This window comes from Mauremys mutica, chromosome 15 (assembly GCF_020497125.1).
Source record: "Mauremys mutica isolate MM-2020 ecotype Southern chromosome 15, ASM2049712v1, whole genome shotgun sequence".
In the NCBI taxonomy this organism is placed as follows: domain Eukaryota; kingdom Metazoa; phylum Chordata; order Testudines; family Geoemydidae; genus Mauremys; species Mauremys mutica.
In genome coordinates this window covers 35,104,601-35,223,882 of record NC_059086.1, presented here as the reverse complement: position 1 = coordinate 35,223,882, position 119,282 = coordinate 35,104,601, and the positions used below count along the sequence as shown (strand labels likewise).

The following is a 119,282-nucleotide window of genomic DNA, read 5'->3' as shown; positions in this document are numbered from 1 at the left end:
AGAGGAGTTTGAAGAACGACTAGCCAAAAACTCCAAAGGTAATAACAAAATGTTTTTTAAGTACATCAGAAGCAGGAAGCCTGCTAAACAACCAGTGGGGCCCCTTGACGATCGAAATACAAAAGGAGCGCTTAAAGACGATAAAGTCATTGCGGAGAAACTAAATGGATTCTTTGCTTCAGTCTTCACAGCTGAGGATGTTAGGGAGATTCCCAAACCTGAGCCGGCTTTTGTAGGTGACAAATCTGAGGAACTGTCACAGATTGAAGTGTCACTAGAGGAGGTTTTGGAATTAATTGATAAACTCAACATTAACAAGTCACCGGGACCAGATGGCATTCACCCAAGAGTTCTGAAAGAACTCAAATGTGAAGTTGCGGAACTATTAACTAAGGTTTGTAACCTGTCCTTTAAATCGGCTTCGGTACCCAATGACTGGAAGTTAGCTAATGTAACGCCAATATTTCAAAAGGGCTCTAGGGGTGATCCTGGCAATTACAGACCGGTAAGTCTAACGTCGGTACCGGGCAAATTAGTTGAAACAATAGTAAAGAATAAAATTGTCAGACACATAGAAAAACATAAACTGTTGAGCAATAGTCAACATGGTTTCTGTAAAGGGAAATCGTGTCTTACTAATCTATTAGAGTTCTTTGAAGGGGTCAACAAACATGTGGACAAGGGGGATCCGGTGGACATAGTGTACTTAGATTTCCAGAAAGCCTTTGACAAGGTCCCTCACCAAAGGCTCTTACGTAAATTAAGTTGTCATGGGATAAGAAGGAAGGTCTTTTCATGCATTGAGAACTGGTTAAAAGACAGGGAACAAAGGGTAGGAATTAATGGTAAATTCTCAGAATGGAGAGGAGTAACTAGTGGTGTTCCCCAAGGGTCAGTCCTAGGACCAATCCTATTCAATTTATTCATAAATGATCTGGAGAAAGGGGTAAACAGTGAGGTGGCCAAGTTTGCAGATGATACTAAACTTCTCAAGATAGTTAAGACCAAAGCAGATTGTGAAGAACTTCAAAAAGATCTCACAAAACTAAGTGATTGGGCAACAAAATGGCAAACGAAATTTAATGTGGATAAATGTAAAGTAATGCACATTGGAAAAAATAACCCCAACTATACATACAACATGATGGGGGCTAATTTAGCTACAACGAGTCAGGAAAAAGATCTTGGCGTCATCGTGGATAGTTCTCTAAAGATGTCCACGCAGTGTGCAGAGGCGGTCAAAAAAGCAAACAGGATGTTAGGAATCATTAAAAAGGGGATAGAGAATAAGACTGAGAATATATTATTGCCCTTGTATAAATCCATGGTATGCCCACATCTCAAATACTGTGTACAGACGTGGTCTCCTCACCTCAAAAAAGATATTCTGGCACTAGAAAAGGTTCAGAAAAGGGCAACTAAAATGATTAGGGGTTTGGAGAGGGTCCCATACGAGGAAAGATTAAAGAGGCTAGGACTCTTCAGCTTGGAAAAGAGGAGACTAAGGGGGGATATGATAGAGGTATATAAAATCATGAGTGATGTTGAGAAAGTGGATAAGGAGAAGTTATTTACTTATTCCCATAATACAAGAACTAGGGGTCACCAAATGAAATTAATAGGCAGCAGGTTTAAAACAAATAAAAGGAAGTTCTTCTTCACGCAGCGCACAGTCAACTTGTGGAACTCCTTACCTGAGGAGCCTGTGAAGGCTGGGACTATAGCAATGTTTAAAAGGGGACTGGATAAATTCATGGTGGCTAAGTCCATAAATGGCTATTAGCCAGGATGGGTAAGAATGGTGTCCCTAGCCTCTGTTCGTCAGAGGATGGAGATGGATGGCAGGAGAGAGATCACTTGATCATTGCCTGTTAGGTTCACTCCCTCTGGGGCACCTGGCATTGGCCACTGTCGGTAGACAGATACTGGGCTAGATGGACCTTTGGTCTGACCCGGTATGGCCGTTCTTATGTTCATTTAGGTAGATAGACGGGTGCAGAGGTTTGCTCTGGATTTCAGGCCATTCCAGGCGCAGCTCCCAGGAATCTCTGGGATCTGGGAGAGGTTCCTCGGGCTGGGTTTTCTCCCAGGGGCCCCGTCTCTGGGACCGTGCAGCGAGGACAAGGCTCAGTGACTGTGCCGGGGTCTGTCTCACGGCCTGTCTCCTTCTCACTGCAGAGCTCATCTACCCCAAACCCTCCATCTCCCTGAGCCCCAGCGGGGGGGTGCCCCTGGGAGCAGCTGTGACCGTCCGGTGTTGGGGTCGGCACCAGAACGTGAGGTTCCTTCTGTACAAAGATGGAAACCCAAACGCGCTGCAGGACACGGAGCTGGCTGGGGACCTGGCTGAGTTTCCCATACGCGACGTGAGCCGGAGAGACGCAGGGAGCTACAGCTGCTATTATCACGACAAATTGAACCTGTTCATCTGGTCACGTCCCAGCGACCCCGTGGAGCTGGTGGTAGCAGGTGAGGGGCCCAGCTCAGTATCCCCACTGCCAGCCCCACACCCAGCCAGACCCTCAGGGGCAGGGGCATGTGCAAGGGGGGAAGTAGGGAAAGGGTCCCCCCGAATCAGTGGGGCTGGAGCTCAGAACTCCTCCGGGAGCAGAGCCAGCTCCTCTGGCTGGGGGGGGCACAGAAAGTGCCTCTCCAAAAGCAGCCACATTTATATTCCTGTGCACGCCCCTGATCGGGGGTCTCTGCGCCAGTGGGACGCTCAGAGCCAGGCTCTGCCCTGAGCCCTGGGCCCAGCAGAGGGGACGCCTGGCTGGGGGGCAGGGATGGAATCACTGGAGGGTTCCCCAGCAAGGGGGCAGCAGCAGATGCTGGAGGCTCCAGGCCGAGGGAGGGGGGATCCTTTCCCCAGGGGAGCTGCAGAGCAGGGGCCTGTCCCAGGGGGATGCTCCCCTGGCTGCTCCGGCTCTGGGGATGCACAGAGGAGTCGGGGCCCAGGGGCTGCCCAGCCGGCCCCGCCCGCAGCCTGCGACGGCCTTCCAGGGCCGGCTGCATGATGCCCACCTGGGCTGGGGGCTGTCGGGTTACAGAGCAGTGGGAGCTGCACACGTTGGCTGCTCAGAAGCAGCCTGGGAACAACAGCTGTGGGGAGACCCCCAAGGATTCCCGGGCAGGGGAAGTGGGGGGGGCTAGAGCCTGAGGTGGGATTTTTTTGTGGTGGGGAGAGAGAGAAACCAGCAGGGCCAGCAGCCAGCAGCTCCTCCCCCGCCCCAGCGCTGCTGGTGGAAACGGCTGGTAGAGTTTGGAGAGGGGCTGCCCAGCGCCGGGGAGAGACACCAGCAGCCAGCGAGGTACCAACCGGCACCAGAAACACAGTACCCAGCGAGCGGGAGCCAGTGGAAAGGGACCCGGTGGCCGAGCTGTGTCATCAAAGGGGCCAGGCACAGAGCTGGCAGGGGGACAGTCCCGTTGGGAAGGGGCAGAGATGGCAGGAACAGGGGGAGGCAGAGAGAGGAAAGAAAGAGGCAGGAGGGGGAAAGTTACAGGAAGATCCGGGCAGTGAAACACAAAGAAAAAAGAGTCTCTAAGTTACCTGAGAAATTGTTAGAAAACCGCAGGAGAAGTGAAGCACAAATGAAACGTGACAGAAATGAGCTGTGAGCAAAGAGAAACGGGCTGTAGAAATGAGGAGGACGTGAGCTGTAGTGAAAGTGAGGCAAATAGTACGGACACAACGTCCGCCCGGCACCTTCAGGCGCAGTGATAGGCAGGGGACAATTGCCAGAGAGCAAAGGGAGCGTAGAAAAAGCAGTGGAGGGACAGTTGTTGCATTGAGAAGCCGACCCATCGCCTGGGGAAATCGCTGCAGGTATCTGAGCTGGAGCTCAGAGCAGCAAACAGAGACGGTGCAAGGGGAGGGCTCAAGACACAACAAACCAGCCTAGGGACAGAGCAGCCGCGACGGGACCGTAGCGCGGTGGGTTCTGGCCTAGTGCCTGGGACGCTCCAACTCCAGCTCCTGGGGCTCCATGAATGTAAATTGTTGCCCATGAAGTGGGTTTAATTCAGCCAATGGCAGTTACTGTTCAGGCAGCTCAGCAATAGTTCCCAGTGTGACCCTACCCAGCAGTTCCTGCTACCAGGGCCGGCTCCAGGCACCAGCCAACCAAGCACGTACTTGGGGTGGCACCTTGTAAGGGGCGGCCAATCTTGGGGTGGTGGGGGGTGTAACGATGCGGTTCTGGTGGGACCCAACTGAGAGTGCCAATTTAAGACAAATTGCTCAAACAGGGCGATTACAGCCCAAGGCTGGAGTTTTTCCACCTCTAAGGCAAACCAAACCAGCCAGACACAGAGGACTTTGGTCTCACCCGACTGGCTAACCACAAGTCACACAAGCAATTTCCTTAGACACTCCAGTCTCCCAGTATCACCACCAGTGCCACTAGTTATGGAACGAATGGTTATGAAAACCGATACCCCAGTAAAAGAAAAAAGGTTCTCCTGATCCCATACGACAAAGCCCAAGACCCAGGTCAATATACACATCAGATCTTACCCACAAATCACGCTATTGCCAATGCTTTAGAATCTAAAATCTACAGGTTTATTCATAAAAGGAAAAAGATAAGAGATGAGAGCTAGAATTGGTTAAATGGAATCAATTACATACAGTAATGGCAAAGTTCTTAGTTCAGGCTTGTAGCAGTGATGGAGTAAACTGCAGCTTTAAATCAAGTCTCTGGAGCATCCCCCGCTGGGATGGGTCATTCAGTCCTTTGTTCAGAGCTTCAGTTTGTATCAAAGTCCCTCCAGAGGTAAGAAGCAGGATTGAAGACAAGATGGAGATGAGGCATCAGCCTTTTATAGGCTTTTCCAGGTGTAAGAACCTCTTTGTCCTTACTGTGGAAAATCACAGCAAAATGGAGTCTGGAGTCACATGGGCCAGTCCCTGCACTTTGCTGAGTTACAAGCGTATCTGCCTTCCCTCCATGGGTCAATTGTGTAGCTGATGGTCCTTAATGGGCCATCCAGCAGGCTAGGCAGAGCTAACATCAACTTGTCTGGGATGTCACCCAGAAGCACAGCCCAAGTTTGAAATACAGACAGTACAGAGCCAATACTCATAACTTCAACTACAAAATGATACACACACACACAGACACTGTAATCATAACCAGCAACCCATAACCTTGTCTTAGACAACTCATTTGATCCCCTTTATACAAGATTTGGTGCCACTACAGGACCTTGGTTGCAACAATGATCTATATGGTCCCAGATTATATCAATAATGTGATGGGGGCGCTCGGGGTTTTTGTTTCGGCCGGGCGGCGCTCGGGGGGGTGGATTATTTTTGTTTGGCAGCATGGTGCAGCGCTTGGGGGAGTGTTTTTCGGTGGTGCGGTGCTTGGGGGAGGCGGTGTTTCGAAGGCACAGTGCTGGGTGGGTCTTACGGCGGCACAGTGCTGGGGGGGTGTTTCGGTGCAAGCTGTGGCAGCTGGTGAGTGTGGGCAGGTGCCAGGCAGCGGGCGGTCACGTCACCTCTGCTGCCCACCCATCAGCCCTTTACATGCTTCCCTCCTGTCTGTCCCCTCTCTGCTTTGCCCCTTCAGCCCCCCAGCCCCGCTGCTGCTCCAATATCCCCCCCGGCGGGGTGCAGCCCAACCCAGTGCTGTGGGGAGACCCAGCCCCGGTCGCAGCGCTCAGCTCACCCACAGCCTGGCCGGCAGGATCCTCCCTTCCTCCCCCCACTGCCTCTGGCTGCAGGGGCGGCTCTAGGAATTTGGCCGCCCCAAGCACGGCGGCATGCCGCAGGGGGCGCGCTGCCGGTCGCCGGTCCCGCGGCTGCGGGGGATCTCTTGCAGACGTGCCTGCGGAGGGTCCGCTGGTCCCGCAGCTCCGGTGGAGCATCCACAGGCATGCCTGAGGGAGGTCCACCCGTGCCGCGGGACCAGCAGACCCTCTGCAGTCATGCCTGCGGAATGTCCGCTGGAGCCGCCTGCCGCCCTCCCGGCAAAATGCCGCCCCAAGCGCGCGCTTGGCACGCTGGGGTCTGGAGCCGGGCCTGTCTGGCTGGGCCGGAGCCTGGGAAAGCCCAACACCCTCTGGCCAAGAGAAGCCAAGCCCTGGGTGTGCCACAGCCAGGGCCGCCAAGTGGGGGATCGGGCCCCAGTGAAAAAAGTTTTCAGTCCCCTCAGCAAGGGCGGATCAGCTAAACAGGGCCGACGAGATGGGGGGAAGCGGGGCCCCAGGCCCCGGTAATTTGTACCAGCTTCCCCACCCCCCCGGTCAGCCCTGGCCACAGCCCCGCACAGCGCTGGCACAGGGAAACTTTCCACCCCTCAGCTAAGCTCTGGGCGGGGGGGCGGGAATGATTTCCAGCCTGTTCCCATCCTGAACCTGCAGGCTCCACAGCAGCCCCCTGGGCAGGGGCTTAGTACCCTCTTTGCCCCCCACCCCCTCGCCCTGAATCCTGCCCCCAGGGAGTGCGGGGCTGCTCCGTCCCCTGGGCACCCTTCCCTGCTGAGCCACTTCTCTGGCCAGGTTCCCTGAGGCCCCTGCAGTCACGTTCCCTGGGCCCTGGGGCACAATGCAGTCGTTCCTGTAGGAGGACATTGTAGGAGGTGAGGGGCCTGGCTCGGCATCCCCACTCCCAGCCCCACACCCAGCCAGACCGTCATGGGGGTCTCTGGGCAGATGGGACACTCCTTGGGGTGTCACTTAACCTGCCTGTGCCTCCATTTCCCCTTGTCTGAATGGGGGATAATCATCCCTCCTGCACCTTGTTAGATCCTCAGGGCTTAGCTTTAGGGTGAGGCCTTTTCTCACTGTGTCTGTGCAGCACCCAGCACCTCTGACTCCCGGCCCTCTCCCAATCTAACCACTAGACCCCACTCCCTTCCCAGACCCAGAGATAGAACCCAGGAGTCCTGGCTCCCAGCTCGGCTCTGGGGGAGGAACCGGTTCATTTCACGCTCCGGATGGACGGGCAGGGCTGCCACTGACCCAGCTCCTAGTGTAAGGGGGAGAATGGTTCTGCTATTGTGGGGAACTTCTGGGCCCATTTAGGTAGATAGACGGGTGCAGAGGGGTGCTCTGGATTTCAGGCAGTGCTGGGCATAGCTCCCAGGAATCTCAGAGAGGTTCCTCTGGCTGGGTTTTCTCCCAGGGGAACCGTCTCTGGGACCGTGCGGTGAGGACGGGGCGCAGTGACTGTGTCAGGGTCTGTCTCACGGCCTGTGTCCTTCTCACTGCAGAGCTCATCTACCCCAAACCCAATATCTCCCTGAGCCCCAGCAGGGGGGTCCCTCTGGGGGCAGCTGTGACCGTCCGGTGTTGGGGTCGGCACCAGAACGTGAGGTTCCTTCTGTACAAAGATGGAAACCTGAACGCGCTGCAGGACGTGGAGCCAGCTGGGAACGTGGCTGAGTTTCCCATTCGCAACATGAGCCGGAGAGACGCGGGGAGCTACAGCTGCTATTATCATGACAAACGGTACCAGTTCACCTGGTCACATCCCAGCGACCCCGTGGAGCTGGTGGTAGCAGGTGAGGGGCCTGGCTAAGCATCCCCGCTCCCAGCCCCACCCCCAGCCAGACCCTCAGGGGCAGGTGCATGTGCAAGGGGGGAAGCAGGCACAGGGCCCGCCCCGAATCAGTGGGGCCACAGCACAGAACTCCTCCGGGAGCAGAGCCAGCTCCTCTGGCTGGGGGGCCACACAAAGTTCCCCTGCAAAAGCGGCCACATTTATATTCCTGTGCACGTCCCTGATCGGGGGTCCCTGTGACAATGGGACGCTCAGAGCCAGGCTCTGCCCTGAGCCCTGGGCCCAGCTGAGGGGAAGCCCGGCTGGGGGGCAGGGATAGAATCACAGGGACCCACAGAGGAGTCGGGGCCCAGGGGCTGCCCAGCCGGCCCCGCCCCCAGCCTGTGACGGCCTTCCAGGGCCGGCTTTATGATGCCCACCTGGGCTGGGGGCTGTCGGGTTACAGAGCAGTGGGAGCTGCACACGTTGGCTGCTCAGAAGCAGCCTGGAAACAACAGCTGTGGGGAGACCCCCAAGGATTCCCCGGCAGCACAAGTGGGGGAGCTCGAGCCTGGGGCGGGATTTTTTTTGGTGGGGAGAGAAAGAAACCAGCAGGGCCAGCAGCCAGCAGCTCCTCCCCCACCCCCAGCGCTGCTGGTGGAAACGGCTGGTAGAGTTTGGAGGGAGGCTGCCCAGCGCCGGGGAGAGACACCAGCAGCCAGCGAGGTACCAACCGGCACCAGAAACGCAGGGACCCATCGAGCGGGAGCCAGTGGAAAGGGACCCGGTGGCCGAGCTGTGTCATCGAAGGGGCCAGGCACAGAGCTGGCAGGGAGAAAGCTTGAGAAGGGGCAGAGATGGCAGGAACAGGGGGAGGCAGAGAGAGGAAAGACAGAGGCAGGAGGAGAAAGTTAAAGGAAGAACCAGGCAGTGAAACACAAAGAAAAAAGAGTCACTAAGTTACCTGAGAAATTGTTAGAAAACCACTAGGGAAGCGAAGTACGAATCAAATGTGACAGAAATGAGCTGTGAGCAAAGAGAAACGGGCTGAAGAAATGAGGAGGACGTGAGCTGTAGTGAAAGTAAAGCAAATAGTACGGACACAATGTCCGTCCGGAACCTTCAGGAGCAGCGACAGGAAGGGAAAAATTGTCCGAGAGCAAAGCGACTCTAGAAAAAGCAGCGGAGGGACAGTAGCTCAGCTGAGAAGCCAACCCATCGCCTGGAGAAATCGCTGCAGGTATCTGAGCCTGAGCTCAGAGCAGCAAACAGAGACGGTGCAAGGGGAGGGTTCAAGATACAACAAACCAGCCTAGGAACAGAGAAGCCGCGACGGGTCCGTAGCGCGGTGGGTTCTGGCCTAGTGCCTGGGACGTTCCAACTCCAGCTCCTGGGGCTCCATGAATGTAAATTGTTGCCCATGAAGTGGGTTTAATTCAGCCAATGGCAGTTACTGTTCAGGCAGCTCAGCAATAGTTCCCAGTGTGACCCTACCCGGCAGTTCCTGCTACCAGGGCCGGCTCCAGGCACCAGCCGACCAAGCAAGTACTTGGGGCGGTACCTTGTAAGGGGTGGCCAATCTTGGGGTGGCGGGGGGTATAACGATGCGGTTCTGGCAGGACCCAACTGAGAGTGCCAATTTAAGACAAATTGCTTAAACAGGGCAGTCACAGCCCTAGGCTCGGGTTTTCCACCTCTAAGGGAAACCAAACCAGCCAGACACAGAGGACTTTGGTCTCACCCGACTGGCTAACCACAAGTCACACAAGCAATTCCCTTAGACACTCGAGTCTCCCAGTATCACCACCAGTGCCACTTGTTATGGAACGAATGGTTATGAAAACCGATACCCCAGTAAAAGAAAAAAGGTTCTCCTGATCCCATACGACAAAGCCCCAGACCCAGGTCAATATACACATCAGATCTTACTCACAAATCACGCTATTGCCAATCCTTTAGAATCTAAAATCTACAGGTTTATTCATAAAAGGAAAAAGGTAGAGATGAGAGTTGGAATTGGTTAAATGGAATCAATTACATACAGTAACGGCAAAGTTCTTCGTTCAGGCTGGTAGCAGTGATGGAGTCAGGGGCGGCTCTAGCAATTTCTCCTCCCCAAGCACGGCGGCACGCCGCGGGGGGGGGGGGGGCGCTGTGGTGGTCCCCGCTCCAGCGGCTCCGGTGGATCTCCTGCAGACGTGCCTGTGGAGGGTCCGCTGGTCCCGGGGCTCCGGTGGAGCATCCGCAGGCAGAGCGCCCTCCACGGCATGCCGCCCCAAGCACACGCTTGGCACGCTGGGGTCTGGAGCTGGCCCTGGATGGAGTAAACTGCAGGTTCAAATCAAGTCTCTGGAACAACCCCCCTGGGATGGGTCAGTCAGTCCTTTGTTCAGAGCTTCAGTTTGTATCAAAGTCCCTCCAGACATAAGAAGCCGAACTGAAGACCAGATGGAGATGAGGCATTAGGCTTTTCCAGGTATAAGAACACGTCTTTGTCCTTACACCTCATTTGACCCCCTTTATACAAGATTTGGTGCCACTAAAGGACCTTCGTTGCAACAATGATCTATATGGTCCCAGATTATATCAATAATGTCACGGGGGCGCTCGGGGTTTTTGTTTTTGTTTCGGCCTGGCGGCGCTTGGGGGGGGGGATTGTTTTTGTTTGGCAGCATGGTGCGGTGCTTGGGGGAGTGTGTTTCGGCGGCGCGGTGCTCGGGGGGGTGTTTCGAAGGCACAGTGCTGGGGGTGAGTTTCGGCGCAAGCTGCGGTGGCTGGTGGGTGCGGGCAGGTGCCAGGCAGCGGCTGGTCACGTGTTGCCCCTGCTGCCCACCCATCAGCCCTTTCCGTGCTCCCCCCTCTGGCTGTCCTCTCCCTCCTTTGCCCCTTCACCCCCCCAACCCCGCTGCCCCTCCATATCCCCCCCCGGCGGGGCGCAGCCCAACCCAGCGCTGTGGGGAGACCCAGCCCCGGTCGCAGCGCTCAGCTCACCCACAGCCTGGCCGGAAGGATCCTCCCTTCCTCCCCCCACTGCCTCTGGTTGGGCCAGCGCCCGGGAAAGCCCAACACCCTCCGGCCTGGGGCACTGGCCAGGAGGAGCCAAGCCCTGGGTGTGCCACAGCCAGGGCCGCCAAGTGGGGGTACGGGCCCCACTGAAAAAAATTTTCGGGCCCCCCAGCAAGGGCGGATCGGCTAAACAGGGCCAACGAGATGGGGGGGAAGCCGGGCAACATTCCGGATCGCCAGGCCCCGGTAATTTGTACCGGCTCTCCCTCCGTCGTCCATGGCCACAACCCTGCATAGCGCTGGCATGGGGAACCTTTCGGCCCCTCAGCTAAGCTCTGGGCGGGGGGAGGGGGAAGCAATTTCCAGCCTGTTCCCACCCCGAACCTGCAGGTTCCACAGCAGCCCCCCGGGCAGGGGCTTAGCATCCCCTTTGCCCCCCATCCCCTCGCCCTGAATCCTGCCCCCAGGGAGTGCGGGGCTGCTCCGTCCCCTGGGCACCTCCCCTGCTGAGCCACTTCTCTGGCCAGGTTCCCTGAGGCCCCTGCAGTCACGTTCCCTGGGCCCTGGGGCACAATGCAGTCGTTCCTGTAGTAGGACATTGTAGGAGGTGAGGGGCCTGGCTCGGCATCCCCACTCCCAGCCCCACACCCAGCCAGACCGTCATGGGGGTCTCTGGGCAGATGGGACACTCCTTGGGGTGTCACTTAACTTGCCTGTGCCTCCATTTCCCTTTGTACGAATGGGAGATAATCATCCCTCCTGCACCTTGTTAGATCCTCAGGGCCTAGCTTTAGGGTGGGGCCTTTTCTCACTGTGTCTGTGCAGCACCCAGCACCTCTGACATCCGGCCCCCTCCCAATCTAACCACTAGACCCCACTCCCCTCCCAGACCCAGAGATAGAACCCAGGAGTCCTGGGTCCCAGCTCAGCTCTGGGGGAAGAACCGGTTCATTTCACTCTCCGGATGGATGGGCAGGGCTGCCACTGACCCCACTCCTAGTGTAAGGGGGAGAATGGTCCTGCTATTGTGGGGAACTTCTGGGTCCATTTAGGTAGATAGACGGGTGCGGAGGGGTGCTCTGGATTTCAAGCAGTGCCGGGCATAGCTCTCAGGAATCTCTGGGATCTCGGAGAGGTTCCTCTGGCTGGGTTTTCTACCAGGGCCCCGTCTCTGCGACCCTGCGGTGAGGATGGGGCGCAGTGACTGTGCCGGGGTCTGTCTCACGGCCTGTCTCCTTCTCACTGCAGAGTTCATCTACCTCAAACCCTCCATCTCCCTGCGCCCCAGTGGGGGGGTCACCCTGGGGGGAGCCGTGACCGTCCAGTGTCAGGGTCAGCACCAGAGCATGAGGTTCCTTCTGTACAAAGATGGAAACCCGAACGCGCTGCAGGACGTGGAGCCGGCTGGGAACCTGGCTGAGTTTCCCATTCACAATGTGAGCTGGAGAGACGCAGGGAACTACAGCTGCTATTATCACGACAAATGGTACCTGTTATCCTGGTCACATCCCAGCGACCCCGTGGAGCTGGTGGTAGCAGGTGAGGGGCCCGGCTCAGATTCCCCGCTCCCAGCCTCAACCCCAGCCAGACCCTCAAGGGCAGGGGCATGTGCAAGGGGGGAAGCAGGCACAGGGCCCCCCCGAATCAGTGGGGCCGGAGCACAGAACTCCTCCGGGGAGCAGAGCCAGCTCCTCTGGCTGGGGGGGCACAGAAAGTTCCCCTCCAAAAGCAGCCACATTTTTATTCCTGTGCACGCCCCTGATTGGAGGTCTCTGCGCCAATGGGGCACTCAGAGCCAGGCTGTGCCCTGAGCCAGCAGAGGAAACGTCTGGACGGGGAGAGGGGACGGAGTCACTAGGGGGTCCCTAGCTACAGGGGAGCAGCAGCTGCCTGAGATTAGTGGCCGAGGGAGGGGGGGATCCCTGACCCCAAGTTTCCTCTAAGCTGCTGTGGCCAGGGAGAGGCACCTCTCCCCCGGCCGGGGGCTGCTGCAGCGAGAGAGGCCTGGGGGCAGCCCTCTTTCCCTGCTGCTGTCCTGGGGCAGCCTGCACCCCAAACCCCTCATCCCCAGCCCCACCCCCAGCCGGAGCCCTCACCACCCCAGCACTCCAACCCTCTGCCCCAGCCCTTGGACTCCTCCTGCACTCTGAACCCCTTGGCCCCACACCCACACATCACCTCTCTATGCACAAAACAAAATTCATTCCACACCTGGATGTAAAAAAATTAGAGGGAGCACGGCCCTGCCCCCAGGGAGCAGCAGCTCATGGAGATTCGGGGACGAGGGAGGGGGGATCCCTGCCCCAGGGGGAGCTGCAGAGCAGGGGCCTGTCCCAGGGGGATGCTCCCCTGGCTGCCCCGGCTCTTGGGACCCACAGAGGAGTCGGGGCCCAGGGGCTGCCCAGCCGGCCCCGCCCCCAGCCTGTGACTGCCTTCCAGGGCCGGCTGTGTGATGCCCACCTGGGCTGGGGGCTGTTGGGTTACAGAGCAGTGGGAGCTGCACACGTTGGCTGCTCAGAAGCAGCCTGGAAACAACAGCTGTGGGGAGACCCCCCAAGGATTCCCGGGCAGGGGAAGTGGGGGGAGCTCGAGCCTGGGGCGGGATTTTTTTTGTGGTGGGGTGTGGTGGAGTAGGAACTGTCTATGTGGAGGATGGGAGAGCAGGGAGGATGGGTGAGCAGGGAGGATTTTAGGTGAGAGGCAGGTATGCAGACTGTAACATGAGCTAGGCCTGGGGGAGGGGAGGTGACACCTTGGCTCAGGAGCTGGACAAAAGAAAAGGAGCTGAGTGGAGAGGGTGGGGTCAGTCTTCGGTTTTGGGACCGGGGTGGTGGGTTTGCAGGGGAACCTGTGCTGGAATCCAGACACCCTGAACCCCCAGAGAGGCCAGAGTGAGGGGTCCTGGCTCTGAACACGAGCTCTGCTGTATCCTGTGTTCCTGTTGTCCAATAAACCTTCTGTTTTACTGGCTGGCTGAGAGTCACTGTGGGTCCCAGGAAGAGGGGTGCAGGGCCGGACTCCCCCACACTCCGTGACAACTGGTGGTAGCGGTGGGATCGACTGCACCCCGTGGACGGCGCTTCCTGCAGTAAGTGACTGGGGAGCAGTAAAACGAAGGGGCGATTTACCCCTGGGAGAGTGTGACCAGAGAGAAGGACTTTGCAGTAACAGGGTCCCCCGGGGGATCACAGCGAGCGATCCCAGGGGCGGAGGGGGCTGCAGCTTGACCCTGGCAGAGAGGTGGTGACCTGAAGGACTGGCACACTTGGGGTCCCCCTGGAACCTGTGGGGAGCGGTGAGCACCCCGGCCTGCGAGCGGCCAGCAGGAAGATGTATGCCACGCAGCGCAAGTGTGACCTGGTGGGGCTGTGCCAGCGGAGAGGGTGGCGCAGTGGGAAGCTCACCAAGGCCCAGCTGATTGCCCAGCTGGAGGACGCAGATCGTGTGAATGAACCGGTCCTGGTCTCTGAGGGAAGCAGCCGGGCAGATGCAGCGCAGGCACCAGTGTCTGTCCCTGCTGGGAGTGGTCAGCCGGCCGCTGAGGGCTTCCCAAGACCTCCCACCCCTAGGCCTAGGGGGAGGGGGAGGAGGAGCCCAGCTACCGAGGGCACCGTGACCCCCCCCCGGCCAGCAGGGGATCGGCCCGGCGAAGCTCACCCCTCAGCCGGGGATCATCCCGGCGACGCTCGGCCTCCGTGGAGCGCAGGAGGCTGGACTTGGAGAGAGAGATAACACTGAGAGAGCTGGAGGAGCGTAAGGAACAGAGGGAACATGAGGAGAGACAGAGGGAACGTGAGGAGAGACAAAGCCAGCGTGAGCTGGAGGAGAAGCAGAAGCAGCGTGAATACAAGGAGAGGGAGAAGGAGAAGCAGCGCAGACATGAGCTGGACCTGGCCCAGCTGAACAACAGTAAGGCCCCGGCTGCGGTGAGTGAGGGGGGGCCCAAGCCTACAAAGAGCTTTGATAAGAGCTTCCTGGCCCGGCGTAAGGAGGGGGAGGACATAGATACCTTCCTGACGGCCTTTGAGAATGCCTGCGAGCTGCACCGGGTGGACCCTGCAGACAGGATCCCGTTTCTCACCCCCTTACTGGACTCCACCGCCGTGGAGGTGTACAGCCGAATGAAAGGGGCGGAGGCGGGGGACTACAACCTGTTCAAAGAGGCCCTGCTCTGCGAGTTTGGGCTGACCCCGGAGATGTACCGGAAGAGGTTCCGGAGTCAACATAAGACCCGGGAGGTCACATACCTACAACTGGTCAACCGGGCGCAGGGGTACGCCCGCAAGTGGACAGCTGGGGCCCAAACTAGAGAGGACCTGCTTGACTTATTCATACTGGAGCACCTGTATGCGCAGTGCCCCTCTGACCTGTGACTGTGGTTGATGGACCAGAAGCCGGAGAACCCACAGCACGCAGGCCGGCTGGCCGACCAATACATGGACAGTCGGACAGGGGATGGCCGGGAGGAGTTTCGAAGGAGCAGGCCTGCCTCAACACAGAGAGAAAGTCACCATGGGACCTCCCAGCGGGGGCCTATGGAGAACCCCCACCAAAGGGGAACATCCAGCGTCAGGTCCAGCCGACCCCCTCGAGGGGAACCACGAGACATGAGCTGCTTTTCCTGTGGCCAATGAGGCCACATACGGGCCCAGTGCCCCAAACTCAGGCACAGACCAAGCAGACCCAACCCACAGAGGGTTGACTGGGTAAAGACCCAATTGGATGAGGGGCAGCATTCCCAGGAAAGGGGGACTGGCAGTGTTCCACCTGGGAAGGAGGGAGGAGGGCCCCCAGTCAGCTCCTCGGGGGGGCTGGATGCTCCGGACCCAGGGTTTTTGGTCTACAGGGTGGGCACGGGGCTGCCCCTCTGGAACCAGTGCCTTGTTTCCCTGGAGGTGGATGGGAGGAAGGTCACTGGGTACTGGGACACGGGCGCAGAGGTGACGCTGGCCCGACCCGAGGTGGTGGCCCCAAATCGGATGGTGCCTGATACCTACCTAACCCTGATGGTTGTGAGCGGGACCCCATTCAAGGTGCCTGTGGGGAGGGTGCACCTGAAGTGGGGGGTGAAGGAGGGCCCCAAGGACGTGGGGGTACACCCACATTTGCCCACAGAGGTGTTAATGGGAGGGGACCTCGAGGCCTGGCCAGGCAATGCCCGGGATGCCCTGGTCGTGACCCGTAGTCAGAGTCGGCGCAAGGCACTGTGCCCTGACAACGGGGAAGGTACTCTGCCCGAGGAGCAAGACCCTAACCTGGTGGGGAGGGAACACCCAGGGACACGGCCCGGAGAGGCTGTGGCCTCAGTCCCAGCCGGTGAGAGAGAGCAGGTCCCCATCCCTGTCCCAGCGGCTGAGTTCCAGGCCGAGGTGCAGAAAGATCCCTCCTTGCGGATGCCCAGGGACAGGGCTAACCTCAGTGCGGTACAGACCATGAGGAGAGGTTGCAAGGAGAGGTTCCTGTGGGAGAAGGGGTTCCTGTACTGAGAATGGGCTCCCCCCGGGGAGGTGGAGTCATGGGGGATCAGGAGGCAGCTGGTGGTTCCCCAGAAGTTTCACCACAAGCTGCTGTACCTGGCCCATGACATCCCCCTGTGATGGAGCAGGGGCTGTCTGTGTGCTTGGTAGGCAGAGACAGGTATGCAGCTGTAACATGAGCCTGGCTGGGGGAGGGGAGGTCTCACCTCTGGAGGTAGCTAGACAAAGGGAGGGGGGAAGTGGAATCAGTCTTCGGTTTTGGGAGCTGGGAGGTGGGGTTTCAGGGGATCCTAGGCTGGGATCCAAGCACCCTGAACCCCCAGAAAGGCCAGATTGAGGGGTCCTGGCTCTGCACACAAGCTGGGCTGTAACCTGTGTTCCTGTTGTTCAATAAACCTTCTGTTTTACTGGCTGGCTGAGAGTCACTGTGAGTTCAGGAAGAGGGGTGCAGGGCCGGACTCCCCCACACTCCGTGACAACTGGTGGCAGCGGTGGGATCGGCGGCACCCCGTGGACGGCGCTTCCTGCAGTAAGTGACTGGGGAGCAGTAAAACGAAGGGGCGATTAACCCCTGGGAGAGTGTGGCCAGGGAGCAGGACTTTGCAGTAACAGGGTCCCCCGGGGGATCACAGCGAGCGATCCCAGGGGCGGAGGAGTCTGCAGCTCGACCCTGGCAGAGAGGCGGTGACCTCAAGGACTGGCACACTAGGGGTCCCCCTGGAACCCATGGGGAGTGGCGAACACCCCAGCCTGCGAGCGGCCAGCAGGAAGATGTATTCCACGCAGCGCAAGTGCGACTTGGTGGAGCAGTGCAAGCAGAGGGGGCTGCGCTGTGGGAAGCTCACCAAGGCCCAGCTGATTGCCCGTCTGGAGGAGAGAGACCGCGTCAATGAACCGGACCCGGTCTCTGAGGGAAGCAGCCCGGCAGATGCAGCGCAGGCACCAGTGTCTGTACCCACTGGGAGTGGTCAGCCAGCTGCTGAGGGCATCCCGAGACCTCCCACCCCTAGGCCTAGGGGGAGGGGGAGGAGGAGCCCAGCTACCGAGGGCTCCGTGACCCCCCCGGCCAGCAGAGGATCGTCCCGGCGAGGCTCGGCCTCCGTGGAGCGCAGGCGGCTGGACTTGGAGAGAGAGATACAATTGAAAGAGATGGAGGAGCGTAAGGAGCTGAGGGCATATGAGGAAAGACAAAGGCAACGCGAATTCGAGGAAAGAGAGAAGGAGAAGCAACGCGAATTCGAGGCAAGGGAAAAGGAGAAGCAACGCGAATTCGAGGACAGGGAGAAGCAGCGCAACCATGAGCTGGCCATGGCCCAGCTGAACAACAGGGAGGCCCCGGCTGCGGCGAGTGAGGAGGGGCCCAAGCCTACAAAGAGCTTCGATAAGAACTTCCTGGCCCGGCGTAAGGAGGGGGAGGACATAGACACCTTCCTGACGGCCTTCGAGAATGCCTGCGAGCTGCACCAGGTTGACCCCGCAGACAGGATCCGGTGCCTCACCCCCTTACTGGACTCCACCGCCGTGGAGGTGTACAGCCGAATGAGAGGGGCGGAGGCGCGGTACTACAACCTGTTCAAAGAGGCCCTGCTCCGCGAGTTTGGGCTGACCCCGGAGATGTACCGGAAGAGGGCACATACCTGCAACTGGTCAACCGGGCGCAGGGATATGCCCGCAAGTGGACAGCCGGGGCCCAAACTAGAGAGGACCTGCTTGACCTAGTCGTACTGGAGCACCTGTATGAGCAGTGCCCATCCGACCTGAAGCAGTGGCTGATGGACCAGAAGCCGGAGAACCCGCAGCATGCAGGCCGGCTGGCCGACCAATACATGGACAGTCGGGCGGGGGATGGCAGGGAGGAGTCTCGAGGGAGCAGGCCTGCCTCAACGCAGAGAGAGAGTCACCACGGGACCTCCCAGCGGGGCCCTTTGGAGAACCCCCACAAAAGGGGAACGTCCAGCGTCAGGTCCACCCGACCCCCTCGAGGGGACCCACGAGACATGGGCTGCTTCCACTGTGGCCAGCAAGGCCACATACGGGCCCAGTGCCCCAAGCTCAGAGACAGACCGAGCAGACCCAACCCGCAGAGGGTTGACTGGGTAAAGACCCAATCGGAGGAGGGGCAACATGCCCAAGAGAGGGGGGCTGGCAGCGTCCCACCTGGGAAGGAGGGAGGAGGGCCCCAGGTCAGCGCCCCTGGGGGGCTGGATGCTCCGGACACAAGGTTCTGCTACAGGGTGGCCACGGGGCTGCCCCTCCGGAGCGAGTGCCTTGTTCCCCTGGAGGTGGATGGGAAGAAGGTCACTGGGTACTGGGACACAGGCGCAGAGGTGACGCTGGCCCGGCCCAAGGTGGTGGCCCCAAATCGGATGGTGCCTGATACCTACCTGACCCTGATGGGCGTGAGCAGGACCCCATTCAAGGTGCCCGTGGCGAGGGTGCACCTGAAGTGGGGGGACAAGGAGGGCCCCAAGGATGTGGGAGTGCACCCCCATTTGCCCACAGAGGTGCTAATGGGGGGGGACCTCGAGACCTGGCCCGGCAATACCCGGGGTGCCCTGGTCGTGACCCGTAGTCAGAGTCGGCGCAGGGCACTGCGCCCTGACAACGGGGAAAGTACTCTGCCCGAGTGCCTGGCGGGGAGGGAACGCCCAGAGACACGACCCAGAGAGGCTGCGGCCTCAGACCCAGCCGGTGAGAGAGAGCAGATCCCCATCCCTGTCCCAGCTGCTGAGTTCCGGGCCGAGGTGCAGAAAGATCCCTCCTTGCAGAAGCCCAGGGACCGGGCTGACCTCAATGCAGCACAGACCATGAGGAGAGGTTGCAAGGAGAGGTTCCTGTGGGAGAAGGGGTTCCTGTACCGGGAATGGGCTCCCCCCGGGGAGGTGGAGGCATGGGGCATTAGGAGGCAGCTGGTGGTTCCCCAGAAGTTTCGCCACAAGCTGCTGTACCTGGCCCATGACATCCCCCTCGCAGGGCACCAGGGAATCCGGTGCACCAGGCAGAGGCTGCTACAGAACTTTTACTGGCCTGGGGTCTTTACCCATGTCCGGCAGTACTGCCAATCCTGTGACCCCTGCCAGCGGGTGGGGAAGGCCCAGGACAAGGGGAAAGCAGCTCTGAGGCCTTTGCCCATCATAGAAGAGCCTTTCCAGAAGGTGGCCATGGACATGGTGGGGCCTCTCAGCAAGGCGACCCGGTCAGGGAAGAAATACATCCTGGTGGTGGTAGATTTCGCCACTCGATACCCCGAGGCGGTGGCCTTGTCCTCTACCGAAGCAGACACCGTGGCGGATGCGCTGCTGACCATTTTCAGCCGGGTGGGGTTCCCCCAGGAAGTCTTAACGGACCAGGGGTCCAACTTCATGTCGAAGCTGCTCCAGTCCCTGTGGGAGAAATGTGGGGTCCGACCCAGCTGGGCCTCAGCGTACCACCCCCAGACCAACGGGCTGGTGGAGAGGTTCAACGGGACGCTAAAGATGATGCTAAAAACATTCATGCACCAGCACCCACAGGACTGGGACAAGTACTTACCTCACCTGCTGTTTGCGTACAGGGAGGTACCCCAGGAGTCTACTGGGTTTTCGCCTTTCGAACTGTTATATGGAAGGCGGGTAAGGGGGCCCCTGGACCTGATGAGAGACGAATGGGAGGGGAAGGCCGCTCCCGATGGAGAGTCGGTGGTGGAGTATGTCCTGACCTTCCGGGAAAGACTTACCGAGCTCATGGGCCTGGCCAGGGAGAATCTGGCCCGAGCCCAGAGGAAGCAGAAGGTCTGGTACGACCGCACGGCGCGGGCCCGCGCCTTCGCCACCGGGGACCAAGTGATGGTTCTCATCCCCGTGAGGAACAACAAACTCCAGGCTGCCTGGGAAGGGCCCTTCAAGGTTGTCAAGCAACTAAATGAGGTAAACTATGTGGTGGAGCTGTCGAACCGGGCTCATCACCGCCGGGTGTACCATGTGAATATGATGAAGCCATATTATGACCGAGGGAATATGGTGCTGGCCGTGTGTGGGCACTGGGAGGAGCCGGGGGATGACCCTCTAGTGGATCTATTCCCAGGGACAAAGGCTGGTTCCCCCCTTGCGGCGATTCCCCTCTCAGATCAGCTGACCCCGGCTCAGCATGCTGAGATCAGAGGGGTGCTGCAACTGTACCGACAGTTGTTTTCCAACCAGCCTGGGCGCACTAATTTGACCGTCCACCGGGTGGAGACTGGGGCACACACCCCGATACGCTGCTCCCCTTTTCGGGTTACCGGGAAGACTGCCCAGGACCTGGAAAGGGAGGTCAGGGACATGCTGGCTTTAGGGGTGATTCAGCCGTCCGCCAGCCCCTGGGCCTCCCCAGTGGTGCTGGTCCCCAAGAAGGACGGGTCGATCCGGTTCTGTGTGGACTATCGAAAGCTCAATGCCATCACCGTATCTGATGCCTACCCCATGCCAAGGCCTGACGAGCTCCTAGACAAGCTAGGAGGTGCTCGGTACCTCACCACCATGGATCTTACCAAGGGCTACTGGCAAGTGCCGCTGGACGCAGATGCCAGGCTGAAATCGGCCTTTATCACCCCTCTGGGTCTCTACGAGTTTCTGACCCTGCCCTTCGGCCTCAAGGGAGCGCCGGCCACCTTCCAGCGCCTGGTGGATCAGCTACTGAGGGGGATGGAGAGTTTTGCTGTGGCGTATATTGATGACATCTGCGTCTTCAGCCAGACCTGGGAGGACCACGTGCTCCAGGTTAGACAAGTGCTGGACCGACTCCGGGAGGCTGGGTTAACCGTAAAGGCTGAGAAGTGCAAGGTGGGGATGGCTGAAGTATCTTACCTGGGCCATCGGGTGGGGAGCGGCTGCCTAAAGCCGGAACCGGCCAAGGTGGAGGCGATCAGAGACTGGCCCGCTCCCAGACCAAAAAGCAGGTCCAGGCCTTTATTGGGATGGCGGGGTACTATCGAAGGTTCGTGCCCCACTTTAGTGCCATAGCCGCACCCATCACTGAGCTGTGCAAGAAGGGGAAGCCAGACAAGGTGGTCTGGACCGAGCAGTGCCAGCAGGCTCTCCAGGAGCTGAAGGAGGCTCTGCTCAAAGGCCCAGTTCTGGCAAACCCAAACTTTGACAAGCCCTTTATGGTGTTCACCGACGCCTCAGACACAGGGCTGGGGGCGGTGTTGATGCAGGAGGATGAAAAGGGGGAGAGACACCCCATCGTGTACCTGAGCAAGAAGTTGCTACCCCGGGAGCAGAACTACGCGGCCATCGAGAAGGAATGCCTGGCCATGGTGTGGGCCCTGAAGAAACTGGAGCCATATCTCTTTGGGCGCCACTTCACCGTGTACACCGACCACTCTCCCCTGACCTGGCTGCACCAGATGAAAGGAGCCAACGCCAAGCTCCTGAGGTGGAGCCTGCTCCTGCAGGACTATGACATGGACGTGGTCCACGTAAAGGGAAGTGCCAACCTGATAGCAGACGCGCTGTCCCGGAGAGGGGGCCCCGAACTTCCCCGTGTCACTGGGCAGTGACCCCGCTCAGTTCAGTCTCGGAGGGGGGAGAGGTGTGATGGAGCAGGGGCTGTCTGTGTGCTTGGTAGGCAGAGACAGGTCTGCAGCTGTAACATGAGCCTGGCTGGGGGAGGGGAGGTCTCACCTCTGGCGGTAGCTAGACAAAGGGAGGGGGGAAGTGGAATCAGTCTTCGGTTTTGGGAGCTGGGAGGTGGGGTTTCAGGGGATCCTAGGCTGGGATCCAAGCACCCTGAACCCCCAGAAAGGCCAGATTGAGGGGTCCTGGCTCTGCACACAAGCTGGGCTGTAACCTGTGTTCCTGTTGTTCAATAAACCTTCTGTTTTACTGGCTGGCTGAGAGTCACTGTGAGTTCAGGAAGAGGGGTGCAGGGCCGGACTCCCCCACACTCCGTGACACCCCCTCGCAGGGCACCAGGGAATCCGGCGCACCAGGCAGAGGCTGCTACAGAACTTTTACTGGCCTGGGGTCTTTACCCATGTCCGACAGTACTGCCAATCCTGTGACCCCTGCCAGAGGGTGGGGAAGGCCCGGGACAAGGGGAAAGCAGCTTTGAGGCCTTTGCCCATCATAGAAGAACCTTTCCAGAAGGTGGCCATAGACATGGTGGGCCCGCTCAGCAAGGCGACCCGGTCAAGGAAGAAACACATCCTGGTGGTGGTAGATTTCGCCACTCGCTACCCCGAGGCGGTGGCCTTGTCCTCGATCAAAGCAGACACCGTGGCAGATGCGCTGCTGACCATTTTCAGCCGGGTGGGGTTCCCCAAGGAAGTCTTAACGGACCAGGGGTCCAACTTCATGTCGAACCTGCTCCAGTCCCTGTGGAGGAAATGTGGTGTCCGACCCAGCTGGGCCTCAGCGTATCACCCCCAGACCAACGGGCTCGTGGAGAGGTTTAACGGGACGCTAAAGATGATGCTGAAAACATTTATGCACCAGCACCCACAGGACTGGGACAAGTATTTACCTCACCTGCTGTTTGCGTACCGGGAGGTACCCCAGGAGTCAACTGGGTTCTCGCCTTTCGAACTGTTGTATGGAAGGCGGGTAAGGGGGCCCCTGGACCTGATGAGAGACGAATGGGAGGAGAAGGCCGCTCCCGATGGCGAGTCAGTGGTGGAGTATGTCCTGACCTTCCGGGAAAGACTTGCTGAGCTCATGGGCCTGGCCAGGAAGACTCTGGCCCGAGCCCAGAGGAAGCAGAAGGTCTGGTACGACCGCACGACGCGGGCCCGCGCCTTCGCCACCGGGGATCAAGTGATGGTTCTCATCCCCGTAAGGAAAAACAAACTCCAGGCCGCCTGGGAAGGGCCCTTCAAGGTTGTCCAGCAACTGAATGAGGTAAACTATGTGGTGGAGCTGTCGAACCGGGCGCACCACCGCCGGGTGTACCATGTGAATATGATGAAGCCATATTATGACCGGGGGAATATGGTGTTGGCCGTGTGTGGGCATTGGGAGGAGCCGGGGGATGACCCTTTAGTGGATCTATTCCCAGGGACAAAGGCTGGTTTCCCCCTGGAGGCGATTCCCCTCTCTGATCAGCTGGCTCCGGCCCAGCAGGCTGAGATCAGAGGGGTGCTGCATCTGTACCAACAGCTGTTTTCCAACCAACCTGGACGCACTAATTTGACTGTCCACCGGATGGAGACTGGGTCACATTCCCCTATAAGATGCTCCCCTTTTCGGGTACCGGGAAAACTGCCCAGGACTTAGAAAGAGAGGTCAGGGACATGCTGGCCTTGGGGATGATCCAGCCGTCCGCCAGCCCCTGGGCCTCCCCAGTGGTGCTGGTCCCCAAGAAGGACGGGTCGATCCGGTTCTGTGTGGACTATCGAAAGCTCAATGCAATCACCGTATCGGATGCCTACCCCATGCCAAGGCCTGACGAGCTCCTGGACAAGCTGGGAGGTGCTCGGTACCTCACCACCATGGATCTTACCAAAGGCTACTGGCAAGTGCCGCTGGACGCAGATGCCAGGCTGAAATCAGCCTTTATCACCCCCCTGGGGCTCTATGAGTTTCTGACCCTGCCCTTCGGCCTCAAGGGAGCGCCGGCCACCTTCCAGCGTCTGGTGGATCAGCTACTGAGGGGGATGGAGAGTTTTGCCGTGGCGTATATTGACGACATCTGCGTCTTCAGCCAGACCTGGGAGGACCACGTGCTCCAGGTTAGACAAGTGCTGGACCGACTCCGGGAGGCTGGGCTAACCGTAAAGGCTGAGAAGTGCAAGGTGGGGATGGCGGAAGTATCTTACCTGGGCCATCGGGTGGGGAGCGGCTGCCTAAAGCCAGAACCAGCCAAGGTGGAGGTGATCAGAGACTGGCCCGCTCCCCAGACCAAAAAGCAGGTCCAGGCCTTTATCGGGATGGCGGGAAGGTTCGTGCCCCACTTTAGCGCCATCGCCGCCCCCATCACTGAGCTGTGCAAGAAGGGGAAGCCAGACAAGGTGGTCTGGACCGAGCAGTGCCAGGAGGCTCTCCAGGCACTGAAGGAGGCTCTGGTTAGTGGCCCAGTTCTGGCAAACCCAGACTTTGACAAGCCCTTTCTGGTGTTCACCGACGCCTCAGACTTGGGCCTGGGGGCGGTGTTGATGCAGGAGAATGAAAAAGGGGAGAGACACCCCATTGTGTACCTGAGCAAGAAGTTGCTACCCCGGGAGCAGAACTACGCGGCCATCGAGAAGGAATGCCTGGCCATGGTGTGGGCCCTTAAGAAACTGGAGCCATATCTCTTTGGGCGCCACTTCACCCTGTACACCAACCACTCTCCCCTGACCTGGCTGCACCAGATGAAAGGAGCCAACGCCAAGCTCCTGAGGTGGAGCCTGCTCCTGCAGGACTATGACATGGACGTGGTCCACGTGAAGGGAAGTTCCAACCTGATAGCGGACGCGCTGTCCTGGGCAAAGTGACCCCGCTCAGTTCAGTCTTGGAGGGGGGAGAGATGTGGTGGAGTAGGGACTGTCTATGTGGGGGATGGGAGAGCAGGGAGGATGGGAGAGCAGGGAGGATTTTAGGTGAGAGGCAGGTATGCAGACTGTAACATGAGCTAGGCCTGAAGGATACAGGCCCAGCTGGCTTCACAGGGTACATGGGGCCTGAGGTACAGCCCCACACACACCCTGCCCCGACCCCAGTACAGCCCTCTGCCATTGGGAGTGAACCCCCGACCACTATTACCCAGAATCCCCTCTGCTCCTGCCCACCCCCCAGCCCCATAGAATGTTCTGCTGTGGGTCCCTGGGTCCTCGAGGGGGAGAGATTGGGGCAGCAGATAACGAACCAGATGCTCACGGTGCTCAGGGCCTGGTGCTGCTTCCCAGGTGGATCGGAACCAAACGCAGCACCGGGTCTGACCCGTCCCATCATCGCCGGGGTGAGCGCAGCGGCCACCGGCCTCCTCCTGCTTCTCCTCCTCGTGGCCTTCGTCCGCTACAGAAGAACCCGAGGAAGTGAGTGCCCCGCCCAGCGAGGGAAGGGTTAAACCCACTGCTAAGCCGGGCTGGGAAGGGGTCACGGCTTGGATGGGAGACGGGGAAGGAAACCCAGGGGGTGGGGCAGGGGCCAGCAGGGGGCATCTCCCCTGGCAGGGAGAGCTGGCCCCAAAGCCCCTGGGCAGCACTAGGGGGCGCTGTGCTGCAGGGGGTGGGGCAGGGACTCACTAGGGGGCGCTGGGCTGCAGGGGGCAGGAACCTGTCTCTAGGGTATCCAGGCTCAGCAGCTGGAGGGGGTGGCAAATCACATCTGTATTGGGCCCCCCATCCCAGCTGCCCTATAGTACACGAGATCCGGGTCGACTCATGGACGATTCTGCTTCATGTCTCTGCAGGGACAGGACCAGCCCCAAGACAGAGCAGGTGAGACCCCAGCTCCGCTCCCCACCCCCGATCTACCTGCCCCAGGACTCCTGGGTTCTGTCCCACCTTGGGGAGGGGAGTGGGGTCTAGTGGTTAGAGCAGGGGAGCTGGGAGCCAGGACACCTGGGTTGCTCCCTGATCTGGGAGGGAAGTGGGGTCTAGTGGTTGGGGAGGGGGGCAGGGGAGTTAGGGAACAGGGTTCAGTATGAGGCAGGATGGGGGGCTCTCTGGGTGTGTTGTGGAATCTCCCTGCGGGTGTGGGGGCTATGACATTTACAAAGGGATTTTCTCTCTTTTAGCACCAGCCCCTTGGCGGTGTTCAAGACCCCGGCTCAGGAAGATCCCGTCTGTGAGTAACACACACGAGCGGTACCGGGGTGGGGCAGGACCCCTGGGGAAGGGAGGGGCTTTTGGTGGCTCCCCTTCCCCTCTAGTTCAGGGCCTGCCTCTGTGTTCCCCCTCCCCCCGCTCCCATCCCAGGCCTGGGGCTTTTGTGTCCCCCCCTTCACTTCTCCATCAGACCAGCCAGTGACCTGCAGGGAATCCCCATCCACTCCTGGCTCCCACCCCCCTGCTCTAACCACTAGACCCCACTCCCTGCCCAGAGCTAGGGTGATGACCCAGGAATCCTGGCTCCGAGCCCCCCCACCATAACCCCCTGGACTCTGCCCCTGTCTCTGTGCCTCAGTTTTCCTCTCTGTAACACGGGGCTAATGACCCTGGCCCATGCTGTGGGGAGGGGGAGGGGTGGCTGTGCTGGGCTCTGAGCCCCCTGGCTGGATGTGGGGGTCGGAGCTGGGTGTGGGGTTCTGCTCTGGGCCGGCCGGGGGTGCAGCTCAGCAGGTGTCTCTGTTCTGCAGACTCCAACATCGACGACGGGAAAGAGATGCAGACCCTGGTAAGTGTCCCCTGTTCCCCCAGGGGGTCTGACCCCCAACCTTGACTTGCATGGGTCCAGCAGCCCCCTCATAGTCCCCCCACACACCTTGCCTGACACACTCAGTGGTTTGGGTTCAGGCTGCTGGGATGGGGATGGGTTTATGGGAACACCAGCTGGGATTGCAGGGGGTGGGTGTGTCCCCCTGTTGCCCCCTGCTGGAGGAGATGGGCTCTGCTCTGTGTGTGTGGGGGGGATGTTTGGTGCATGCCACACACACACACACACGAGTGACTCTCTTCCCTCCCACCCCAAGGAGCCTGACTCCAGCACCTACGCCGAGCTGGATGACCAGATGCTGCAGCCCAATGTGTACGACATGATCAACATGAGCCAGGAAGTCCCGCAGTGAGAGCCCCCCGCAGCCATGGGGCACCATCCCCCCAGGGGGCGACAGACTCACCCCCCTCCAGCGCCAGCTCCAGAGAACTCTGCTTCTAGGGAAGATTTAGGGGGGACGCTGCCCTCTCCCCACTGCAGCCCCATCTCATCAAGCTACTGTCCCGCTGCCCTGCCCAGACCCACATATGGGAGAAGAGGGGACTCAGCACTGGGAGGGGGAGGGGACACATTAAGGCAGCTTTGATGTTATTTTGCATCCTGTTAACTTCCAGATTTGTAACAAACACAGAACCACAAACCAGCCCCCAACCCCCCCGTCCTGGCGCCAGGAGAGTGTGTCACACCTGGGGGAGATGGGATTGCTCTGGGGAGGGGCAGGGTGCATAGGCGCTGTCAGGTTCTCTCCCCACTCTGAACTCTGGGGTGCAGATGTGGGGACCCACATGAAAGACCCCCTAAGTTTATATTCCACCAGCTTAGGTTAAAAACTTCCCCAAGACACAAATTCCTTTCTAGCCTTAGTATCGCTGCCACCACCAAGTGATTTAAACGAACATTCAGGGAGGGGCCACTTGGAGCCCTATTCCCCCCAAAATATCCCCCCCAAGCCCCTTCACCCCCTTTCCTGGGGGGAGACTTGAGAATAATATACCAACCGATAGGTTAACAAAGTGGGCACAGACCAGATCCTTGGGTATTTAGGACACTAAAAACCAATCCAGTTCTTAAAAGAACTTTATCATAAAGAAAAATAAAATAAAAAGGAAAAGGAAAAGAAGCACCTCTGTGAAATCAGGATGGAAGGTAATTTTACAGGGTAATAAAAAGATTTAAAACACAGAGGATTCCCCTCTAGGCTCATTTTCAAAGTTACAAAACAGGAATAAACCTCCCTCTCGGCACAGGGAAAATTTCACAAGCTAAAACAAAAGAGAATCTAACATATTTCCTTGCTGTTACTTACAATTTCTGTAATTTTAGATGTATCATTTCAGGAGGAGCTGGGTTACCTGCTTGGTCCCACTTTTCGTCTCAAGAGGGAACACACACAAGAGAACAAACAACGCCTCCCCGCCCCCATTTGAAGGTCTCTTCCTTCTCTATTGGTCCTTCTGGTCAGGTGCCAGCTGGATTAATTGACCTGATTAACCCCTTACAGGGAAGTGATTCTGTACCTCTTGCCAAGAGGGATTTTATAGTCCTACATACGTAAAGGCTAAGGTGACCATTTTTTTCAAATTTAAAACCAGGACATTTAAAATAGCTTAGCCAGCATAAGTAATAGTCGCTGTAGTAGAATATAAGTTGAAAAATATTGCGGAGTATGCTTATCTTTTTTTTTCTTTAAGTGAAAGAATACAATAAAATGTACTTCTTTTATTTATATTATATATTATGAAAGTAATTTTGCGAAAAAAAACAAATATTTGATATGGGTAGATTAGTACATAATTGTATACTTATGATTTTGGGATCCAAGTAAAATAGCAGGTTTTAATATGCCTTCTTCCTCAAGCTGCTTCAAATGTTGCCGCACCTGTAACGGCAAGAAAACGTTTGCTTTTCTGTCAGCTAATTTTGTTTTTAAGTCACTGTAAATATTGCTAGTTTCTATAATAGAAATCTCCTGTCCTTCTATTTTCAAAATAGCATTGTGGAACATTGATGACACGTTATGCAAAAAGTAAAGCCAAGACTCTGTCTCTGAATTATCAAATAATTTGTGATAATTGTGGGGCTCTTCTCGTTTGAGGCAAAATATGATTTTAAGGCAGGATATATTTGTAGGACGCGCTCAATCGCGGGTCGTAACGCCAACCATCGTGTGGCACTGTATCCCAAGACTTTCTTATATTCGATGTCCACAAATTCACAAAATTCTTTCAATTCATTAACGCGCACTGTATGTATATAAAAGTATGAATAAATCTTGGTGATAAAAGTGTGCACATCAATTGGTACACGGTCGGCTGCAGTTTGTATAGCATTGTTCAAAATATGAGCGGCACAACCAATTCCCACAAGCTCTCTTCCACCCAAATTTGATTTCAGCTTGGTAAAAATGTTATTTTTCCCACTTCTTCCCATTCCTCCAAAGTTAGTATTGGTGTTGTCAGCACAAAATCCAAGTACCTTGGTATCTAAACGATACTTTTTTAACACTTCCAAAATATAATCAGTAACTATGTCAGATGTTTCGCCTGGCAAATCTCTTACTTCCAAAATTTTGATGTGTATTCCATACTGGTATGAAAAATATCTTTTTATTATGGGAATCAACTTTACTTCTGTCAGGAGTCTACCCTCACTTGAAACTGGGCGGTTTCAAAGTGAGGACCCGCATGTCTTCCCCCACCCCAAAATCCTAGGGTAGGTCTCCCCTTCGGCTGCCACCACCCGGTCAATTCCGTGGGCCGGGACACCCCTGTTTCCCCCCTTGGGAACACAGATCAATTCACAGAGGAGGAACCTCCCCCCTCCTCCCTCTCTCCAGCCTGCTCTGGAGACAGAGGTGCCTGGATTCAAACGCCTTGAATCTCACACACACAGGGAAGCAGCCCACTTCCCCCTCCCCTTCCCCTGAATTTCCCCAAGGGAAGGAATTAACCAAGTCCAAAGAAAAGAAAAGAATTTATTAAGAGAACAAAAGAAAATATAGAATCTCTATGAATCCAAGCTGGGCACTCATAGGGTATAACCTTGCTAAGTTCTGGAGAGAATCCTCTCTCTTTCTCAGTACAACCAGTACAAGCAGAATTAAGAATAATCAATAACAAACACACAGAATTGCAAACATAGGATTATTAGATAAGGACACAAAGTATCTTTCTAATACTCACTATCTTGACTAGAAGAAATTAGTTCAGAAAGGTGGAACTTGTAGGGACTTGATTAACTCGTCTGGTCTCTTGAACTCCAAACGGCCAAAGACAAAGACCCCCCCAAACAGAGGGAAAAGTTCCCTCCTAGGAGTTTCAAATTCTCTTCCCTGATTGGTCCTCAGGTCAGATGCCCACCAGGTACTATGCTTTAACCCTTTACTAACTATTCATGACAACTTCCTTGTGGTTTGATGCATCCGAATAAATAGAAATAAAATTTGCAGCATCTAAATCCTCTTCCAATAACTGTTTCGCATAAGGCACCAGCACATCGGTAACTATTGCCTCGCATTTTGTTCTAGAACATGTAAACCTGGCATCAAAACATGTTTTAATCAGTTTGCAGGTACAATCCATTGATCGGAATGAGTGATTATTCATTACTGTGTGGTATGCCCATAAACCTTCAGCTGCAGCTAGTTTTCTTTCAGCATCTTCAAATTGTTTTTTCTTAAAATATGATGTCACACTCATACTTGCAATTGCTGCAGACATGGCCCGTTTATGTTTGACTGTTTGTATGTGGTTTTCAATGTCGGTTTTTCCACTGTTTGCAATAGAAAATACACTTCTGCATTTTACACATTCCACCTCACTATTGTCATTATTAGTACTTGCTTTGATGAATGTATATTTCGATTTTAACTCATCATTGAAGACGCACTTTCGTCGTTTTGGCGCCATGGGTGTCCAAAAATAAACAATTATTACAAACTTCGTCGGATGTCGGTCTTGGTCCGAGGGGGCGAAGTCACCGGTCCAGGATCGAGGGGGGCGAAGATGCCGGTCCTGGTCCAAAGGGGCGAAGGCGTTGATCCTGGTCCAAGGGGGCGAAGTCATCGGGTCCTGGCGAATCAGCGAGGTGCGCCGTGAAAACGGCGGAGCGAAAAGCTCGAGTAACCGAGAGAGCGTGGAGCTCTGAGGGCCAGTGTCACGGTCCGAAGATGCCAGATCACTGGTGCCTGTCCTGTGCTGCGGAGGGCCTTTTATAGTCCGAAGCTAACACCGAATTGGTTGATTTTGGCGGGCTCTGTGTGATGACGTCATCATCGAGTTCCCACGGTCGGGCTGTATGTAATGCGCGGGAGTATTATCGAAGAGTCGCTGTGGCCACAATATAGTGAGAGTGCGTGTGCTGAATGCCGAGTATTGCCGAGATCCAACAACGAGAATAAAACTAAAACTAGGATAAATTAATAAAATTGATTTAGGCTGGTTTATCAAGGATTGATTTGATGTACTCAATCTTTTGATAAATTAATAATTTTTGATTTTGTAGTTCTAAACTGTACTGGTTACATCTCACGACTAATCAGACCAATGTCCAAAAAACCAGTACTGTACTGGTAAAACCAGTACGTATGGTCACTTTACAGATGGGACAAGCAGGTTACAGATCCTCAATACAGAGACTGGACTCCATTCCAGCCTGGGACCACCCTTCCCCAGTGCAAAGTTTTTGTCCTCCAGATGTTCCTCCAGATGTTGAATTGTGGGGAAGAGAAGCCCAGGGATTATGTCCCTTCCCCTCTTTTATATTTTCTTCCAGTTTGCTGCAACCCGGGGACCAGGCAGTCCCCATTGGTCCAGCAATCTCCATTGTGCACAGTCTCTGGGATAGTGGATTCTTTCCTTGATGGGTGTTGATGAGCCATTAACAGTGTCTGGCTGGTCCTTTGTTGCAGCTGAAAGGTTGGCTGTGGTTGCAGCTGAAAGGTCTCCCAACCTCACAACACATTTCAGCAGCACACCCAGCAATGCTTCAGAACGTCCCACACAAGTTTAGCACACACAGAGCAACAGGACATGAATGTTCAGCAGATCAAGACTTTTAAAATGATGCCTCACAAGGCAACTTTGTACCCAACCCATCATAATTCTATCATAGTGGTGAATACGGGGGCTCCACGCTGCTACTTAGATGTTGTGGCAACAGGGTTAAAGGATTTAAATGTAGGCCTCTCAGTTGTAAGAAACAGAGCAACCGTCGTGCTAAGTCTTAGCCTAATATCGCGGGCCCTGTAGAAGCAGGGCTCACGTCAGAAGCGGGTGGGAAGACGGCAGAGTGGAGTCCGTGTGACCCAGGCTTGAGATAGCGATGGTTTGAGAACAGAAGTGAGAAAATACAGGACTGGGCAGAACATAACTGACAAATTGCAGATGTTGTTAATTAATGCAGGCCACTAAAATGTATAAATGCTTGTGTGATATCGTTTGCACTTTGGAGAAACTGAGGCAGAGATGCTCTCTGTCAGCTGTGTTCTTCCCTTGCAATTGCATGTCCTGAATAAAGCTGTCTCCGGTTTTGTTGCTTCCAACCTGAGAGTGGAGCTAGTTTCTTCCATGATCTACAGATTGTCACCCTGTGGTATCACGCTGGCGTGACCAGGGCCTGGGAAAGAGACGTGAGACGGGTGTGTGGTGGAGTAGGGACTGTCTATGTGGGGGACGTAACCCACAAATTGCAGATGTTGTTAATTAATGCAGGTCACTAAAATGCATAAATGCTTGTGTGACATCGATTGCACTTTGGAGAAACTGAGGCAGAGATGCTCTCTGTCAGCTGTGTTCTTCTCTTGTGATTGCATGTCCTGAATAAAGCTCTCTCCGGTTTTGTTGCTTCCAACCTGAGAGCCGGGGTTACGAGGACTCTGCCGCACGGGAGGGAGGAAGGGGAGCCCTCGAGGTCAGGCAGGCCCCTGGGTAAAGGGAGTGGGAGCGAGGACTCAGATCCTTTCACTGGCCAATCCCACCGGGGCGGGTATAAGCCAGGAAAGTTCCCCACAATAGCGGGACCCTTCCCCCGCTTACACTAGGAGCGGGGTCAGCGGCCGCCCTGCCTGTCCGTCCGGAGAGTGAAATGAACCGGTTCCTCCCCCCACAGCCCGGCTGGTCTGGACACAAGTGGCTCTGCTCCGGTGACTCCCGAAGGAGCGAGACTTGGAGCCGGGCTGACTCCGGCTGTTGGCCGCGGTCGCTCAGCCCCCATTTCAATAGACAGGCCGGGTGTGATTGCTTGGCCGGGGGGTTAACCCGAAAGCTTTGCCTGTGAGCGGCTGCTGCTGGGGGTTTGCCCGGGAGCCGAGTAGAACCAGGGGCTCAGTTTGAAATGAGCCCCGGCCTCCGGCCTGGGTAACGCTGGCGAGGGAGAGAGTTTCCAGCCCCCCTGAGCCCTCTGGGCCTGTGAGCCCCTCTGCAAAGAGCAGTGGGGCTACGGGAGTTTGGGGGGACAGGCCGAGGGTGGGGGGGAGGGATTAGAGGGGAGATGGGCTGAGATCAGGGAGGGAGTCGGGGAGAGGAATTTGAGGGGAGAGAGAAAAGGGGTGGGTGGGTGGGTGCTGGAGGGGTGACGGGACGGGCGTTTGAGGGGAAACAAGAGTGGGGAGGAGGTGGAAAGGCAATGGGGGCGAGCGGGATGGGGGATGGGGATTGGCTCCCCCCTCACATAGTCGGGGTCGGCAGATGGGGTGTGTGTGGAGGGATTTGTTTTTCGGCCAAAACTCCAGCTGAGCTGGGGCACCTCTGGCCGGCTTGGGAGAGGCAGGGAGCCAGGGGCGATGCCCCCCAGTACCCCTCATGGCCATGGGGAAGATCCACCCTTAAATGCTCACAAGGGGAGAACCCAGGCACCCCCCAACCGTGGGGGGCAACAGCCATTGTCCCCCCTTCCCCGCCACTGCCCTGCCCCCCTCAGCTCCTTCCCCTCAGCCCCCTCACCCCCCAGTGTTCCCCCACATTCTGCCACCCCCCATGTCAGGGTTCTGTGACGTTATGACTGTGATATAATATCTCATTGAAAGATGACAGGGCCAGAAAGAGTTAACTAACTCATAGACTGACCTGACCCATGGGTGAACCTTGAGGACTGGTTAGGAAGATATGTAAATGACTAGAGTTTTGAAATGCAAGTCTGCATGGTTAGAGGTAGAAGGGGAGATGTTTGCTCAGGTCTTGTGATGCAAGCAAACAAGTCTTGTCTATGGCTATAGTTTTAATTCAAAGATCAAAAAGGGAATATTAACATTTATAATGATACTTGAGTGAAATAGTATTATTGTCTATGTGTCTCTTTGAAGGTTATGCTAACCTGTGTCTGAACTGTTTAATGGATAAATTACTCTGTGCTAGTTGCCAGGATGTTTGGGAGAAGGAGTTAAGCCTATTGTTTTCTCAGGCCGAAAGGCTGCTGGAAATGTATAAGAAGCCTGGGACACGATCCTTCTTCATCTCAGATCTGCTTTGGGTTTCAAGAGGGGGAAACCTTAAGCCATAAGGACTGAGATCCCCAGTCATTGACTGGAGCCACCCTGAATATGGAAATTGGACTATAACCTATGGACTATTTCTAAAAGGACTTTTGGCAACTACAAGCTCATGTCTGCTGTGTATCTGAATCTCAAGAATTGAATTCAAGTCTGTCTGTAGATTAATCTTTTAACCAACACTCTCTCTCTTTTCTTTTTTAATAAATTTTAGCTTAGTTAATAAGAATTGGCTATAGCGTGTATTTTGGGTAAGATCTAAGTTATAATTGGACCTGGGTATGTGGCTGATCCTTTGGGATTGGAAGAACCTTTTCTTTTATATGATGAAGTAAGATTCTCAGGAATCATCATCATATCTGAGAGAGGTGTGTCTGGACGGTGGCCTGAGGCTGGGCACTTTAAGGGAACTGCGGGGTTTGGACGTCTGAGTAACCAGTGAAGTACTGTAGAAGCTGTTTTGTGCTGGTTGGTAAATCTAAGTATTGGAATAACCACCAGCATTTGGGGTTTGTCTGCCCTGTTTGGTTTGCAGTTCACCCTAATTGAGTGACCTCAGCTGGCTCCCACGGGCAGCACCGTCACAGGTTCCTTCCCCACTCTGAACTCTGGGGTACAGATGTGGGGACCCGCATGAAAGACCCCCTAAGCTTATTTTTAGCAGCTTAGGTTAAAAACTTTCCCAAGGCACAAATTCCACCTTGAACGGTATCGCTGCCACCACCAAGTGGTTTAGACAAAGAATCAGGGAAGGGACCACTCGGAGTCCTATTCCCCCCAAATATTCCCCCAAGCCCTGCACCCCCTTTCCCGGGGAGGCTTGAGAATAACATCCTCCCCAATTGGTACAGGTGAACACAGACCCAACCCCTTGGATCTTAAGAACAATGAAAAATCAATTGGGTTCTTAAAAGAAGAATTTTACTTAAAGAAAAGGTAAAAGAATCACCTCTGTAAAATCAGGGTGGTAAATACTTTACAGAATAGCAAAAGACTCAAGAACACTGAGAATTTCCCCTCTAGACAAAACTTTAAAGTTACAAAAACAGGGATAAACCTCCCTCTTAGCACAGGGAAAATTCACAAGCCAAAACAAAAGGTAACCTAATGCGTTTCCTTGCTATTACTTACTATTTCTGCAAGATGCTTAGTTCAGATATTCTTAAGGAGATATAATTTCTCTGCCTGGTTTCCTAGCTGGCTCCAAGAGACACAGACCAAAACCTTCCCCCCAAGATCTGAAAGTATCTTCTCCCCTTATGGGTCCTTTTGGTCAGGTGCCCCCCAGGTTATCTGAGCTTCTTAACCCTTTACAAGTAAAGCAGAAATTAACCCTTTACAGGGTAAAGAGGGATTTGTGCTACCCTTAGTTGTATGTTTATGACACCCCGTATTCTCCTGCCCCCCACACTGTCCCCCTCCCAGCCCAGGTAGGCGCCATTTCCCAGAGGGCAGCCTGGTGCCAAGCCCAAGGGGCAGCAAACCCAGGCGTCCTCCATCGCGCCCGCTCCTCACTCGGTGCCATGGCTCGTGTCGCAGGTGAGCAGGTTGGCAGGGTGAGAGGGCAGGCTGCAGAGTCAAACCCTCCAGCACCAGGAAATGCCACAGTTACAGTTTCCTGAATGACCTTAACTCTGCCCCCTCATGCAGCTCCATCACAACACCAGCCTTTAATTGCACGATCAGGTATTAATTTTACCTACATGGGTCATCAGCCGCTTTAATCCAGAATGAAAAGGGGATGGAAATAGTGGTCAGTGGAAGATTGAAGACCAGACCCTGTGGTCTCTCAGGCTGATGCACTTTCCTCAAGGCTGCAGGGTACATAGAGGGTGACCTGTCCCGTCCCCCCCCAGAGACACAGACAAGCTGGGAGCTGCGTGACGCTTGGCCAGGCTGACAGTCCCTGGGTTGCTTTGACCGCACTAGATTTCACCAGCAGATTAGAGACAATGTGTGATGGACGCAGGAAGAGACGAGATATCGTTGACTTCCTGTAGCTGCAGCCAGCAGACAAGTACATTATTTGGGGCTCAGTGGAGCTGAGCACCAGGGTGTTGGTGGCAGCGCTGAGGGGCCCCTCGCTGCCCCCGTCATGGCATCTGCTCTCACCGTCCTCTTCCTCGGTGAGTATTGGAGACAGCCAGGGTGTGTGCCCATAGGGGGGATCTGAGCCCAGGGTGTAGGATCCAATTGCTCTGGGATCTGGTCCCTAACAACCTGTCTCCTTTCCAGGCTGCTGGCTGGCCGGGTGCAGCGGGGTGTCGGGAGGTGAGTATCTGTGGGGAATGGGGCAGCTGGGGGAATTTCCACATTAAGGACGAGGGACGTGGGTGAGGGATGAGGGGTGCAGCAGATCCCACAAAGTTATGATCCACTCAGACTTCTGCTCCCTTCCACACACGGAGGAGGGGACTGAGACCTCGCCCCACTCATTACAGGGATGGGCACCACACAGGGTGAATTCACCTGCACTCAAAGCAGGAAATACAGAGTGAAGGCACCAGCCCCCCCGCCCCCCCCCCCCGCACTGTGCCCGGGGAGCTGGCAGGAGCCCGGGGAACGGGTCAGGCCGAGCAGGGCTGTAAGACGTGGACACGCAGAGGGACTGGAGCAAGGCCCCGTTGTGTCTCCCCCTTGGCTTGCTGCACACGCATGTCACTGCTTTGCTCGTGGGTCAGGCTCAGCCCGGCCCGGCGTTCGGAACGTCCCCTGAGCAGCTTTGGGAATATCCCGTCCCCAAAGGGGCCCCCGGCACCGTGCAGAGCGGAGCTAAATCCCCAGCGGCTGAGAGCGGTTTGGGGCGGAGCAGAGCCGGAGTCTGAGCCCCGGGGGTGGGCAGGAAAATGTTAGAACAACCGAGGGATTTTGCAAATGTGTTTTTCGGAGCCTTTGCTCAAAGGACTCAGATTTGTCCCACGAACCCCACCCCACACTCCTGTGCATACAGCACATTGCTGGACAATTGGAGTCAATGTGATTTTTAGAATATTTTAAAGTATAATCCCTGTTCAGCCCAACTCCAGCAGAGCTGCAGCTTGGCTGCAACATTAGAAAAACAGAAGGAGGGTGATTCTGATCTCAGCCCCGGGGTCAAACCAGTCACCCCTGAGTGCAGCGGGGGCAGAGCTGAATTGACCCTGGAGAACTGAGGGAATCTGAGACTGGAAATCTCCTTTCTGCCTCCTGTGTCTCTCCCCGGCTGTGAGCCGCGGGGCCGGGCTGCACCCCAGGGACGGGCGGGGGGTGAAACGCTGGAGCGACAGATGGGCAGAGGATTGAATCAGACGGACGCGGTTTGTGTCACCCCCACTTACTGCCTGATTGTTTGTGACTCCAGAGGGGTCCTACCCCAAACCCTCCATCTCCGTCAGCCCCAGTGGGGTGATCCCCTTGGGGGGAAACGTCACCATCCAGTGTCGGCATCAGCGCCTGGGCATGAGGATCCTCTTCTACAAGGCTGGAGATGGGAATTATCTGACTTACACAGACCCTGCCGGCTCTGAGGCTGAATTTCCCATCACCAGCGCCAGACGGGAACACGGGGGCAACTACACCTGTCGTTATAGCGAAAGAGCAGGAAACGTTACCTACTCGGAGACCAGCGACCCTGTGCAGATCATTGTGGGAGGTGAGGGGCCCAGCCTGGCACCTCGGCTCCCAGCCCCACACCCAGCTAGATCCCCGGGGGCTCGCACCGATGGGCCACTCAGAGCCAGGCTCTGCCCTGAGCCCTGGGCCCAGCAGAGGGGACGCCCGGCCAGAGACAGGGGAGTCACTGGGAGTGGGAGGTTCCCCAGCCAGGGGGGAGAAGCAGCTGCTGGAGATTTGGAGCAGAGGAAAGGGGGATCCCTGCCCCCTGGGGGAGCTGCAGAGCAGGGGGCCTTTCCCAGGCAACACATCAGTTAGGGGGCCATGGGCAGAGCTGAAGGTTTTAAACCTCAGTGTATAGTAGAGACTTGCACGGCCCCCTACAAGTCAGTGGTGGTGCTGTGCACAGAACCCAGGAGTCTGGCCCCCATCCTCCCTGTTCTCCCCACTAGACCCCACTCCCCTCCTAGAGCCGGGGACAGAACCCAAGAGTCCTGGCTCTCAGCCCTCCCAGCAGAGGAGCCAGGGAGTGAATGGACCCTGGAGACTGGCCTGGCCTGGCACCCGCCGGGAAGCAGAGCTCTGGGCCCCAGGGGCTGGGGTTGCTCTGTGTCTCATGCTGTGAGTCCAGGGCTGAGGGGAAACTCTGGCCCCTGTGGAAAGGGATCCAGGATCCCGTCCCCAGGGCCGCCGGGTCTGACCCACCACTGAGGCCGTGTGGTGAGGACAGGCCCCAGGAGTGAGTGACGGGGCCTGTGTCTCACGGCCTGTCTGCTTCCCCCTGCAGAGCCCAGCTACCCCAAACCCAGCATCTCCCTGAGCCCCAGCACGGGGGTTTCTCTGGGGGAAGCCGTGGCCGTCTGGTGTCGGGGGCAGCACCAGGGCATGCGGTTCGTGCTGAATAAAGAGCGACGCCATTTCCAACCTATGGATTCGGACGTGTTGGAGGTTGTATTTCGCATCAGCAACGTGAGCCGCGAGGACGGCGGGAGCTACAGCTGCTTTTATCACAGGAATTTGGTGCCGTTCAACGTGTCGTACCCCAGCGACCCCGTGGAGCTGGTGGTGAGAGGTGAGGGGCCCGGCTCAGCGTCCCCGTTCCCAGCCCCACCCCCAGCCAGACCCTCATGGGGACTCGGTGCCAATGGGACGCTCAGAGCCAGGCTCTGCCCTGAGCCCTGACCCCGCAGAGGGGACGCCCGGCCAGGGAGAGGGGACGGAGCCAGCCAGGGGGGAGCAGCAGCTGCCTGAGATTAGGGGCCGAGGGAGGGGAGGTCCCCTGCCCCTAAATTACTTCTAAGCTGCTGTGGCCAGGGAGAGGCACCTCTCCCCCGGCCCCAGGCTGCTGCGGCAACGGAGGGCTGGGGGGAGTCCTCTCTCCCCGCTGCAGCCCTGGGGCAGCCTTCATCCCACACCCCTGATCTCCAGCCCCACCCCAGAGACCCGACCCCCAGCCGGAGCCCTCACCCCCCCCCCAGCACTCCAACCCTGGGATTTAAAAGGCTCTGGGCTGCCCGCCGCAGCAGGCAGCCCAGAGCCCTCTGATTCCCGGCCGCGGCTGGGATTTAAAGGGCTCTGGGCTGCCTGCAACCGCGGGGAGCCCAGAGCCTTTTAAATCCGAGCCGCGGCCGGGAATCAGAGGGCTCTGGGCTCCCCGCCGCGGCGGCCAGCCCAGAGCCTTTTAAATCCCAGCCGCGGCCGGGAAGCAGAGGGCTCTGGGCTGCCTGCTGCGGCGGGCAGCCCAGAGCCTTTTAAATCCCAGCCGCGGCCGGGAATCAGAGGGCTCTGGGCTGCCTGCTGCGGCGGGGAGCCCAGAGCCCTCTGATTCCCGGCCGCGGCTGGGATTTTAAAAGCTCTGTGCTCCCCGCGGGTGCAGGCAGCCCAGAGCCCTTTAAATCCCAGCCGCGGCTGAGATTTAAAGGGCTCTGGGCTCCCCGCCGCAGCGGGCAGCGCAGAGCCCTCTGATTCCCGGCTGCGGCTGGGATTTAAAAGGGTCTCAGCTCCCCCCGGTTGCAGGCAGCCCAGAGCCCTTTAAATCCCTGCCGCGGCTGAGTTTTTAAGGGCTGCGGGCTCCCCGCGGTTGCAGGCAGCCCAGAGCCCTTTGAATCCCAGCCTCTGTCCGCTGATTGCCCCCTCCCCAGACCCCTGCCCCAACTGCCCCCCAGAACCTCCACCCCCTATCTAAGCCCCACTGGTCCTTGTTCCCCAATTACCCCCTCCCGAGACCCCTGCCCCTAACTGCCCCTTGGGACCTCAGCCCCTATCTAAGCCTCCCTTCTCCTTGTCCCCAACTGCCCCCTCCTGAGACCCCACCCAACTTCCCCCCCCCCAGGACCGCACCCCCTACCTGTCCCCTGATAAACCTCTTAGACTCCCATGCCTATCCAATTGCTGCCTGTCCCCTGACTGCCCCTTCGAACCTCTGCCCCATCCAACTCCCCCTGCTCCTTGTCCCTTGACTGCCCCCCGGAACTCCCTACCTCTTCTCCAACCCCCAAACTGCTTACTGTGCCACTCAGACCAGCGTATCTGGCTCCATGCAGCTCCAGACAGTTGCTGCCATGCTCCCCCATGGAGCCCACAGCCCTCTCCCACCCCCAGCACCTGCCTTCCAGATTTGAACACCTCAAAATTCAGGAGTGCTCAAGCTCGGTTTGGGCAGCTTTTACTTCATTTCTCCCAAATCAGTTTCCCCTGCAAGGTGCCAACTGAAGGTGTTGGAGAACAGAGAGATCAGGTGGCCTCCTAATGCCTGGAAAAGAGACAAAGGCCGGAGGAGGGAGTGTCAGTGCCTGTGCGGACTTCTGGGAAGTGCACGGTGTGGAAGGGGATGCTGTGATGCTTTGGAACATCTCCATACAAAGCCAGTCAGGACTCTGGGGGAGCCTCCTCTCTCGGAGCATACTGTCTCCAGGGCAAGAAGCTTACACCTTCCTGGGTCTGACCTCGGAGCATTCAGCATGCCCTTCCACGTCATGCACTTTCCAAAGTGAGTCTGCCCAGGCTGGTCCTGGGGCAACCAGAGGTCGCTGCACCCCAACTCTGCAGTCAGATGTGACTCTCAGCCAGACAGTAAAACAGAAGGTTTATTAGATGACGGGAACACAGTTTAAACAGAGCTTGTTGGTACAGAAAACAGAACCCCTCTGTCAGGTCCATCTTGGGGGGTGGGGAGCCCAGAACCAAGTTCTGGGTCTCTCCCAATTTCCCCAGCCAGCTCCAAACTGACACTCCCTCCTCTGGCCTCTGTGTCTCTTCTGGACAAGGAGGCCACCTGATCTCTTTGTCCCCAACACCTTCAGTTGGCATCTTGCAGGGGAAACTGAGGCACCCACACAGTATTCAGAGAAAATATTAAGAACATTCCCACTTCATCACAACAGATGCAACAAAATATAATACCGTATATTGAAGTAGGCAAGTGCTGCTTCTGACTTTCCACTTTTAATTGACCCTTGTAATCTTGTGGCGCTGACGCGTTGTAGCTTCATTTTATATCGGCTTACAGGGCGGGAGCGGGGGGGCACCACCATTTTGTGCCCCACCAAAAATTATACAAACCTGCCGCCTATGGCTGCAGGTATCTGAGCTGGAGCTCAGAGCAGCAAACAGAGACGGCGCAAGGGGAGGGCTCAAGACACAACAAACCAGCCTAGGGACAGAGAAGCCGCGACGGGTCCGTAGCGCGGTGGGTTCTGGCCTAGTGCCTGGGACGCTCCAACTCCAGCTCCTGGGGCTCCATGAATGTAAATTGTTGCCCGTGAAGTGGGTTTAATTCAGCCAATGGCAGTTACTGGTCAGGCAGCTCAGCAATAGTTCCCAGTGAGACCCTACCCACAGGGCCGGCTCTAGGTTTTTTGCTGCCCCAAGCAAAAAAAAAATTTGGCTGCCCCCCAGCCCTGGGCTGTCCCCCCTCCACTAGTGCCCTCCCCCACCCCCTGCCACCTCAGCCCTGGGCTCTCTCTTCCCCCACACCCGCACCTCCTGCCGCCCCAGCCCTGGGCTCCCCCACCCAAACGTTACCTCCTCATTCACCACAGGAATCCCTGTTTACACTTTCAGTGGGGATCAAACAGTTTCTCCTATTTTTATTTCACTTTAGTACAAATCTCCCCCCCCCCCGTCCCCGTCCCCTGCAACCCCATTTTTAGTGCTCCAAATGCACATGGGAGGCCTAGGGACTAACCCTCAAACCTTGTACCTGTAAAGGGATGGGGATCTAGTAAAGAGGGTTCAGGCAGCGGAGCAGGTGTGGGGGTGCTTGGGGGCTCTACACTGGCAAAGAAGTGGGGTGTGGTGTACTTGCGGAGGAGGGTGGAGGAGGAGAGGGGGTATCAGGAGGGTTGCAGGAGAAGAGGGGCAGGGGAAGGGGTCGGTGAGGTCCGGGGGAGGGTACAAGGGGAGAGGTGCGGGGGAAAGGAGAGTACAAGGGGAAGGGGTGTGGTGAAGGAGCGACGGGGAGAGGTACAAGTGGAGGGGCTGCGAGAGGGATGGGGGGTGCAAGGGCTGAGAGGGACAGGCGCTGACAACTGCTTCCCCAGCCCCGTGTAGGCAGAGCTGAGAGGACAAGACACTGACCCCCAGGTGCCTGAGCCTTGGGGGTCCCCTGGCGAGGCAGTATCCCCCGCTGCCCTCCTCGGAGCTGGGCTCTGCCTCTCCCCACCCAGAACAGGCAGTTTGGGGGAGGTGGGCAGTGGGTTGGGACTGGGGGAGGCAGTTCCCTGGCAGCTCGGTCTGCCCAGCCACACACCCTGTCAGCCCAGGAGCCAGGATCCTCGCCCCCTGCCTAGCCCGGCGGCGCCATGCACAGCCCACTCGGGTGGGGAAATGCCGCGCCGCCCTGGAGAGACTCAGAGCAGAGCAGCAGTGGCAGCCGGACCCCTCCCTCCTCCCTGCATGCCGGGCCCCACTTCTCTCCCTCTCCGGCTCCTCACACCCAGGCTGGACTGCAGTTCAGGCTGCCCTGCCGCTGGAGAGCCAGAGCATCATCCCCCGGAGCTGAGCCCCTCTCGCCGCTGCAGCCCGGGCTCCAGGGGCGGCTCCAGGCCCCAGCACGCCAAGCGCGTGCTTGGGGCGGCATGCCACGGGGGGCGCTCTGCCGGTCGCCGGGAGGGCGGCAGGCAGGCAGCCTTCGGCAGCACGCCTGCGGGAGGTCCACCGGAGCTGCGGGACCGGCGACAGGCAGAGCGCCCCCGCGGCCATGACGCCGTGCTTGGGGTGGCGAAATGTCTAGAGCTGCCCCTGCCGGGCTCAGCTCCCGGGGCTGATGCTCTGGCTCCGGGCGGCAGTCCAGCCTGTGCAACTCAGGCTGCCATGAGCGCCGTCTAGCGACTGAAGCCAGAACTGATGTTTCCGTTCCAGCTCAGCATGAAAGCCTCAGCTGACAGGGAACATCTTGGTTCCGGGCTAGCGCCCGGCTTTTTGCGCCCCACGCAAAAAAAAAAAAAAAGCGGGTGGAGGGGGAGGAGGCTTGAGTGCTGCCCCTTGGAAAGTGCTGCCTCAAGCACATGCTTGGTGCGCTGGTGCCTAGAGCCGGCCCTGCCTACCCAGCAGTAACTGCTACACCAGCGAACTCTGATTCACTTGTGATCGTTCCCCACTGAACTGATTCCTCCTTCCCCAGCCGATGGAGATAAAACGCAATTGGCCTCTAGGTCCCCTCGGCCTCTCCTTGCCCTGCCCCAGCCACCCCTCCCTGGGCTCCTGGCAGATGGATCCGCGCCGTTGCCCTGCTGAGGGGTGGGGGATCCTGTGTCTCTTGTGTCGCTAGCCCAGCTCTCTCGGTCTTGGATTCAGGGGAAAAGCATCCAGGAGACTCTCCCTGCAGGCCCCTGTATCGGCCTCGTCACTGTGGCCGGGCTGTGGGGACGGGGCGCAGTGACTGTGCCAGGGTCTGTGTCTTACAACCTGTCTCCTGCTGCCCTGTGGAGCTGGTGGTAGCAAGTGAGGGGCCCGGCTCAGCGTCCCTGCTCCCAGTCCCACACCCAGCTAGATCACCGGGGGCTCGCACCGATGGGCCACTCAGAGCCAGGCTCTGCCCTGAGCCCTGGGCCCAGCAGAGGGGACGCCCGGCCGGGGAGGGGGGACGGAGTCTCTGGAGGGTCCCAGCCGGGGGAAGCAGCCTTCTACCCTGCACATGGTCGGACGCTGCCCTGGTCACCGCGGTGTCAGGCGCCTGCCAGTCGAGCATTAAGCGCCGTGGCCCCGTCTGTCCCGGGCGGGTCGTTCTCTCTCGTCCTCTCCCCGGGGGAGGTCTGTGCCCACCGCGGAGGGGCTGGTCTGGGGCGGTTTGGGGGGTCAATGGCCGCGCTGCCCCGGGCCGATAACGGAGCAGGCCGGCCGGGGGAGGGCGCCTGGCCTTGGAGCTGGAGGTGGGGAGGTTTGGGGGGCCCTTGGCTGCTGGGGGAGCTCGTTCTGCAGCCTGGGCCCGGCCCCGGGGGAAGTTCTGTCCCCTGCCCAGACGAGCGGGACCCTGATTGTGGCCGGGCCGGGGGCAGGGAGCCGACACCCCGGGGTCACCTCAGAGCTGTGGGCTATTGTGGGGTGTCTGCCCTGCAGCTGGGGGCCGGCGGGGGGCTCCCGGGTTAGCTCTGATGGAGCTGAAAACAGCAACGGAGCCGTGGGCGGGCAGGACTAGCCGCTCGCGTGTGCACCCGGCGCCCTGGGCGGCTTGTCCTCGAGCGCCCAGCCCGGCCCCACGCACCCGGCACTCGCCGCACCCTGCAGCCGGAGCCGGGAACACGCTGGGCTCAGCCCTCGGGCACCTCGGAGATCAGGGCAGAGACCTCGGACGTGACTCCGTCTGCGGGAAGCCGATGCAGGGAGCGGGGGCTGGGCGTGGTGCCCTCGCGGCAGCCTGTGCTGGGGAGGAGCTGCTGCAGCTAGCTTGGCTGTGCCCACGTGCCACCAGGGCAGACCCAACACAGTGACCGAGGCAGGGGCCACACACGGCATATGAGGATCCCAAGAACTAGGGAGCTGCGGCTCAGTGTTTGTGGGGCTGGGAGCCCAGCACACAGGGCCGGGATTCTGGGTGGGGGAAACTCTGGGATCTGGGAGGGAATCTCTGCCCAGGGGCCCCTGGATCTGCCCGTGGCTGAAGCTGGGCGGGAGGCCAGGCTGGGTGGGTGCCTGGGTCTGGCTCTCACAGCCTGTCTCCTGTGCGCAGATCCCAGCTTACCCAGACCCTCCATCTCCCTGAGCCCCACTTGGGTCACCGCCCGAGGGGCAGACGTCACCATCCGGTGTCAGGGGCAGCGCCGGGACGTGAGGTTCTTCCTGCACAAGGCTCGAGACCGGAACCCGCAGCGACACATGGACCCTGCTGGGGCCGGGGCCGAGTTCCGCATCCCCAGGGTGGGCCGGCAGCATGGAGGGAGCTACAGCTGCAGCTACCGGCCCCGGTCAGAGCCCTTCATCTCCTCAGAGCCCAGCGACCCCGTGCAGCTGGTGGTAGCAGGTGAGCTGCCCGGCTCAGTGTCCCTGTTCCCATCCCCACACCCAGCTAGACCCTCTAGGGCTCTGTACCAATGGGATGCTCAGAGCCAGGCTCTGCCCTGAGCCCTGGGCCCAGCAGAGGGGACGCCCGGCCAGAGACAGGGGAGTCACTGGGATTGGGAGGTTCCCCAGCCAGGGGGGAGAAGCAGCTGCTGGAGATTTGGGGCAGAGGAAGGGGGATGCCTGCCCACCGGGGGAGCTGCAGAGCAGGGGGGGCCTTTCCCAGGCAACACATCAGTTAGGGGGCCATGGGCAGAGCTGAAGGTTTTAAACCTCAGTGTATAGTAGAGACTTGCACAGTCCCCTACAAGTCAGTGGTGGTGCTGTGCACAGAACCCAGGAGTCCTGGCCCCCCGTCCTCCCTGCTCTCCCCACTAGACCCCACTCCCCTCCTAGAGCCGGGGACAGAACCCAGGAGTCCTGGCTCCCAGCCCTCCCAGCAGAGAAGCCAGGGAGTGAATGGACCCTGGAGACTGGATTGGTCTGGCACCCGCCGGGGAGCAGAGCTCTGGGCCCCAGGGGCTGGGGTGGCTCCGAGTCTCATGCTGTGAGCCCAGGGCTGAGGGGAGACTCTGGCCCCTGTGGAAAGGGATCCAGGAGCCTGTCCCCAGGGCCGCCGGGTCTGACCCACCACTGAGGCCACGTGGTGAGGACGGGCCCCAGGAGTGAGTGACGGGGCCTGAGTCTCACGGCCTGTCTGCTTCCCTCTGCAGAGCCCAGCTACCCCAAACCCAGCATCTCCCTGAGCCCCAGCGGGGGGGTCTCCCTGGGGGGATCCGTGAGTGTCCGGTGTCGGGGGCAGCACCAGGGCGTGCGGTTCGTGCTGAATAAAGAGCGACGCCATTTCCCACCTGTGGATTCGGACGGGTTTGAAGTTGTGTTTCCCATCAGCAACGTGAGCCGGGAGCATGGTGGGAGCTACAGCTGCTCCTATCACAGCAAATCGGCGCCGTTTGCCTTGTCGTACCCCAGCGACCCCGTGGAGCTGGTGGTGAGAGGTGAGGGGCCCGGCTCGGCGTCCCCGTTCCCAGCCCCACCCCCAGCCAGACCCTCACGGGGACTCGGTGCCAATGGGATGCTCAGAGCCAGGCTCTGCCCTGAGCCCTGACCCCACAGAGGGGACGCCCGGCCGGGGAGAGGGGATGGAGTCACTGGGGGGTTCCCTAGCTAGGGGGGAGCAGCAGCTGCCTGAGATTAGGGGCCGAGGGAGGGGAGGTCCCCTGCCCCTAAATTACTTCTAAGCTGCCGTGGCCAGGGAGAGGCACCTCTCCCCCGGCCCCAGGCTGCCGCGGCAACAGAGGGCTGGGGGGAGTCCTCTCTCCCCGCTGCAGCCCTGGGGCAGCCTGCACCCCAAACCCCTCATCCCCAGCCCCACCCCAGAGACCCGACCCCCAGCCGGAGCCCTCCCCCTCCCCCCCAGCACCCCAACCCTCTGCCCCACCTCCGTCACATATCACCTCTCTGTGCACACAACAAAATTCATTCCGCACCTGGATGTAAATAATTAGCAGGAACACAGCCCTGCCCCCAGGGGGAGCTGCAGAGCAGGGGCCTGTCCCAGTGGGATGCTCCCCTGGCTGCCCCGGCTCTGGGGATGCACAGAGGAGTCGGGACCAGGGGCTGCCCAGCCGGCCCCGCCCCCAGCCTGCGACGGCCTTCCAGGGCCGGCTGTGTGATGCCCACCTGGGCTGGGGGCTGTCGGGTTACAGAGCAGTGGGAGCTGCACACGTTGGCTGCTCTGAAGCAGCCTGGAAACAACAGCTGTGGGGAGGCCCCCAAGGATTCCCGGGCAGGGGAAGTGGGGGGAGCTCGAGCCTGGGGCAGGATTTTTTTGTGGTGGGGAGAGATAGAAACCAGCGGGGGACAGCAGCCAGCAGCCCCTCCCCCGCCCCAGCGCTGCTGGTGGAAACGGCTGGTAGAGTTTGGAGGGAGGCTGCCCAGCGCCGGGGAGAGACACCAGCAGCCAGCGAGGTACCAACCGGCACCAGAAACGCAGGGACCCAGTGTCACGGAGTGTGGGGGAGTCCGGCCCTGCACCCCTCTTCCTGGGACTCACAGTGACTCTCAGCCAGCCAGTAAAACAGAAGGTTTATTAGATAACAGGAACACAGGATACAGCAGAGCTCGTGTTCAGAGCCAGGACCCCTCAATCTGGCCTTTCTGGGGGTTCAGGGTGTCTGGATTCCAGCACAGGTTCCCCTGCAAACCCACCACCCCGGTCCCAAAACCGAAAACTGACCAATTGACTCCACCCTCCCCACTCAACCCTTTCCTTTCTCTAGCTTCCCGGGCAGGGGTGTCGGCCTCCCCTCCCCCCTGCCTAGCTGATGTTACAGCTGAATAACTGCCTCTCACCTATCTCCGACAGCCCCTACTCCACCACACCTAGCGAGCGGGAGCCAGTGGAAAGGGACCCGGTGGCCGAGCTGTGTCATCGAAGGGCACCAGGCACAGAGCTGGCAGGGGGACAGTCCCGTTGAGAAGGGGCAGAGATGGCAGGAACAGGGGGAGGCAAAGAGAGGAAAGACAGAGGCAGGAGGGGAAAGTTAAAGGACGAATTGTGCAGTAAATTGTTAGAAAACCTTCAGCTGCAGCAACGGGAAGAGAGATTTTGTCCCAGAGCAAAGGGACTCTAGGAAAAGCAGCGGAGGGACAGTTGTGGCATTGAGAAGCCGACCCATCACCTGGGGAAATCGCTGCAGGTGTCTGAGCTGGAGCTCAGAGCAGCAAACAGAGACGGCGCAAGGGGAGGGCTCAAGATACAACAAACCAGCCTAGGGACAGAGAAGCCGCGACGGGTCCGTAGCGCGGTGGGTTCTGGCCTAGTGCCTGGGACGCTCCAACTCCAGCTCCTGGGGCTCCATGAGTAAAAATTGTTGCCCATGAAGTGGGTTTAATTCAGCCAATGGCAGTTACTGTTCAGGCAGCTCAGCAATAGTTCCCAGTGTGACCCTACCCAGCAGTTCCTGCCACACCAGCGAACTCTGATTCACTTGTGATCGTTCCCCACCGAACTGATTCCTCCTTCCCCAGCCGATGGAGAGAAAACACAATTGGCCTCTAGGTCCCCTCGGCCTCTCCTTGCCTTGCCCAGCCACCCCTCCCAGGGCTCCTGGCAGATGGATCTGCACGTTGCCCTGCTGCCGGGTGGGGAGCCCTTTGTCTCTTGTGTTGCTAGCCCAGCTCTCTCGGTCTTGGATCCGGGGGAAAAGCATCCAGGAGACTCTCCCTGCAGCCCCTGTATTGGCCTCGTCACTGGGGATGGGCTGTGGGGATGGGGCGCAGTGACTGTGCCGGGGTCTGTGTCTCACAACCTGTCTCCTCCTGCCCTGTGGAGCTGGTGGTAGCAAGTGAGGGGCCCAGCCCGGCACCTTGGCTCCCAGCCCCACACCCAGCTAGATCCCCGAGAGCTCACACCGATGGGCCACTCAGAGCCCAGCTCTGCCCTGAGCCCTGAGCCCAACAGAGTGGACGCCCGGCCGGGGACGGGGGACGGAATGACTGGGGGGTCCCAGCCAGGGGGGAGCAGCCTTCTACCCTGCACATGGTCTGACGCTGCCCTGGTCACCGCGGTGTCGGGTGCCTGCCAGTCGAGCATTAAGCGCCGTGGCCCCGTGTCATACATAGTTAGTAAAGGGTTAACACATGGTACCTGGTGCCCACCTGACCAGAAGGACCAATCAGGGAAGAGAATTTAAAAATTCCTAGGAGGGAACTTTTTTCTCTGTTTGGTGTTTTTTTTTTATTAGCCGTTTGGAATTACAAGAGTCCAGACGCTTAATCAAGTCTTCTCATCTTTCTGAACTAATTTCTTCTAGTCAAGATAGTGAGTATTAGTAAGGTACTGGGTACCTCATCTGATAATCCTATGTTTGCAATCTTGTGTGTTTGCTATTGAAATTCTTTAATTCTCTTTGTATTGTTTGTATGGAGGAGGGGGAATTCTCTCCAGAAATTGTTAATTGTAACACTCCTGTTCCCCCCTCCTCTTTCCAAAGAATTCCCTGGGGAAACACAGATCAAATCACAGAGGGAGAAATATCCTGTTCTCTTCCCCCTCCCTCTCCCCTCTCCTCTCTGCTCAGAGAGAACCTCTTAGCTTCCTCTCCCTGAATCCACAGCTTAAGGAACTTAATCAAATCTGTATAGAAAGAATTTATTAAAAGAAAAAAACAAGAAAATACACAATGTCTATGAGTCCAAGCCGGATGTTCATAGGGTACAACCTTAACAATTTCTGGAGAGAATTCCCCCTCCTCAGTACAAACAATACAAAGAGAATAAAAGAATTTCAATAGCAAACACACAAGATTGCAAACATAGGATTATCAGATGAGGTACCCAGTACCTTACTAATACTCACTATCTTGACTAGAAGAAATTAGTTCAGAAAGATGAGAAGACTTGATTAAGCGTCTGGACTCTTGTAATTCCAAACGGCTAATAAAAAAAAAACACCAAACAGAGAAAAAAGTTCCCTCCTAGGAATTTTTAAATTCTCTTCCCTGATTGGTCCTTCTGGTCAGGTGGGCACCAGGTACCATGTGTTAACCCTTTACTAACTATGTATGACACCCCGTCTGTCCCGGGCAGGTCGTTCTCTCTCATCCTCTCCCCGGGGGAGGTCTGTGCCCACCGCGGAGGGGCTGGTCTGGGGGGGTCAATGGCCAAGCTGCCCCGGGTCGATAACGGAGCAGGCCGGCCGGGGGAGGGCACCTGGCCTTGGAGCTGGAGGTGGGGAGGTTTGGGGGGCCCTTGGCTGCTGGGGGAGCTCGTTCTGCAGCCTGGGCCCGGCCCGGAGGAAGTTCTGTCCCCGGCCCAGACGAGCGTGACCCTGATTGTGGCCGGGCCGGAAGCAGGGAGCCGACACCCCGGGGTCACCCCAGAGCTGTGGGCTGTTGTGGGGTGTCTGCCCTGCAGCTGGGGGCCGGCGGGCGGGCGGCACCCGGGTTAGCTCTGATGGAGCTGAAAACAGCAATGGAGCCGTGGGCAGGCAGGACTAGCCGCTCGCGTGTGCACCCGGCGCCCTGGGCGGCTTGTCCCCGAGCGCCCAGCCCGGCCCCACGCACCCGGCACTCGCAGCCCCCTGCAGTCGGAGCCGGGAACACGCTGGGCTCAGCCCTCGGGCACCTCGGAGATCAGGGCAGAGACCTCGGACTTGACTCCGTCTGCGGGAAGCCGATGCAGGGAGCGGGGGCTGGGCGTGGTGCCCTCGCGGCAGCCTGTGCTGGGGAGGAGCTGCTGCAGCTAGCTTGGCCGTACCCACGTGCCACCAGGACGACCCGACACAGTGAATGAGACAGGGGCCACACACGGGCATATGAGTATCCCAAGAACTAGGGAGCCGTAGCTCCGTGTCTGTGGGGCTGGGAGCCCAGCTCGCAGGGCCGGGATTCTGGGTGGGGGAAACTCTGGGATCTGGGAGGGAATCTCTGCCAAGGGGCCCCTGGATCTGCCCGTAGCTGGGGCTGGCTGGGGAGGCTAGGGCTGGGTGGGTGCCTGGGTCTGGCTCTCACAGCCTGTCTCCTGTGCGCAGATCCCAGCTTACCCAGACCCTCCATCTCTCTGAGCCTCACTGGGGTCATGGCCCCAGGGGCAGACGTCACCATCCGGTGTCAGGGGCAGCGCCGGGACGTGAGGTTCTTCCTGCACAAGGCTGGAGACCTGAACCCGCAGCGACACATGGACCCTGCTGGGGACGGGGCCGAGTTCCGCATCCCCAGCGTGGGCCGGCAGCACGGAGGGAGCTACAGCTGCAGCTACTGGAACCGGTCAGAGCCCTTCGTCTCCTCGCAGCCCAGCGACCCCGTGGAGCTGGTGGTAGCAAGTGAGGATCCCGGCTCAGTGTCCCCCATCTCAGCCCCACTCCCAGCCGAACCCTCAGAAGTTCTGCACCTGATGGGATGCTCAGAGCCAGGTTCTGCCCAGAGCCCTAGGACTGGCCTGGACAGGGAGCAGGGAAAGTGTCACTGGGGGGTTCCCCAGCCAAGGGGGAGCAGCAGCTCCTGGGGGTTCAGGGCTGGGGGAGGGGGGATCCCTGCCCCCAGGGGGAGCTGCAGAGCAGGGGCCTTTCCCAGGGGATGCTCCCCCGACTGCCCCCGCACTCGGGACGCACAGAGGAGTCAGGGCCCAGGGGCTGCCGAGCCGGCACCGTCCCCAGCCACAACCCCCCTCCCCGGACTGACTGTGACAATCGATGCTGAGTCACGGGCTGAGGTGGATTAAGGTTTCCTGGGGCCCTGGGCCAGGGCAAGGGGGATCCCTCCCCCCCTTCCACCTGCCTCCCTCTCCTGTTCCGCCTCCTCGGCCTGCGGCCCCGCTGACAGCCCCACCCCTTTCTGCCCCTGCCCCCCTCCCCACTGCATCCCCAGGCCCGGAGAAGCTCTGTCCCTGCCCCTTGGCCGCAGGGTGCAGTGGGGAGTGAGAGTCCCCCAGCCCTGAGGCCATGGCAGGTAGCGATAATCCTCCTGTCCCAGGGCCTCAGCGTAGGTCCTGGTGCTAAGCCTTCCCCTGCCCCCCACTCCACCATGCTTCTGCGGGGGACAAGGGTCCGGGTGCTGGGGCTTCTCCTGTCTGACATGCCCAGCGGCCAGGACTCTGGGTTAACCAAATATTCATGGTCAGTGGAACCATGGGGAGAACTCCTCAGATTCACCCCCCAAAAGCTCCCTCCCCTGCACTCACAGCTCCCCTGTTGCCCAGTGTCACGGACTCCCCGGGCGATGCTCTGGAACTGCTCCCCACACAGCCAGGCAGGACTCTGGGGAGCCTCCTCTCCATTGGAGCAGACTTGTTCAAGGCAAGAAGCTCACACGGCTTCACCTCCTGGGTCTCTCCTTGGAGCATTCAGCATCCTCTGCCCCTCCATGCGCTTTCCCCAGCGAGCCCACCCCGGCGGGGTCCTGGGGGGGTCACCGGGTCCTGCACCCCCCTCTTCTCAGTCAGACGTGACTCTCAGCCAGCCAGTAACATGGAGGTTTATTCGATGACAGGAACAGGGTCTAAAACAGAGCTTGTAGGTACAGCAAACCGGACCCCTCGGCCGGGTCCGTTCTGGGGGGGCAGTGAGCCAGACCCCCACGTCTGCCCTCACTCCTCGTCCCCAGCCAGCCCCAAACTGCAACCCCCTCCAGCCCCAACTCCTCTGCTCAGCCCCTTTCCCGGGCCAGGAGGTCACCTGATCTCTTTGTCTCCAACACCTTCAGTTGGCACCTTTGCAGAGGAGGGGCCCAGGCCATTAGTTGCCAGGAGACAGAGTGCCAGGCATTTAGGTGCACTGGTCCTTTGCTCTGCTAGATACTTAAGAACTGCCAAGGGGACACTGAGGCACCAACACAGTATTCAGAGAAAACATTAAGAACATTCCCAGTTCCTCACACCAAGGCCTGGGGAAAGTTGGATCTTGCGCAACTCCCACCGGTCACAGACTCTATTTCCAAACCCAGGTTGGGGGTCAGAGCTGCAGGGGGCCCACTGGTCAGGCTCCCTGGCTGGCCTCAAGTGGGGTCGGGCGGGGGGCAGGTGATCTCTCATGGAGCCGGGTGCTGAGCTAGGTCTGGGTGACCCCCTGCCTCCGAGCCCCATGGACAGGCAGTGCCAACCCTGGTAGGGGACAGACTGCTAGAGAGGCCGAATGACGGATGGACTGAATTGGGGCGGAGGGGAGGCAGGGTAGGGGGGTGTCACCCCTCTTTAACTCCTGTCTCTTGTTGAAAGCAGGGCATGAATTTCTCAAACCCACCATCTGGGTGAGCCCCAGCAGGGTGGTGGCGCTCGGGGGAAAAGTCACCATCCGCTGTGAGGGTCAGGACCCGGGCATGGAGTTCGTTCTGCATAAAGCTGGACACCCGAACCCGCAGGTGCGGACGGTGCCTCATGGGACCGTGGCTGAATTTCCCATCCCCAGTGTCAGCCGGGAAGATGGAGGGAGCTACACCTGCGACTATCGCTCCATAACGGAACCGAGTCGCTGGTCGTATCCCAGCGACCCCGTCGAGATCATTGTAGCAGGTGAGGGGCCCGGCTCAGCGTCCCGGCTCCCAGCCCCACCCACAGCCAGACCCGCAGGGGGTCTCTGCACCGATGGGACACTCTGAGCCAGGCTCTGCCCTGAGCCCAGCAGAGGGGACGCCCGGCCGGGGACAGGGGACGGAGTCACTGGGGGGTTCCCCAGCTGGGGGGAGAAGTAGCCACTGGAGATTCAGACCTGAGGGAGGGGGGATCCCTGCCCCCAGGGGGAGCTGCAGAGCAGGGGGGGCCTTTCCCAGGCAACACATCAGTTAGGGGGTGATGAGCGGAGCTGAAGGTTATAAACCTCAGTGTATAGTAGAGACTTGCACATTCCCCTACAAGTCAGTGGTGCTGCCGTGCCCAAAACCCAGGAGTCCTGGCCCCCATCCCCCCCCCGCTCTCCCCACTAGACCCCACTCCCCTCCCAGAGCCGGGAAGAGAACCAAGGAGTCCTGGCTCCCAGCCCTCCCAGCAGAGAAGCCAGGGAGTGAATGGACCCTGGAGACTGGCCTGGCCTGGGACCCGCCGGGGAGCAGAGCTCTGGGCCCCAGGGGCTAGGGTGGCTCCGTGTCTCATGCTGTGAGCCCAGGGCTGAGGGGAAACTCTGGCCCCTGTGGAAAGGGATCCAGGAGCCCGTCCCCAGGGCCGCCGGGTCTGACCCACCACTGAGGCCACGTGGTGAGGATGGGCCCCAGGAGTGAGTGACGGGGTGTTATGGTCTCACCCTCACTTGAAACTGGGGGGTTTCAAGTTGAGGACCAGCATGTATCCCCCCACCCTAAAATCCTAGGGTAGGTCTCCTTTTTGCTGCCACCACCCGGTCAATTTACGTGGGCTGGGACACCCCTGTTTCCCCCTCCTGTTTCCAAAGACGTTCCCTGGGGAAATTCAGATCAACTCACAGAGGGAGAAACCTCCCCTTCTCCTCCCTCCCCTCTCTGTCCAGAGATAAGCCTATCTCACCACCGAGAGAGAGTTTCTTAGCCCCCTCCCCCTGTATCCACAGTAGAAGGGATTTAATCAAATCTTTATAGAAAGAATTTATTAAAAGAAAAACAAGAAAATACACAATCTCTATGAGTCCAAGCTGGACATTCATAGGGTATAACCTTACCAATTTCTGGAGAGAATCCTCCCTCCTTCTCAATACAAACAATACAGGCAGAATTAAGAATGATCAATAACAAACACACAGAACTGCAAACATAGGATTATTAGATGAGGACACAAAGTACCTTTCTAATACTCACTATCTTGACTAGAAGAAATTAGTTCAGAAAGATGGAAACTTGCAGAAGACTTGATTAAAACATCTGGACCCTTGTAACTCCAAACGGCTAAGAACAGCACACACAAGAACAGAGAGAAAAAGTTCCCTCCTAGGAATTTTTAAATTCTCTTCCCTGATTGGTCCTCAGGTCAGGTGTTCACCAGGTACTATGTGTTAACCCTTTACAGGTGGAAACTTAACCCTTAACTAACTATTTATGACACGGGGCCTGTGTCTCACGGCCTGTCTGCTTCCCACTGCAGAGCTCAGCTACCCCAAACCCAGCATCTCCCTGCAGAGCCCCAGCAGGGGGGTCTCCCTGGCAGGAGCCGTGACCATCCGTTGTCGGGGGCAGCGCCAGGGCGTGTGGTTCGTGCTGAATAAAGAGGGACGTCATTTCCCACCTGTGGATTCGGACGGGTTGGAGGTTGTGTTTCCCATCAGCAATGTGAGCCGGGAGGACGGCGGGAGCTACAGCTGCTCCTATCACAGCAGATCGGAGCCGTTCACTGGGTCGGACGCCAGCGACCCTATGGAGCTGGTGGTGAGAGGTGAGGGGCCCGGCTCGGCATCCCTGTTCCCAGCCCCACCCCCAGCCAGACCCTCACGGGGACTCGGTGCCAATGGGACACTCAGAGCCAGGCTCTGCCCTGAGCCCTGACCCAGCAGAGGGGATGCCCGGCTGGGGAGCGGGGACGGAGTCGCTGGGGGGTTCCCCGGCCAGGGGGGAGCAGCAGCCCCTGGAGACTCGGGGAAGGGAGGCTACTTTAACGCTGCCCCTTGTGCGTGGGGACCGGGAGTCGCTATTTAATCCCGTGATCCCATCGCCTCTGTTCTCCAGGCCCCGCCACAGGCAGTGCCCCGGCTGGGGCTGAATGAGGCAGGGGCTGCAGGAGAAGCCGTGGCTTGGTGGACACGGCGCTGAGCTGGGACCTAGGAGATCTGGCCCAGTTCCTGGCGCAGCCACAGACTCTGTGTCATGGGAGCATGTTGCAGTTTTCGAAAGTGTCCTTCCTTGGGGGGGGGCCTCAATCTTGGGGGATCTCAGGGAAGCCATGAACGATGCAGGGGCCACACATGGCATATGAGGACCCTAAGAACTAGGCAACTGCAGCTCGGTGTCTGTGGGGCTGGCAGACCAGCTCACAGGGCCTGATTCTGGGTCAGGGGGTGTCACGGACTCACAGATGGTGCCCACTCTAGGCCCCGTGCGGTCCGTGGGGGGGTTCCCCTTTCAGTGCGACAGCCCTTCTTGGGGGTCCATTCTCTCTCGGGGTCAGGCCCCTCTACCTCCTGGAGCCGCACCTCTCTGAGCCTTAGCACGTCTGTCTCTGCCATGGGCCCCCTCAGGGAGTCCACTCGCTCTGGACCCCCCGGGCCTCCCCACCCCAAAGGGGTTGATGCAACCTTGTTCTCTAGCCCGGAGCAACTCTCAGCCAGTGTAAAACAGGAGGGTTTATTGAGAGTTGAACCCAGCACAGGAAACTCTCCAGGCCTCAGGCCTGGCCTCCCTCAGCCCAGCACATCCCAGTCTCCCTGCAGCCAGGTGGGCTCTGCCTGCCCCCGCTCTCCAGCCCAGAGCCCCCCTGCTTCCCAGCTGGGCATCTGATACCCCCGGCCCCAAGCCCCCCCTCTGTCCATTGTCTTCTCTCCAGGGAAAGAGGGTCATAAACAGGGTCGCCTGGGCCTCCTCTCCTCTCTTCTGTCCTCTGGCCCCTCTGGCTGGAACCAGCTGGTCAGGTCACCAGAGTCCTCTCTTTGCAGCCCATTGTCCTCCCACTGGCCAGAACTGGCTGTGACTCCTGAGCTGGGTCATTGGGTCGTCCTGTCACCAGTCGCCGGGGTGTCCCTCCTCCAGGGCATTGGCTGGTGTCCCAAGTGCCAGGGGCGGCTCTAGAAATCAGGCTGCCCCAAGCAGCGCGGTGCGCTGCGCCGCCCTTCCCCGGTCCTGCGGCGGGTCCTCTCTTCCCGCGGCTCCGGTTAAGCTCCCGCAGGCATGACTGCGGCAGGTCAACCGGAGCCCGGGACGAGCGGACCTGCCGCAGGCATGACTGCGGCGGGTGCCGTAGTCCCGCGGCGGCGGTTGACCGGCCGCAGTCATGCCTGCGGGAGGTCCAGCCGAGCCGTGGGACGAGCGCCCCCTCCGCAGTCATGCCTGCGGCAGGTCCAGTCGTCCTGGGGCTCCGGTGGACCTCCCGCAGGCATGACTGCGGCAGGTCCGCCGGCCCAGCCTCCCGCCCTCCCCGGCGGCAGGGGACGCCCCCTACATTTTGCCGCCCTAGGCACCAGCTTGTTTTGCTGGTGCCTAGAGCCGCCCCTGCCAAGTGCCCCCTCTGGTCCTCTGCAACAACAAACTCTCTCTCCTCTCATCTCGTCAAACCAGTAACACCCAGGGGCACTGAGTCCCACTCCCTCTGCATGCAAACCATTGGAAAACCATCAAAAGATAAGAAAATCCCCCACTTTGTCACAGGGGGACTCTGGGATCTGTGAGTGAATCTCTGCCAGGGGGTCCCTGGATCTGCTCATGTCAGATTAGGGTTGGAAGAGACCTCAGGAGGTTCTAGTCCAATCCCCTGCTCAAAGCAGGCCCAACCCCAACTAAATCATCCCAGCCAGGGCTTTGTCATGCCAGGTCTGAAAAACCTCTAAGGATGGAGATTCCACCACCTCCCCAGGGAACCCAGTCCAGTGCTTCACCACCCTCCTAGTGAAATAGTGTTTCCTAATATCCAACCTAAACCTCCCCCGCTGCAACTTGAGACCATTGCTCCTTGTTCTGTCATCTGCCACCACTTAGAACAGCCAAGCTCCATCCTCTCTGGAACCTCCCTTCAGGTAGCTGAAGAAGGCTGCTATCAAATCCCCCCTCACTCTTCTCTTCTGCAGCTGGAGGTTGGGGCTGGGTGGGTGCCCGGGTCTGGCTCTCACAGCCTGTCTCCTGTGCGCAGATCCCAGCTTACCCAGACCCTCCATCTCCCTGAGCCCCACTGGGGTCCCCGCCCCAGGGGCAGACGTCACCATCCGGTGTGAGGGGCAGCGCCAGGACGTGAGGTTCTTCCTGCACAAGGCTGGAGACCTGAACCCGCAGCGACACATCGACACTGCTGGGACCGGGGCCGAGTTCCGCATCCCCAGCGTGGGCCGGCAGCATGGAGGGAGCTACAGCTGCAGCTACCGGCCCCCATCAGAGCCCTTCATCTCCTCAGAGCCCAGCGACCCCGTGCAGCTGGTGGTAGCAGGTGAGGTGCCCGGCTCTACGTCCCCACTTCCAGTCGGACCCCCCACAAGTTCGGCACCTGATGGGACGCTCAGAGCCAGGCTCTGCCCAGAGCCCTAGAACTCACCTGGACAGGGACAGTGTCACTGGGGGGTTTCCCAGCCAGGGGGGAGCAGCAGCTCCTGGAGGTTCAGGGCTGGGGGAGGGGGGATCCCTGTCCTGGGGGGAACTGCAGAGCAGGGACCTTTCCCAGCGGATGCTCCCCTGGCTGCCCCTGCTCTGGGGACGCACAGAGGAGTCTGGGCCCAGGGGCCGCCAAGCCAGCACCAGCCCCAGCCACAACCCCCCTTCCCCGGACTGACTGTGACGATCGATGCTGAGTCACGGGCTGAGGTGGATTAAGGTTTCCTGGGGCCCTGGGCCAGAGTAAGGGGGATCCCTCCCCCCCTTCCACCTGCGTCCCTCTCCTGTTCCGCCTCCTCGGCCTGCGGCCCCGCTCACAGCCCCACCCCATTCTGCCCCTCTTCTGGGGCCCCGCCCCTATTCCACCCACGGCCCCGCCCCTTTCTGCCCCTCCTCCACCCCTGTAGCCCCAAGCCCGGAGAAGCTCTGTCCCCATGCTCTGGCCACGGGATGCAGCGGGGAGTGAGAGCTCGTCCTGTCTCCGGGCCTCAGCGGAGGTCCTGGTGCTAAGCCTTCCCCTGCCCCCCCGCCCCACTGTGCTTCTGCGGGGGCAAGGGTCAGGGTGCTGGGGCTTTTCCTGGCCTACTTCCCGGCAGTCGGGACTCTGGGGTAACCGAAATATTCATGGTCAGTGCAACCATGGGGAGAAGCCCCCAGATCCACCCCTGCCCCCACATCCACCCCCAACAGCTCCCTCCCCTGCACTCACAGCCCCCCATTCCCAAGGCCTGGGGAAAGGTGGGTCTTGTGCGACTCCCTCCAGTCACAGACTATTTCCAACCCCAGGGAAGGGGGCAGAGCTGCAGGGGGGGCACTGCTCAGGCTCCCTGGCTGGTCTCAGGGGGGGCTGAGGGGGCAGGTGATCTCTCATGAAGTCAGGGGCGGCTCTAGGCACCAGCAAAGCAAGCAGCTGCTTGGGGCAGCCCATTTGCAGGGGCGGCAGCTGGCAGGGATCCAGCCTGGGAGCTGAGAACCAACAGGGGGCCCTGGAAGCTTGGTTAGCTCCCTGCCTACAGAGCCAGCCCTGGAGCAGGGAAAGAACTACATTTCCCAGCATTCCCTTGGCCACTACCAACAGGAAAGGAGGGAGGGAGTATGGTAGCTGAAACCTCAAGCTGCTTCTTGAGCTCACTACTAGAGCGGGGTGGCACTGTGAATGGGGAACAAGTGTGCGCAAGGAGTAGAAGGCTTTGGCCCAGATCTCCCCTTCAGAAGCCATCCCCAGACTGGCTTAGGGATACTGGTGTGACCTCCCCTTGCAGCCCCCAAAGAAGGAATTGGGTGGACTAAATGGACAGGGCCCCTCTCTATCTGAAGCCTCACAAGGAGGTAGGTGGATCCCACTAGAATTTAAAATGAAAAGTAAGGGAGGGGAGGCTCTACTGGACCTGGGCAGCTTTAGATGCAGTACCAGACACTTAGGAGGATTTCCACTTCTGAGCCATGGAAGCAGAAATTGACTTTTCCTTTCCAGATTTATCCAATATTCAGAAAGGGATTCTAGCACCTGCCTTCCAGATTTGAACACCTCAGAATTCAGGAGTGCTCAAGCTCAATCTGGGCAGCTGTTACTTCATTTCTCCCAAATCAAATATACTGATCCACTGTCACTTGCTGTACAAAAAGTAGGATAAAATTGAGCAAGAAATGCTTCCCAGAGGTTTTTAGGACTGGAATTGCTATTTTCAACAGCTTTTTTTTTTAAAGTTGTTTAAAAGGAAGACAGTGATATTGCATTGGCAAATTCCCCATAGAAACAAAGAGTGGAACAAAAAAATAATAAAGGCACCTTAACTTTCCTCATTTATGGAGGACAGTCTTATAATATACATCCAGATCTCCTCCAATCACACAAGCTGAAAATTGTTCGATTTTACTGCAGTTCTGTAATCCTATGGGAACCAATTGTGTCTGTGTGCTGTGCACATCCAAAATTCCTCCTGAATGACCCACCCTGGGAGCGAGTTACCAGTGACCCAGGGCTGGGGCAGAAGGGGGGTGCAGGTGGGGGAGGAAGGGGAAGAACCCGGGGCTGGGGCAGCAAGGGTGTGTGTGGGGAGCACTGATGGGCGGGAACGGGGGTGCACAGAGCTGGTGCAGAACGGTGTGTGTGTGTGTGAGCCCAGGACTGGGGTGCCAGGGGCTGCGGGTGGCGGGGTAGAGCCCAGGGCTGGGACAGCAGGGTGCCGCAGGGGGTGGGGAGCCCAGGGCTGGGGTGGGGGCAGCCAAACGGGCATGAATGAATGATGAATGGGGCGGCAAAAAACCTAGAGTCGGCCCTGCATGCAGTCGGGTCCTGAGCTACGAATTGGTGAACCCCCTGCCTCTGAGCCCTATGGGCAGGCAATGCCAACCCTGGTAGGGGACAGACTTCTACAGAGACCGAATGACGGATGGACTGAATTGGGGCGGGGAGGAGGCGGGGGGGGGGGGCTGGCTGTGTCTCCCCTGTTTAACTCCTGTCTCTTGTTGAAAGCAGAACGTGAATTTCTCAAACCCACCATCTGGGTGAGCCCCAGCAGGGTGGTGGCGCTCGGGGGAAACCTCACCATCCGCTGTGAGGGTTGGCAACGATCCATGAAGTTCTTTCTACGTAAAGCTGGACACCCGAACCCGCAGGTGCAGACGGTACCTGTTGGGCCCGTGGCTGAATTTCCCATCCCCAGTGTCGGCCGGGAAGATGGAGGGAGCTACACCTGCGACTATCACTCCATAGCGGAACAGAGTCGCTGGTCATATCTGAGCGACCCCGTCAAGATCATTGTAGGAGGTGGGGGAGGGGCCTAGCTCAGCGTCCCAGATCGTAGCCCCACACCCAGCCAGACTGTCACGGGCCCTCTGCAGCAATGGGATGCTTAGAGCCAGGCTCTGCCCTGAGCCCAGCAGAGGGGACGCCCTGCCAGGGAGTGGGGACGGAGTCACTGGCGGTTCCCCCAGACAGGGGGGAGAAGAAGCCACTGGAGATTTGGGACAGAGGAAAGGGGGATCCCTGCCCCCAGGGGGAGCTGCAGAGCAGGGGGGCCATTTCCAGGCAACACATCTGTTAGGGAGTGATCGGCAGAGCTGAACATTATAAACCTCAGTGTATAGTAGAGACTTGCACAGTCCCCTACAAGTCAGTGGTGGTGCTGTGCACAGAACCCAGGAGTCCTGGCCCCCATCCCCCCCTGCTCTCCCTACTAGACCCCACTCCCATCCCAGAGCCGGGCAGAGAACCCAGGAGTCCTGGCTCCCAGCCCTCCCAGCAGAGAAGCCAGGGAGTGACTGGACCCTGGAGACTGGCCTGGCCTGTCACCCGCCGGGGAGCAGAGTTCTGGGCCCCGGGGGCTGGGGTTGCTCCGTGTCTCATGCTTTGAGCCCAGGGCTGAGGGGAAACTCTGGCCCCTGTGGAAAGGGATCCAGGAGCCCATCCCCAGGGCCGCCGGGTCTGACCCACCACTGAGGCCGCGTGGTGAGGACGGGCCCCAGGAGTGAGTGACGGGGCCTGTGTCTCACGGCCTGTCTGCTTCCCCCTGCAGAGCCCAGCTACCCCAAACCCAGCATCTCCCTGAGCCCCAGCTGGGGGGTCTCCCTGGGGGGAGACGTGACCGTCCAGTGTTGGGGGCAGCACCAGAGCGTGTGGTTCGTGCTGAATAAAGAGGGACGTAATTTCTCACCTGTGGATTCAGACGGGTTGGAGGCTGAGTTTCCCATCAGCAACGTTCACCGGGATCTTGGCGGGAGCTACAGCTGCTCCTATCACAGCAGATCGCAGCCGTTCAACGTGTCGTACCCCAGTGACCCCGTGGAGCTGGTGGTGAGAGGTGAGGGGCCCGGCTCGGCGTCCCCGTTCCCAGCCCCACCCCCAGCCAGACCCTCACGGGGTCTTGGTGCCAATCGGACGCTCAGAGCCATGCTCTGCCCTGAGCCCTGACCCCACAGAGGGGACGCCTGGCTGGGGAGCAGGGATGGTAACTGGGGGGGTTCCCCGGCCAGGGGGGAGCAGCAGCCCCTGGAAACTCGGGGCAGGGAGGCTACTTTAACGGTGCCCCATGTGCGTAGGAACCGTGAGTCGCTATTTAATCCCATGATCCCATCCCCTCTCTTCTCCAGGCCCCGGCGCAGGCAGTGCGCTGGCCACGGCTGAATGAGGCAGGGGCTGCAGGAGAAGCAGTGACTTGGTGGACACGGTGCTGGGATGGGACCCAGGAGATCTGGCCCAGCCCCTGGCACGGCCACAGATTCTGTGTGATGGGAGCACGTCACAATTTTCAAAAGTGTCCTTTCTTGTGGGGGTCCTCAATCTTGGGGGATCTCAGACCAAGCGCCCAAAAACCGAGACATCCACAGTTAGTGGAGATCTCTGCAAACGCTGCCTCAATAGCGCTGGATCCCTTGTGTTGGGGGAGCATGTAGGGTCCCTGCCATGGTCAGGGCCCCTTTGTTCTAGGTGGAGCATAAACAGAGTGAAGAGACAGTCCCTGCCCCTGGGAGCGCACTGAGGAAAGTGAATCTGTCTGTGCCTCAGTTTCCCCCTCTACAATGGAGAAAAAGATGCCTTGCAGCCTCCCAGGGGGGCTGATTCCCTTTGTGTGTGGGGCTCAGGCCCTGTGGTCCTGGGGAAGCCACCAGGTCCTGCACCCCCACTTCACTACCAGCCACTAACACAGAGGTTTATTCGATGACAGGAACACGGTCTAACACAGAGCTTGTAGGTACAGAGAACCGGACCCCTCGGCCAGGTCCATTCTGGGGCCCAGTGAGGCAGACCCCCACGTCTGCCCTCACTCCTCGTCCCCAGCCAGCCCCAAACTACAACCCCCTTCAGCCCCTCCTCTGGGCTTTGTCTCTTTCCTGGGCCAGGAGGTCACCTGATCACTTTGTTCTCCCACACCGTTAGCATCCCTTTGCAGAGGGGAAGGGCCCGGGCCATTAGTTGCCATGGAGACAGAGGATCGGCCATAACTGAGGTACCCACACAGTATTCAGCGGAAACATTTAGAACAGCCCCACTTCGTCACAGAGGAACTCTGGGATCTGGGAGAGAATCTCTACCAGGGGGCCCCTGGATCTGCCCGTGGCTGGGGCCGGCCAGGGAGTCATAGAAGATTAGGGTTGGAAGAGACCTCAGGAGGTGTCACGGAGTGTGGGGGAGTCCGGCTCTGCACCCCTCTTCCTGGGACTCACAGTGACTCTCAGCCAGCCAGTAAAACAGAAGGTTTATTGGACAACAGGAACGCAGGCTACAGCAGAGCTTGTGGGCAGAGCCCAGCTCGCAGGGCCGGGATTCTGCTTGTGGGGAACTCTGGGACCTGGGAGAGAATCTCTGTCCAGGCCCCACTGGATCCGCCCCACTGGATCCGCCTGTGTCTAGGGCAGCCCAGGGAGGCCGAGGCTGGGTGGGTGCCTGGGTCTGGCTCTCACAGCCTGTCTCCTGTGCGCAGATCCCAGCTTACCCAGACCCGCCATCTCCCTGAGCCCCACTGGGGTCACCGCCCCAGGGGCAGACGTCGCCATCCGGTGTCAGGGGCAGCGCCGGGACGTGAGGTTCTTCCTGCACAAGGCTGGAGACCTGAACCCGCAGCGACACATGGACCCTGCTGGGGCCGGGGCCGAGTTCCGCATCCCCAGCGTGGGCCGGCAGCACGGAGGGAGCTACAGCTGCAGCTTCCGTCCCCAGTCAGAGCCCTTCGTCTCCTCAGAGCCCAGCGACCCCGTGCAGCTGGTGGTAGCAGGTGAGGGACCCGGCTCAGTGTCCCTGTTCCCATCCCCACACCCAGCTAGACCCTCCAGGGCTCTGCACCAATGGGATGCTCAGAGCCAGGCTCTGTCCTGAGCCCTAGGCCCAGCAGAGGGGACGCCCAGCCAGAGACAGTGGAGTCACTGGGAGTGGGAGGTTCCCCAGCCACGGGGGAGAAGCAGCTGCTGGAGATTTGGAGCAGAGGAAGGGGGATGCCTGCCCCCTGGGGGAGCTGCAGAGCAGGGGCCTTTCCCAGGGGATGCTCCCCCGGCTGCCCCCGCACTGGGGACGCACAGAGGAGTCAGGGCCCAGGGGCTGCCGAGCCGGCACCGTCCCCAGCCACAGTCTCCCCTCCCCGGACTGACAGTAACGATCGATGCTGAGTCACGGGCTGAGGTGGATTAAGGTTTCCTGGGGCCCTGGGCCAGGGCAAGGGGGATCCCTCCCCCCCTTCCACCTGCCTCCCTCTCCAGTTCCGCCTGCTCGGCCTGCGGCCCCGCTCACAGCCCCGCCCCTTTCTGCCCCTGCCCCCCTTCCCACTGCAGCCCCAAGCCCGGAGAAGCTCTGTCCCTGCCCCTTGGCCGCAGGGTGCAGTGGGGGGTGAGAGTCCCCCAGCCCTGAGGCCATGGCAAGTAGCGAGAATCCTCCTGTCCCAGGGCCTCAGCGTAGGTCCTGGTGCTAAGTCTTCCCAGCCCCCTACTCCACCATGCTTCTGCGGGGGACAAGGGTCCGGGTGCTGGGACTTCTCCTGTCCTACATGCCCAGCGGCCAGGACTCTGGGGTAACCAAAACATACATGGTCAGTGCAACCATGGGGAGAACTCCTCAGATTCACCCCCACCCCCAGATTCACCCCCCAACAGCTCCCTCCCCTGCACTCGCAGCTCCCCTGTTCCCAAATGTCACGGAGTCCCCGGGCGATGCTCTGGAACTGCTCCCCACCAAGCCAGGCAGGACTTTGGGGAGCCTCCTCTTCCTTGGAGCAGACTTGTTCAGGGCAAGAAGCTCACACGGCTTCACCTCCTGGGTCTCTCACTGGAGCATTCAGCATCCTCTGCCCCTCCGTGCGCTTCCCACAGCGAGCCCAACCCGGCGGGGTCCTGGGGGGCCACAGGGTCCTGCCCCCCCACTTTGCAGTCAGACGCGACTCTCAGCCAGCCAGTAACACAGAGGTTTATTCGATGACAGGAACAGGGTCTAAAACAGCTTGTAGGTACCGCGAGCCAGACCGCTCAGCCGGGTCCATTCTGGGGGGCAGTGAGCCAGACCCCCACGTCTGCCGTTCACTCCTCGTCCCCAGCCAGCTCCAGACAGAAAACCCCTCCAGCCCCTCCCCTCTGCTCAGCTCCTTCCCCGGGCCAGGAGGTCACCTGATCTCTTTGTCTCCAACACCTTCAGTTGGCACCTTTGCAGAGGAGGGGCCCAGGCCATTAGTTGCCAGGAGACAGAGTGCCAGGCATTTAGGTGCACTGGCCCTTTGCTCTGCTAGATACTTAAGAACTGCCGAGGGGACACTGAGGCACCAACACAGTATTCAGAGAAAACATTAAGAACATTCCCAGTTTGTCACACCAAGGGCTGGGGAAAGTTGGATCTTGCGCAACTCCCACCGGTCACAGACTCTATTTCCAAACCCAGGTTGGGGGTCAGAGCTGCAGGGGGCCCACTGGTCAGGCTCCCTGGCTGGCATCAAGTGGGGTTGGGCGGGGGGCAGGTGATCTCTCATGGAGCCGGGTGCTGAGCTAGGTCTGGGTGACCCCCTGCCTCCGAGCCCCACGGGGAGGCAGTGCCAACTCTGCTGGGGACAGACTGCTAGAGAGGCCGAATGATGGATGGAGTGAATTGGGGCAGAGGGAGGTGGTGTGGGGTGCTGTGTCTCCCCTGTTTAACTCCTGTCTCTTGTTGAAAGCAGAGCGTGAATTTCTCAAACCCACCATCTGGGTGAGCCCCAGCAGGGTGGTGGCGCTCGGGGGAAACGTCACCATCCGCTGTGAGGGTCAGGACCCGGGCATGGAGTTCGTTCTGCGTAAAGTTGGACACCCGAACATGCAGGTGCAGACGGTGCCTGATGGGCCCTTGGCTGAATTTCCCATCCCCAGTGTCAGCCGGGAAGATGGAGGGAGCTACACCTGCGACTATCGCTCCATAACGGAACCGAGTCGCTGGTCGTATCTCAGCGACCCCGTCGAGATCATTGTAGCAGGTGATGGGCCCGGCTCAGCGTCCCGCCTCCCAGCCCCACCCACATCCAGACCCGCAGGGGGTCTCTGCACCGATGGGACGCTCAGAGCCAGGCTCTGCCCTGAGCCCAGCAGAGGGGACGCCTGGCCGGGGACAGGGGACGGAGTCACTGGGGGGTTCCCCAGCTGGGGGGAGAAGTAGCCACTGGAGATTCAGGCCTGAGGGAGGGGGGATCCCTGCCCCCAGGGGGAGCTGAAGAGCAGGGGGGGCCTTTCTCAGGCAACACATCAGTTAGGGGGTGATGAGCAGAGCTGATGGTTATAAACCTCAGTGTATAGTAGAGACTTGCACAGTCCCCTACAAGTCAGTGGTGGTGCTGTGCACAGAACCCAGGAGTCCTGGCCCCCATCCCCACCCTGCTCTCCCCACTAGACCCCACTCACCTCCCAGAGCCGGGGACAGAACCCAAGAGTCCTGGCTCCCAGCCCTCCCATCAGAGAAGCCAGGGAGTGAATGGACCCTGGAGACTGGCCTGGCGTGTCACCCACCGGGGAGCAGAGCTCTGGGCCCCAGGGGCTGGGGTTGCTCCGTGTCTCATGCTGTGAGCCCAGGGCTGAGGGGAAGCTGGCCCCTGTGGAAAGGGATCCAGGAGCCCGTCCCCAGGGCCGCCGGGTCTGACCCACCACTGAGGCCGCGTGGTGAGGACGGGCCCCAGGAGTGAGTGACGGGGGCTGGTGTCTCACGGCCTGTCTGCTTCCCACTGCAGAGCCCAGCTACCCCAAACCCAACATCACCCTGCAGAGCCGCAGCTGGGGGGTCTCCCTGGGAGGAGCTGTGACCATCTGGTGTCGGGGGCAGCGCCAGGGCGTGCGGTTCGTGCTGAATAAAGAGCGACGCCGTTTCCCACCTGTGGATTCGGTCGGGTTGGAGGCTGAGTTTCCCATCAGCAACGTGAGCCGGGAGGACGGCGGGAGCTACAGCTGCTCCTATCACAGCAGATCGGAACCGTTCGCCGTGTCGTACCCCAGCGACCCCGTGGAGCTGGTGGTGAGAGGTGAAGGGCCCAGCTCATCATCCCTGTTCCCAGCCCCACCCCCAGCCAGACCCTCATGGGTCTCGGTGCCAATGGGACACTCAGAGCCAGGCTCTGCCCTGAGCCCTGACCCAGCAGAGGTGACGCCCGGCCGGGGAGTGGAGACGGAGTCGCTGGGGGGTTCCCTGGCCAGGGGGGAGCAGCAGCCCCTGGAGACTCGGGGCAGGGAGGCTACTTTAACGCTGCCCCTTGTGCGTAGGAACCGGGAGTCGCTATTTAATCCCGTGATCCCATCCCCTCTGTTCTCCAGGCCCCGCCCCAGGCAGTGCCCCGGCTGGGGCTGAATGAGGCAGGGGCTGCAGGAGAATTAGTGGCTTGGTGGACATGGCGCTGAGCTGGGACCCAGGAGATCTGGCCCAGCTCCTGGCGCAGCCACAGACTCTGTGTCATGGGAGCATGTTGCAGTTTTCAAAAGTGTCCTTCCTTGGGGAGGGGCCCTCAATCTTGGGGGATCTCAGGGATGCCATGAACGATGCAGGGGCCACTCATGGAATATGAGGACCCCAAGAACTAGGCAACTGCAGCTCGGTGTCTGTGGGGCTGGCAGACCAGCTCACAAGGCCGGATTCTGGGTCAGGGGGTGTCACGGACTCACAGATCGTGCCCATTCTTGGCCCCGTGTGGTCCGTAGGGGGGGTTCCCCTTTCAGTGCGATAGCCCTTCTCAGGGGTCCATTCTCTCTCGGGGTCAGGCCCCTCCACCTCCTGGAGCCGCCCCTCTCTGAGCCTTAGCACGTCTGTCTCTGCCGTGGCCCCCTGAGGGAGTCCACTCGCTCTGGACCCCCCGGGTCTCCTCTCCCCAAAGGGGTTGATGCAACCTTGTTCTCTAGCCCGGAGCGACTCTCAGCCAGTGTAAAACAGGAGGGTTTATTGAGAGTTGAACCCAGCACAGGAAACTCTCAGGGCCTCAGGCCTGGCCTCCCTCAGCCCAGCACATCCCAGTCTCCCCTGCAGCCAGGTGGGCTCTGCCTGCCCCCGCTCTCCAGCCCAGAGCCCCCCTGCTTCCCAGCTGGGCATCTGATACCCTCGGCCCCAAGCCCCCCTCTGTCCATTGTCTTCTCTCCAGGGAAACAGGCTCGTAAACAGAGTCACCTGGGCCTCCTCTCCTCTCTTCTGTCCTCCAGCCCCTCTGGCTGGAACCGGCTGGTCAGGTCACCAGAGTCCTCTCTTTGCGGCCCATTGTCCTCCCACTTCGCCAGAACCGGCTGTGACTCCTGAGCTGGGTCGTTGGGTCCTCATGTCACCAGTCGCCGGGGTGTCCCTCCTCCAGGGCATTGGCTGGTGTCCCAAGTGCCCCCTCTGGTCCTCTGCAACAACAAACTCCCTCTCCTCTCACCTCGTCAAACCAGTAACACCCAGGGGCACTGAGTCCCACTCCCTCTGCATGCAAACCATTGGAAAACCATGAAAAGATAAGAAAATCCCCCACTTTGTCACAGGGGGACTCTGGGATCTGGGAGAGAATCTCTGCCAGGGGGCCCCTGGATCTGCCCATGTCAGATTAGGGTTGGAAGAGACCTCAGGAGGTTCGAGTCCAATCCCCTGCTCAAAGCAGACCCAACCCCAACTAAATCATCCCAGCCAGGGCTTTGTCATGCCGGGCCTGAAAAACCTCTAAGGATGGAGATTCCACCACCTCCCCAGGGAACCCAACCCAGTGCTTCACCACCCTCCTAGTGAAATAGTGTTTCCATATATCCAACCTAAACCTCCCCCACTGAAACTTGAGACCATTGCTCCTTGTTCTGTCATCTGCCACCACTTAGAACAGCCGAGCTCCATCCTCTCTGGAACCTCCCTTCAGGTAGCTGAAGGCTGCTATCAAATCCCCCCTCACTCTTCTCTTCTGCAGCTGGAGGCCGGGGCTGGGTGGGTGCCCAGGTCTGGCTCTCACAGCCTGTCTCCTGTGTGCAGATCCCGGCTTACCCAGACCCTCCATCTCCCTGAGCCCCACTGGGGTCACCGCCCCAGGGGCAGACGTCACCATCCGGTGTGAGGGGCAGCGCCGGGACGTGAGGTTCTTACTGCACAAGGCTGGAGACCTGAACCCGCAGCGACACATGGACCCTGCTGGGGCCGGGGCTGAGTTCCGCATCCCCAGCGTGAGCCGGCAGCACGGAGGGAGCTACAGTTGCAGCTACCGGCCCCGCTCAGAGCCCTTCATCTCCTCAGAGGCCAGCGACCCCGTGCAGCTGGTGGTAGCAGGTGAGGAGCCCGGCTCGGCATCCACAATCTCAGCCTGTGATGAAGTGGGACTGTTCGTACTGGGGGCTGGGTACAGATCCTAAGTTTCTAGCAGCAAAAGTCCATGCAGCAAATGCCTGACACTCTGTCGCCTAGCAACGGATGGCCCGGCCCCTCCCTGCAAAGGTGCTGGCTAAAGGTGTTGGAGACAAAGGGGTCAGGTGACCTCCTGGCCCCGGAAAGAAGCGGAGGAGAGAGGAGTGGCCGGAGGGGGTTGGGCAGACTGGAGTTGGCTGGAAAAAGAGGGGAAGCAGGGAGAAAGGGCTCTGATCCCCGAGGGGGGCTGTGAGGCCCCAAGATGGACCTAACAGGGGGGATCCGGTTATCTGTGCCTGCAAGACCTGTGTTGGACTGTGTTCCTGTCGTCTAAATAAACCTTCTGCTTTACTGGCTGGCTGAGAGTCCTGGTGAATCGCAGGCAGCCCGGGGGTGCAGGGCCTGACTCCCCTACACTCCGTGACACAGCCTGTCACGGAGTATGGGGGAGTCCGGCCCTGCACCCCTCTTCCTGGGACTCACAGGGACTTTTAGCCAGCCAGTAAAACAGAAGGTTTATTGAACAACAGGAACACAGGATACAGCCCAGCTTGTGTTCAGAGCCAGGACCTCTTAATCTGGCCTTTCTGGGGGGTTTAGGGTGTTTGGATCCTAGCCTAGGATCCCCTGAAAACGCACCACCCAGTTTCCCAACCGAAGACTGACTCAACCCTTCCCCTCCGCCCCTTTTCTTTGTCTAGCTCCTGGGCAGAGGTGTTACCTCCCCTCCCCCAGGCCTAGCTCATGTTACCGCTGAATACCTGCATCTCACCTAAAATCCTCCCTGCTCTCCCATCCCCCACATAGACAGTCCCTACTCCACCACACCTCTCCCCCGTCCGAGACTGAACTGAGCGGGGTCACTCTGGCCAGTGACCCGGGGAAGTTCGGGGCCTCCTCTCCGGGACAGCGCGTCCGCTATCAGGTTGGCACTTCCCTTCACGTGGACCACGTTCATGTTATAGTCCTGCAGGAGCAGGCTCCACCTCAGGAGCTTGGCGTTGGCTCCTTTCATCTGGTGCAGCCAGGTCAGGGGAGAGTGGTCGGTGTACACGGTGAAGTGGCGCCCAAAGAGATATGGCTCCAGTTTCTTAAGGGCCCAGACCATGGCCAGGCATTCCTTCTCGATGGCCGCGTAGTTTTGTTCCCGGGGTAGCAACTTTTTGCTCAGGTACACGATGGGGTGTCTCTTCCCCTTTTCATTCTCCTGCATTAACACCGCCCCCAGCCCCGTGTTTGAGGCGTTGGTGAACACCATAAAGGGCTTGTCAAAATCTGGGTTTGCCAGAACTGGGCCTTTGAGCAGAGCCTTTTTCAGCGCCTGGAGAGCCTCCTGGCACTGCTTGGTCCAGACCACCTTGTCCGTCTTCCCCTTCTTGCACAGCTTAGTGATGGGGGCGGCTATGGCGCTAAAGTGGGGCACGAACCTTCGATAATACCCCGCCATTCCGATAAAGGCCTGGACCTGCTTTTTGGTCTGGGGAGCGGGCCAGTCTTTGATTACCTCCACCTTGGCTGGTTCCGGCTTTAGGCAGCCGCTCCCCACCCGATGGCCCAGGTAAGATACTTCCGCCATCCCCACCTTGCACTTTTTCGCCTTTACGGTTAGTTTAGCCTCCCGGAGTCGGTCCAGCACTCGTCTAACCTGGGACACGTGGTCCTCCCAGGTCTGGCTGAAGACGCAGATGTCGTTAATATACGCCATGGCAAAACTCTCCATCCCCCTCAGTAGCTGATTCACCAGGCGCTGGAAGGTGGCCGGCGCTCTCTTGAGGCCGAAGGGCAGGGTCAAAAACTCATAGAGCCCCAGAGGGGTGATAAAGGCCGCTTTTAGCCTGGCATCTGCGTTCAGTGGCACTTGCCAGTAGCCTTTGGTAAGATTCATGGTGGTGAGGTACCGAGCGCCTCCCAGCTTGTCCAGGAGCTTATCAGGCCTTGGCATGGGGTAGGCATTAGATACGGTGATGGCATTGAGCTTTCGATAGTCCACACAGAACCGGATCGACCCGTCCTTCTTGGGGACCAGCACCACTGGGGAGGCCCAGGGGCTGGCAGACGGCTGGATCACCCCCAAGGCCAGCATGTCCCTGACCTCTCTTTCTAGGTCTTGGGCAGTTTTCCCGGTGACCCGAAAAGGGGAGCATCGTATAGGGGGATGTGACCCGGTCTTCACCCGGTGGACAGTCACATTAGTGCGTCCAGGCTGGTTGGAAAACAGCGGTCGGTACAGATGCAGCACCCCTCTGATCTCAGCCTGCTGGGCCGGGGTCAGCTGATTAGAGAGGGGAATCACCTCCAGGGGGGAACCAGCCTTTGTCCCTGGGAATAGATCCACTAAAGGGTTATTTCCCGGCTCCTCCCAATGTCCACACACGGCCAACACCATATTCCCCTGGTCATAATATGGCTTTATCATATTCACGTGGTACACCCGGCGGTGGTGCGCCCAGTTCGACAGCTCCACCACATAGATTACCTTATTTAGCTGCTTGACAACCTTGAAGGGCCCTTTCCAGGCAGCCTGGAGTTTGTTTTTTTTCACGGGGATGAGAACCATCACCTGATCCACGGTGGCGAAGGCGCGGGCCCGCGCCGTGCGGTCGTATCAGACCTTCTGCTTCCTCTGGGCTCGGGCCAGATTTTTCCTGGCCAGGCCCATGAGCTTAGCAAGTTTTTCCCGGAAGGTCAGGACATACTCCACCACTGACTCTCCATCGGGAGCAGCCTTTGCCTGGTGCGCCGGATTCCCTGGTGCCCTGCGAGGGGGATGTCATGGGCCAGGTACAGCAGCTTGTGGCGAAACTTCTGGGGAACCACCAGGCTGCCTCCTGATCCCCCATGACTCCACCTCCCCGGGGGGAGCCCATTCTCGGTACAGGAACCCCTTCTCCCACAGGAACCTCTCCTTGCAACCTCTCCTCATGGTCTGTACCGCACTGAGGTTAGCCCGGTCCCTGAGCTTCCGCAAGGAGGGATCCTTCTGCAACTCGGCCTGGAACTCAGCAGCTGTGACAGGGATGGGGACCTGCTCTCTCTCCCCGGCTGGGTGTGTGTCCGCAGCCTCTCTGGGCCGTGTCTCTGGGCGTTCCCTCCCCACCAGGTCAGGGTCCTGCGCCTCGGGCAGAGTACCCTCCCCGTTGTCAGGGCGCAGTGCCCTGCGCCGACTCTGACTACGGGTCACGACCAGGGCACCCCGGGCATTGCCTGGCCAGGCCTCGAGGTCCCCCCCCATTAACACCTCTGTGGGCAAATGGGGGTGCACCCCCACATCCTTGGGGCCCTCCTTGACCCCCCACTTCAGGTGCACCCTTGCCACAGGCACCTTGAATGGGGTCCCGCTCACACCCCTCAGGGTGAGGTAGGTGTTAGGCACCATCCGATTTGGGGCCACCACCTCGGGCCGGGCCAGCGTCACCTCTGCGCCCGTGTCCCAGTACCCAGTGACCTTCCTCCCATCCACCTCCAGGGGAACCAGGCACTGTTTCCGGAGGGGCAGCCCCGTGCCCACCCTGTAGACCAAAAACCCTGGGTCTGGAGCATCCAGCCCCGCCGAGGAGCTGACCTGGAGCTCTCCCTCCTTCCCAGGTGGAACACTGCCAGCCCCCCTTTCCTGGGAATGCTGCCCCTCATCCAATTGGGTCTTTACCCAGTCAACCCTCTGCGGGTTGGGTCTGCTCGGTCTGTCCCTGAGCTTGGGGCACTGGGACCGTATGTGGCCTCGTTGGCCACAGTGATAGCAGCCCATGTCTCGTGGGTCCCCTCGAGCGGGTCGGGTGGACCTGACGCTGGATGTTCCCCTTTTGTGGGGGTTCTCCATAGGCCCCCGCTGGGAGGCCCCGTGGTGACTCTCTCTCTGCGTTGAGGCAGGCCTGCTCCTTTGAGCCGCCTCCCTGCTATCCCCTTCCCGACGGTCCACAAACTCGTCGGCCAGCCGGCCTGCATGCTGCGGGTTCTCCGGCTTCTGGTCCATCAACCACAGCCTCAGGTCAGATGGGCACTGCGCATACAGGTGCTCCTGTATGAATAGGTCAAGCAGGTCCTCTCTAGTTTGGGCCCCAGCCATCCACTTGCGGGCATACCCCTGCGCCCGGTTGACCAGTTGTAGGTATGTGACCTCCCGGGTCTTATGTTGACTCCGGAACCTCTTCCGGTACATCTCCGGGGTCAGCCCAAACTCGCGGAGCAGGGCCTCTTTGAACAGGTTGTAGTCCCCTGCCTCCGCCCCTCTCATTTGGCTGTACACCTCCACGGCGGTGGAGTCCAGTAAGGGGGTGAGAAACTGGATCCTGTCTGCAGGGTCAACCTGGTGCAGCTCACAGGCATTCTCAAAGGCCGTCAGGAAGGTGTCTATGTCCTCCCCCTCCTTACGCGGGGCCAGGAAGCTCTTATCAAAGCTCTTTGTAGGCTTGGGCCCCCCCTCACTCACCGCAGCCGGGGCCTTACTGTGGTTCAGCTGGGCCAGTTCCAGCTCATGTTTACGTTGCTTCTCCTTCTCCCTCTCCTCGTATTCACGCTGCTTCTCCTTCTCCTCCCGCTCCAGTCTCAGTTCTTGCCTCCTTAACTCGAGCGCCTCCCTGTCATATTCCAGCCGCCTCCTCTCCAGGGACAGGGAGCTCCGCCGGGACGATCCCCGACTGGCCACTGAGCCCTCGGTAGTCGCTGGGCTCCCCCTCCCCCTACGCCTAGGGGTGGGGGGTCTCAGGATGCCCTCAGCGGCCGGCTGACCACTCCCAGAGGGGACAGACACTGGTGCCTGTGCTGCATCTGCCGGGCTGCTTCCCTCAGAGACCGGGACCGGTTCATTGACGCGGTCTCTCTCCTCCAGCCGGGCAATCAGCTGGGCCTTGGTGAGCTTCCCACTGCGTAGCCCCCTCTGCTTGCACAGCTCCACCAAGTCGCACTTGCGCTGCGTGGAATACATCTTCCTGCTGGCCGCTCACAGGCCGGGGTGCTCGCCGCTCCCCACGGGTTCCAGGAGACCCCTAGTGTGCCAGTCCTTGAGGTCACCACCTCTCTGCCAGGGTCGAGCTGCAGACTCCTCCACCCCCTGGGACCGCTCGCTGCAATCCCCCGGGGGGACCCTGTTACTGCAAAGTCCTTCTCTCTGGCCACACTCTCCCAGGGGTGAATCGCCCCTTCGTTTTACTGCTCCCCAGTCACTTACTGCAGGAAGCGCCGTCCATGGGGTGCAGTCGATCCCACCGCTACCACCAGTTGTCACGGAGTATGGGGCAGTCCGGCCCTGAACCCCTCTTCCTGGGACTCACAGTGACTCTCAGCCAGCCAGTAAAACAGAAGGTTTATTGAACAACAGGAACACAGGATACAGCCCAGCTTGTGTTCAGAGCCAGGACCTCTTAATCTGGCCTTTCTGGGGGGTTTAGGGTGCTTGGATCCCAGCCTAGGATCCCCTGAAAACGCACCACCCAGTTTCCCAACCGAAGACTGACTCAACCCTTCCCCTCCGCCCCTTTTCTTTGTCTAGCTCCTGGGCAGAGGTGTTACCTCCCCTCCCCCAGGCCTAGCTCATGTTACCGCTAAATACCTGCATCTCACCTAAAATCCTCCCTGCTCTCCCATCCCCCACATAGACAGTCCCTACTCCACCACACAGCCCCACACCCAGCTGCACCCTCAGAAGTTCGGCACCTGACGGGATGCTCAGAGCCAGGCTCTGCCCAGAGCCCTTGGACTCGCCTGGCCACAGAGCGGGGACAGTGTCACTGGGGGGTTCCCCAGCCAAGGGGGAGCAGCAGCTCCTGGGGGTTCAGGGCTGGGGGAGGGGGGATCCCTGCCCCCAGGGGGAGCTGCAGAGCAGGGGCCTTTCCCAGGAGATGCTCCCCCGGCTGCCCCCGCACTGGGGACGCACAGAGGATTCAGGGCCCAAGGGCTGCCGAGCCAGCACCATCCCCAGCCACAACCCTCCCTCCCCGGACTGACTGTGACAATTGATGATGAGTCACGGGCTGAGGTGGATTAAGGTTTCCTGGGGCCCTGGACCAGGGCAAGGGGGATCCCTCCACCCCTTCCACCTGTGTCTCTCTTGTCTTGCCTCCTCGGCCTGAGGCCCCGCTCACAGCCCTACCCATTTCTGCCCCTGTCCCCCTCCTCCCAAGCCCGGAGAAGCTCTGTCCCTGCCCCTTGGCCGCAGGGTGCAGTGGGGAGGTGAGAGTCCCCCAGCCCTGAGGCCATGGCAAGTAGCGAGAATCCTCCTGTCCCAGGGCCTCAGGGTAGGTCCTGGTGCTAAGCCTTCCCCAGCCCCCTACTCCACCATGCTTCTGTGGGGGACAAGGGTCCGGGTGCTGGGACTTCTCCTGTCCTACATGCCCAGCGGCCAGGACTCTGGGGTAACCAAAACATACATGGTCAGTGCAACCATGGGGAGAACTCCTCAGATCCACCCCCACCCCCAGATTCACCCCCCAACAGCTCCCTCCCCTGCACTCGCAGCTCCCCTGTTCCCAAGTGTCACGGAGTCCCCGGGCGATGCTCTGAACCTGCTCCCCACCAAGCCAGGCAGGACTTTGGGGAGCCTCCTCTCCCTCGGAGCAGACTTGTTCAGGGCAAGAAGCTCACACGGCTTCACCTCCTGGGTCTCTCCTTGGAGCATTCAGCATCCTCTGCCCCTCCGTGCGCTTCCCACAGCGAGCCCAACCCAGCGGGGTCCTGGGGAAGCCACAGGGTCCTGCACCCCCACTTCGCAGTCAGACGCGACTCTCAGCCAGCCAGTAACACAGAGGTTTATTCGATGACAGGAACAGGGTTTAAAACAGAGCTTGTAGGTACCGCGAGCCAGACCCCTCAGCCGGGTCCATTCTGGGGGGCAGTGAGCCAGACCCCCACGTCTGCCCTTCACTCCTCATCCCCAGCCAGCTCCAGACTGAAAGCCCCTCCAGCCCCTCCCCTCTGCTCAGCTCCTTTCCCCGGGCCAGGAGGTCACCTGATCTCTTTGTCTCCAACACCTTCAGTTGGCACCTTTGCAGAGGAGGGGCCCAGGCCATCAGTTGCCAGGAGACAGAGTGCCAGGCATTTAGGTGCACTGGCCCTTTGCTCTGCTAGATACTTAAGAACTGCCGAGGGGACACTGAGGCACCAACACAGTATTGTCAGGGACTCGAACCCCGACAGCGATGTTCGTTGTCTGACCGCAGAGAGACAGGCAACACCAGCAAGGTCCGATTAAAAGTTCTTTATTGACAAGTGCACGTGCCAGTAAAGAACAGCTCGTATCCGAAGAGAACCAGCCGCCCCTTTACAGCTTAGTATTAGCCTATATAGACAGTTTTATTACGTCATAGATTATTCACTTGAGCAACCCACCCCCTTCGTCTAACAACTAGAAATTAGACACCTTTTAATATATACGCATGCCTAGTCTCTACAGCATTAAATTGTTAATATCTCAACAAGCGCCAAAGGTTAGGAATGTAAGGGAGTTAAAACACACCGAACACTAAACCAGGGAGTTAGAGTCAGAACTGTGAGATGCTTGTGTTTCTTATCAGTTCTTCAAACAGTGTTTATCAACATAACACAGCTGGTACCAGCCCCCTCACTTATCTCACTGTTTCCCAGGGCTTTGTGAGACAATGCTGCTTCTCAGTATTTTCCACTCTGGGATTACCCAGAAACCTCTGTTAGCCTGACTTCAGTCAGGTTGGCATAACTGGTTTTGTGCTACATCTTTATTCAGGCCTAACAGTATTCAGAGAAAACATTAAGAACATTCCCAGTTCGTCATACCAAGGCCTGGGGAAAGTTCAATCTTGCGCAATTCCCAGCGGTCACAGACTCTATTTCCAAACCCAGGTTGGGGGTCAGAGCTGCAGGGGGCCCACTGGTCAGGCTCCCTGGCTGGCCTCAAATGGGGTCGGGCGGGGGGCAGGTGATCTCTAATGGAGCCGGGTGCTGAGTGATGGATGGAGTGAATTGGGGCAGAGGGGGGGGGGGGGCTGTGTCTCCCCTGTTTAACTCCTGTCTCTTGTTGAAAGCAGAGCGTGAATTTCTCAAACCCACCATCTGGGTGAGCCCCAGCAGGGTGGTGGCGCTCGGGGGAAACATCACCATCCGCTGTGAGGGTCAGGACCCGGGCATGGAGTTTGTTCTGCGTAAAGTTGGACACCCGAACATGCAGATGCAGACGGTGCCTCATGGACCTGAGGCTGAATTTCCCATCCCCAGTGTCAGCCGGGAAGATGGAGGGAGCTACACCTGCGACTATCGCTCCATAACGGAACCGAGTCGCTGGTCGTATCCCAGCGACGCCGTCGAGATCATTGTAGCAGGTGAGGGGCCTGGCTAAGCGTCCCGCCTCCCAGCCCCACCCACAGCCAGATCCGCAGGGGGTCTCTGCACCGATGGGACGCTCAGAGCCCAGCTCTGCCCTGAGCCCAGCAGAGGGGACGCCTGGCCGGGGACAGGGGATGGAGTCACTGGGGGGTTCCCCAGCTGGGGGGAGAAGTAGCCACTGGAGATTCAGGCCTGAGGGAGGGGGGATCCCTGCCCCCCAGGGGGAGCTGAAGAGCAGGGGGGGCCTTTCCCAGGCAACACATCAGTTAGGGGGTGATGGGCGGAGCTGAAGGTTATAAACCTCAGTGTATAGTAGAGACTTGCACAGTCCCCTACAAGTCAGTGGTGGTGCTGTGCACAGAACCCAGGAGTCCTGGCCCCCATCCCGCCCCTGCTCTCCCCACTAGACCCCACTCCCCTCCCAGAGCCGGGGAGAGAACCCAAGAGTCCTGGCTCCCAGCCCTCCCAGCAGAGAAGCCAGGGAGTGAATGGACTCTGGAGACTGGCCTGGCCTGTCACCCGCCGGGGAGCAGAGCTCTGGGCCCCAGGGGCTGGGGTTGCTCCGTGTCTCATGCTGTGAGCCCAGGGCTGAGGGGAAACTCTGACTGCTGTGAAAAGGGATCCGGGAGCCCGTCCCCAGGGCCGCCGGGTCTGACCCACCACTGAGGCCGTGTGGTGAGGACGGGCCCCAGGAGTGAGTGACGGGGCCTGTGTCTCATGGCCTGTCTGATTCCCACTGCAGAGCCCAGCTACCCCAAACCCAACATCACCCTGAAGAGCCGCAGCTGGGGGGTCTCCCTGGGAGGAGCCGTGGCCATCTGGTGTCGGGGGCAGCGCCAGGGCGTGCGGTTCGTGCTGAATAAAGAGCGACGCCGTTTCCCACCTGTGGATTCGGTCGGGTTGGACGCTGAGTTTCCCATCAGCAACGTGAGCTGGGAGCACAGCGGGAGCTACAGCTGCTTCTATCACAGCAAATCGGAGCCGTTCGCCGTGTCGTACCCCAGTGACCCCGTGGAGCTGGTGGTGAGAGGTGAGGGGCCCGGCTCGGCATCCCTGTTCCCAGCCCCACCCCCAGCCAGACCCTCCCGGGGTCTCGGTGCCAATGGGACACTCGGAGCCAGGCTCTGCCCTGAGCCCTGACCCCGCAGAGGGGACGCCCGGCCCGGGAGAGGGGACGGAGTCGCTGGGGGGTTCCCCAGCCAGGGGCGAGCAGCAGCCCCTGGAGACTCGGGGCAGGGAGGCTACTTTAACGCTGCCCCTTGTGCATAGGAACCGGGAGTCGCTATTTAATCCCGTGATCCCATCCCCTCTGTTCTCCAGGCCCCGCCCCAGGCAGTGCCCCGGCTGGGGCTGAATGAGGCAGGGGCTAAAGGAGAATCAGTGGCTTGGTGGACATGGCGCTGAGCTGGGACCCAGGAGATCTGGCCCAGCTCCTGGCGCAGCCACAGACTCTGTGTCATGGGAGCATGTTGCAGTTTTCAAAATTGTCCTTCCTTGGGGGGGGGGCCTCAATCTTGGGGGATCTCAGGGATGCCATGAACGATGCAGGGGCCACACATGGCATATGAGGACCCCAAGAACTAGGCAACTGCAGCTCGGTGACTGTGGGGCTGGCAGACCAGCTCACAGGGCCGGATTCTGGGTCAGGGGGTGTCACGGACTCACAGATCGTGCCCACTCTTGGCCCCGTGCGGTCCCTAGGGGGGTTCCCCCTTTCAGTGCGACAGCCCTTCTTGGGGGTCCATTCTCTCTCAGGGCCAGGCCCCTCCACCTCCTGGAGCCGCACCTCTCTGAGTCTTAGCATGTCGGTCTCTCCCGTGGGCCCCCTCAGGGAGTCCACTCGCTCTGGACCCCCCGGGCCTCCTCACCCCAAAGGGGTTGATGCAACCTTGTTCTCTAGCCCGGAGCGACTTTCAGCCAGTGTAAAACAGGAGGGTTTATTGAGAGTTGAACCCAGCACAGGAAACTCTCAGGGCCTCAGGCCTGGCCTCCCTCAGCCCAGCACATCCCAGTCTCCCTGCATCCAGGTGGGCTCTGCCTGCCCCCGCTCTCCAGCCCAGAGCCTCCCTGCTTCCCAGCTGGGCATCTGATACCCCCGGCCCCAAGCCCCCCTCTGTCCATTGTCTTCTCTCCAGGGAAACAGGCTCGTAAACAGAGTCACCTGGGCCTCCTCTCCTCTCTTCTGTCCTCCAGCCCCTCTGGCTGGAACCGGCTGGTCAGGTCACCAGAGTCCTCTCTTTGCGGCCCATTGTCCTCCCACTTCGCCAGAACCGGCTGTGACTCCTGAGCTGGGTCGTTGGGTCCTCATGTCACCAGTCGCCGGGGTGTCCCTCCTCCAGGGCATTGGCTGGTGTCCCAAGTGCCCCCTCTGGTCCTCTGCAACAACAAACTCCCTCTCCTCTCACCTCGTCAAACCAGTAACACCCAGGGGCACTGAGTCCCACTCCCTCTGCATGCAAACCATTGGAAAACCATGAAAAGATAAGAAAATCCCCCACTTTGTCACAGGGGGACTCTGGGATCTGTGAGAGAATCTCTGCCAGGGGGCCCCTGGATCTGCCCATGTCAGATTAGGGTTGGAAGAGACCTCAGGAGGTTCGAGTCCAATCCCCTGCTCAAAGCAGGCCCAACCCCAACTAAATCATCCCAGCCAGGGCTTTGTCATGCCGGGCCTGAAAAACCTCTAAGGATGGAGATTCCACCACCTCTCCAGGGAACCCAGTCCAGTGCTTCACCACCCTCCTAGTGAAATAGTGTTTCCTAATATCCAACCTAAACCTCCCCCACTGCAACTTGAGACCATTGCTCCTTGTTCTGTCATCTACCACCACTTAGAACAGCCGAGCTCCATCCTCTCTGGAACCTCCCTTCAGGTAGCTGAAGGCTGCTATCAAATCCCCCCCTCACTCCTCTCTTCTGCAGCTGGAGGCCGGGGCTGGGTGGGTGCCCGGGTCTGGCTCTCACAGCCTGTCTCCTGTGCGCAGATCCCAGCTTACCCAGACCCTCCATCTCTCTGAGCCCCACCGGGGTCATTGCCCCAGGGGCAGATGTCACCATCCGGTGTCAGGGGCAGCGCCAGGACGTGAGGTTCTTCCTGCACAAGGCTGGAGACCGGAACCCGCAGCGACACATGGACCCTGCTGGGGCCGGGGCCGAGTTCCGCATCCCCAGCGTGGGCCGGCAGCACGGAGGGAGCTACAGCTGCAGCTACTGGCCCCGGTCAGAGCCCTTCGTCTCCTCGCAGCCCAGCGACCCCGTGCTGCTGGTGGTAGCAGGTGAGGAGCCCGGCTCGGCATCCACGATCTCAGCCCCACACACAGCTGCACCCTCAGAAGTTCAGCACCTGATGGGATGCTCAGAGCCAGGTTCTGCCCAGAGTCCTAGGACTCGCCTGGACAGGGAGCAGGGACAGTGTCACTGGGGGGTTCCCCAGCCAAGGGGGAGCAGCAGCTCCTGGGGGTTCAGGGCTGGGGGAGGGGGGAACCCTGCCCCCAGGGGGAGCTGCAGAGCAGGGGCCTTTCCCAGGGGATGCTCCCCCGGCTGCCCCCGCACTCGGGACGCACAGAGGAGTCAGGGCCCAGGGGCTGCCGAGCCGGCACCGTCCCCAGCCACAACCCCCCTCCCCGGACTGACTGTGACGATCGATGCTGAGTCACGGGCTGAGGTGGATTAAGGTTTCCTGGGGCCCTGGGCCAGGGCAAGGGGGATCCCTCCCACCCTTCCACCTGTGTCCCTCTCTTGTCTTGCCTCCTCGGCCTGAGGACCCGCTGACAGCCCTACCCCTTTCTGCCCCTGCCCCCCTCCCCACTGCAGCCCCAAGCCCGGAGAAGCTCTGTCCCTGCCCCTTGGCTGCAGGGTGCAGTGGGGAGTGAGAGTCCCCCAGCCCTGAGGCCATGGCAAGTAGCGAGAATCCTCCTGTCCCTGGGCCTCAGCGTAGGTCCTGGTGCTAAGCCTTCCCCTGCCCCATACTCCACCATGCTTCTGTGGGGGACAAGGGTCCGGGTGCTGGGGCTTCTCCTGTCTGACATGCCCAGCGGCCAGGACTCTGGGGTAACCAAAACATACATGGTCAGTGCAATCATGGGGAGAACTCCTCAGATCCACCGCCACCCCCAGATTCTCCCCCCAACAGCTCCCTCCCCTGCACTCACAGCTCCCCTGTTCCCAAGTGTCACGGAGTCCCCGGGCGATGCTCTGAGCCTGCTCCCCACCAAGCCAGGCAGGACTTTGGGGAGCCTCCTCTCCCTCGGAGCAGACTTGTTCAGGGCAAGAAGCTCACACGGCTTCACCTCCTGGGTCTCTCCTTGGAGCATTCAGCATCCTCTGCCCCTCCGTGCGCTTCCCACAGCGAGCCCAACCCGGCGGGGTCCTGGGGAAGCCCCAGGGTCCTGCACCCCCACTTCGCAGTCAGACGCGACTCTCAGCCAGCCAGTAACACAGAGGTTTATTCGATGACAGGAACAGGGTCTAAAACAGAGCTTGTAGGTACCGCGAGCCGGACCGCTCAGCCGGGTCCATTCTGGGGGGCAGTGAGCCAGACCCCCACGTCTGCCCTTCACTCCTCATCCCCAGCCAGCTCCAGACTGAAAGCCCCTCCAGCCCCTCCCCTCTGCTCAGCTCCTTTCCCCGGGCCAGGAGGTCACCTGATCTCTTTGTCTCCAACACCTTCAGTTGGCACCTTTGCAGAGGAGGGGCCCAGGCCATCAGTTGCCAGGAGACAGAGTGCCAGGCATTTAGGTGCACTGGTCCTTTGCTCTGCTAGATACTTAAGAACTGCCGAGGGGACACTGAGGCACCAACACAGTATTGTCAGGGACTCGAACCCCGACAGCGATGTTCGTTGTCTGACCGCAGAGAGACAGGCAACACCAGCAAGGTCCGATTAAAAGTTCTTTATTGACAAGTGCACGTGCCAGTAAAGAACAGCTCGTATCCGAAGAGAACCAGCCGCCCCTTTACAGCTTAGTATTAGCCTATATAGACAGTTTTATTACGTCATAGATTATTCACTTGAGCAACCCACCCCCTTTGTCTAACAACTAGAAATTAGACACCTTTTAATATATACGCATGCCTAGTCTCTACAGCATTAAATTGTTAATATCTCAACAAGCGCCAAAGGTTAGGAATGTAAGGGAGTTAAAACACACCGAACACTAAACCAGGGAGTTAGAGTCAGAACTGTGAGATGCTTGTGTTTCTTATCAGTTCTTCAAACAGTGTTTATCAACATAACACAGCTGGTACCAGCCCCCTCACTTATCTCACTGTTTCCCAGGGCTTTGTGAGACAATGCTGCTTCTCAGTATTTTCCACTCTGGGATTACCCAGAAACCTCTGTTAGCCTGACTTCAGTCAGGTTGGCATAACTGGTTTTGTGCTACATCTTTATTCAGGCCTAACCGTATTCAGAGAAAACATTAAGAACATTCCCAGTTCGTCATACCGAGGCCTGGGGAAAGTTCAATCTTGCGCAATTCCCAGCGGTCACAGACTCTATTTCCAAACCCAGGTTGGGGGTCAGAGCTGCAGGGGGCCCACTGGTCAGGCTCCCTGGCTGGCCTCAAATGGGGTCGGGCGGGGGGCAGGTGATCTCTAATGGAGCCGGGTGCTGAGTGATGGATGGAGTGAATTGGGGCAGAGGGGGGGGGGGGCTGTGTCTCCCCTGTTTAACTCCTGTCTCTTGTTGAAAGCAGAGCGTGAATTTCTCAAACCCACCATCTGGGTGAGCCCCAGCAGGGTGGTGGCGCTCGGGGGAAACATCACCATCCGCTGTGAGGGTCAGGACCCGGGCATGGAGTTTGTTCTGCGTAAAGTTGGACACCCGAACATGCAGATGCAGACGGTGCCTCATGGACCCGAGGCTGAATTTCCCATCCCCAGTGTCAGCCGGGAAGATGGAGGGAGCTACACCTGCGACTATCGCTCCATAACGGAACCGAGTCGCTGGTCGTATCCCAGCGACCCCGTCGAGATTATTGTAGCAGGTGAGGGGCCTGGCTAAGCGTCCCGCCTCCCAGCCCCACCCACAGCCAGACCCGCAGGGGGTCTCTGCACCGATGGGACGCTCAGAGCCCAGCTCTGCCCTGAGCCCAGCAGAGGGGACGCCTGGCCGGGGACAGGGGATGGAGTCACTGGGGGGTTCCCCAGCTGGGGGGAGAAGTAGCCACTGGAGATTCAGGCCTGAGGGAGGGGGGATCCCTGCCCCCCAGGGGGAGCTGAAGAGCAGGGGGGGCCTTTCCCAGGCAACACATCAGTTAGGGGGTGATGGGCGGAGCTGAAGGTTATAAACCTCAGTGTATAGTAGAGACTTGCACAGTCCCCTACAAGTCAGTGGTGGTGCTGTGCACAGAACCCAGGAGTCCTGGCCCCCATCCCGCCCCTGCTCTCCCCACTAGACCCCACTCCCCTCCCAGAGCCGGGGAGAGAACCCAAGAGTCCTGGCTCCCAGCCCTCCCAGGAGAGAAGCCAGGGAGTGAATGGACTCTGGAGACTGGCCTGGCCTGTCATCCGCCGGGGAGCAGAGCTCTGGGCCCCAGGGGCTGGGGTTGCTCCGTGTCTCATGCTGTGAGCCCAGGGCTGAGGGGAAACTCTGGCCGCTGTGAAAAGGGATCCGGGAGCCCGTCCCCAGGGCCGCCGGGTCTGACCCACCACTGAGGCCGTGTGGTGAGGATGGGCCCCAGGAGTGAGTGACGGGGCCTGTGTCTCATGGCCTGTCTGCTTCCCACTACAGAGCCCAGCTACCCCAAACCCAACATCACCCTGAAGAGCCGCAGCTGGGGGGTCTCCCTGGGAGGAGCCGTGACCATCTTCTGTCGGGGGCAGCACCAGGGCGTGCTGTTCGTGCTGAATAAAGAGCGACGCCGTTTCCCACCTGTGGATTCGGTCGGGTTGGACGCTGAGTTTCCCATCAGCAACGTGAGCCGGGAGCACAGCGGGAGCTACAGCTGCTTCTATCACAGCAAATCGGAGCCGTTCGCCGTGTCGTACCCCAGTGACCCCGTGGAGCTGGTGGTGAGAGGTGAGGGGCCCGGCTCGGCGTCCCCGTTCCCAGCCCCACCCCCAGCCAGACCCTCCCGGGGTCTCGGTGCCAATGGGACGCTCAGAGCCAGGCTCTGCCCTGAGCCCTGACCCCGCAGAGGGGATGCCCGGCCCGGGAGAGGGGACGGAGTCGCTGGGGGGTTCCCTGGCCAGGGGGGAGCAGCAGCCCCTGGAAACTTGGGGCAGGGAGGCTACTTTAACGCTGCCCCTTGTGCATAGGAACCGGGAGTCGCTATTTAATCCCTTGATCCCATCCCCTCTGTTCTCCAGGCCCCGCCCCAGGCAGTGCCCCGGCCGGGGCTGAATGAGGCAGGGGCTGCAGGAGAATCAGTGGCTTGGTGGACATGGCGCTGAGCTGGGACCCAGGAGATCTGGCCCAGCTCCTGGCGCAGCCACAGACTCTGTGTCATGGGAGCATGTTGCAGTTTTCAAAAGTGTCCTTCCTTGGGGGGGGGCCTCAATCTTGGGGGATCTCAGGGATGCCATGAACGATGCAGGGGCCACACATGGCATATGAGGACCCCAAGAACTAGACAACTGCAGCTCGGTGACTGTGGGGCTGACAGACCAGCTCATAGGGCCGGATTCTGGGTCAGGGGGTGTCACGGACTCACAGATCGTGCCCACTCTTGGCCCCATGCGGTCCCTGTGGGGGTTCCCCCTTTCAGTGCGACAGCCCTTCTTGGGGGTCCATTCTCTCTCAGGGCCAGGCCCCTCCACCTCCTGGAGCCGCACCTCTCTGAGCCTTAGCGCGTCTGTCTCTGCCATGGGCCCCCTCAGGGAGTCCACTCGCTCTGGACCCCCCGGGCCTCCTCACCCCAAAGGGGTTGATGCAACCTTGTTCTCTAGCCCGGAGCAACTCTCAGCCAGTGTAAAACAGGAGGGTTTATTGAGAGTTGAACCCAGCACAGCAAACTCTCAGGGCCTCAGGCCTGGCCTCCCTCAGCCCAGCACATCCCAGTCTCCCTGCATCCAGGTGGGCTCTGCCTGCCCCCGCTCTCCAGCCCAGAGCCTCCCTGCTTCCCAGCTGGGCATCTGATACCCCCGGCCCCAAGCCCCCCTCTGTCCATTGTCTTCTCTCCAGGGAAACAGGCTCATAAACAGGGTCGACTGGGCCTCCTCTCCTCTCTTCTGTCCTCCGGCCCCTCTGGCTGGAACCGGCTGGTCAGGTCACCAGAGTCCTCTCTTTGCTGCCCATTGTCCTCCCACTGGCCAGAACCGGCTGTGACTCCTGAGCTGGGTCATTGGGTCGTCATGTCACCAGTCGCCGGGGTGTCCCTCCTCCAGGGCATTGGCTGGTGTCCCAAGTGCCCCCTCTGGTCCTCTGCAACAACAAACTCCCTCTCCTCTCACCTCGTCAAACCAGTAACACCAGGGGCACTGAGTCCCACTCCCTCTGCATGCAAACCATTGGAAAACCATGAAAAGATAAGAAAATCCCCCACTTTGTCACAGGGGGACTCTGGGATCTGGGAGAGAATCTCTGCCAGGGGGCCCCTGGATCTGCCCATGTCAGATTAGGGTTGGAAGAGACCTCAGGAGGTTCTAGTCCAATCCCCTGCTCAAAGCAGGCCCAACCCCAACTAAATCATCCCAGCCAGGGCTTTCTCATGCCAGGCCTGAAAAACCTCTAAGGATGGAGATTCCACCACCTCCCCAGAGAACCCAGTCCAGTGCTTCACCACCCTCCTAGTGAAATAGTGTTTCCTAATATCCAACCTAAACCTCCCCCACTGCAACTTGAGACCATTGCTCCTTGTTCTGTCATCTGCCACCACTTAGAACAGCCGAGCTCCATCCTCTCTGGAACCTCCCTTCAGGTAGCTGAAGGCTGCTATCAAATCCTCCCTCACTCTTCTCTTCTGCAGCTGGAGGCTGGGGCTGGGTGAGGACCCGGGTCTGGCTCTCACAGCCTGTCTCCTGTGCACAGATCCCGGTTTACCCAGACCCTCCATCTCCCTGAACCCCACCGGGGTCGCCGCCCCAGGGGCAGACGTCACCATCCGGTGTGAGGGGCAGCGCCAGGACATGAGGTTCTTCCTGCACAAGGCTGGAGACCTGAACCCGCAGCGACACATGGACCCTGCTGGGGCCGGGGCCGAGTTCCGCATCCCCAGCGTGGGGCGGCAGCACGGAGGGAACTACAGCTGCAGCTACCAGCCCCGCTCAGAGCCCTTCGTCTCCTCAGAGCCCAGCGACCCCGTGCAGCTGGTGGTAGCAGGTGAGGGGCCCGGCTCCACGTCCCCACTCCCAGCTGGACCCCCCACAAGTTCGGCACCTGATGGGATGCTCAGAGCCAGGCTCTGCCCAGAGCCCTAGGACTCACCTGGCCAGGGACAGTGTCACTGGGGGGTTCCCCAGCCAGGGGGGAGCAGCAGCTCCTGGAGGTTCAGGGCTGGAGGAGGGGGGATCCGTACCCCTGCGGGGAGCTGCAGAGCAGGGGCCTTTCCCAGCGTATGCTCCCCTGGCTGCCCCAGCTCTGGGGACGCACAGAGGAGTCTGGACCCAGGGGCCGCCAAGCCGGCACCGTCCCCAGCCACAACCCCCCTTCCCCGGACTGACTGTGACGATCGATGCTGAGTCACGGGCTGAGGTGGATTAAGGTTTCCTGGGGCCCTGGACCAGAGCAAGGGGGATCCCTCCACCCCTTCCACCTGCCTCCCTCTCCTGTTCCGCCTCCTCGGCCTGCGGCCCCGCACACGGCCCCGCCCCTTTCTGCCCCTCTTCTGGGACCCCGCTCCTATTCCACCCATGGCCCCGCCCCTTTCTGCCCCTCCTCCGCCCCTGTAGCCCCAAGCCCGGAGAAGCTCTGTCCCCATGCTCTGGCCCCGGGACGCAGCGGGGAGTGAGAGCTCGTCCTGTCTCCGGGCCTCAGCGGAGGTCCTGGTGCTAAGCCTTCCCCTGCTCCCCCGTGCTTCTACAGGGGCAAGGGTCAGGGTGCTGGGGCTTCTCCTGCCCTACTTCCCAGTGGTCGGGACTCTGGGGTAACCGAAATATTCATGGTCAGTGCAGAACCCCCCAGATCCACCCCCCAACAGCTCCCTCCCCTGCACTCACAGCCCCCCCATTCCCAAGGCCTGGGGAAAGGTGGGTCTTGTGTGACTCCCTCCAGTCACAGACTATTTCCAACCCCAGGGAAGGGGGCAGAGCTGCAGGGGGGGGCACTGGTCAGGCTCCCTGGCTGGTCTCAGGCGGGTCTGAGGGGGCAGGTGATCTCTCATGCAGGCAGGGGCGGCTCTAGGCACCAGCAAAGCAAGCAGCTGCTTGGGGCAGCCCATTTGTAGGGGCGGCAGCCGGCAGGGATCCAGCTTGGGAGCTGAGAACCAACAAGGGGCCCTGGAAGCTTGGTTAGCTCCCTGCCTATAGAGCCAGCCCTGGAGCAGGGAAAGAACTACATTTCCCATCATTCCCTTGGCCACTACCAACAGGAAAGGGGGGAGGGAGTATGGTAGCTGAAACCTCAAGCTGCTTCTTGAGCTCACTGCTAGAGCGGGGTGGCACTGTGAATGGGGAACAAGTGTGCCCAAGCAGTAGAAGGCTTTGGCCCAGATCTCCCCTTCAGAAGCCATCCCCAGACTGGCTTAGGGATACTGGTGTGACCTCACCTTGCAGCCCCCAAAGAAGGAATTGGGTGGACTAAATGGACAGGGCCCCTCTCTATCTGAAGCCTCACAAGGAGGTAGGTGGATCCCACTAGAATTTAAAATGAAAAGTAAGGGAGGGGAGGCTCTACTGGACCTGGGCAGCTTTAGATGCAGTACCAGGCACTTAGGAGGATTTCCACTTCTGAGCCATGGAAGCAGAAATTGACTTTTCCTTTCCAGATTTATCCCATATTCAGAAAGGGAATCTAGCACCTGCCTTCCAGATTTGAACACCTCAAAATTCCGGAGTGCTCAAGCTCAATCTGGGCAGCTGTTACTTCATTTCTCCCCAATCAAATATACTGATCCACTGTCACTTGCTGTACAAAAAGTAGGATAAAATTGAGCAAGAAATGCTTCCCAGAGGTTTTTAGGACTGGAATTGCTATTTTCAACAGCTTTTTTTTTTTCTTTTTTAAGTTGTTTAAAAGGAAGACAGTGATATTGCATTGGCAAATTCCCCATAGAAACAAAGAGTGGAACAAAAAAATAATAAAGGCACCTTAACTTTCCTCATTTATGGAGGACAGTCTTATAATAAGCATCCAGATCTCCTCCAATCACACAAGCTGAAAATTGTTCCACTTTACTGCAGTTCTGTAACCATATGGGAACCAATCCTGTCTGTGTGCTGTGCACATCCAAAATTCCTCCTGAATGACCCACCCTGGGAGTGAGTTACCAGTGACCCAGGGCTGGGGCAGAAGGGGGGTGCAGTGCAGGTGGGGGAGGAAGGGACAGAACCCAGGGCTGGGGCAGCAAGGGTGTGTGTGGGGAGCACTGATGGGCGGGAACGGGGGTGCACAAAGCTGGTGCAGCACGGTGTGTGTGTGTGTGTGTGTGTGAGCCCAGGGCTGTGGTGCCAGGGGGTGTGGGTGGCAGGGTAGAGCCAAGGGCTGGGGCAGCAGGGGGTGCAGGTGGGGGGGAGAGCCCAGGGCTGGGGCAGCAGGGGGTGCAGGTGGGGGGGCGAGCCCAGGGCTGGGACAGCAGGGTGCTGCAGGGGGTGGGGAGCCCAGGGCTGGGGTGGGGGCAGCCAAATTTTATTTTGCTTGGGGCGGCAAAAAACCTAGAGCCGGCCCTGCATGCAGTCGGGTCCTGAGCTACGTCTGGGTGAACCCCCTGCCCCCAAGCCCTATGGGCAGGCAATGCCAACCCTGGTAGGGGACAGACTTCTTTCTACACAGACCGAATGACGGATGAACTGAATTGGGGCGGGGAGGAGGTGGGAGGCTGTGTCTCCCCTGTTTAACTCCTGTCTCTTGTTGAAAGCAGAACGTGAATTTCTCAAACCCACCATCTGGGTGAGCCCCAGCAGGGTGGTGGCGCTCGGGGGAAGTGCCACCATCCGCTGTGATGGTCGGCAACGATCCATGAAGTTCTTTCTACGTAAAGCTGGACACCCGAACCCACAGGGGCAGACTGGGCCTGTGGCTGAATTTCCCATCACCGGTGTCGGCCGGGAAGATGGAGGGAGCTACACCTGCGACTATCACTCCATAGCGGAACAGAGTCGCTGGTCATATCTGAGCGACCCCGTCGAGATCATTGTAGGAGGTGGGGGAGGGGCCCAGCTCAGCATCCCAGATCGTAGCCCCACACCCAGCCAGACTGTCACGGGCTCTCTGCAGCAATGGGATGCTTAGAGCCAGGCTCTGCCCTGAGCCAGCAGAGGGGACGCCCTGCCGGGGAATGGGGACGGAGTCACTGGCGGTTCCCCCAGACAGGGGGGAGAAGCAGCCACTGGAGATTTGGGACAGAGGAAAGGGGGATCCCTGCCCCCAGAGGGAGCTGCAGAGCAGGGGGGCCTTTTCCAGGCAACACATCAGTTAGGGGGTGATCGGCAGAGCTGAACATTATAAACCTCAGGGGATAGTAGAGACTTGCACAGTCCCCTACAAGTCAGTGGTGGTGCTGTGCACAGAACCCAGGAGTCCTGGCCCCCATCCTCCCTGCTCTCTCCACTAGACCCCACTCCCATCCCAGAGCCGGGCAGAGAACCCAGGAGTCCTGGCTCCCAGCCCTCCCTGCAGAGAAGCCAGGGAGTGACTGGACCCTGGAGACTGGCCTGGCCTGTCACCCGCCGGGGAGCAGAGCTCTGGGCCCCAGGGGCTGGGGTGGCTCCATGTCTCATGGTCTGAGCCCAGGGCTGAGGGGAAACTCTGGCCCCTGTGGAAAGGGATCCAGGAGCCCGTTCCCAGGGCCGCGGGTCTGACCCACCACTGAGGCCGCGTGGTGAGGACGGGCCCCAGGAGTGAGTGACGGGGCCTGTGTCTCACGGCCTGTCTGCTTCCCACTGCAGAGCCCAGCTACCCCAAACCCAGCATCTCCCTGAGCCCCAGCTGGGGGGTCTCCCTGGGGGGAGCCATGGCCATCCAGTGTCGGGGGCAGCACCAGGGCGTGCGGTTCATGCTGAATAAAGAGCGATGCCATTTCCCACCTGTGGATTCGGATGGGTTGGAGGCTGAGTTTCCCATCAGCAACGTGAGCCGGGAGGACGGGGGGAGCTACAGCTGCTCCTATCACAGCAGGTCGGAGCCGTTCAACGTGTCGGACCCCAGTGACCCCGTGGAGCTGGTGGTGAGAGGTGAGGGGCCTGGTTCGGCGTCCCCGTTCCCAGCCCCACCCCCAGCCAGACCCTCACGGGGACTCGGTGCCAATCGGACGCTCAGAGCCATGCTCTGCCCTGAGCCCTGACCCCACAGAGGGGACGCCTGGCTGGGGAGCAGGGATGGTAACTGGGGGGGTTCCCCGGCCAGGGGGGAGCAGCAGCCCCTGGAAACTCGGGGCAGGGAGGCTACTTTAACGGTGCCCCATGTGCGTAGGAACCGTGAGTCGCTATTTAATCCCATGATCCCATCCCCTCTGTTCTCCAGGCCCCGCCCCAGGCAGTGCCCCGGCCGGGGCTGAATGAGGCAGGGGCTGCAGGAGAAGCAGTGACTTGGTGGACACGGTGCTGGGCTGGGACCCAGGAGATCTGGCCCGGCCCCTGGCCCGGCCACAGATTCTGTGTGATGGGAGCACGTCACAGTTTTCAAAAGTGTCCTTCATTGTGGGGGTCCTCAATCTTGGGGGATCTCAGACCAAGCGCCCCAAAACCGAGACATCCACAGTTAGTGGAGATCTCTGCAAATGCTGCCTCAATAGCGCTGGATCCCTTGTGTTGGGGGAGCATGTAGGGTCCCTGCCATGGTCAGGGCCCCTTTGTTCCAGGTGGTGCATAAACACAGAGTGAAGAGACAGTCCCTGCCCCTGGGAGCTCACTGAGGAAAGTGAATCTGTCTGTGCCTCAGTTTCCCCCTCTACAATGGGGAAAAAGATGCCTTGCTGCCTCCCAGGGGGGCTGATTCCCTTTCTGTGTGGGGCTCAGGCCCTGTGGTGCCAGGCTCCAGAAAGCAGCCTCTGAGTTGCCCTGTGCTCAAGGGGAAGGGGGCGAATGCAGTGAATGAGGCAGGGGCCACACATGGCATATGAGGACCCCAAGCACTAGGGAGCCGTGGCTCAGTGTCTGTGGGGCTGGGAGCCCAGCTTGCAGGTCTGGGATTCTGGGTCAGGGGGTGTCATGGAGTCCCCGGGTGATGCTCTGGAACTGCTCCCCACAAAGCCAGGCAGGACTTTGGGGAGCCTCCTCTCCCTTGGAGCAGACTGTCTCCAGGGCAAGAAGCTCACACGGCTTCACCTCCTGAGTCTCTCCTTGGAGCATTCAGCATCCTCTGCCCCTCCGTGCGCGTCCCACAGCGAGTCCGCCCTGGCGGGGTCCTGGGGAAGCCACTGGGTCCTGCACCCCCACTTCGCAGTCAGACGTGACGCTCAGCCAGCCAGTAACACAGAGGTTTATTTGATGACAGGAACATGGTCTAACACAGAGCTTGTAGGTACAGAGAACCAGACCCCTCAGCCAGGTCCATTCTGGGGCCCAGTGAGGCAGACCCCCACGTCTGCCCTCACTCCTCGTCCCCAGCCAGACCCAAACTGCAACCCCCTCCAGCCCCTCCACTGGGCTTTGTCTCTTTCCTGGGCCAGGAGGTCACCTGATCACTTTGTTCTCCCACACCTTTAGCATCCCTTTGCAGAGGGGAAGGGCCCGGGCCATTAGCTGCCAGGAGACAGAGGATCGGCCATAACTGAGGCACCCACACAGTATTCAGAGGAAACATTTAGAACAGCCCCACTTTGTCACAGGGGGACTCTGCGATCTGGGAGAGAATCTCTACCAGGGGGCCCCTGGATCTGCCCGTGGCTGGGGCCGGCCGAGGAATCATAGAAGATTAGGGTTGGAAGAGACCTCAGGAAGCCACTGGGTCCTGCACCCCCACTTCGCAGTCAGACGTGACGCTCAGCCAGCCAGTAAAACAGAAGGTTTATTGGACAACAGGAACACAGGCTACAGCAGAGCTTGTGGGCACAGCCAGGACCCCTCAATCAAGTCCTTCTGGGGGTTCAGGAAGCTTAGTTCCCAGCTTGGGATTCCCTGAATTCCAACCACCCAGCCCCAAACCGAAACTGAACTAACTCCCTCCAGCCGGCCCCTTCCTTTGTCCAGGTTCCCGGGCAAAGGTGCTGACACCCCACCCCCCTGCCTAGCTTAGGTTACAGGCTGAGCACCTGTCCCTCTCCTAAAGTCCTCCCCGGCTCTCCCATCCCCCACACAGACAGTCCCTACTCCATCACAGGAGGTTCCAGTCCAAGCCCCTGCTCAAAGCAGGACCAGTCCATGTATCGTCTGTGTCCAGGGCAGGCCAGAAGCAAGGAATGATGCAGGGGCCACACACGGCATATGAGGATCGCAGGAACTAGGGAGCCGCAGCTCGGTGACTGTGGGCTGGGAACCCAGCTCGCAGGGCCGAGATTCTGGTTGTGGGGAACTCTGGGACCTGGGAGCAGGGGCGGCTCTAGAAATTACGCCGCCCCAAGCAGGGCGCTGCGCCGCTTGCGCCGCCCTTCCCTGGTCCCGCGGCCGGGGCAGAAGTGCCTGTGGACGGTCCCGTGGTCCCGCGGCTCCGGTGGAGCATCCGCAGGCATGCCTGCGGGAGCTCCGTCCGAGCCGCGGGACCAGCGCACCCGCCGCAGTCATGCCTGCGGGAGCTCCGTCCGAGCCGCGGGACCAGCGCACCCGCCGCAGTCATGCCTGCGGGAGCTCAAGCGGAGCCGCGGGAAGAGGGGACCCTCCGCAGTCATGCCTGCGGCAGGTCCGCTCGTCCCGCGGCTCCGGTGGACCTCCCGCAGGCATGACTGCGGAAGGTCCGCCGGAGCCAAATGCCGCCCTGGCAGGACAATGCCGCCCCATGCGCCTGCTTGGCGCGCTGGGGTCTGGAGCCGGCCCTGCCTGGGAGAGAATCTCTGTCCAGGCCCCGCTGGATCTGCCTGTGTCTAGGGCAGCCCAGGGAGGCCGAGGCTGGGTGGGTGCCCAGGTCTGGCTCTCAGTGTCTGTCTCCTGTGTGCAGATCCCAGCTTACCCAGACCCTCCATCTCCCTGAGCCCCACCGGGGTCACCGCCCCAGGGGCAGACGTCACCATCCGGTGTCAGGGGCAGCGCCGGGACGTGAGGTTCTTCCTGCACAAGGCTGGAGACCTGAACCTGCAGCAACACATGGACCCTTCTGGGGCCGGGGCCGAGTTCCGCATCCCCAGCGTGGGCCGGCAGCACGGAGGGAGCTACAGCTGCAGCTACCGGCCCCGGTCAGAGCCCTTCGTCTCCTCGCAGCCCAGTGACCCCGTGCAGCTGGTGGTAGCAGGTGAGGAGCCCGGCTCAGTGTCCCTGTTCCGATCCCCACACCCAGCTAGACCCTCCAGGGCTCTGCACCAATGGGATGCTCAGAGCCAGGCTCTGCCCTGAGCCCTGGGTCCAGTAGAGGGGATGCCCGGCCAGAGACAGGGGAGTCACTGGGAGTGGGAGGTTCCCCAGCCATGGGGGAGAAGCAGCCACTGAAGATTTGGGGCAGAGGAAGGGGGGATCCCTGCCCCCAGGGGGAGCTGCAGAGCAGGGGGGGGCCTATCCCAGGCAACACATCAGTTAGGGGGCCATGGGCAGAGCTGAAGGTTTTAAACCTCAGTGTATAGTAGAGACTTGCACGGTCCCCTACAAGTCAGTGGTGGTGCTGTGCACAGAACCCAGGAGTCCTGGCCCTCATCCTCCCTGCTCTCCCCACTCCCCTCCTAGAGCCGGGGACAGAACCCAGGAGTCCTGGCTCCCAGCCCTCCCAGCAGAGAAGCCAGGGAGTGAATGGACCCTGGAGACTGGCCTGGCCTGTCACCCGCCGGGGAGCAGAGCTCTGGGCCCCAGGGGCTGGGGTGGCTCCGTGTCTCATGCTGTGAGCCCAGGGCTGAGGGGAAACTCTGGCCCCTGTGGAAAGGGATCCAGGAGCCCGTCCCCAGGGCCGCCGGGTCTGACCCACCACTGAGGCCACGTGGTGAGGACGGGCCCCAGGAGTGAGTGACGGGGCCTGTGTCTCACGGCCTGTCTGCTTCCCACTGCAGAGCCCAGCTACCCCAAACCCAGCATCTCCCTGAGCCCCAGCGGGGGGGTCTCCCTGGGGGGAGCCGTGAGCGTCTGGTGTGAGGGGCAGCACCGGGGCATGCGGTTCGTGCTGAATAAAGAGCGACGCCATTTCCCACCTGTGGATTCGGACGGGTTGGAGGTTGTATTTCCCATCAGCAACGTGAGCCGGGAGGACGGCGGGAGCTACAGCTGCTCCTATCACAGCAAATCGGAGCCGTTCGCCGTGTCGTACCCCAGCGACCCCATGGAGCTGGTGGTGAGAGGTGAGGGGCCCGGCTCAGCGTCCCTGTTCCAAGCCTCACCCCCAGCCAGATCCTCACGGGGCTCGGTGCCAATGGGACACTCAGAGCCAGGCTCTGCCCTGAGCCCTGACCCCGCAGAGGGGACACCCGGCTGGGAAGAGGGGATGGAGTCACTGGGGGGTCCCTAGCTAGGGGGGTGCAGCAGCTGCCTGAGATTAGGGGCCGAGGGAGGGGGGGACCCCTTCCCCCCCCGTAAGTTTCCTCTAAGCTGCCGTGGCCAGGGAGAGGCACCTCTCCCCCGGCCCCGGGCTGCTGCGGCAACAGAGGGCTGGGGGGAGTCCTCTCTCCCCGCTGCAGCCCTGGGGCAGCCTGCATCCCACACCCCTGATCTCCAGCCCCACCCCAGAGACCCCACCCCCAGCCGGAGCCCTCACCTCCCCCGCACCCGAACCCTCTGCCCCACCCCCGTCACACATCACCTCTCTGTGCACACAACAAAATTCATTCCGCACATGGATGTAAATAATTAGCAGGAACACGGCCCTGCCCCCAGGGGGAGTGCAGAGCAGGGGCCTTTCCCAGGGGGATGCTCCCCCGGCTGCCCCGGCTCTGGGGATGCACAGAGGAGTCGGGGACCAGGGGCTGCCCAGCCGGCCCCACCCCTAGCCTGTGACTGCCTTCCAGGGCCGGCTGTGTGATGCCCACCTGGGCTGGGGGCTGTCGGGTTACAGGGCAGTGGGAGCCGCACACGTTGGCTGCTCAGAAGCAGCCTGGAAACAACAGCTGTGGGGAGACCCCCAAGGATTCCCGGGCAGGGGAAGTGGGGGGAGCTCGAGCCTGGGGCAGGATTTTTTTGTGGTGGGGAAGGAAAGAAACCAGCAGGGGACAGCAGCCAGCAGCTCCTCCCCCTGCCCCAGCGCTGCTGGCGGAAATTTCTGGTAGAGTTTGGAGGGAGGCTGCCCAGTGCCGGGAGAGAGACACCAGCAGCCAGCGAGGTACCAACCGGCACCAGAAACGCAGGGACCCAGCCAGCGGGAGCCAGTGGAAAGGGATCCGGTGGCCGAGCTGTGTCATCGAAGGGGCCAGGCACAGAGCTGGCAGGGGAAAGTCCCGTTGAGAAGGGGCAGAGATGGCAGGAACAGGGGGAGGCAGAGAGAGGAAAGACAGGGGCAGGAGGGGGAAAGTTAAAGGAGGAACCGGGCAGTAAAATGTTAGAAAACCTTCAGCTGCAGCAACAGGAAGAGAGAATTTGTCTGAGAGCAAAGGGACTCTAGAAAAAGCAGTGGAGGGACAGTTGTTGCATTGAGAAGCCGACCCATCGCCTGGGGAAATCGCTGCAGGTGTCTGAGCTGGAGCTCGGAGCAGCAAACAGAGACGGCGCAAGGGGAGGGCTCAAGATACAACAACAAACCAGCCTAGGAACAGAGAAGCCGCGACAGGTCCGTAGCGCGGTGGGTTCTGGCCTAGTGCCTGGGACGCTCCAACTCCAGCTCCTGGGGCTCCATGAATGTAAATTGTTTCCCGTGAAGTGGGTTTAATTCAGCCAATGGCAGTTACTGGTCAGGCAGCTCAGCAATAGTTCCCAGTGTGACCCTACCCAGCAGTTCCTGCCACACCAGCGAACTCTAATCCACTTGTGATCGTTCCCCACTGAACTGATTTCTCCTTCCCCAGCCGATGGTGATAAAACGCAATTGGCCTCTAGGTCCCCTCGGCCTCTCCTTGCCCTGCCCAGCCACCCCTCCATGCATAGGCGGCAGGTGATATGTTTGTGCGGTGCCGGGCTCCAGGAATATTCAGGGCCGGGTGCCCTGCTCCAGCAATAGTTAGAGCTGGGTCTCTCCCCCGGGCCTGCCTGGATCGGGCCCCGGCCCCCGCGGGCCTCCCCCGCGCCACATCCCTGCCTCGAGCAGGTGCCTGCCTCCTCCCCTTCCCCCTGCCGCGCTGCGTCCCTGCCTGACAAAAAGCAGCCACATCTCTCCCCTGCCTGCTGGAGCTGTCTGTCTGCTGCCCTAGGGTCCTAGTGCCTGCCCCCAATAATGGCCGGGCAGGCTGCCCTTACCCTGCCCTTCCGCCCTCGCCCTGAGCCTTCCCAACGCCCCAAACCCGTCATCCCCAGCCAGAGCCCTCATCCCCCCGCACCCTAATCCTCAGCCCCAGCCCTGAGCCCCCCCACATCATGAGCCCCACAGCCCTCACCCCACAACCCAAACCTCTGCCCTAGCCCTGAGCCCCCTCCTGCATCATGAACCCCGCAACACCCAACCCCAGCCCGAGCTCTCATCCCCCCCGCACCCTAATCCTCAGCCCCAGCCGTGAGCCCCCCGCACCATGAACCCCTCATCCTCATCCCCACAGCCCTCACCCCTGCACTACCTCCTATCCCCAAACTCCCTCCCTGAGGGTGCACCTCTCACGCCTTCCTATGTCCCCACCCCCAGCCCAGAGCCTGCACCCAAACTCCATCCCAAAGCCTGCACCCTGCACCCCTCCTGCACCCTAATCCTCAGCCCAGGATCTGCACCCCAGACCTCCCCCCCAAAGCCCCCTCCCAGAGCCTTAGGCAGGTGGGGGCGGAATTTGGGGGGGTGGAGTTGGGGGGCGGGTTCTGGGCACCACCAAAATTTCTACAAACTTGCCACCCATGTCTCCCTGGGCTCCTTGCAGATGGATCCACGCCATTGCCCTGCTGAGGGGTGGGGGACCCCATGTCCCTTGTGTCACTAGCCCAGCTCTCTCGGTCTTGGATTCAGGGGAAAAGCATCCAGGAGACTCTCCCTGCAGGCCCCTGTATCGGCCTCGTCACTGGGGCCCTGACTGTGCCGGGGTCTGTGTCTCACAACCTGTCTCCTCCTGCCCTGTGGAGCTGGTGGTAGCAAGTGAGGGGCCCAGCCCGGCACCTCGGCTCCCAGCCCCACCTCCAGCTAGATCCCCGGGGGCTCGCACCGATGGGCCACTCAGAGCCAGGCTCTGCCCTGAGCCCTGGGCCCAGCAGAGGGGACGCCCGGCCGGGGAGAGGGGACGGAGTCACTGGGGGGTCCCAGCCAGGGGGGAGCAGCCTTCTACCCTGCACATGGTCTGACGCTCCCTGGTCACCGCGGTGTCGGGCGCCTGCCAGTCGAGCATTAAGCGCCGTGGCCCCGTCTGTCCCGGGCGGGTCGTTCTCTCTCGTCCTCTCCCCGGGGGAGGACTGTGCCCACCACGGAGGGGCTGGTCTGGGGGGTTTGGGGGGTCAATGGCCGCGCTGCCCCGGGTCGATAACGGAGCAGGCCGGCCGGGGGAGGGCGCCTGGCCTTGGAGCCGGAGGTGGGGAGGTTTGGGGGGCCCTTGGCTGCTGGGGGGGCTCGTTCTGCAGCCTGGGCCCGGCCCCGGGGGAAGTTCTGTCCCCTGCCCAGAGGAGCGTGACCCTGATTGTGGCCGGGCCGGAGGCAGGGAGCCGACACCCCGGGGTCACCCCAGAGCTGTGGGCTGTTGTCGGGTGTCTTCCCTGCAGCTGGGGGCCGGCGGGCGGCACCCGGGTTAGCTCTGATGGAGCTGAAAACAGCAATGGAGCCGTGGCCGGGCAGGACTAGCCGCTCGCGTGTGCACCCGGCGCCCTGGGCGGCTTGTCCTCAAGCGCCCAGCCCGGCCCCACGCACCCGGCACTCGCAGCCCCCTGCAGCCGGAGCCGGGAACATGCTGGGCTCAGCCCTCGGGCACCTTGGAGATCAGGGCAGAGACCTCGGACTTGAGTCTGTCTGCGGGAAGCTGATGCAGGGAGCGGGGGCTGGGCGTGGTGCCCTCGTGACAGCCGGGGCTGGGGAGGAGCTGCTGCAGCTAGCTTGGCCGTGCCCACGTGCCACCAGGACAGACCCAACACAGTGAATGAGGCAGGGGCCACACACGGCATATGAGGTTCCCAAGCACTAGGGAGCCGCGACTCCACGTCTGTGGGGCTGGGAGCCCAGCTCGCAGGGCCAGGATTCTGGATGGGGGGAACTCTGGGATCGGGGAGAGAATCTCTGCCTGGGGGCCCCTGGATCTGCCCAGGGCTGGTGTAGGCCGGGGAGACCAGGAATGGGTGGGTGCCTGGGTCTGGCTCTCACAGCCTGTCTCCTGTGCGCAGATCCCAGCTTACCCAGACCCTCCATCTCCCTGAGCCCCACCGGGGTCACCACTCCAGGGGCAGACGTCACCATCCGGTGTCAGGGGCAGCACCGGGATGTGAGGTTCTTCCTGCACAAGGCTGGAGACCTGAACCCGCAGCGACACATGGACCCTGCTGGGGCCGGGGCCGAGTTCCGCATCCCCAGCGTGGGCTGGCAGCATGGAGGGAGCTACAGCTGCAGCTACCGGCCCCAGTCAGAGCCCTTCATCTCCTCGCAGCCCAGCGACCCCGTGGAGCTGGTGGTAGCAGGTGAGGAGCCCGGTTCCACGTCCCAGCTCCCAGCCCCAGACCCAGCTGGGCCCTCAGGGGGTCTCAGAGCGAGTCTGGGCTGTCGGTCTTAGCGCCCCTGGTTTGATTCAGCCCCGGTTGGCAGACAAGCTCCCCTGGAGCTCTACAGACACAGGGACGTTCCTCCTACCAAATAGGAACAGCCGCGCCCAGACCTGCTCCGCAGTGACTCCAGGTGTGAATGGCACCTGGCTGGGGCAGGGACTGTCTCTGTGTCGTGTGTCCGTACAGCTCCGAGCACACGGGGGAGCTGGCCCAGGACAAGGGCTCCTGGTAATTAATACTAGTCAGTAATGATTTTGGTTCCGGTTTCCGTGGAGCCAGGCAGGGGCTGTATCTGCGCTCAAGGTCTCGCTGGGCTGATCCTCCCCATTCTGGGATCCCAGGGGCGCTGAGCCGGCCCGAATGCCTGGGTCCCGTCCTCTCCCCAGGGACGCCGGCTCAGCCCGGGGAAGAGCCACCATTGCTGGTTGTGGGGAGGAAAGTTCCCTGTATAACGAACCATAGATACCCGGGCTCCAGCTTTCTCAGCCCCGCGCTCCGCCCCTGACAGACGCTGGTTCTATTCCCGCAGGGGGAAACGACCTGACTCAGCCGGGAACGACACCGGCTTCCACCCGCCCAGGCACCGCAACGCCAGGTACCGGGGCTGGCGGGGGGGAATCACCATCAAACCAGCCATGGAAACAGCCCCACTCTGGGGACCCCACAAATCGGGATGTTGTTCTGCCCACAGGCACCACAAAGCCACCCGTGTGGGGCACGGCTTGGTGCGTATCCCCGTGGGAGAACAGCGCCGGGAATAATGACCCCGTGTATCCCATCTGTCTGCCTGAGTTTACAGCCAGCCTGGGGGACCGGCTCAGAAGCAGGGCTCCCCCTTCGCTGGGGTGCTGCCCAGTGGGGCATTAACCCTGGAACCTCTCAGTCCAGATAGAGGTGGTGTTAACACTTGAACCCACCGATCCAGAGTGACATGCTGTTGACTCTGGCACCTAATGATGACCGTTGCGATGACAGCACGGTTACGTCTTCCGCTGCTGAGCATTTCAGCAGGGCATGGCTCTCCCAATGACCTCAAAGCGTCCTCCCCAGCCAGAAGGCCCCTCCCACTGCCATCCTCCCACCCATATGATTCCTACGCAGAAGTGAGCTGAAGCTGCTGAGAAATTCCCAGGACAGGGGCAGGACCCGAGTCTGGGGGGTGCTGTAGGATCCGGGCCAGCTGGCTTCACAGGGTACGTGGGGCCTGAGGTACATCCCCCCCCACACCCTGCCCCGACCCCAGTACAGCCCTCTGCCACTGGGAGTGAACCCCCGACCACTATTACCCAGAATCCCCTCTGCTCCTGTCCCTCCCCACTAGCCCCATAGACTGTTCTGCTGTGGGTCCCTGGGCCCTCAAGGGGGAGGGGCTGGGGCAGCAGGTACTGAACCAGCTGCTCATGGCCTGGTGCTGCTTCCCAGGGCGATCAGAACTGAAGCTGAGCATCCCCATCATCGCCGCGGTGAGCGCGTCGGCCACCGGCCTCCTCCTCCTCGTGGCCTTCCTCTGCTACAGAAGAACCCAAGGAAGTGAGTGCCCCACCCAGCGAGGGAAGGGTTAAACCCGCTGCTAAGCCGGGCTGGGAAGGGGTCACGGCTTGGATGGGAGACGGGGAAGGAAACCCAGGGGGTGGGGCAGGGGCCCAGCAGGGGGCGTCTCCCCTGGCAGGGAGAGCTGGCCCCAAAGCCCCTGGGCAGCACTAGGGGGCGCTGTGCTGCAGGGGATGTAGGCTCAATAGGGGGCCCGGGCTGCAGGGGTGGGGGTCACCAGGGGGCGCTGTGCTGCAGGGGGTGGGGTAAGGGCTCACCAGGGGGCGCTGTGGTGCAGGGGGCTGGACCTGTCTCTAGGGAATCCAGACTCAGCAGCTGGAGGGTGAGATGCTCCCCAGGCAGAGCGGTGGGGGCGGGGGATCTCCTGGGCTCCCCATCCCGGCTGCCCTATAGGGCTGGGGGGCAGGGCTGGTACACGGGATCCGGGTCGATGATGGACGATTCTGCTTCATGTCTCTGCAGAGAAAGGAAGAGCCTGGATACAGACCAGGTGAGACCCCAGCTCCGCTCCCCACCCCAGATCTACCTGATACAAGACACAGGACTCCTGGGTTTTCTCTCCGGGTCTGTGAAGTGACTAGGATCTAATGGTTAGATCAGGGGGGCTGGGAGCCAGGACTCCTGGGTTCTGTTACTATCTCTCTCTCTTTCTTTCTCCCCATAGGGAGTCCGAGCCTGCAACCACAGTCTGTAAGTGACACATGAGGGGGCAGCCATGGAGCAGGGGGGAGGGGCGGGTGTCCCCTGGCAGGGTCTGTGTCCTGTGGGGGGACATGCTGATGTAGGGTGCAGCCCTGACTCATTGTGTGCCTTTGGGGGTGGCCCGCCCCATGCCTCAGTTTCCCCTGCTGCACTGTGGGGCTAGTGACCCTGCCCCACCCCAGTGTGCTGGGGGCAGGCGGGCCAGTCTGTGAACAGCTCAGATGGGGAGTGGGGGGCTGGGCCCAGGGCCCTGATCTGGACCCAGCCGCTCACTGGGGGGGTGTCTCTATTCCACAGACACCCTGCTGGGTGAAGGGACGCAGCTGGATGTCCTGGTAAGTTCCCCCCACTCCTCGCCCCCCCCCACACCAATGAACCATCCAGCCTCCCCCTGCCCCACACAAGCCATCTGGCCCGGCACAGGTCCCACTAGAGCCGTGTTCTGATGCCGGCACCCCCAGACTCTGCCTGGCCCCTCCGTGCCCCCTCAGGGCAGACACCGGAGCTGGGGATCAGCATTGGGGCTCCCCCCCGCCGAGAGGGGCGGGAGACCCAGAACACAGAGAATAAGAGCCTGACCCTGCACCCCCCAACTCACCTCGACCCCCCTCAAACCTTCCTGCAAACGTTTGCATTTGTCTAAGGTTTGCGGAGGGTCAGCGCAATTCCGTGGGGGGCAGGTGCCGGGGGGCTGTTTTTCCCTGATCTCTGCCCCATGGGGCTCTGTGGGCTGGAGTGGGTGGGGGTGGAGGGGTTGCTGGACTCCCGGGGGTGGGGGGAAGAGCAGCTCTGGGGAGCCCCCTGCTGGACAGGACAGAGCGTGTCAGAGCAACTGTGCATGTGGGGAGGGGAGGCTGTGGGGGGCATTGCTGCCGCCTAGTGGCTGGGATCAGAACTGTCTGGTGTGTGTGTGTTGGTGTTCACACACACACACACACACACACACACACGGTGTCTCTCTCCCCTCCCAGCCCCAGGAGCCCGACCCCCACGCTGAGGGACTCACCTACGCCGAGCTGGACCGCCAGGCACTTCAGGCCAAGCGGGGGGGCCCGGCCCCTGCCCCCAAGCCCGTCCTGTACGCCGCCATCGATGTCAGCTAGGAGCCCCACGGGCAGCGCCCCTGGGGTGCAGGGGAGCCCCCCACCCACCCGCATAGCGTGAACCCAGGGGGAGTTATCGCAGCGATGGGGCAGGGAGCGTCGGCAACCGGGGGTAACAGAGTGATTTCCGCCCCGATAATGGGCTTGGCTTATAGCCCCCCCATAACCCTCCCTCCAGTTGGTTCTGCCCCACCCAGCCCCACAGGTGGGTGGCCAGGGGGGCTCAGCACCAGGAGGGGGAGGGGATGTGCTGAGGCAGCTGTTTGTGTTATTTTGCATCTTGTTAATCTCCAGATTTGTAATAAACACAGAACCGCAAACCAGCCCCCCGGCACCCCACAGCCCCCCTGTACCCGCGCCGGGAGTGTGTGTTACACTTGGGGGAGATGGGATCACTCTGGGCTGCAGCACGGGGGACCCTCACCCAGCACTGGGATGCGACCCCTCTGGGAAGGGGTGCAGCAGCTGTTTCACCCAGAGAGTCGATGGCCGCGAGCCGGGCAGGCCCAGGGACAGAGCTGGCCGAGCGGCATGGGCAGGAGAGAAGAGAATGGCCGCCCTGGAAGCAGTGTAACCTGGCGCTCCAGCCTCTCAGCCCGCATGGCGCTTCCACACTGGGGCCCCAGGCCCTGCCGCTGGGTCGATCGGGGAATCCCCGCTCGCTGGGAGCAGTGTGGGGGCTATGACACAGAGCGGGGCAGTCCTGGTTCCCTCCAGCAGGGGGCGGCTGGGACACACACACACACTGACATCCCCCCTGGCAGCCCCTCCCCACACTTTGGCCCTTGCAGGGGCGGGGGAGCTGCTCTAGCAAACCCATTCCCATCCCCACTCATGCACCGAGCTCACAGGCCTCAGCTCTGGGTCGCCAGGTGGCACCGACACCGAGGGCCAAACGGGGCGGGGGGGGGGTGGAGATCCCTTGTGGGCAGCGGGGAGGGGGGTGATGGCAATTGGGGGGGGCTCTGGGGAGCGACCAGCAGCCCCCCGACACTCTCCCCTTCTGGCACACGGCCTTTGTTGTGATCGCTGTTTAGCATTCTGCCGTGCGCCTCCGCTAACGGCTGCTAGGAAGCCAGCGGCCTTACCGGCATCTCGGCTCTGCCAGGAACCAACCGCTCGTAAACACCGGGCCGGCCAGAAACCCCGGGGGAGGGCTCCCCCCCCCACAACTCTGTGTGTGCAGAGGGGGTAAGTGGGCCTGGAGAGGCCCCCCCCCCCCAGCATGTACACATGGCAACATACACAGCCCCACCCTCCACCAGTGCACCCCAACAAGGGGCCTCTGGGGCTGGGCCTCTTTCTTGGGGCGGAAGGGGAGATGGGTGGCACCAGGGGGTGTCATGTGCAGGGCGGGGGGGTGGACGCCTGAGACCCAGCGTGAAGGCCACAGAACGGGAACAACACTGCTGGATGGGAGCCGGCGCCCCCTAGAGGGGACAGGCCCCGCGCCCCATTCCCCGCCCCCCTGAGCCAGCCAGTCCCTGTCCTGGGGCCGGATGGGAGCTGGCGCCCCCTAGAGGGGACAGGCCCCGCACCCCATTGTTGTACTCAAAGTACTATACAGGATCTTTTCAGGGGGATTAAGGCAAAACGCCACATTTATTAGTAATACAGGTATCAATTAATACTCTATGATATGCATATGAGAGAGATATCACAGTCATGCATTCACACACACACACACAGGCACAAACACACTCCGTCTTGCTGTTGTTACCAACGAGTTGCTCCCCTGAACTGCACTGGCCAGGTGAGTTAGATGGGGGAGGGGTGGAGCCGGGCTGCTGCCGATCCGGATCGATGCTCCGATGGTGACAAGACGAGACCCGGGGTCCTTCTGCAAGACCCCTCACATTTATAGCAGCTCCCCTCCTATGCAAATCTAGACCAGATTCAAAATCTGGGTCTGTGTCCGTTGGTCTTTGTGCTGCTTTTCTCTGGGTGTTGTCCCAATGCTGCTCAAAGAGGGTGTTTTCTAAAGCAGGTGCTGGCTTCTAATCCCTGAGGCCGTCAATATGTCTGCTCTGCTTTATTGGGCCCACTTGACAAGTTGTATTGTCCTTTGCTCTGGCTCCCATTCCCTCTGCAACTGTTGTCGCTGTCTGGAGGTGGGTGTCTTCCAAGCCTCACTCATTCACACCTCATTCAGTCAATAGGGCAATTGATTACAGAGTGCGGGGGGGGGGGGGGAGATCTTATTCTACTTCTAGCAAAAAGGCACATGTTTCTTTTACTTTAACTATACTATCCTTAGGGGCTATCACATTCTATACAAAGTTTCCTACCAATTTTCTATATAGGGATCTAATACAAAGTTGTATGAAAATAGAGAGGCCCAATGCCAAGTCATATGAAATACAAAATAGCATCATGCAAGATGCAATGTCATAAAGATACTTAATACAGAAAGATACTTAATACAAAATAACACAATGCAACGTCATAAAGATTTATAGAGATAGTTAATACAGAGATTTCTCTACACCCATTCTGAATCCCTGGGTTCCGTCCTCTCCCCAAGGACGCCGGCTCAGCCCGGGGAAGGGCCGCCATTGCCGGTTGAGGGGAGGAGAAGTTCCCTGTATAACTAACCACAGACACCAGGGCTCCAGATTTCTCACCCCCGCGCCCCGCCCCTGACAGACGCTGGTTCTAGTCTTGCAGGGGGATCCGACCTGACTCAGCTGGGAACGACACCAGCTCCCACCCGCCCAGGCAGCACGGGGTCAGGTACAGGGACTGGGGGCAGGAAATCACCATCAAGCCCCCCCCATGGAGCCACCCACAGGGGCAGCCACAAAGGGCTGGCTGGGTGCGACGGGGGCAGATCCCTACCACGAATGCCCCATCTGAACCCCCCCCCGCGCCTAATTTCATATGCGGGGGAGGGGGGTTGTCAGTGGACAGATGGCACATTGTGAGATATTGTTGACTCTGGAACCTAATGATGGTGGTTGCGATGACAGCACCGTTACCTCTTCCGCTGCTGATCACTTCAGCAGGGCATGGCTCTCCCAATGATCTCAAAGTGCCCTCCCCTCCCACTGCCATTCCCCCACCCATATGATTCCTACACAGAAGTGAGCTGAAGCTGCTGAGAAATTCCCAGGACACAGGCAGGACCTGGTGGGGGGAGGGGCTTGCAGGATCTGGGCCCAGCTGGCTTCACAGGCATGGGGACTGAGGTACAGCCCCACACACCCTGCCCCCACCCCAGTACAGCCCTCTGCCACTGGGAGTGAACCCTCGACCACTATTACCCAGAATCCCCTCTGCTCCTGCCCCTCCCCACTAGCCCCATAGAATGTTCTGCTGTGGGTCCCTGGGCCCTCAAGGGGGAGGGGCTGGGGCAGCAGGTAACGAACCAGCCGCTCACGGCCTGGTGCTGCTTCCCAGGGCGATCAGAACCAAGCCCAGCACCGGGTCTGACCCGCAACATCATCGCCAGGGTGAGCGTGGCGGCCACCGGCCTCCTCCTCCTTGTGGCCTTCGTCCGCTACAGAAAAACCCAAGGAGGTGAGTGTCCCTCCCAGCGAGGGAAGGGTTAAACCTGCTGCTAAGCCGGGCTGGGCAGGGGTCACGGCTTGGATGGGAGACGGGGAAGGAAACCCAGGGGGTGGGGCAGGGGCCCAGCAGGGTGCGTCTCCCCTGGCAGGGAGAGCTGGCCCCAAAGCCCCTGGGCAGCACTAGGGGGCGCTGTGCTGCAGGGGGTGGGGGCTCAGTGGGGGGGGCTGTGGTGCGGGGAGTGGGGGCTCAGCAGGGGGCGCAGGGCTGCAGGGGGCCCTGGGGTGCAGGGGGTGGGGCAGAGACTCACTAGGGGGCGCTGTGCTGCAGGGGGCAGGGACCTGTCTCTAGGGTATCCAGGCTCAGCAGCCAGAGGGGGCGGGGGGAGGGATTCTGTTCTGGGCCCCCTGTCCCGGCTGCCCTATAGGCCGTGGGGCTGAGGGGCAGGGCTTGTACACAGGGATCAGGATTGATTCATGGACGATTCTGCTTCGTGTCTCTGCAGGGAAAGGACCAGCCCCGAGACAGACCAGGTGAGACCCCCAGCTCCGCTCTCCACCCCCGACCTACCTGCCCCAGGACACAGGACTCCTGGGTTCTCTCCCTGGCTCGGGATGGGGATTGGGGTTTAGGGGTTACAACGTGGGGGTGGGGGGGCTGGGAGCCAGGACTTCTGGGTTCAGTTACTATCTCTCTCTCTCTTTCTCCCCATAGGGAGTCCGAGGCTGCAGCCACAGTCTGTAAGTCACACGTGAGAGGGTAGCCATGGAGCAGGAGAGAGGGGCGGGTGTCCCCTGGCAGGGGCCATGTCCGGTGGGGGGGGGGCATACTGATGTGGGGTGCAGCCCTGACTCACTGAGTGCCTTTGGGGGTGCCCCTGCCCTGGTCTGTGCCTCAGTTTCCCTTGCTGCACCATGGAGCTAGTGACCCCAGTGCGCTGTGGGGCAGGTGGGCCAGTCTGCGAAGGGCTCAGATTGGGGGTGAGGGGCTGGGCCTGGGGCCCTGATCTGGGCCCAGCCCCTCACAAAGGGGGTGTCTCTATTTCACAGATGCCCAAATTGGTGAAGGGAAGCAGCTGGATGTCCTGGTAAGTGGCCCCCACTCCTCAACCCCCCCCACACACACACCAATGCAAAATCCAGCCTCCCACCACCACCATTTGGCCCTGCACAGGTCCCACTAGAGCCATGTTCTGATGCCAACTCCCCAGACTCTGCCTGACCCCCACGTATCCTCTCAGGGCAGACACTGGAGCTGGGGATCAGCATCGGGGCTCCCCGCCCTGAGAGGGGTGGGAGACCCAGAACACAGAGAATAAGAGCCTGACCCTGCACCCCCCAACTCACCTTGACCCCCCCCCTCAAACCTTCCTGCAAACGTTTCAATTTGTCTGAGGTTTGCGGAGGGTCAGCGGAATTACATGGGGGGCAGGTGCCGGGGGAATTTCCCTGATCTCTGCCCCATGGGGCTCTGTGGGCTGGAGGGGGTGGGGGTGGGGGGGGGTGTTGCTGGATTCCCTGGGGGTGGGGGGAGAGCAGCTCTTGGGAGCCCCCTGCTGGACAGGACAGAGCATGTCAGAGCAACTGTGCATGGGGGAGCAAGGGGCTGTGGGGGGCATCGCTGCCCCCTGGTGGAACTGTCTGGTGTGTATGTGTTGGTGTTGGCGCACGTGCACACACCCACGCATTGACCCACACCCGTGTCTCTCTCCCCTCCCAGACGCAGGAGCGCAACCCCAGCGCCGAGGGACTCACCTACATGGAGCTGGACCACCAGGTGCTGCAGGCAAGCGGGGGGGCCCGGCCCCCGCCCCCGAGCCCGTCCTGTACGCCGCCATTGACGTGAGCCAGGGGCCCCACGTGCGCCCCCCCACCCACCCGCATAGTGTGAACCCAGAGGGAGTCATTGGAGCGGCAGGACATTGAGCAACGGCCACCAGGGGCTGACACACTGATTCCCCCCCAGAGAATGGGCTCGGCTTATAGCCCCCCCATAACCCCCCCTCCAGCTGGTGCTACCCCACCCGGCCCCACGGGTGGGGGGCCAGGAGGGCTCAGCACCAGGAGGGGGGAGGGGACACGCTGAGGTGGCTTTTTGTGTTATTTTGTGTCCTGTTAATCTCCAGATTTGTAATAAACACAGAACCCTAAACCAGCCTGTGACGTTCCCCTGGTGTTACCCGGCTGGTGAGCTGCTCGGTCACTCCAGCCCTCGACCCTGGGAACCAGCCCCACCCTGCTGCGCTGGGAGACCCCCACCCCCGGGCTGCTCCCGCACGGTCTCTGGCGTGTGAGCGGATCCCAGCTCCGGGAGTGAGCACTCTGGGCAGCCACTGCTTGGACTGTGCAACCGAATGTCACCAGCCGAGATCTCCGGTCCCAGACACCCCCCTGGGAACCTCCGAACTGCAGTGCCCAGTTCTCCTGCTCTGGGCAGGCTGGGGGCTCTCCAGGGGCCAGGCAGGGGGTGGCCCCTGCTGTGACCCTGGGGCTGGGCTCCTGGCTCCTCTGCTTCCTGGAGAGGAAGCCCCAGGGCCACTATGCCCGGCTCCCGCCCTGTCCTGGGTCCCTCCCACACAGCTGGACCCTGGGCCACCTCCATGTTGGCCCAGAAGGTGCCTCAGGGCCCTGCTCTGGGAGCTGGTGTCTCCCTCCTGCAGAGCACCAGGCACTTCCCCCTCTTGGCCAGGCCAGAGCCTGCGTCCCCACCAGGGCCAGCTCCAGGTACCAGCACAGCAAACAGGGGCTTGCAGTGGCCAACGGCACGTCCGGCTCTTCAGCAGTAATTCCGCGGCGGGTCCCTCAGGCCCCCTCGGAGGGAAGGACCTGCTGTCGAATTGCTGCCGAAGCATGAAGAGGCGGTGGTAGAGCCGCCGCCGAAGTGCCGTCGATTGCGGATTTTTTTTTTTCCGCCGCTTGGGGCGACAAAAACACTAGAGCCAGCCCTGGTCCCTGCCAACGGGGCCAGAGGGGCCGCTCTCCTCCTGGGGCAGCCGGCAGCAGCTTCCCACGGGCCCTGGAGCCACCTTCACAGCCTCCTTCCGCAGCATCCGCCTGAGCCTCTCTACCCTGGGACTGAGTGGGGAGCAGCCAGGAGTGTGGGGTCAAGGCAGCCTCTCACTAACAGGTCTCCCTGCTCCCCCCAGCGCACGCCCCACCCCGGGGCCCAGGGACTGCAATCTACACACACGGGCAGGAGCTCCCAGGACAGGCTGCTCCCAACGCTCCCCCTCCCCACTGAGGCACCGGGACATGGGGGGGAGTCTCACCCTGTCAGAGCAGTGGGGTTTGCAGTGAGTTTAGACCAGCAGCCCCCCCTGGCCCCACCCCAGGACGCACTCCCTGCCAGGCTGGAGAAAGAACAGGACCCGGGAAGGAGGCTGAGCCTGTCCTGGGAACCCCCCGCTAAAGTTCACAAGGTCCCAGTCACATGGGGCCTGAGCCCCCCCAGTTCTCACTGATTTCATTGATTGGGATTCTGGGTGTTCAACAACTGACAGGGTCTGGCTCCCCCAGAGTCTCCTACAGGGGGAGGCCGGGAGCCCCATTGCTGGGACATTTCCCCCATGCTGGAGACGGCTCTGGAGAACACCCGGCAGGAAACGTGATGCCCGGGCCCAGAGCGAAGGGCTGCAGGAGGCTGTTGGCAAATCTTGTGTAAGCAGAGTCAGGATGAGCTCTACCCTGACATCTGGTGGTAAATTATGGGGAGTGCAGAAAGAAGTTTCAAGTATTCGCATTGGTATTTCAATTATTTGCATTGGCACTCCCACTCCAATTAGTATAGTTAACAGCAGCCTGGGATGGCTATTTTCACAGCTGTGGGATCCCCAATTTCTTTGTTATTGGGGCAGGACGAATGAAATGTTGTCACCGTGATTGGGTAAATGGGGAACTACAAAATTGTCTTGTGATGGGTGGTTTCATTGTCAGCTGGATAGCGCTTGCTAGACGGGGGACATGGGTTCCAAAACCCATTGAAAGGAGAGAGGCTGGGGACAGAGATCTGTACTTGGTGGTATAGGCTCCTTGTGTGAGCCAGAAGCACCAGTTCCACCTGTGCCTCTCTCCACTGTGGAATGTCAGCGTTAATGTTTGATTCCCTTAAGAATCTAGATACAGGTTACTGAGCTGAACTCACTGGCACTGGGGCTCCCCTACTATGAGCTGGAATCACTAAGAGCTGAAATCACTGAAGAGCTGGACTTGCTGAGCTGAGAGCACTGAGCACTGTGCTAATGAGTGGGGGAGCCTGAAGCAATACCGTGGAGCAGAGCAGCTGGCAGAGCGGAGTGGAGCAGTTTGTGCAGCCACTGGGTGAGTGGAGCCAAGCAGCTCGCGAGGACGGCCGGAGCAGATCACAGGACAGCTGGTGGACCAGAGCAGCTGGCAGAGTGGAGCAGCCCACAGAGCCAGCGGAGCTGAGCTGTTTGCGGGGACGACTAGTGGAAGCAGAACCCCACGAAGAGGCAGGGCAGTTGGCCCCGAAGCCACGTAAGGTGCCCCTTTCTACCCAGGCTGGGGAGGGGGACCTCTGCAGAGAGACTCTTGAACTCTGGGGCTGCACTGACCCGGGACAGAGACTTTTGATTGTGGGACTTTGGGGACTGTGGGTGATTTGGAGGTTGCTGGACTCAATGGCCCAGAGAGAAGGACATGGCCCAATTTGCTGGGGTGGGTCTTTGTTCACGGTTTGACCTATGAACTCTAGTTGAGGTATTTTCCCAATTTAATGCTTGTTGTTTATCTCATGTAATTAAACCTTTTCTGTTACACCAAGACTCTGTGCTTGCGAGAGGGGAAGTATTGCCTCCTCGAGGCGCCCAGGGGTGAGTGTAAGATTTTCCCAGGTCACTGGGTGGGGGCTCGAGCTGGTTTTGCATTACGTTGTGGGGAAGGGACCCCCATGTATTGAACCCGGCCCTTGCTGCTATCAATTCAGCCTGGCAGAAGGGTTACACTCGTCTCCCTGGGAGGAGGAGATTCCCCCATTTCTGCCCCTCCCCAGGCAGAACAGGGAGGCCCCTGAGGACGGGCTACGTGCCACTCACTTGCTCTAGGTGGCGTGGAGCTGGGTGGCAGATGCTCCGAGTTGGCCCGTCCCTGGCCCCCTTCCTCGCTTTCCCGCCGCGGTGTGAGCTGGGGAAGGTGCTGTGCCGGGCGGTGCAATGCCCTGCCGACAGGGCCCAGTGTAGAAACCGGGAGACCGGCCACGGCTGTGAAAACAAGACGATGTTTTAGTGCCAAGGGATGGAGAAACTCAGGCCAGCAGCCGGGGTCCAGAACACGGACCTGCTGCAGGCAGCACCTCCCAGCTCACTGTCTGCTGGCACCTTACACACATTCCTAGCCAATGGCGTATAAACAAAGCCTGTGTCACGTCCCTCTCTAGGGGCCTGGCCACATAACCACTGACAGTGTCTCCTCCAGCTCGGGGCAGGGTCTCTGCTGGGACATTAGAAGGTCCCTGGGTCTCTCCCGGCTGGTGACCCATCGGGGGCCTAGGATGGAATTTCTGTTTTTCTGATTTTCTTTTGAACCTGGTTGATTTAATTCACATGCTGAGGAAAGCCCCTTAGAACCAGGCGTTACAGTGTAAAGCTGCCAGCACCGCTCAGCTATGGCGCAAGGGGCAGCAAACCCAGGCGTCCCCCATCGCACCCGCTCCTCACTCGGTGCCACGGCTCGTGTCACAGGTGGGCAGGTTGGCATGCTGAGTGGGAAGGCTGCAGAGTGAAACCCTCCAGCACCAGGAAATGCCGCAGTTAAGTTTTCCTTAACTCTGCCCCCTTTAATTGCACAATCACGTATTAATTTGACCTACATGGGTCACCAGCCAGCTTTGAACTCAGAATGCAGCAAAGCCGGTGGGGTGTGCGTGTGTGTGTGTGTGGGGGGGTCTGTTATGGTTTCCTGAATGACCTCAATTCTCCTCATCATGCAGGTCTAGTACGACGCAGGCCTTTAATTGCGTAATCACCTAGTAACTTTCCCTACGTGGGTCACCCGCCGGTCTTGAACCCAGAATGAAAAGGGGATGGAATTTTTATGGCAATTGTGGTCAGCAGAAGATTGAAGACCAGATCCTGTGGTTGCCTGAGTCTTAGCCTCATACACCGTCCTCAAGGCAGCAGGGTACGTTGAGGGTGACCCGTTTCCCCCTCTCCACAGACAGAGACACAGACAAGCTGTGAGCTGCAAGACACCTGGCCAGGCTGCCGGTCCCTGGGTTTTGCAAAGCCCTCTGCTTACTTTGACCGCACTAGATTTCGCCTGCAGATTAGAGACAAGGTGTGGTGGGCAGAGGAAGAGATGAGACATCGTCGACTTCCTGTAGCTGGAGCCACCAGCTGACTTTCTTATTTGGGGCTCGGTGGAGCTGGGCACCGGTGGGTGGTGGAGGCAGTGCTGAGGGGCCCCTTGCGGCCCCCATTATGGCGTCTGCTCTCATGATCCTTTTCCTTGGTGAGTATCAGAGACAGCCAGAGCGTCTGTCCATGGGGCGGAATCTCAGACCAGGGCGTACGCACTATGGGGTGGGCGGGTGAGGAGTAGGATCAGAGACCAGGGCATATGCCCATGGGGCAGGGGGATCTGAGACCAGGGTGTTGTATTGAGTCACTCTAGGATCTGGTCCCTAACGAGCCGTCTCCTTTCCAGGCTGCTGGCTGGCCGGGCAGAGCGGGGTGTCTGGACGTGAGTATTTGTGGGGCAGGGGAAACTTTAGTGTTCAGGACGGGGAGGTGCAGGGGAGCGATTTCCAGCCTGTTCCTACCCTGAACCTGCAGGGTCCACCGCAGGCCCCATGGGCAGGGGCTTAGCACCCTCTTTGCCCCCCACCCCCTCGCCCTGAATCCTGCCCCCAGGGAGTGTGGGGCTGCTCCGTCCCCTGGCACCCTCCCCTGCTGAGCCCCCTCTCTGGCCGGGCTCACTGAGGCCCCTGCAGGCAGGTTCCCTGGGCCCTGGGGCACAATGCAGCCTTAGGGCTTAACCCCTTCCTGCCCGCGCTGTAGCTGGGGGCCAGGAGGCGGCTGGGTTATGTGGGTGGCCAGCAGCAGCCTGGGGGCGTTCGCTGCCTTTCCACACTGTGTGGGCAGGAAGGGACAAGCTGCTTCCAGCCACGGGGGATGGGGGGGAGAGATGAGCTCTGCAAAGACACGGGCCAGGTCATCCCTTCCTCCTGTACTCTCCCCTGCTCCTCCCCGGTGGCTGGAAGCAGCTCCCGGGATGCTGCTGGCCACATTCTGGTGTGAACCCTGGCAGAAATCTGGGGATGGTGGGCGTGGGGCCCTGGGTCTCTCCCTGCTCCCCAAGTGTTGCCTCGGGACAACATGGCACCAGGTACTAGCAGAGGCAGGTCCATCCCTGATGGCCCAGTCAGGCATGGAGGGCGGAGAGCGCTGGACAGGGAGATTCGGGTCGGCCTGTCACCCCCCTGTGTGAAAGAGGACTATGGGGGGCAGAGAGAGAGAGAGTGCAACCTCTCCCTGGGGGTGGGGACTAGGGGTGGGTGTGTCACCCCTCCCCATGTGAACCCTAAAGCCTCACAGAAAAGAAGGTAAATAAAAAGAATGCAGCTAACAGGGACCCAGTTAACATGATGTTAATTTGAGTCTTTGTACTGCGTAGTTCTCATTGGTTGCCGTTGAACTTGTTTGAATATGAATAATTTTACCAGGTGTCCCATATTCAGCATAGGGAAATATGGTCACCCTACTGGTGGGCTGAGATCAGAACCCGGCCCTGCTCCCAGTGCAATCAAGGGTGACTCCGGATTGACCCTGGGGTCTGAGATCAGAACCCAGCCCACAGGTTCCCTGTGGATGCAGTGAGGTGTCTGTTAGCCCTGGCACTGTCCCTGGAGCCGGGCGCTAAAGGCAGGTTACAGACACACGAGGAGGAGTTTGTGCCTCCCCATCTCACTCCTGTTTGTGTGTGAACGCAGAGCTCCCTGCGCCCGGACCCTCCACCTCCGTCAGCCCCAGCGGGGTGATCGCCCTGGGGGGAGCCGTCACCATCCGCTGTCAGTGTCGGTGCGGGGCCAGGAGGTTATTTCTGTATAAAGGTGGAATTGAAATCCAGGAGCTGGATGCTGCTGGGGACGGGGGTGAATTCACCATCCCCAGCGCCAGAAGGGAAGACGGAGGGGTCTACATGTGCCGATCTCGCTCCAGATCGGAGCCGCCCAACTGGTCGGATCCCAGCGACATTGTGCGGATCATTGTAGTAGGTGAGGGGCCCAGATCGGCGTCCCCACTCCCAGCCCCACACCCAGCCAGACCATTATGGGGGTCTCTGGGCAGATGGGACACTCCTTGGGATGTCACTTAACCTGCTTTTGCCTCCATTTCCCCTTGTATAAATGGGACATAATCATCCCTCCTGAACCTTGTGTCTGGTTAGATCACCAGGACTTGGCTTTCGGGCCGGGGCTTTTACTCAGCATGTTTGTGCACCACCCAGGACCTCTGACTCCCAGCCCTCTCCCAGTCTAACCACTAGACCCCACTCCCCTCCCAGGGTCAGGGAGAGAACCCAGGAGTACTGGCTCCCAGGATGTGAGGCCCCATTAAATAGATAGACGGGTGTGGAGGGGTGCTCCAGATATTAAGCAGTTTCTGATGTAGCTCCCAGGAATCTCTGGGATGTCGGAGAGGTTCCTCTGGCTGGGTTTTCTCCCAGGGGCCCCGTCTCTGGGACCGTGCGGCAAGGACGGGGTGCAGTGACTGTGCCAGGGTCTGTCTCATGACCTGTTTCCTTCTCATTGCAGAGCCCAGCTACCCCAAACCCTCCATCTCCCTGCGCCCTAGCACAGGGGTCGCTCTGGGGGGAGCCGTAACTGTCCGGTGTTGGGGTCGGCACCACATGAGATTCCTTCTGTACAAAGATGGAAACCCAAACATGCTGCAGGACGTGGAGCCGGCTGGGGACCTGGCTGAGTTTCCCATTCGCAATGTGAGCCGGAGAGACGCGGGGAGCTACCGCTGCTATTATCACGACAAATGGTACCTGTTCATCTGGTCACATCCCAGCGACCCCGTGGAGCTGGTGGTAGCAGGTGAGAGGCCTGGCTCAGTATCCCCACTCCCAGCCCCACACCCAGCCAGACCCTCAGGGGCAGGGGCATGTGCAAGGGGGTAAAGCAGGTGCAGGGCCCCCCTGAATCAGTGGGGCCAGAGCACAGAACTCCTCCGGGAGCAGAGCCAGCTCCTCTGGCTGGGGGGGGCACACAAAGTTCCCCTCCCAAAATGGCCACATTCTTATTCCTGTGCACACCCCTGATCAGGGGTCTCTGTGCCAATGGGACGCTCAGAGCCAGGCTCTGCCCTGAGCCCCAGGAGAGGGGATGCCCGGCTGGGGGCAGGGACAGAATCACTGATGAGTTCCACAGCAAGGGGGCAGCAGCAGCCACTGGAGGTTTGATGCTGAGGGGGAGAGGATCCCTGCCCCCAGGGGGATGTTCCCCTGGCTGCCCCGGCTCTGGGGATGCACAGAGGAGTCGGGCCCAGGGGCTGCCCAGCCGGCCCTGCCCCCAGCCTGCGACTGCCTTCCAGGGCCGGCTGTGTGATGCCCACCTGGGCTGGGGGCTGTCGGGTTACAGAGCAGTGGGAGCTGCACACGTTGGCTGCTCAGAAGCAGCCTGGAAACAACAGCTGTGGGGAGACCCCCAAGGATTCCCGGGCAGGGGAAGTGGGGAGAGCTCGAGCCTGAGGTGGGATTTTTTTGTGCTGGGGAGAGAAAGAAAGAAACCAGCAGGGGACAGCAGCCAGCAGCTCCTCCCCTGCCCCAGCGCTCCTGGTGGAAATGGCTGGGACAGTTTGTAGGGAGGGTGTCCAGCCCTGGGACAGAGACACCAGCAGCCAGCGAGGTACCAACCGGCACCAGAAACGCAGGGACGCTGTGAATGGGGAGCCAGTGAAAAGGGACCTGGTGGCCGAGCTGTGTCATCGAAGGGGCCAGGCACAGAGCTGGCAGGGGGAAAGTCCTGTTGGGAAGGGGCAGAGATGGCAGGAACAGGGGGAGGCAGAGAGAGGAAAGACAGAGGCAGGAGGGGGAAAGTTACAGGAAGAACCGGCAGTAAAACATGAAAAATTGAGAAGCCGACCCATCGCCTGGAGAAATTGCTGCAGGTGTCTGAGCTGGAGCTCAGAGCAGCAAACAGAGACGGCGCAAGGGGAGGGCTCAAGATACAACAAACCAGCCTAGGGACAGAGAAGCCGCGACGGGTCCGTAGCGCGGTGGGTTCTGGCCTAGTGCCTGGGATGCTCCAACTCCAGCTCCTGGGGCTCCATGAATGTAAATTGTTGCCCGTGAAGTGGGTTTAATTCAGCCAATGGCAGTTACTGGTCAGGCAGCTCAGCAATAGTTCCCAGTGTGACCCTCCCCAGCAGTTCTGGCTACACCAGCGAACTCTGATTCACTTGTGATCGTTCCCCACTGACCTGATTTCTCCTTCCCCAGCCAATGGAGCTAAAATGCAATTGGCCTCTAGGTCCCCTCGGCCTCTCCTTGCCCTGCCCCAGCCACCCCTCCATGGGCTTCTTGCAGATGGATCCGCGCCGTTGCCCTGCTGCGGGGTGGGGGACCCCGTGTCTCTTGTGTCACTAGCCCAGCTCTCTCGGTCTTGGATTCAGGGGAAAAGCATCCATGAGACTCTCCCTGAAGGCCCCTGTATCGGCCTCATCACTGGGGCCAGGTTGTAGGGACGGGGTGCAGTGACCGTGCTGGTGTCTGTGTCTCACGGCCTGTCTCCTCCTGCCTGCAGAGCCCAAACCCAACATCTCCCTGCGCCCCAGGGGGCAGGTCACCCTGGGGGGAGCCGTGACCATCCGGTGTGAGTGTCAGTGTCAGGGAGCGAGGGTCCTTCTGAGTAAAGCTGGAGACCCGGACGCACGGCGCTCGATGGACCCCACGGGGGACGTGGCTGAGTTTCCCATCCGCAGCGTGAGCCAGGGAGACGCAGGGAACTACAGCTGCCGATACAGCACCAAGTGGGACCCGCCCGTCTGGTCGGAGCCCAGCGACCCCGTGGAGCTGGTAGTAGCAGGTGAAGGGCCCGGCTCAGCGTCCCTGCTCCCATCCTCACACCCAGCTGGGCCCTCAGGGGGTCTCAGAGCGAGTCTGGGCTGTCGGTATTAGCACCCCCTGGTTTGATTCAGCCCCGGTTGGCAGACAAGCTCCCCTGTAGTTCTACAGACACAGGGACGTTCCTCCTCCCAAATAGGAACAGCCGCACCCAGACCTGCTCCGCAGTGACTCCAGGTGTGAATGGCACCTGGCTGGGGCAGGGACCGTCTCTGTGTCATGTGTCCGTACAGCTCCGAGCACACGGGGGAGCTGGCCCAGAACAGAACAGGGGCTCCTGGTAATTAAAATGAGCCAGTAATTATTTTGGTTCCGGTTTCCGTGGAGCCAGGCAGGGGCTGTATCTGCGCTCAGGGTCTCGCTGGGCTTCTGGGATCCCGGGGGCGCTGAGCCGGCCTGAATCCCTGGGTCCCATCCTCTCCCCAGAGACGCCGGCTCAGCCCGGGGAAGAGCCGCCATTGCCAGTTGCAGGGAGAAGAGGTTCCCTGTATAACTAACCACAGACACCAGGGCTCCAGTTTTCTCAGCCCTGCGCCACACCCCTGACAGACGCTGGTTCTATTCCCGCAGGGGGAACCGGCCCGACTCAGCCGGGAACGACACCAGCTCCCACTGGCCCAGGCAGCGCAGGGCCAGGTACAGGGACTGAGGGCAGGAAATCACCATCAACCCCCCCAGAAACAGGTTTGTGCTGCCCAAGGAGCCGCCCTCAGGGGGAGCCGCGAAGGGCTGGCTGGGTGGGATGGGGGCAGATCCCCACAGCAAATGTCCCATTTGAACCCCTTCCCCCACAGCCTCATTTCATATGCGGGGGAGGGGGGTGTCCCTGGACAGATGCCAGATTGGCTTGGTGGGGGCAGGGCCTGGGAGAGCTTCCCCCCATGCACAGCCCCACCCCGGGGACCCCACAAACAGGCAACATAAGAACGGCCCTCCTGGGTCAGACCAAAGGTCCATCCAGCCCAGTGTCCTGTCCTCTGCCAGTGGCCAGTGCCAGGTGCCCCAGAGGGAATCATCCAGTGATCCATCCCCTGTCGCCCATTTCCAGCTTCTGGCAAACAGAGGGAGGGACACCATCCCTGCCCATCCTGGCTAATAGCCATCGATGGACCTATCTTCCATGGCTCAATCTAGCTCCCTTTTGAACCCTGTACTATACTGCCCACCGGCACCATAAAGCCACCTGTGTGGGGCACAGCTCGGTGCTTATCCCCCTGGGAGACTGGGGATGGAGAGCTGGGGACAATGATCCCGTGTATCCCGTCTGTCTGCCTGAGTCTGCAGACAGCCGAGTGGAATGGCTCAGAAGCAGGGCTCCCCCTTCGCCGGGGTGCTGCCCAGTGGGGCATTAACCCTGGAACCTCTCAGTCCAGATAGACGTGGTGTTAACACTTGAACCCACTGATTCAGAGTGAGATATTGTTGACTCTGGAACCTACTGATGGTGGTTACAATGACAGCACCTTTACGTCTTCTGCTGCTGATCACTTCACCAGGGCATGGTTCTCCCAATGATCTCAAAGTGTCCTTCCCAGCCAGAAGCCTCCTCCCACTGCTATCCCCCCACCCATATGATTCCTATGCAAAAGAAATTCCCAGGACAGGGGCATGACTTTGGGGGGGAGGGGTGCTGCAGTATCTGGGCCCAGCTGGCTTCACAGGGTACATGGGGCCTGAGGTACATCCCCCCACACACCCTGCCCCCACCCCAGTACAGCCCTCTGCCACTGGGAGTGAACCCCCGACCACTATTACCCAGAATCCCCTCTGATCCTGCCCCTCCCCACTAGCCCCATAGCATGTTCTGCTGTGGGTCCCCGGGTCCTTGAGAGGGAGGGGCTGGGGCAGCAGGCAACAAGATGCTCACGGCCTGGTGCTGCTTCCCAGGTGGATCGGAACCAAGCGCAGCACCGGGTCTGACCCGCAACATCATCGCCGGGGTGAGCGCGGCAGCCGACGGCCTCCTCCTCCTCCTCCTCCTCGTGGCCTTCGTCCGCTACAGACGAACCGGAGGAAGTGAGTGTCCCGCCCAGCGAGGGAAGGGTTAAACCCGCTGCTAAGCCGGGCTGGGAAGGGGTCACGGCTTGGATGGGAGACGGGGAAGGAAACCCAGGGGGTGGGGCAGGGGCCCAGCAGGGGGCGTCTCCCCTGGCAGTCAGGGCTGGCCCCAAAGCCCCTGGGCAGCACTAGGGGGCGCTGTGCTGAAGAGGGTGGGGGCTCAGTAGGGGGAGCTGTGGTGCAAGGAGCAGGGCAGGGGGCTCAGTTGGGGGTGTTTTGTGGTGCAGGGAGAAGGGCAGGGGGCACTGTGCTGCAGGGGGTGGGGTAAGGGCTC

General features: G+C 60.0%; 3 protein-coding genes across 3 annotated transcripts; all 3 read left to right on the top strand.

The window, feature by feature from the left end:
• Nucleotides 1-30,229: 30,229 nt before the first annotated feature.
• On the top strand, nucleotides 30,230-50,475 carry LOC123350020 (immunoglobulin superfamily member 1-like; the record flags this gene model as incomplete). Its single annotated transcript, XM_044988354.1, has 9 exons — nucleotides 30,230-30,241; nucleotides 32,056-32,084; nucleotides 35,806-35,894; nucleotides 36,004-36,039; nucleotides 37,109-37,399; nucleotides 38,147-38,431; nucleotides 44,528-44,818; nucleotides 45,570-45,854; nucleotides 50,393-50,475. Coding segments are annotated over exons 1-9 (1,401 nt in total), but the record flags the coding sequence as incomplete, so codon positions are not given.
• A 2,141-nt stretch (nucleotides 50,476-52,616) lies between these two features.
• LOC123350019 (immunoglobulin superfamily member 1-like) lies at nucleotides 52,617-78,390 on the top strand. The gene is made up of 10 exons (XM_044988353.1): nucleotides 52,617-52,866; nucleotides 61,058-61,342; nucleotides 62,963-63,005; nucleotides 63,204-63,253; nucleotides 65,171-65,461; nucleotides 66,206-66,493; nucleotides 68,446-68,736; nucleotides 76,806-77,096; nucleotides 77,843-78,123; nucleotides 78,370-78,390. The coding sequence occupies exons 1-10, from the start codon at nucleotides 52,674-52,676 to the stop codon at nucleotides 78,388-78,390; spliced, it is 2,034 nt and encodes a 677-aa protein (XP_044844288.1). The 5' UTR covers nucleotides 52,617-52,673.
• A 104-nt stretch (nucleotides 78,391-78,494) lies between these two features.
• LOC123350018 (immunoglobulin superfamily member 1-like) lies at nucleotides 78,495-102,677 on the top strand. Its single transcript, XM_044988352.1, has 16 exons — nucleotides 78,495-78,555; nucleotides 80,322-80,375; nucleotides 82,797-83,087; nucleotides 83,834-84,121; nucleotides 86,072-86,362; nucleotides 89,058-89,339; nucleotides 90,085-90,369; nucleotides 93,227-93,517; nucleotides 94,260-94,544; nucleotides 98,629-98,706; nucleotides 99,533-99,598; nucleotides 100,426-100,533; nucleotides 101,017-101,044; nucleotides 101,219-101,244; nucleotides 101,554-101,591; nucleotides 102,228-102,677. Exons 1-16 carry the CDS (start codon nucleotides 78,495-78,497, stop codon nucleotides 102,357-102,359), a joined length of 2,604 nt encoding a protein of 867 aa, XP_044844287.1. The 3' UTR covers nucleotides 102,360-102,677.
• Nucleotides 102,678-119,282: the final 16,605 nt, after the last annotated feature.

What these genes read in the sequence shown, in the direction of transcription:
- LOC123350019 (XM_044988353.1), top strand. Translation starts at nt 52,674, where the DNA reads ATGGAGTTCGTTCTGCATAAAGCTGGACACCCGAACCCGCAGGTGCGG. An exon ending in CGTCGAGATCATTGTAGCAG is followed by an intron (nt 65,462 to 66,205) that starts GTGATGGGCCCG and finishes TTCCCACTGCAG; the next exon opens with AGCCCAGCTACCCCAAACCC. An exon ending in CGTCGAGATCATTGTAGCAG is followed by an intron (nt 77,097 to 77,842) that starts GTGAGGGGCCTG and finishes TTCCCACTGCAG; the next exon opens with AGCCCAGCTACCCCAAACCC.
- LOC123350018 (XM_044988352.1), top strand. Translation starts at nt 78,495, where the DNA reads ATGGCGCTGAGCTGGGACCCAGGAGATCTGGCCCAGCTCCTGGCGCAG. An exon ending in CGTCGAGATTATTGTAGCAG is followed by an intron (nt 83,088 to 83,833) that starts GTGAGGGGCCTG and finishes TTCCCACTACAG; the next exon opens with AGCCCAGCTACCCCAAACCC. An exon ending in CGTGCAGCTGGTGGTAGCAG is followed by an intron (nt 93,518 to 94,259) that starts GTGAGGAGCCCG and finishes TTCCCACTGCAG; the next exon opens with AGCCCAGCTACCCCAAACCC.